The following is a 112233-nucleotide window of genomic DNA, read 5'->3' as shown; positions in this document are numbered from 1 at the left end:
GCTGCAAAGCCCCCGAAACCTCTCTTTCCCCCCATCCCGCGCCTCCCCGTGGGCTCCGCCGTGGGATGTGACAGGGCGGCCCCGGAGGGTGTCGCGGGTCGGAGCGTACCCGCGCTCCTAGCGACGCGGGGCCGGCGGCCTCCGTCGCCTCTTCCCGTCTCTCGGCGGCGCCTCGCTGTGCCGCAACGGCTCCCCCCTGTTCACTTGTTCTCGCTCTAGTGTTTTAGTCGCAGCCGGCACTGCTCGGGCTGCTCGTTCCGGATCGTCTATCTCCTGCCTTTCCTCTCGGCCTCTTCCTTCCCTGCCTCGCTGCCTCCTTTATTTTCCGCTTACTGTCGGCCATGGCCGGCAGCGGCTCCCGCCGCCCGGAGAGGGCGGGCGGGCTCTGTCCGGGCGCTCCTGCCGCTCCGCCTGCGGGAGGCAGCTCTCCGGGAGCCGCAGCGCAGCCGCCGGCTGTGCGTCTCTCGGCAGAAAACAAACGGAGCGCCGGCCTTTGTTAGAGCTGATTTTACAACACACGTAGTCAGGGCTCCGTCGTGCGTTCCTGTGGCAAAGCCCTCTGAAGACAAAGGCGACTTACAGTGCGAGTTTCCAGATTTGTCATTTAAAAGGACTTTTTGTTCGTAAAGGTGACTGTAACAACAGAAAAGCCTTGAGAATGCAGAATTATTTTCGCTAATGATGAACCAAGACCTTGCTGCGCACGCGACTAGGTAAAATAGACACTGAGAATACTTGACAAAAGCAGGTATTTTTAGTTTTGAGGCTTTACAAAGCTACATAAGAGATGCGTTGGCATTAAATCATTTAACAATTCAGCTGTTGACAGCAGAGTGGCAAAAGCAGCAAGCTCTGATCTACTGTCCTTTCAAGCACATTCAAAGGAGGCACAAGGAAGGGAGAGGTTTTGCTTTCCCTTTGAACTACCGCAAATATTCCTTTAAATCTCAGAAGCGGCATCTGAGCGGAGCGTGCTCAAAGCGCAATGATTTAATCGCTGAAATATTTGACCGTATCGCTTGCTGTGCATTTCCAACTTGAAGAAGGAGAGAAGTAGCGGGGAGGCTGGTGAATAATTCAAGGAGACACAGATCCTGCGTAAGCCAAAGTTCTGCCTGAGCCGGGAACGCGATTATAGAGCAGTTTCAGTTTGCGCTGCAGATGGCTCCTTAATCTGATTGCGTAACCTGGTATTAGAGAATAAGGGTAGGTCCCACTGCCGCAGCTGAATGAAGGATACAGTAACTGGAGCTACACTGAGCGTAAAGTCACAGCAGTTATCCACGGGGCACGTTTTAGTGATTAGCGAGGGGAATAGGAGGAGAGTTGGAAAAAAACCCTGAACTCTGCTTTGTTATCAGCCAAGCTGAAGACTTATGTATAATACCTAGGTTTAATTCCACGCTCTGCTGCTGAGCAATCTCAAGCATCAAAGGTTTAACTCACTTTTTGAGTTTGTGATTTCAAACTTTTGAAAAATGTAATAATGTTAAGATAAAAAAAGAACAAAAACCCCAATAACAATAATAGCAGACATTAAAATCCAGGAAAAGTGGGACAAGGGTGAGTTCCAGGAATTCTTCGGTGGAAATCTGGGTCATGAATAGCAATTTCTAGACTCTTGGACAATGTCTTTTGAGGTCCTTTTTTTTTTTTTTTTTTCTGATGGATTTGACCTTACTGTGAGCATAAAATATGTCTATCTGAGTCTGGCTGCTGTTGTTTGGTTTGATGGAAAGATCACTTGTGCATTTTAAATGTTTCTGATCCTCTTTGTACAGTTCAGGAGCAGTTAAAAGTCTGATTATGTTACCCAGCCGTGCTTGCCAAGATGCTAATTTATAAGCGTAATTTCAAGTAAAGTAGTATCATAGTTTCATGATTAGGTCACGATAAGAGAGTCGTGGGACTTAGAAAGATGGTTCTGTTTCTGCTGTAAGCTGCTCATTTTCACACCTGTGCCTCTTTGTGCCCATAAAAACATTGCTGTGGCTGCACACCAAACTCTATGGGGTTACAACTAAGCTATCATGAAGAAAAATCGTTTGGATTTAATCCTGATCTGCTTTACTGCTCAGTTGCAGGATGCCCCAGCACACAGGATAGTGCAGCAGAAGGGCAGGACCATGAGACCACCTCGTTTGGTATGATCGCCTACTTACAGTAACAAAGAAATAATGTCACTTTTAATCTTGCATCACATGTGGGATGAAAAATACAAAGAGCTGCAGCTACATGGGTTTATCAGACAGTATGAAGCTTACTACAAAATGGATTTGCAAGCTTTCATGAAGTTTGGGCTACATGAAATAAAAAGAAAAATCATTGTGTGTGTGTGTTGTCTAAAATTACAATTTTTTAACATAAACTGTAATACTGGGTACCATAAGTATTCAGATATAAATAAAGCATGTACAGGGACATATTTTAAATGAACATAAAAACATGCAGCATTGCAACCATATACTGATCAAACTTCAAAAATTAAATCAGTTCAAAGGAAACGGCAGCTCCAAACCAACTACTCCTGTACATGACATGTCACTAGTACTCACAGCAAAGCTGAGTAGCACAGAAGGCAGCAATAATCTGTATCCCTTGGGGGTGCCAAGAACACAGCATGGATGACTTGTAAGTGACATGCAGAGAGAGCAGGAGCTACAGCATCCCAAAAAGTCTGGATTCACAACTCCAAGGCTCTGAAGTCAGTGGGACTCAGTGGCCCCTCCTGGCACTGAGGCAGGCCAGGCACAGGTGGGAGCCAGCAGCTTGTTCTTCTCTGAGATGCCATATGTCCCAGCTCCTGTTAGCTTTTGATTGATGTGTTTTGTAATTTGAGAGAGAAGAATGATAATCAGATACATCACCTTGGATATATTGCAAGCACATTGCAAATACATTACTGGTAATCAATCCTGGAAGTTAAAAGTGGCTCTTGCAACTTTGTATGCATTTCCATGGCACAAAGTTCAGCTGAGGAGGATGATTCCCTTCCCCAGCAGGTACCATTCACTTGAAGTCTAACGGTACATTACTGCACTTGTGTTCAGCACCTGAAATTATCCTGTCAGCAAAAGGAATAATAAGGAAAACTATTGGTATACATTTTTCTCAACAAATATACATTTTATTTGATATGTATTATGATGACTTCAGTGAAAAAAGATTCCTTTAAAACACATTAAAAGTTCTGCAAATTCCATCACACACCCTGGTAATTTTAATAAAAAAGCAACCTACTTGATAAGCAAGCATTCCTGTGATAAAGAACAGTGACCAAATCTCTCCTTCCTTACCAGAAACAAGTGCTATCTTTTAAATTTTTCCTTTTCTTTTTTTTCTGATTTTTTTATAGTACCTTATTTCTTTTCCCACTCCAGCACCACCTAACCTACTACTGCCTGTTGCTCTGCTCCTAATTTATTGTCCAAATTTGTTAAAGCATAGACCCAAAGCATAGGAATATTGGAACTTGCCTACAGACTGTACTTTTTTACTTCTTTACGTTTTAGGCTAGGATAGTTAAAGTATAATTTCAGATAATTAATTGTATAACAAAACCTAATCTGTATTAGTACACATAGACGTTATTGTATATGGTTCAAGAAATACAGTAACAGAAAAAAGAATCATAACTTTAACCTGAATTATCTCCAGGTCTGAATCCAGCTGAAGCCAGTCTTTTTTTCATAGGCATTCAGCCTTGTACAAGAAACTCAAGATGTATGAAAGAGTATAAATAACAAAGGCTTTTATTTAAAGATTTAAAGCAGTAAAGAAGGTCCAAAATGACACATTTTGTTTTTAGAATAATTTAGGATTAAAACTGTTAAACCCATGTACTGTAAAAGCTTTAAAGTTTTGTAATTCACTCCCTGTAATGGTTTGTGCAAATTCTCTTTCATAATAAGCCATTAGTTACAGGAAGCATGGGAGGATCTTCTGGTAGAATGCATCGTTCTTATGTGCAAAAGTTATGTTATGTTCTTTGTTAAATGTACTTGACAAATTGTTCGTTAGTGGACTTAAACAATGAAGGATGTGTTAGGAGAGGAAGTTCAAATACAATGACCATACAGAAGCAGAGAAGCCAACCTCCAGCTTTGCCTTAGGTACCCCTCAGTTTCAATGCCCCTTCTCCTCCTCAGAAGCCTCCACTCAACCCAAGTGCACCTCTATCTGCTTGTTTCACAGTCACTCATCTCCTGTTCATCCAGGTTGCTTTGATTAATTTTGTTTCACATTGTATGAGATTGCAGTTTGAAAGAGACTCCATTAAATCATCACTCATGCTCTTCAGAAATATAAAGCAGCTATCTGAAACATATTGTGGAAAAGTATCACCCCCAGAGGTTTTGTGTAATGCAATAAAAGTTTAACTACTAGTAATAGACCAATTTAGTATATTGCTTAAGAATTATTTTTCAATCCTTTGAAATGAAATAAAAAATTTGCTCAGATTTTTTTACCTGTAAGATAAACTGTCATATATTTTCAGTAAATTTTGCTGGTCTATAATGCACTCTTGATACCACAAAAAGCACTGTACATAATGTACCCTGTGCTACTGTCTTGCATTTTGTGAGCTACTGTTTTCTTGTTATAGAAATTCAGATTTGACAATGGCTTTAATCTCTTGCTTTGTATAACAAATACTACACTATCTCCAGCTTTCAGGTTTTGCCAGAGGTTTTTTCAGGTTTTATCAAAGGATCCTAGAATCTACAGGGCTTTTCTACACCATCATGTCCTCTTCTGATAAATATTCATTTTACAGTAAGGAAAATAGGAAAGTTCTGCAGCCTTAAGAGCCTCTTTGAGTGCCCTTGTCTGCAGTACAGTTATAACCATCTCCAGGTCTGACTTAACTCTAGTTGAAGTTAACAGCTGGTTTTAAGTGCCTCTTGGGAGCAGGTGAACACTTCTTCCACCAAGCCATCAGTTAGATACTTGGATTTCCTCAGTAAAAACAACATAGTCTGATACTAACGCAGACACTTTCATAAAAATAAAATTAATAAAATTACCTGTGCATTTGGGGTTTAAATGCTTTCCTGACCTCCTGCAGAGCTCCTTCTGGATAAAAGATACAGATAGACTTATATTCCAACAAACTCAACCTCCCCTGTTACTGTAAAGTTCTTTAGCAGTATAGAGTAGGGTGTGCAATGGGCTGCTGTAAGGAAGCGATACATTGATATCACCAGCTGCTGGAAAATCCCATGGGAACCATGTCTAAAAATGAGACTGATGATTCAATCAACAATTTCAAAACTTCATGAGCATTTTCTTTCTAGTCTCAGACCACCTAGGTATCCTGTGTCCTTTCTATGACACATATCACAGCACTAGTTGCCAGAAGTAACAGAATAAATTATTCTCCCAACAATGTCTACATTAACAACGATGCATGACCAACACTTGAGACCCATTTAAGTTTAATGAGACCACTGAAATTAATTTAACTTTTCCACTATTTGGATGCAAGACAAAGACCAGTATGTTGATGAATATCACAGTGCTTATGAGGTACTTGGTTGTTACCAGGCAAACCTACTTATCTCTGCTGGCTCCTTCCTTTTGCAGCCCATGACACACAGCCTTGCCAGCTCCCACTATTCTCTTCCCCAGAAGACTTTAGAGCTGCAGTGACATAGCAAACACATCCTACTGTTAGGTTCAGACTCATTTCAAGTTTCTAGCCCACATGACCACAGGAGAAAACAGTTCCTTAGGTCGGACAAAGGTACAAACAAAGCATTGTGGTTTGTCAATATTTGTAAGTCACCATGGGTTGACAGGGACTTCATTCTGGCAGCAGCAAGCACCCACAGCTACTGTCAAACAAGACTATTTAGAAACTGGACTGTGACTACAACCTCTTTGGATCTCCTCACTGGATGTCACACCTCCAGGGCCAGATGCAGTCCAACCCTTTGTTTTTCTCCTTCTAAGCTGTAAGACATTCTCAAACTATGCTCCCCAATTCACAAAAGACAGAACAATTTCATTGTCAATTAAATTTCATTTCTTAAGAGTAAGTTGTGTGTGTATATGTTTCAGGCAAAGTACCAATGTTTACCAACACTGGAAGAGTTTGGAGGTGGGGAGAGAATAGAAAGCATTTTACCCATTTAAACCATATTCTTGCTGTAAATAAGGGCTATCAACATTTTAGAGCCCCTCTAAACCGTGTGGGAAACTATCCACACTATATATAGACAAATTGCTGCTTTCTTCTCACACCTGTAAAGAGGGATTAGCAATATAGCAAAACAAAGAAAAATTTTAAATATCTTGAGGGAAAAATGTTGCATGAGTATTACTTTGAATGTAAACAAGAAAGTGAGTGAAAGCCAGGTGAATTAGAAAAGCAAAAAAATGTTTTTAAAAAGTTAAAAGCTTGTAAACCCAATGCAAAAAAAAAAAAAGTTACTGTCAAATTAAGAATGTAAAAGTTCAGGTAACAATTATTGTGATCAGGAATTGCTATTGTTCCTAATACCATCTGTGTTAGTACCAGAAGAGATTTGTTGTATTTGTTTCTTAACATACGACTGCTGCAGTTTCAGCCTTTGCTCTGCAGCTGTCCCGGATAGTGTCTCATGCAGGCTGCCTTTGTTTTCGGTATTGGGTACACAGCACAAAGTCAAAACAAGCTCTGAGCTTTCAGACTAACCCAGCCTGGTGTAACTAATACAACTGCATTTGCCTATGAGCTGCTTAACTGGTTATGCAGGCTTTACAATGGCCTGCATAATAAAAACCCTAATGTTTAAAGGGTAAATGGATTTCATTTTTACAACATGCATGTTATTTACATGTTATACAACACCAAAAAAACTGGGGAACTTCTAACACACTGTCTTAAATGCAATTCTTTAAGATAGTGACAAATACCAGTTTTGTAAACTTTTAGGAAGCAGCAGTTATGTGTTTTTATCAAAGTAAAGTACAAGAAAATAACTGCTTATAACCGGAAGACTACAACAAAATGAGTTTTGTGTTGAACTTAGATAAGCAGTAGCTTAAATAGTTTTGATTTTTGCTTTTCATCCTAGAGGTCCCACCATATATCTAGTGAGAGATGCTCACAAAAAATAGACCTAAAACACTGTTGCTGGCTGTAGACTTTGTAACTTGCATTAAAAGGGTTTTCAAAGCAGTGACCTACTTAAATGTTTTTTGTGTCTTGAATTTTAATCTTTTTTTCTGCAACAAAGAAACCTGCTGATTAAAGCTAAATTTGCTTTCTTTCAACATCTTCCATTCCTATTAGTGAAGTTTGGTTTGATTAAAACTGAGAGCAGTTTTACCTCACATTCATTATTCATCCACTGATTTTTCAGGCCTGGAAAAAGAAATTGCCTATCAGTCTAGAGTGATAGCTTTCCAAAGCAGAATTTTACTGCCATTAGGCTACATTAAGGCATATTCCATATAGGAATTTGGTTAGTAGGAGATTCTCTGGAAAGTAACAGCAGAGCTTCCTTATCCCACTGACTGACAGCATCACTACATAAATACACTTATACAAGAACACAAGTTTGGTCAGAGTTAAGGTCACCCAACTGTAGTTTGCAATCTCCTCAGCTGAACAGTATCTGTTGTAATGGATCCACTGATGATTTAATTCAAATAAAAGGCCTTTGTTCCTTTCTTCCCTTGCTTTGTCCACACTGACACCCCTGTCCAGAAAAGCTCTAGAAGCAGCCCACAGAAGCCAAGAGATACAGTATGACAGAAAGCAGTATCACTCACATCACACATTTTTGTTGTCTCTGATATGCTTTTCTTTAAATCCATTTCTCAGCTCTATAACCCAGTCCCAACCATCTGATCTTTTCTCTACCTTCTATCCAGAATTCCTAGCCTCACTGCTCATCTCTCTCACTTGCAGTTTGCTGAAGATTAAGCTGAGTTAACAATAGCACCCCAAATTGTGGGGCAGATGAGAAACCCAGAAGGGCTCAAAGCCAGGGAGCTATAAAACCAAAGAGTCATTTCATGAGCAGAATTATTCATACTGAAGTAACTCCAAGTCCCAGAGTTTATGCTTCTTCCCCACAACTGTCATGCACATGTGGTTAATAAATTAACCACGCGTACCGACCAAAGTCAATACTGCATAGATCACTGCTTTAGAAGAGTAACAGTGACTGAATCTCTGGAGACACAAATTGTGTTTTCGTCTGAAAAGGAACAGTGTGGAACAATGAAAAACAGCGACAGCTTATTGTGGAAGCAGAGAAGTGCTTTTCCAGGCATGAGGGTGCTGGGAGGAAGGCAAAGCTTTGGGAATTACAAGTTCCTAACATCAGCACTCTTGTGTGGTGGGGCTTTCAGCATTGGCACTGCTGTGGGAAGCTTCCAGTATCATGTTCGAGCATGGAAAATTCTCAATACTGCCTTCCTTGTTGGAGGACAGACAGATGTTACTTTGGTTTCTCATGTGCCCTATGTTGTATGAGACAGCATGATGTAACACACAATGGGTCTAGCAAAGTGTACAAAAGCTTTCTTTTCCAGGTAAGAAAATTTAAAGATCCTAATTTCTTTCTTAAAACATTTGATTAAATCATTTGAAAGGCAGATCTCATTTTTTCCCTTAGCAATAATTACACTTTCTCAGCCCACCTGCTTGTCCACAATAATTTTCTTCATATTCTTAGAGCAGATATAAAAACAGATGCAACAGCAGAAGCCTTACTGCAATTACATCACAAAATTTCCAAAGAGTGTTCCAAAGTAATTTTTTTCCATGAACGTGGTACATTCATGTTAAAAGAGTGAAAATGTTAATAAAACTTACCTAAAACGTTTTCTCCCCCCCCCCTCCAATAACTGTCAGAGAGTGTCTAGATCAGTCTGGCACACAAGGAATGCTTTTACACCACAGGTACCAATGGTTGTACTATGATTCACTCACACCAGTATTGTAAAATTCTACCATCTTTTACAAAATTGCTTTATTAACAAGAACACACTTCACAAGTAGCTTTTGTACAGAGGTGGTTCACCACAAAGTAAATGAGTGACCCATCTGGCAGCTTAACTCGTGAAATAAAATAGTGCTTTCCATGTAAGATATGAGGTAAAGACATTTTTAAAGCCGCATGACAAAACAACTCTCTGCAAAGTGGACAGACAGACCTGCATAGAACTCAGAACATTAATTTGCTTCAGAGAAGCAGTGGAATACAGCAATAACCAGCCCAAACCAGAACATGAGACATTCCCCATGCAAATGTTTATTTTAGGAGGTAAGGAAGGCTAAGCTTTATTTGTATGCTAAACACAATCAAAAGTGATAGCCACATAAGTGAACTGATACAAGGTTTTGAATAACTGGCTTGTGAAGGCTCTGACATCTGCAGAGGGAATGCATAATCTGTGGGTTGCTCTGTTTACCTCCCAATTACCCTCTTGTAGCGGATTTTGGCTTTTAGGGCTGCAGTTTGGGCAAACATACAAAGCTTAAAATGAAACAGGGATAAAGGAGGCATTTACTACCACATTAGTGAACTGTTACACGAGAACTTGTACTTGTCAGAAGGAAAAGAAGAAAAGCTTGAAGAACTGCACCTGATAAATTCTTATACTGAGCAACTCTGAACTGGGGAGGCTGGAGATCAAGACATTGGCCACTGTCACACCTGCAGCTGCTCAATACTGTCACGCAGCTTAGGGATTTGTTTTTTCTTACCGTTGAGGAAGGTTAACATGATGAAAGTTCTACTGAAGGCACCGTATCTTCAGTAAACAAAGTAATAACCTGCTTCTCACTAGGGCTATAAACTACACCTGAAAAAACAAGTTTTAAAAACCACTTAGATTACTAAGAACATTTACCCAAAGTTGAAAATTGGATGAAAATAATCAGACAGAAGAAAACACGTGTCAGCAAAACCAGTGTATGTAGTCTGGGGTGACATCGCAGTATAAGTAACTGTATGGAAACTTCAGTTTTCTCCGCAAACCCAAAGGGCCAGATTTGCTGCTAGCGGTACACTTGAAAGCACTAATGCAAACCACGGGCGTGGCTTGCATTAAAGCCTCAGTTCGACCGAGACTGCGTTCCAGGCTTTCCACTGCTGCAGCTTGCACATTACAGGGAGCACCAACTCGGAGAGCCGACACCTTTCCTTCTCAGCGCCGCTGCCTCTGCCCCGGCCTGAGTGCGCAACGCACCGCTCTCAAGCAGCCCCAGGCTCTTCCAGGCCCCTCTAGCCGGGGAGACGGGAGCAGGAGCTCTCTCTGCCCAAGGATCGCTACAAACCACACACTCTCCTTCCGCGGGGGACCCCGGACTGGAGCCGGGGCCGGGCACCACCGCAGGTCCTACCCCGCGGCGGGCCGGGCCGGGCCGGGCCGGGCCGCTTGGGGGACCCCCAGAAACAGGGCTCGCCTGGGCGCCGAAACCCAACTTTCAGCCCAGTTTTACAGCCAGCTGCTGCTGCCGGCCAAACCCCCGCCCCGCGGAGGGAAGGACGGAGGCAGAGGGCGGCGCTGCTGCCCCGGCCGGCCCGAGCTGGGCAGGCGGAGCTGAGGAACAGTGCTAAGAGAGCCGCCGGCCCCGCTCCCTTTGTATTTTTAAACCACGCTGCGCCCCCAGCGCTCCGCCCAATCAGATCGGCCACAGTCCCCGCCGACCAATGGCAGAGGCCCCCGCGGTTTTTTAAACCGTCCCTCTCCCCCAATCGCCGCCCAGCGCGCTCCGCCCAGACCCGCCCCCCCGCTCTCCTCACCCCAACCGGTTCCAACGGGTATAAGCGCCAACGACCCCCTCGCGCTCGACCTAGCCCGGGAGTAGCTCGACCACTGACGTCACAGCAGCAGACAGCCAATCCTGTCCGGTCTCTGCGCCAGGGGGTGGAGTTTCGGGCAGTTTGAACGTGCGCGGCAGCCAATGGGCTGAGGCGGGGGGTGGGCTCTCGGGCGCCGCGGGTCGGGTTGCTGTGGCGGGCAGTGCCGCGGAAAACAAGAGGCGGTGAGTGCGCGGCCGGGCACCATTCGGCAGCAGCACCTGAGGGAACAGCGCCCGCGCCGCCCGCTCCGCCCAGCCAGGCAAGGCCCGCGGAGCTCAGCGTGCCGGGAAGGACGGAGGGAGCACGGGGGGGGAGCGGACACCAGCGGCGGTCCCGGGCGCAAAGACAGCGGGCGGCTCCCCCGGCGGGCGGGCGGGCGGCGCGCCCGGGGCTGAGGGGAGGATTCCTGGCGGGCGGGTGGGGCCGGGAGGGCGGCGGCGGCTCCGGCCCCGGCGGGGCGGGCTGGGGCAGGGGCGGCGGGGACGGGCGGGCTGCCCGCCGCAGCCGCCGCGGGGGGCGGGGAGAGACGTCCGACGGGGAAGGTGCCGCGGCCCCGACGGGGGGGCGCGGGCAGAGGGGCCGTGGCGGGGCGGGGCCGGACGCGCTGGGGCGGGAAGGCGCCGGCGGGCGAGAGGCGGGAACAGCCTGAGGCGCGGCCCCGCCTCACGGCCCCTCCCCACCCACCTCCTCCCGCAGGGAGCCGAGCCGACCTCGCCATGGGCAAAGGCGACCCCAATAAGCCGCGGGGCAAGATGTCCTCGTACGCCTACTTCGTGCAGACGTGCCGCGAGGAGCACAAGAAGAAGCACCCGGACTCGTCCGTCAACTTCGCAGAGTTCTCGCGGAAGTGCTCGGAGCGGTGGAAGGTGAGCGGCGCCCGGCCGGGCCGAGCCGTGCTGAGCCCTTGCCGGGCCAGCCCCCGCCCTTGCTGCGGGTTGCTGGGAAAAGATCCCTGGTAGCAGCTGCTGCTTAGGCGTTAGTGGGTCAGTAGCTGCTTTATCTCATCCAGCTTCTTCTTTCCCCTCCGTGTGTCCACAGACAATGTCAAGCAAGGAAAAAGGAAAGTTTGAAGAAATGGCTAAAGGAGACAAAGCTCGCTATGACAGGGAGATGAAAAACTATGTTCCTCCCAAAGGCGAGAAGAAGGGAAAGAAAAAGGACCCCAATGCTCCTAAAAGACCTCCGTGAGTGTTTCTATGACTCCCTCACCCCATTAGAGAAAAGTATTCTAATAGCTTGATACTTAACTTTAATCACTGTCTCTCATGTAGATCTGCGTTCTTCCTTTTCTGTTCTGAACACCGTCCGAAAATCAAAAACGACCATCCTGGCTTGTCTATTGGAGATACAGCAAAGAAATTGGGTGAAATGTGGTCTGAACAGTCGGCCAAAGATAAACAGCCATATGAACAGAAGGCTGCAAAACTAAAGGAGAAGTATGAAAAGGTACAGTAAAAGTAATACAACAAAGTTGACGTTGTGGAGCTCACTGTAAATATGTAACTTGGGTCTTGCACCCACACCATAAGGGGCTTATAATTCTTAATGCTTTCTGTCACCCTTTAGAAGACATGGAAAGGTGTGGCAAGGCAGGTATCTTTAATCCTTACAGTGAACCTAGATATGGGTTTTGCTTGTCTAGAGATTTTACCAGTAAGATGACTTACTACCAGAAATCAGGTCACCTGCTTGCTAAAATAAATGTAGTCAGACTCCAAAGCACTGTGGTCGTAAAATTCTTTAAACTGTCTGCACTGCATGTTCTTTTGCTCAAAGATTTAAGCATGAAAGTCCCAAGGTGAGAATTCTGCTTTTTTGCATGCACTGTATCTGACCTGTGCAGTACAGTAGTGTTGAAATACCAAGGCAGTACAGATTTGTTTTCAGTATTCTAGTGCTAGCAACTTAAAAGAATTTTTCTTGCAGGACATTGCAGCATATCGTGCCAAGAGCAAGAGTGATGCAGGAAAGAAGGGCCCAGGTAGGCCTGCAGGATCTAAGAAGAAAGTAGAACCAGAGGAGGAGGAGGAGGAGGAGGAAGAGGAGGAAGAAGAGGAAGAAGAAGATGAGGATGAGGAATAAATGAATGTCCTGCTGTAAAGATTTATGCTCGGAATCCAATATTTTGCTAAGAATGTGAACTCAAGTGCAGCTCATTGTTAGCTTCAGTATAAAAATCTGTACAGAATTGTGTATAGGTAATGTGGTTCTTTGTAGGGAGACTTCAATTTATAATGTAAGCAGTAGCCAAGGGCTGCTACAGTTCGGTTTGGAAAAACAAAAGTTGTTGAATGTTTCTGCTGTTTCTGCATATTTAATGGTTTTATTGAAATTCAGTGACTGATAGCCAGGTGTTTCTTTTTAGCTAAGTAAAACAAAGGTAGCTTAATAGCTGATCTTATATTTTGTAGTTTTTTGTTGCATTGTATTACTTTTTTAACAGTTTTGTAATAAAATGTTGTACATTATTTTTTTTGCGTTCATGATGTTTCTGAGAGGCTGGGCACCCCCAGAATGCTGGAATCCTCTGTGGGAACAGGCAGTGTTCTTGGGCTCTTGCTGTTACTGCAGAACTGGCAAGTCCCTTAGGCATTGACTCCTGGAGCTTTTGCTGCCACTTAAACTCCTTTAACTGACTTCCTCTCCCACTGATAAAAACTGATGCTTTTCTAACAGTAGCGTTTGCCTATGTTACCTTGTGGGTGAAAAAAAGTCTCTTAAGTAGTCAAGTTCTGGGTAATTACTCCTGGATGATCTTCCTTCCCCAGACTGCTGAAGCACAGGCCTTTGTTTTGGCATAGGAGCGGATAATGAGTGAATGTTTGGAGCTCTCAGAGCTCAGGGTCCCTGGCCTTGGCTATAAGACAGATGTGGTTAGAGGCATGTCTTCCCAGATGTTGCTACTCCTTCCCTCTCCCCCTGGCTCTAGTATTACTGGCTTCTCATAAAATACACTGCTTGCAGAACAGCATGAAAAATGTTGGAATGTCTACCCCCGGTAGATTCCTGCAGCAAGAGAAGGCACTTGTAAAAAACAAGTACTCCTGATACGTTCCTGTTCATGGTTGTAACAGTGTCACCAGTTACACTATTTCTTGGCTCTCACTTTTTATTTTACTTTAATATATATAAATGCTTAAATCTAGGTACCTAACAGTATTTTCAGCTGGGGAATTTGAGATCCTACAGCTAAACTAAATAGCTCAAGTTTAATTTGTTGAGCTGAATACCAGGAAATAACTTTTATTAGCCCTTGAAAAACCCAGCCCTGAAATGTGTAATGTCTAAAAAATTAAGTAATATAGAGAGCAGGCTTCCAAGATTTTGTTTAAAATGTGTCCCTATTGTCCATTAGCTTATGAAGTAAGTTTGTGTCCCATCATTGTACTATGTATAAGATAAAAAGTGTTTTCAGGACTTTACTATGGTAAATGTCACTGAATAGGTCAAAGATAACAGCACTTTCTGAAACAAGAGGCTGGAGAAAAACAGTATATTCTTGTAAGCATGGAAATTAAGTAACTGTAAAGACAATTCAAATATTTTTATACTGGAGTAGGTGTTAATCTTTGAGAGCCTTAGAACCCCAGAGTTTCTTTTTCCTCCCCACCCTGCCCCTGAGATATTTAAGTGGCATCAGAAGGAGAAGCTGCTGTTTTACATGTTGGACCTGCCAGAGATAACTTGGCACAGGTGAGATCAATGTCTCCATTTTTCAGGCTCAGATTTCCTGAAGCTGCAGGCATAAACCAGAAGTGAGAGGCAGGACAGCACCTTCAGTGTTCAAGAACATTTTTTGCTGTAGAACTCGCAGTCCTACAGCACCTGTATACTTAACTCAAGAATTCTATCTAGAGGCAATTCCGTGTTATAGTGTGTATTCAAGATCATGCTGATGTTGTTACCACCTCCTGTTCAGACTTCCCTGTAGAAATGCAACATCATGTCCTCCCACCTCTAACATTCTCTCCCTGGGCAGAACAGTGATGCTTCATGGAGTCTTTCCGATAAGATTATTTAAATTTTCTGCAGTGGAGGGGTAAAGTCAGAGTACATTGACTAATTTGATTTTTTGAAATGTTTGGTTTTTTTTTTTTAATTGAAATAAAGTATAATCTTTCAGGTGTCCTTACAAGTTGCACACCAAAAACTCTGCACCAAGCAGATCTATCAACTGAGAACAATGCTATGACAAAAGATAATTAACATTTTTTTAAAAACCACATATTTTGTCCTTTTCGCAAGAAGAATGTTCAATACAAAGGCAAATGGAAAAGAGTACATGAAAATTACTGCTTGCAAATTAAGCTTTAAAAGGTATGTGCCAGGTCAGGGAGTTCATGTAATGCCCATCTGTGAGCACTTGCTGGAAAGGACTAATAAGCAATCAAAGTGTAAGGGGAATGTTCAGTAAAGATAAGGCCATAGAAGAAAAGCTAAATTAGTTTTTCACATCACGGCTCAATACAGACAAACTTATGAAATACCTCACTTGAGGTGAACTGGAAGGTCTAAAACCAAAACTAAAAGGGATGCCCAAAATGGTTTGCAGGCACTGGGAAGAACTCTCACATTGCACTAGACATTCAGCATAAAGACATCCCACACAGTAAAGCAGACCAAAAGACCACCAAAAATAAGTCTGAGGTGGATAAAGGGGAAGAATGAGAAAATAACAGATGTAGGAAAGCAATTTTTAAAAAGTTCAAGTTATTTCTAAACCAGTAAGCCAAAAAAATCCCCGCACATCAACAGGCCAGATGCAGCAACATGTGGCAAAGGAAAAGAGCATCAGAGCAACATGAGAAAACAGACTAACAACTTTCAAACACATCTGTCGTGTCTGAACTCCAAACAGCAACCAAGCCCCACACAGCCACTCGCTCCCATCCCCAACAGTGGGATGGTAAAAAGTAAGTAAATTCATGCCTTGAGATAGAAGCAGCTTCAAAATTGAAATAAAATAATAATAAATGAATAAATTATACTAAAAAGGAAAATTACAAAAAGATTAAAAAATGCAAATGAAGTTATGCAAATGAAAAACAACCAAATAATGCCCAGCCAGTTTCCAAAGAGTGTCCTTCAGCCAGCTTTCCCCTTAGCTATATGCTGACTCTTATGGCATTGAATATCTGTTTGGTCAGTGATGGGGGTCACCTGTCCCAGCTGTGTCCCCTTCCAGCTCCTGTGCACCCCCAGCCTCCTCACTGTCAGGGCAGCATGAGAAGCTGAAAAGTCCTTGACTAAGTGTAAACACTGCTCAGTGAAAATGAAATCATTATCCTCCCCCTAAATACGTATCAGCACTGTACGAGCTACTAGGAAGAAAATTAAGTCATCCAAAGCCTGTGCATCCCCAGAACCAAGAGGGCTGCCAAACTGTCCCAGGGACAATGCATGCTCAAGATACAGTAGCGATGCCTAGAAGAAAACTTTTTAACCTTGTAGAGGGGTTTCATGCAGTTTTCATGACAAAATTTTTAAATGGAATATGCATGGTGAAGCATCTGTCTCAAATCCAAGTGTAAAAGACCTTGAAACAAAATGACAGGACAGATGGTATTCATCCAAGAGTTCTAAGGAAATTCAAGTGATGAAATGGCTGAACTTTGAACCGTACTTTATATTTTTTTCACTTAAAACTGTCTTAAGTGCTAGATGAATGGAAGGTCACAAATACGACACTAATTTTTAGAGAACATTCAGTGGAGATGCAGAGAGCTTCAGACCAGGAATGTCCACATGACAAGTTGGTAGGAGCCACAGTACAGCCGAGAGTTGCTGGACAAAAGGCTAAACAGAACTTGTGATTTCACAAGAAGAAATCATGTTCCATAGAGCTGTAAATATTCTTTGAAGAAATCTGCAAACCTTAAGGTAAAGGAGATCAGGTAGGTTTGATCTACTTGAGCTTTTCTGGTCTACCTCTCATAAAAGAAGTAAGTCACCATGGAAGATCTTGCATGAATAACAAGAGCTAACAGGGAAGATCTGCAAAGCCAGCCTGCAGCCTGAAGTGACAGAACAGTAAAACCAGCAGATGAAATGTGGTGTTAGTACAAATTGTATTACATGTTAATATGTGCTCCCCTATCACATGTGAAGGGGGAAAAGCAGGCCTAACATTCAAGTTTTGGGTAATATGGGGTAATATTACATTAGTCTGGAGGAGATGCTGGAGCTGTAACAGATAACTCTGTGAAGACATAATGAATGTGTGCTAGAAGAGCAAATACCATGTTAGGCATTATCAGGTAAAAGAGTTACAAACAAAACACAAATTCATTATTGCCTTATCATTTTCCTAGAAGGCTTCCTTTTTCTGAGGTCATTAAAGAACAAAGCCTGTTTACAAAGCTGGTCTTATTTTTCCAAAGCTAAACGTATGGTCTGGAAAATCGTAAATATGCATGTGTGTGTGTGTGTGTGTGTCTTGGTTAGAACAGCTACAGACCTGGGAACTGTATACATGCAGTATATATAGGCTTTAAAACTCCTAGAACACTAATTAAGTTGCAGATGATTGTGGAGAGAAAATCAGAAAAAGAATGAAATAGGAGTTTTACCTTTGATTGGCCAATGATGTACTGAACTTTTTCATAACAGTTTATCACAGGCATCTGGTCTATAGCATTGCTACTTAATCTAGTACATATTGTCAGAGATGGATTATTTGCTGCGCTAGTGATGGTGGCTGATCCCACTTTTCTTGCCTTAGCATAGATTTTTTCTGTTTGTTTTCTCATTTTGGCTTCTATTTCTTTACACATCCTGAAATATCTAAGTGTTTGGTCAGCAAGCTCTGCATTTCCAAAAACTGCTGGGCCTCTTGTATGAGCTGCATCACAACTCATCTGGCTTTTCCGTGATCCTGTTAGAATCCACTGTCAAGAATCCCATAACAGAGCCCAGATGCTGAGCTCACTGCTGCATTCTCCAATGCACACAGCCCTCCAGGGATGCATTAAGTCTCCTAACTGTGGAATAACATAAGATTCAGATCTACCTGACATAAAAGATGACTCATTACACAAATTCCTCAAATTACGTAATTATCACAGGCCAGCACCAATTAGTAAGTGAACCTGTACATTGCTCTGATTATCCTGACATCCTGAAACCATCTCCCTTGGCCTCAGTGTTGGAGAGGCTCATGGTGTTCCAGGACTGAATATGAAGTCAGCCACCAGAAAAATCCTTATAGGTAGCAGATCCAGTGATCCACCTGTAAGTAGTGTGACTATTATCAGAATTTCCTAGCCCAAACATCTAATGGTATAATAAATAATTTCTTCAGCACAGCTGGAGGGATGATGTTTGTATGGACAAGACCACAACATTCTGAAAGGCCCTTTGAAAAATGAGTGGTTATTGATGTTATTGTCAGTGCTGCTACCTTGAAACCAGCTGCTGGCTGGCTGAACTCTGCACTGACCCAGCATTGACTACCCCTTCAGGAATTAAGACCTTTAACAAGCCTTCATAATTCACCTGTATCTCACTGATTTGTCAGGAGGGGACAAATGAGCCAGCATGCCTCTTCAGAAACATTAAAACTCTTTGCATAAATCACATGGCACATGACTAAAGTCTGCCTAGATTGAAGCAGCAGTTGGAGGAATTCTATAGTATTGAACAGAAATGCCATCTCTAGTCAGAAAGTGCTTGGGTTATATAATGCCAGAAGCAGAGGCAGACAAGTATCCCTGCAGCATCCTTTCACTCTGCCCTGCTCTCTTTGACCACACTGATCCTTCCGACCTCTGAGTGAGATAGGCTGCTGTGCCACCTGGACTTTTGATCTGATCTTGCATGTGCTTAATGTTTTAATGTCACATTCAGTTCTAATCCCAATTCAAAATATTTTTCAGCTTGCCCATGATAATTCTGGAACATGGACACCATTTTTCTCATACTGACTTGGAAGATAATGGGATAATGTTACAGGAAAAAAACCCCAGGAGTGTTTCTTATCTCCAAATGGAAATGGCCCATTCAATATTACTTTATCTTCAAAAGCTTTAGTATCAATAGTAGCCAGACCCGACTCTGCTACAGGGTTACAGAATTGTTTTCCTCAACAACACCCCACACCATCTTACCTTCTCTCCCAGCTGGCAGGACAGAAGCTTTCCTTCCCATTGCCAGATTGATTAGCTGTATCTCTAGAGATTCCTTGGCATCTTCAGGACAGGCAGGACTTCAGTGCATTCCTCAGTGCAATCAAAAGAGCAGCATGACTAGCAGCCCTTCCAGAGCTCTCCTCTTGGTCAGCTTTTCCCAAATCTTCTCTGCTTCTTATGAACTCACAAGAATCTTCCACAAGGCTTCTACTTTCATCCAGTTCTACTTTTTTTCCATACAGTTTCTGCTGTCTCAGAAATAAAAAACCACAAAAGCTGCATTTGTAGCTGTGTGTTGGGCAATTGGGATGGCCTTGAGGGCTCTGGCAAGGTGCTGCAGCCATCCCACAGGCTCAGGCTGGCAAAGCTTGCATTCCCAGGCAGGGCTCGGGGTCTCCTGTGCAGAATGACACAGAGGGACAAAGTCCCTGGTTATATAGAGGGGTGTTGTCATCAGCTTGCAGTGGGGTGTTTTCACCACCAGCCCTCAGAAATGCCAGTACCAGTCCCCATGGCTCTGGCCCAGCTGTTTCCCACAAGTGCTGATGCTGTTTCCCATGGCAGCTCTAACTCAGGGAACATGCACCCCCCCACACAGACAATCCAGAAGACATTGTAGCCAAAGACCTACTCCTGTCTAACATCAGGGCTTCTAGAAAGATACTGCCCTACATTATTTTCCTGGGGAAATTGTCCCACATATTTCAAGGGGAAAGTCTGTATTTTGATTTCTATTTCCACCTTAGTGCCTCCACATGGTTCATAAAGCCCATTCCAAGCTGTGCTTCTTCATCCGAAGGCTGTAGTTTGACAGCCGTCTGGGCAAGCTGCCTTCTTAGTTGACACACACTGCCACCAGCAGCCCTTTCCAGGGAAGTAAAATATCATCTCTCCATTCATTTTCCCTTTGCCAGCGACGTTCAGCCAGAGGGCTGCTATTGCCATCACACTCATCTCAGGCATTTATTTGGTTTTTATTATGAGTTAGAGCTATGCTGCTATGCTCTGCTATGCTGATTCCCCCAACTTTCTGTTTCTTTTTTTTTTTTTTTTTTTTTTTTTTTTTTTTGGTGCAGGAGACATTACTTTTGCACAAGAAACATCACTTGAATGTTAGATCACTGGAGGCAGATCTGCTTTCACACCAAACGATTGCATTCACCAGAGCTGCTGGACACACCCAGCCCTCAGCCCTGCTTTAGCTGCACTTCACTTCAGAGAGGACATTGTTCCTGTCCCTAAAACAATCATGTTTCTTTGATTAGTACGAAAAAGTAAGGCTCTAACATGCAAACAAACCTTTTCATCTTGGTGTTTCAGCAGCTCTAACTCCTCCTTACAGACTTGGACGCTTGTCACCTTCACTGACCTGAAGGAACATGCATTTTACATCAGTCAGTTCAGACCCATCAGCCACCACAGACCACTTCTTTGCTGGGGAGTCTCCATCCAGACTGTTGATCAGAAAAGCCACAGAGCCACAGAGCAGTGCAATGAGGTAAAAATCCCAAGGGCTGTGCAGACACCTTAGTTTTAATATCACCAGGCCCCATGTTATGTGGTCATGGAGAACACTTCATTAGTTCCTCCATATAAAAAAACAGTTTAGATTTTTAAGATTTTAAAAAACAAAGGTAACTAACCATTACCTGGGTTCCTGAGATGTAAAATCCACATGAACACTTCTTCCTGCTTTTCTGGGCTCCACAGCAGCTCCTGCAGCCGAGGGTGTGACAAGGGGGACAGCTCACACCAGTGCACACACCTGAGGCAGCAGCGAGTGAGGCTCCCCGTGACAGGAGGGCCAAACTGCTTTCAGACTTCAGGGTCTCTTGCAGTTTATGCTTTAGGTTTTATTCAAAACCCAAGGGAGCCAAAATCACCTACATTTCTTTGGCCACCTTTCACTTTTTCTAACTAGATTCGTTCTATGTAGAGAGTCCTTTTATGTAGTGCCAGCCAAGCTACACAATTTACAGATCCAACACTGCAGGAGCTCAGGGGAGGATTGCAGGGTTGGACAGCCAGAGGACCAAATGCTGGCAACCACTTCTGATGTTCCTTGAAAGTACATATTACCCCCGAAAGATAACCACGGACACTTCCCAGGTGATTCTCATCAAAGTAAGCAGGGTGAGATTTCAGAACACAGCAAGACCTAGCATTCTCATGCCTTTCACAGCAATGAGAACAACCAGAAACAGAAACATTGCCAATTTGTTTTCCCCTGTTTCTTTACACCTATTACAGTTGATGGTTCTAAGCTCACCAGCAGGGAACAAACAATAAATGCTTTTACAGAAACAAAGCTTGTGTTCAAGAGTGTAGACAATTTCTTCTTCATGTTCTTAAGCTCTCCGTATTACTTTGCCACCATAGATCCTTGTACAATTTGATGGTTTTTAAAGTAAAAAGAAAATTATGCTTTATATGCAGCAAAAATCTGCCAAAGCACCTTTTGTGTTTTTACAGGCACTGGTATGTTTTTCTTTTTCTTGCAAGAAGGCTCACAGGTCAAGAGTTAAGCATAAAATTTTAACATCTCTGGCATGGTATAAAAGATCTCAAGTTTCTGGATGTAGTTTTAGAGCAGTAAGTTGATAAGTTTTGGCTTTAGGGACTGTAGTTTGGAGGCAAATGGTATGGAAGAAGCAGGCAGTAGTGAAGGAGACTGCCTGGCAGTAGGGAAAGAGAATGCACTGATTCTAGGAACCCATCAGTGGGGACAAAGTCTTTGGTATTCCTGTAGGTTCTGCTGGTGCCAGGATCTCTGGTAATAAAGAAAGATGTCTCCTCCTTCCTGGTCCCTGTATCCAAACATAAAAGGGTGTAGCCTACATGAATAGTCTGTGACATAACTCCAGGGTTTTGTCAAAAGAGCTTTTTGAAACCTGAATACTCAAAAGTGCACAGGCAGATATGGCTGGGAAGCAAAAATCCCATTTGTGAAAAAAGCCCTGTAGATTTCAGCACTGCTCTTAGAACTTGTGTCTTTCATGTCCTGATTTAATTACATCCCCTTTTGCTAAGGAACCTTCTCAGGAAAAAATAAAGTTTGATTCAAACATGTTTCTTGAAAACATAAATGAACTAAGATAAGACACAGTAAAAAGGACACAAACTAGACCTGGCCTTTGGTTCTACTCTCAAGTTAATTTTCTATGAACATATTAAATCTACCTGATTCTATCAGGCAGGTGATACAAAAATCTAAATATGTCCATGTGGCAGTTCTCAGTGGGAATTTAAGTTTTCATTTCACTGGGAAAAAACCTGAGTCCCCACAAAAGGTTCCTAGATAAAACTTAAAATAAACCACATTTAATAATTGTAAGTTTGTAACATTGACATTTCCTAGATTTTGAGATATGGGGGGGGTTCTATAAAGATAATAATCCATTTTTACTCTGTAAAAGTATAGTAAAACGAAAAATTCAAATATTTTATTTACTTCACCTAAAAAACAAGCAACCCGTGAGTAAGATATACATAGGTTTCCCAGATTTTTCCCTAATAAATTTTTTAAAGATTTATACAATTTCTACAGAAACATACAGTGTATCAAAATCTGCATAAATCAAATTTATAAAATATGTAGAAATGCATAGTGATATTATCATCAACTTACAAAGCAAGAATATGGGAATTATTTTTTTCCAAGCCGGCTATAGTAGGAAAAAGTCATTACAGCAACAGCTTCTTATGATCTCATGTTTTGTAAGGTTCAGTCTCACATACAGACTCATATTCACACACAGCATCAGCTTTCAATGAATTGCACATAATACCCATTTAAAATGCACACCAGCACAATCTATGTGCCACCATTCTTTCTCTTATGCATAGTTGTATGATTAAATTAATCTACCCAACACACAAATGGAGTCAGTTTTCACACACACAAGGAACAAGTACCAGCACAAAACCTTATTTTCCTTTTTTTTTCCAGTTTCTCCCTCCTTTATTTTCTATTTTTCATAGCTCTGAAAGGATAGATGAGAAGTTTAAAGAAACTAGGAAAGATCCCAAACTAATAGATCAGTGCTGACAGCCCTATAAAGATCCAAGTCTGTCACCAAATATGATACATAACCCTTGTTAACATCAATGGAAGCTGCATGCAATGCTATTCTAGACTTCAGGGAAGAATTTAGTCATACTTAATTGTGTGACGTGTTATAGGGACAACAGTTATGGAATCAGTACACTGATGTCAACATTTAAATTACAAAATCTGGACAAAGGAAGTGAGGATAAGTCATTTCCTCTCCACCTCTCTATTTGTTCAGAGTCAATATTTCTATTCCTAAGGGAGTTTGCATCAACTCCTTTCCAGAACATTTTTAGAAACAACTTCTTCACATTCTACTCTGTACACTGTAGCACCAAGCAGCTGGTTTTTCGTGTTTGTAATCCCTCTGGAGAAGTTGTGAATGACAGAAATAGCAAGAAGATTAGTACGAACAAGTGTGATTTCAGGATTTCCATTTCTCTTTTGGAATCGAAATCTGGCATCCAAACTGTCTGACAGATGTCCTTGTGATGAATTACGCAGATGTGTTAAGTAGCTGGATGCTTTTTTCCTAATTATAAGTTTTAGCCTACCTCTAAGTGATTTCCATTCAAAATAGCAGTACAAATGAAGTATTTGATTCTTTCCAAGTTTTACATAATTGTGCAGCTTGGGTTTTTTTGTTGTTGTTGTTTATTTCAATTATTTTTATGTAAGGCATGGTTTAAACAAGCAAGTCAGTGCTTATAAATTCTTAACAGGATTTGTGAGGGTGCTTACCTCCATGAAATTGTACCACATTAGCACTAAACTGGACAGTCTTCCTCCCACTGTACCAAGCACTCCGTCAAAGCAAAGCAGCCAAACTGGCAATAGAAATTTGTCTTCGTTAGCACAGTAATTACATAGGGTGGTACCTACCCCCGGTGACAGCTCAGAGCAACCCACTGTAAATTTCCAACAAATGCTTTCCTTGTGAAAGAGAGAAATGAAAGAGGCACTAAATATGTTCAAATTCATCTTCCAAAAAAGCAGCATGATTGTGAGAGAAGGCCACCCTGGCTAATAACCTGTGGCAGTGCTTAGTAAGATGTAAAATTAAATAAAAATATACAACAGGTTGATAATCACCAAGTTCTATGAAAATCTGATTACTACAACCTTTTCAAGTGTGTGTAAAAAAACTGCCTTCAGACCCCTGAGTGTAATCCCAAAGAAGACGACAACGCTTTTAACTATGTTCCTGTGAACCATAGCTAACAGCACATTAATTTACCAACATCTTGAAACAAAAAGATGTAAACATCTACAGAGTTTAAGGTAAAGCAGTTTTGTAAACATTAACTGCGGATGATAATGTTATTGTAATAATCACAGTTCCTCTATGTCCTTCATCCAAGCCAGGAGGCTCACAGCTGTACAAAGTTAATAACTGCAGCAGTTTTCAGGCTATTTTCAGTCCTGTACAAATGAATGCGTCAGTAGGTAGGTTTTGTCTGTCTACACACTAAGGATGTTGTTCATTTCCCATTTTTGTGTTGCTTTACTGGAGTCACACTCTGAAATGAAAACTTGATGGAGGACTTCGGAGCGATCCAAGCACTTCCCTGATGGAATGTGAGTAAATCTGTGTAGATTCTGAAAGACAAAACCACCAGGAAAATGTGTTGGGTTTTTCATTGGGTTTTTTTTTCATTTGTTTGGGTTTTTTTAACATTTCCTTACATCTGCAATACAGTGATTTACAAAACCAGGTTTCAGCATCCCAAAACAGATCACTTCTACACTCATTTTACTATTTGTTAAACATAGCACTTTGCAGCCTTCATATTAAATCTTTTGTTCCTGTAGGTCCTCCTGAGATGCCTCCTGTTTCTCTCAGGCAACAAACTGCTAACAAAATGAGCAAAACTCTATCTAAAATGCTTTTAGCCTTTTCATCCATCCTGTAACCAAACTAGAAGATTAACTCTTGAGGACAGCTCTGTGAGGACTTCACTGGGCAGCTCCTCCTCCAGTCAGCCCTCACAGAAAACAAATTACACCATTGACACCACAGGGGTAAAAAAAGTACTCACTTGGCTCCCTGTTTGGCTGGCAGAAGAAGGAGTGAAGAGTATGAGAGTTAAGTCTGGCTTCCTGAGCAGCAGGAGGCTGCCCAAGGAAGTGCAAGCCTATTGCACCAGGCTGACTCTCGCACATCTGCCTCCTTCCACACCCACCATGCTCCCATGCTCCTGTCTCCTGCCTTTGCTCTGTGGCTCCTCTCCTGCTTGCTGACCCCCTGTGCCAGAGGCAGCCCTGACTCACTGACTGCTGCATCCAGTGGGGAGGGGAAGGGAGCAGCAGCAAGCCCATGGCACTGCGGGGGCCCTGCAGCCCTGCCCCGCGCACACACATCCCCCTGGCATGGGGACCCTCTCCATCACCCCACACACATGTGCACAGCCAAATGTTGCTTCAGATCAATACTTGGCTCCTGCTGTGTGGCCAGATACGGGGGTCCTCTAGTTGGAGAGAAAAATGGATGCCTAAATGAAAGCAACAGGCAGACCACCACCAGCCCTGTTCTCAATCCCTGCTACTGCTCAGTGCTCAAGCAGCACGTTACACTCACCAAACTGGCACACTGCTTGTTTCAGAGACAGACAACAGATCAACCAGATAAAATCTCCTTGCAGCCTTAATTTACAGAAGGCCACAACATTTTTCAGCAGTACGTGTCTCATTCCTTACACCTTCACCATTAGAAGAAACAGTTACCCTCTGTACTGCACAGCAGTGTGCCCATTTCCTAGTATTTGGTTACACACCTTTGGTGGTCCTTTCACTCTCAACCTCCCTTTTTTTTCCTTCTAGAAGGCAGTCAGTGTTTTGTTCTACAGCCCAGACTGTGCTTACTGTGCTTCCTTATAACTAGTGGTAATAAGCAAACAATTACACAACCAGTGCTAGTGCAGAGGAAATGGATCTTGCAAAAATGAAATTCTTAGAGAGAAGCCAAGTAACATGCTGGGACAAACTAGAATGGCTGGAGAGTTAAAAACTGCTACATATTATTCTCCTGAAATATTAAAGCTGAAGTTCGCCCTTACCTGCCACTGCTTATTAATTTTTACATTTCAGGTTTAAAGAAATTTGTCTGTCTCTCCAGCACAAGGAAGCTGAGCTGGATGGAAATGGCATTATGGTACCTGGTATTTCCTAGCTCTATGCAAACACCAGAAAATGTGGAGTAGCTTAAAGGATAACAAGAGATTTCACTGCACTCAACTGTGCATCTTTCAGACAAACAATAAAGAATCCAGACAAACAATAAAGAATCCAGATAACCAGCTAATGAATTAATAAATATGCAATATGCTAGCTATATAAGCTGAAGAAAAATTGACATGGAATAGTTTCTTAGATGTAGGACCAAGTTATATGCGGCTATATGCAAGGATAACGTCACCCCTGGACTATTCAGTCTCACTTTTTTAAGAGACAAACAGAAATAGAAACGTAGGCATTTTTAAAGCAACACTAACAAAACTTACATGAATAGAGGACTTACAGATGAAATGACTAAATAGACCGTAGCAGCCTTCACATGTATATCAGCCAACATTCCAAGTCCTTATTAAAAATTTATAGATTTTGCAATAGCACTATAACAGCACCACACCCAGGATTTAAGAACAGAGCATGTTATTGTTACTAGAGAATGGCTAACAAACAGGAAGTGAAATACTGAAGAAGACAAAGACAACACGAAAAGGCAGAGTAATCTTACATTTACTTCTATGTAGGCTTAACAATATCTTGTCTTTAAACAGAGAAACACTTCATTTAGACTGCTCAAAATGAGACCTAATATTGACCCAAGCTTCTAAATGCTCTCTAGCATTTAATCCATCTTCTCACAGCATATATGAGATAAAGAGACTTTCTTGAAAGAGAGCATACAAGCAGAGAGGGTGATGGCACTAAAAGCTTTTATAAAGCCTGTCACTAGTAGTGGACATGCTCTTTGCTTCCTCTGAGACACGGGCTAACTCCTAATATCTCTGTGGCAACAAATGTAGCCTCGTAGAGTTTTCCTTAAAGATTTTGCTACAGAAGACAGCAACTAGATGTACTAAATAAAAGGATCTTCCACTAGAGGAAGTTTCTCTAGCCTGCATGTATTTCTGAGAATGTGCCATTAAAAATTTACTCAATTCAGTTAACCTTGCCACAGATCTTTAATTTCAGATATGCATAAAACAAGTTTTAAAGCTGAAAAAAACCCAGTACAAAATCAAACCTAAAAATGTATTTTCTTCCATATATCTGTAGCATACCTTGAAGAATTGCCACTCCTTGAATTCATTCTGATTACAGTGTGTAATCATAATTTTGGATCCATCTGGTCCTTTAGTTAAGCACTGATCGTACTGCATGAGTTGATTGGCCTCGTTGATTCGGAAAAGCTAATGGAGAAGAAAAAGCCATTTTCACAACAGTTGACTCAATGAGCATTCTATAAACACTGCAAACACAATGAAATTGCAACACTCAAAACATTTTCTGGTTTTATTACACCTGTCTTTCAGGAGGGTTCTTTATTTTGCATAACATGCTTTTACTATCACAATACTAAATTTCATGGTTAACTTTCCTGTAGGACTTAGAAGGCCAAGAAACTTAACCAGAAAGACAAAAATGGTAAAGGGATTCATATTAAGGAGACTTCTAAAAGTGTTTGATTACAGACCTTTGTACGATTTGATGGCCAAACAACCCATTATCTTTATAAAAGTCTGGTAGCAAGTCCTTGATCCTGGACAGTAATTTCATGTGAAGACACTAAAACTTTGGCATTTTACCCATGGAGGAAATCAATCTAATTCATCCAGATACAAAAAGATTATCCTGGCTACTTTTTACAGAAAAATTGCTACGGGTTTTTTTGAGTAGCATATACAGAAAAAGTAGTTTAGGGAACCTTTTCATTAAACATCAGAATAAAAGAGACATTTCCAGGGGCTACTAAGAGCTAATCCATATAGGATTTTTAAAAACATCATCCTAAATGCAATTTTATGATTGCCACGAAAAAACTGCCTGGTTTAAGTTTACATGGGCTTAAATAAGGACTTTAAGTTCTGAAAAATTTTCTGACCAGAAAAGAAGATATAAAGACAGAACAGCATGTCTGTGTGGTAGTTTGGGCAGGTTTGTGAAGATACAGGTCAAACACAATAAAAAATAAAAGCTTTGATTGCAACCCTCTAATAGTAATTATGTTCTGTGAATTAATTTGTAAATAAAGCAGAGATAAATTTCTGCTCATTTTCTCCTCCACTGTGGTGGAAGATGAGTTACTGCACAAAAGTGTTTTAGCTTAGACCAAAACAACTTCCTTACATACTTGAGCTGCAGTAAAGGCTTTTTCCTGAAGGCATAATTATTAAGTAAAGGTAAGTGGTGAAACAGGAGCAATGCTAAGAGCTGAAGCAGTGATACTGTTGCTTCTTCATGTACCTGTTTCCCTGAAAGAATGGATTACCAATTTGCCTTCAATTTCATACCATTTATGTCTGCAATGGTATTTCCAGACTGCTGTATTTTAGCAATGTCAGTATGCTTACAGAAAACTCTAATTCCCACCTTTGCAGCTGGCACCTAGGTGACTTGATGTACAGGCTTAACAGAAAACCTGCCTGTTATCAATCCACAGCAAGCAATTCTCCTTCAGACTTGCCTCCAAGCTCCTTACCTGATTCCCTCCCATCCTGTGGCATGGCCCAAGCTCAACAAAGCCACCATTGGTGTGCCCCATGCTGTCGATGCAGTAAGAAGTTTCAAAGCCTCTAATCTGGAAAAGAGGTTTTGCACTCTAAGTTAGTCTCAAGGGAAAAATAAGCACTAAGGAGTTCAGAAAATTCTCACTTATCTCTCAAACCAGAAACAGGTATCTGACAGAGAGATTAGACAAACCTGTGTATAAAATTCGAGTACTGATGTTAACTGTTCTGGGAGATGGAGCTTCAACCTGCCCATGCTAATTTGCAGGCTCTTCCATGAGTCACAGTATGCTGATAAAGCCAGAGTAGCAAAGCTCAATTCCAAATTATTAACACCAAAATATAGGACTTCCAAGTATTTTAATTTATTCACTCTCCTATCAGAGCATGTTCCATCTCCCAGGTCTTCATAAATAAGCTCAGGAGCTCAGATAAGTGCCTCTCATCTTGTGGATGAAGAGAAACAGGATGCAGAGAAGTTATGCACGGCAGCAATTACCCACAGCCAGACACAGCCCACTGACCCAGCTGCTCAGATGGGCCTTCTGCAGCAGCAATTACACAGAAAAAAAAAAAAAAAAAAGAAATAAAATTGATGAGGGACAGGCACAGGCACAGGGATAAAGAACAGAAGTCCTGTCATAAAGCACATCTCAACTGCTGATTATCTCACTCCCTTCTCAGAAGGGCCAACAAGCAGCCTTACAAAGACTTTATGACACAAATAACATTTTTTCCAGACCTATTTTCTTTGCTAGAGCCTCTTTCCTCTTTGTAATGGTATAAAAAGTCTGAAGGACTAAGCTTAGACTCTTCCAGGGAGTGCTAGGGAAGATGAACCCTTACTTTCATACCCTAGAGTGTGGAAATGCAATCAGTGTGGTGTTACAAATGGGGGGAGGGGGAACAGGACTGCTCAGATGTAGGATAACTAGCAGCCTGCAAAGAAGAGTTGAAGAAACCTTCAGAGACGTCTCTGCACTTAGAATTTTCCTGTTGCTTCACCAGACCCACTTGCTTTTATCAGGGATGATTTCCTGCAAGGTCGCCAGTATTATTTTATACTTTTCAGATGCTTTCACCTTGGTGAACAGCAATATTTAGTGTACCTTCCAAACCCTTTATGTACATACCTGAGGAGGTCTAGGGTTCATACAGTAGCTGATGCTTTTGTGCTAGCTTTTAGGTAAGGAATCAGAGTGGCATTGTTCATCTAGTCCATCAGACAGAAGATTATTTGCACCCCCTTTCACCACGCACGTGCTCTGTATCACTAATTCTAGCATTAAGAAATTAGAGATGACACTTGCTTGCTGATAGGACACAGCAGAGATCTGTATTTTCTAATGTGCTTTTGAAGTTGCAAAACCATGTACCATATTCATCACATCTTGGGAAAGAAGGTTGCTAAATTTGGTGGGACACAGGAGTTCTCCTCAGCTAGGAAGAAGATTTCCTTAATTTCCCTCAACAGTCTGTAAAAGTGAAATAAATAGGAGAGACAGGGCAAAGATGCAAACAATTGCAGAGGGGGAAAAAAATCTGAAAGTAGGCAGGAGACCTGCAGTATGTGCTTGCCAAGGTGTGGGCTAAATGCCAGAACGAGACAGGCAGAGCTCAGTGAGTGAGGAGTCCTGCATTCACCTGTGATATCCCGGCTTCCTCTGCCAGCCACTTGGAAGTGCTGCATTTGCAACCACATTCTTAATTTAGTGAAGTCATAATTGTATACACTGATGCTGGAAATGATGGTGACAGAATCATATCAAATTATTACATGCAGGCAAGGGACTAGCTGAGGCTGTAAATGTATGAGTACATCCCAGTCTAGCAAACACAGGCAGAATGAACTCCACCTGGATTTCATGATCTCTTCTCTAGGCCTTCACACAAAAGATATTTTCACCTATTAATCTTCACCAACACTCCTATATGCAGGATTCAAATGTTTTCCTTTTGAGAAAACTTAAATTCTGATTATGGAAAAAAGTGCTTTGGAGAGGGCTAGACATAAATTATCCTTCAAGGACCTGTGGAACTGATTAAAAAATCACACTTGCAAAAGTAGATATCATTTTTTTCCTGGGTCACATCTTTATAGCTCTCTGGTTAGTATCATATAGCTTAGTACAGAAGTAATCAAATAGCCTGTTCACATGTCAAGTCACAATTGCTTCCTTTTGAATTCAGTTTTTTAAAAAAAGCTCCTAAAACACATAGGTGTTATGTGCTGTACCTACCTCTCCCCAGTCCACATTTTTGGGTGGTAAGGGGTAATATGAAGTTATATCATATGCTATTTCTTCCATAAACCACTTAAAACTTTTGCAGTTGTGATCTTCACGGAATTTCTTCAGCTCAGATATATCTCCATAGGGCAGCGCCTTTGTCTCCGGCCGGCTGGCATAGAAGTAATCTTTGTACTCATCCCACCACACTTCTACAACTCTGACATAGTTCTGTGGAGAGTAAAGACACTGCTGTGACCTCAAAGCACACACAAACAGGCCAGAAGCAACTCCTTGTTAATAACAGAAATTTAAGAATTTATCCTCTTAGAAAGTGACAGCATAGTACTATTATATAGCACTAACAATCTGTCACTATCAGCAGAATATACAAGACATATGAATATTATTTTCAAGTGATAGTTTAGGACCAAAGCCAGCAAATTAAACTGGGCTGCTTAATGAGAGGGCAAAGTCTTTTTGTAAGATTAGAGATGGTTTATTTGAAAATAAAGACTTTTCAGTTATGGGTGCAATAAAATGTTGCATTCATTTGCTTCTGTCAGACCTGCAATTCATGGTTTCTATTCACCTCCCACAATTTTTAATGAAGAGAATGATATGCATTGGTCCTCTAACAGGGAAAATAATTCAGTCTTAAATGGGTCAGCTACTTGGAGAAGGAGGAAGATTGGATACCTCACTCGGCAACAAGCCTCTCCCTCACATCTTTCTTATCCTCTTAGATGACTCCTATCTCTATATAACCTGCACACATTCTAGATGCCTCACTTTGTCCAATTCTTCTAGTGTTAGTTTCCTGTGTTAAAAGTCTTAAAAGATTTGACTGAAGGCACAAATTATTGTGACTTTAATCCACATCTGGCATAAATCGAACAAAGCTATAAAAAAGTGACATTTACTGTGAGGACAGGAGAGTGCCTGAAGGGGGGAAAAAGCATTCTGCCTTGTACAGAGAAGAAACTTAATATTTAAAAGCACTCAGCAGTGCTTTTTATATTCAGTAAGCAGGCCAGCAGACTCATGTAAGGTGTTAAGATATACAATAAATATTTTTGATCAGCTTTTGAGAAGACTGAATGATTTTTATCACTTCAGACAAGGCAAACCAGCATCTTGCCTGCACTGAGCAATGGACCTATCATTTGCTATCTTGTTGCCCATTACTCTGTCTCTAATCCCAGATATGTCCCCCTGGGCTCCCTTGTACTGGTCCTAGTCCTTGTTTCATCAAAATGTTAATCAGGTCACACTACTAATATGGGACTTTTTTTGGGGATGTGGGGGTGTGTATGCCAGGTTAGTTTTTTACCATTCAGCTAGGCTGGGACACTGCCTTTGGAACTAACTGTTAGGTTGGCTCAAGCCATACTCTTTAAGCCTACAGGTACTCCTTGTCTAGGAAGATTGCTCAGGGACTGGAATTTACAAAGAGCTGGGTCTTTGGAAGAGGGATTCACCGATGCCCAGAACAGAGCCCAAGAGAAAGCCTCAACTGGGCAATAGAAAAACTTAACAGGAAGGCTGTCTCTCTTCCTGCTGGTAGATGAAAACTGATATTACCAGTTTTTTGTGATTCAAATTCTCTCTTCAGATATAGAGTTGGCTCATTTGCTTTCTGGAATTGATGTCTAATTTTAATCTCAGGGCTTGAATAACACTTCTACAACCTGCAGTGTACCTGAGGAGCTGCAAAGCCTCATGATGTAGAGCAGAGCATACCATCTTCCCAGGTGTCATTTGCTGCTTGTTAACTAACAAATGCAGACACAAAAGTCTGAGAAATGCTAGATTCCAGAACTCACTAACTTGGCCTAGGATCATCTTTATCAAGAAAAAAGGGGATTTCAAGCCCATGATCTTCATCTCCAGGAGTGTGTAGAGTTGTTCATACATACTTGGGCAACTGCAGCAAAGGCTGGAGGTGTGATAAGTAATAGGAAGTGTTTTTGTACCTCAAAGATAGTGGGGCAAGGCTTTAGAGCAAGAAAATGGGTTCTAGGATTCTCTACTCTTAAAAACAGTGGGATTAACACAAAGATTTCTCTCATCCCAGCTGAAGATACAAAATCGCTTTGGATGAAGTGCTCTCTAAACTGTTCCTGGTAATTTAAACAGATTTATCTAAAACTGTTCTTATCTGAAATCAAAAACCAGCTTCAAGGGTGCTTCAAAACTGTACCTTTAATGTAGGAGAAGAGCCAACGTACACAGGGGGTGGATTTCCTTGCCAGCCCTGCAGACGATAGATGTGTCCAACACGAGAACAGGGAACAAACAGCAGCTTTCCCCCACACTGCCAGATCTACAGGATAAAACAAAGGTATTATTAATATATATGCACAGGAATTTAAGACAGACAAATAGATAATAAATAATGGAAGAAATGTCAGCTTACATTTCTTACTATACTATCATATATTTACATATTTTTTTGCTCCAGATGTAAGCATAAACAAAACAGGTCTTTGAAATAAGAGGTATACCAAGTACACTTTCAACTCAGCCAGGAAATTACTCAACAAAAGCAATTTTTAAAAAAGCTTTTTAAAAAGTTGGGCATCTTATTCCATCACTATTTCAGAACAACAGTAATGAACAAGTGCCCCAAATCAGGAACTGGGTAATTTTTATTATGACAGAATTATTGATATTTTGATTTTATTGAAGTAATTCACATGCTATCATTAAGATGGGTTTTGGCTAGATGCCCATTCACATTTAAGTTTTTCTTAATAAAGATTAGTAGGAGATAAGGATGTGTTAGGTAACCCATTGCTCCAAGCAGAAACAGATATTTATTTGACTATAGTAGCTGAAAATAAAAAATAGGTAAAACATATTAACATTCTGAAATTCCCTCACTCCCACATATCTTTGGATAATCCCTTAATGGGGAAAAGAAAATATACTTAAATCAGAATTTAGTTGCTTATAGTTCGGAGAAGTTTAATTGTAGCAACAAATCCTAATTCAAGCAAACCTCGTGAATGTTTCAAATTAGTCTGAATTCCAGATTAAGAATATGATTTACCAGTATCAGGAAAGATGGGCAGAGTATCTCACTTTCTTCATTGCATCATGATATTAATTTTCTTAAGTTTCATCAAAAAACCTCCTCAGGTATGCAAGGATATTAATTTTATTTGCTATCTAGGAGTGAGCATGCAAGGCTGATAAATGTTCAGTGCTTCTGAAGATTGGTTGTGATCTACATGAAACCACTTTGGAGGTGTCTACATAATGAGCATTTCAGTCACAGAACTACTGTAAGTCCTTTCAGTCATGATTTGATCTAAGCAAGATGGAGAATTACATGGATAAAGACCCCGTGCGCATAACACCCTCAATAAATACCCTTTGCATATGGATTTACAGCTGAGCAAGTGCACTCAGGGCTTTCCTCCAACTCATGAAGAGCTTTCCACAGTTATTAAGAGTAAAGAACTCAGAGCAAGAGTAACTAGGGGAGCTCTGAATGTACTTTTTGCAAAATTCAGCTATGATTTCACAGATTGCTGCTGAGGATATAAGACATCTTCACTTTGGTCTGTTAACTGGGCCTGATTCCTGCTGTCTGCACTTGTGTCCTTACAAATACTGAAGCTACAAGAAGCTAATGACGATCATCCTGCAAACTGAAGAGCATGCATATGCCTAGGAGTGAAAGTAAAATCCTTCCCAGTGATTATGGATTATGCAGTTAGTATTTCAATTATTAACACTTCTCTTGTGAAGAAGGTGTTGAAATGCTGAAAAGCATATGAAATAACTTTTCACTCACAAAAATGGCAGGGAGGAAGCAGATTACTTTTTGTTCCACAGTTATATACTTTCCAAGTGCACATGCATAAGCTGAGGACTATGAGGACTACTTGTTCTCTATCATTGCTTTCATTAGAAACAACATTTTCCTATACTCATGATGAGAACATTCAGTTTCCTCACATCAAATGTGCCAATTTCATATTGGATATTTGGGCAGTTAGGGGCGCAATCCCAAACTGCTTACAAAATCTAGATTACGCATCATTTGGGTTTCAGCACGAAGCCAACTGTCTGAACACTTCTGTCCCAAAGTCCACGAGGAAACATTGAGGAGACACACCTCTGTCACATCTCCTCACGCCAAAACCTGGGCTTCAAGAGGAAGAGGTAGCTCTGTCTAAACTCCAAGCAGAAGTATTTACAGAAAAATAAAAAAATCTATTTAATTGAATTAGTTTTCAAATATTGGTGTTACCTTGTAAGAAATTTCAAAATTTTCACCACCCCAGATTTGAAGCCCTGGATCATAGAGACCCAGCTCAAAGAAGAAATCACGTTCAATGGCAAACAATCCACCGGCCATTGCAGGGGACCTGCGAAGAGGAAGACAGTGTAACTCCTTCTGCCAAAGGGATACAACAGCACTCAGAGAAAGCTTTAGGGAGGAAAGCAATTCAGCTAACAGGTAGTAAAGATCAGGTAAATGGCAATACACTGAAAAATCATAAAGCTTTGTCATCAGCACGCAGCAATTTTCTGAAGTGGCATCTATATAATTTTTAGTGAGGTCACAGTTTTTTATTATGTTGTGGGTTTTCTTCTACAAGTAATTTGTTTAATTAATGAATTTGATGATAGAAAATCTTGGTCTGAATTTTCCATTCAGCCAGACATCATCCTTCTATTAAAATAAAAAACAAGATGAGAATCAGTGTGATGAGATGTTTCTCTCAAAATTTTTTCTAGTTTTTGAGATAATGTGAAACTGCAAACAGGTTTATGTTCTGAAGAGCTGCCACATTGAAACACATTGTCTATTAAGCAAGTAACAGAGTTTTTCCAGCTTTCTGATCTTCCAGCTCTTTTTGTCCTGTTAAGAGACACTTTATGTTATACTCAGTGAAATTCTGAAGAGGGCCTAGATAAAGTAGTAGAAGGTTTCTGTTTTGGTTTAGTCTTTTTGCTGTTACCTTTTTCCTTTCCATGACTTTGTAAATCCCTTCCCATACGCCATGATTCAGTTATCAAATTTTAATGTGTCAAAAAGATGCTGTGGTCTGGATTACAGCTTGAGCTGGTTTTGGCTGAGGTGGAGTTAATTCTCTTCCCAGTGGCTGGCATGGGCTGTGTTTTGGGTTTGTGCTGAACACAGGGCTGATAATGGGGAGATGTTTTTGTCATTGCTGAGCAGGGGTTGCACAGAGCCAAGGCCTTTTCTGCTTTTCAGTCTGCCACGCTGGGGAGGAGACTGGGGGTGCTTGGGAGGGGACACAGCCAGGACAAGTGACCCAAACAGAGCACAGGGATATTCCAGACCATGTGGCATCATGCTCAGTATATGAAAATTGGAGGAAGAAAGGGAATGTTTGGAGTGATGGTGTTTGTCTTCCCAAGTCACCGTTGCACGTGATGGGGCCCTGCTCTCTGGGAGAACACCTCCCTCTCCATGGGAAGCAGTGAATTAATTCCTTGTTTTGCTTTGCTTGGGTGTGTGTGCTGACTCTCAGCATAATTAATTATCAGTTTAGTTGCTGTCCAGGTTAGGTGATCACATGCCAAAGTACTGCTACATGTCCCTTTCTACTTGCTGCCTGCAGTATTTTCCTCCAACACTGCTTTTGCATCCTGAAGCAGCCAGAAGACACAGCAGGGGAAAGCACTTTGCATAGCACAGCACCGCAGCTTTTTCTGCACTTTTGGTTTTCCTCAGCACCGTAAAGACTTGGCAAGTGTAGAAGCCTCAGATACTGCAGTTTCAGGCTTGGCCTCCAAGATGCTGCCAAGTGTGTTAAAGAACACAGTAAAAGCCACATAAGCTCAGCAGTTTACTTCACAGGATACAAAGAGGTAAGCGCTGTTACTGAAAGAAGGATTCAGTCCTGGGGCAATTCTCACGTTACAAAAACGTTGCCTCGGTGCTTTAAGCTGTTGAGGATCTTTTTGTTTTCTTTTTAAGCCAAGCAATCCTGGCTATGGTTTCAGCAAGACTATTACTTGGTGTTACTTGCCTTGGTATTGCTGCAAGAAAATGCACACAGCCTAGAGACAAACAGATGCAGGGCATGTCTCTTTTTAAAGGAAACATTGTAAATCTGAAGGTATTATTAAAAATAAAGTCATCTTTTAAAACATTCTGAGAACATGTGTTCTGTGTTTCTGGGAACAGTTTAAACGATTTTAAGACCTGTTTGGATGGTAAACACAGAACACTACAGCAATGTTTGAAATAGTTTATCCCCCGCTACGTGAATATTAAAGTTCCAATGTGGACAGCCTCATCAGAAAATGGCATTATTTAAACTATACAAAACAGATCAAAGCTTCATAACTTCCTTGCATGTGTTGCCATTTTAGCAAAGCACAATCATGGGTGGGGAATAGGGAAGTACCAACATCAGTTCTTACTATGTTTAAATCATATATAGAAGCAAGAGAAGACATTAGATTCTGAAGATGTGAAGATTGCTTTCAAATGTAGTAACACGATTAGTTAAGTGTGAAGGGGAAAGTAATAAAAAACCAGCAGAACCACAGCCTCCCAGTATTGAAAAGCCATCCAGAAACCATAGCTTCTAAGCTAGGGTTTCTAGGCAGTTTTTGTTTTCTGGGAAGGAAACATACCCCACTACAAAGCATAATAAAAAGGCAGAAATTCCATTAAAATTATCAGAGTTTTCCCACAATAAAAGGCGCTGTTTTTATCTTTCTTCCTTCTTTTTTTTTTATTGTTATGTGTATTATATTAAAATTCTTAGGAAATATCTAGCCAAGATCCTCAAACAGTATGCTTCTTTGTCAGATGTGATCCATTGTGAAGCAAGTGGCAGATATATGACAAAAGAGACTTTTTTTTGATACACATGCATAATCCTCCAGCTGTATGCATGCATTAGGCCATGGCAGCAGGCTGCAGATTTTATGCATCACCATCTATCAGAAATACTTCCAGCATGCTCATTATTTCAAACCAAATGGTTAAACAAGCACTGTTGTTTCCAACAGTACTTGGAAAAAAAAAAATCAGAGCTAATTAAAGTTTTCCCTGGCCACATAGGGAAATATACAATTATACAATATTTTATTTTGCCAAACAGAACCCAGAAATTCTGATGTGCACCCTATCAACCACACAAGAGCAGGAACGGAGAGGCAACACGAGGTAGCAAAAGATATTTTGAGCAAATAGTCAGTTGTGGCAAAACAAAGCAGCTAGTGTGGTTAGAAACGTGAAGGTGCTCAGGCTAGAAGTACATGCAAGTTCTAGTGGATCAATATCGACTTCAGAAAGAAAAAAGGAACGGGTAAGTGATTTAGTGATTACCGATACGGTTCAGTTTTTGTCTTTCTGCTTTCCTTCTCTCTCTTGGTCAAGGGAACCCTCTTCCATAGCATACTCCAATCCCACGCTCCTCTAGCAAACCCATCTTCGTCACCACCCCCTTGCGGCACAATCTTAAAAGAGTTGCCATCTATGACATCTATAAGCGGCACCGTGCATGTGGTTCTGCGGGCGGCCGGGCGGGCGGGCGCGGGTACGGCAGGGCAGGCACGCGTGAGCCCGCCCAGGTCCGTGGGGAGAGAGGGGGGAGGGAAAAACGACAGGGTTTAGACAATCATTCCGTAAGATTCACAGTACATAAACAGCTCTCTTTACCGATAGGGCTCAGTTTTATGCTTTCGTTTGGACTTTTCCTTGTGGCTTAACGGAATGCGTTTCCATAGCAAACTCCAGTCCCAGGCCCCTCTGGCAAAACCATCTTCATCCCCACCTTGTTGTGGCTCAATGGAATAATCATTCCCATCTATGTAATCTATTAGAGGTACAGTACATGTAGTTCTGAAACATTTGTAGAAGGGAAAGAAAGAGCAAAATACAATTTCAGAAGAGTAATCTGTCTAATCTGAAATTTACACCATTAATTAAGTTTATAGAGCACTGTATATAAAGTCACTTGTAAACACAACTATTAAAAAAATGAAGCCCTGTTAGAAGAAAAAATAGATGGTCTTTACATTGTTTTAAGATGTTCTGAAAACAGAAAAGTTAGGTCTGAGATGCTAATATATCAACTGGTTTATCAGTACATTTTCCTTGACACGGACTTCTTGATACCAGTCTTCTAATAAAGCACTGCTGGAGGCAACAGAGGAGCCCCCATGGAGCCAGGGTTCTCACAGCACTGTCATTTCCTGTAATTTCTATTCATATCAGATCTCAGCTGTCAACAAGTATGATAAACACTTAGCTTTTACTAGTGTTAACACAGATTTTCATTACACTGTCCCATTCAAATGCCCTGAAAACCCACCAAGTTCTAAGAATAAAAAACCATTACTGGTGCTCTCCTAGAAGCAGTTTTCAGTAGAATTCTTCCTGTTTGATTTGTAATACTCTCCTCATTGTGATCTATCACACACAATATTCACCAAGGAAAAGACATTATGTGGTTTCTGTCCCCACATATTTCAAATGAGTTTCCCAGTGACCCAGGCTGGAGCATTTCCACTTTTTTAAATGAAGCTCCAAGAGACAGAAAAGGCAGGGGGGGAAGAGATATGTTAAGACCATGCTGTTCTTTGAGGCAGAAGCAGCAGCAGGGTATGCCTGGGTCCCAGGGCATGGAAGGAGGCTGCCAAGCACTGTCTGCTGACACTGTGTGTCTCAGCACCTCTGGTCATCATCCTGCAGCCTTCCCCTCTGTGGGCAGTGCTGGAGGATGCCTCTAAAAGCCCCTCTTCTCACCAGTCTTTCTTGTGTAAAACAGTAATACACACTCAATGGGAGCACACAAGCATTTTCATCTTCTCTCTAGTATCCTGTCTTGGTTGAGTTACAGCCTTTAAAACACACAAACCCAAATTCTCCAAGAGAACTCTGGTAGCACGGCAGGTTAACAAATAGTTTTTAGGATTAGGGAGCTATTTTATGGGATTAAAAAGAGTTTAATCCTGTACATGGTTTCCTAAACACACATACCACTGACCACACAAGCCAAGAGTGCAGTAGCACACAGCAACAGCAGCGTTTCAACAGCTGGGAGGAGTGACAGCCCTGGGGATGTCTCTCCTCTGCCACCCCTCACAGTGCAGGCTCTCCCCCCTCAGACTCCCAGCAAGTGCCTGGGGCTGTGGCACAGACAGCTCCAGCCTGGCCTCACTCTGCTACAGACAATGCTCCAAAGCACTTCACAGGAAACAAATAAGACCATACATCAAGACCAAAGATGAGAAAGTTAAAAACTCTTGAGATCACAGGGGCTTTAAATTCCCATTAAATCAAAACATTTATTGCTACTTTTTCTCTACCAAAAGCCACAGTTTTTTTGTTATTTTGTTCAATCATGCCCCTTATTCAGCTAGAACATTTCAATATCAGTGCCTCAGATCATTGTAAAAGACAAGAGTTACATACAATCTACACTAGACAAAATATTCAGTATGCCTATTAAAATAAACTGCCTGGAGATTAATTTCCCTGACTATATTCCTTCCTCATTATATATCTTTTATGCTTGGAGATAATATAATCATCATATGGAAAATATTGTAATTTGATATAGATATAAAACATATCGACTGTAGTTTGAAAAGTGAGGATTATTACTGTGACTTTTACTTTCTAAAAGGCCAGACACTGGAAGTAACAGGAGAACATTACCTGTCCTTAGATATAGGAGCTATAAGTGGTGCATACCAATTAATTCCCACCTCACAATGGGCATCTAGGTAAATCAAAACCTTAGAAAGAAAAAAAAAAAAGGAACTTATATTTCTGTATACAACATCGTTATTTAATTAAGCTTACTTACATTGAGATACATTCATATTATAAACAAGAAAATGAAGATTAAATGAGTAAAATTAATCTCTTCTTAAAACAATATCAATAATTTCCACATGTCTGTTGAAGCCACCACAACCTTTCCCCCAAAAAAAGAAAAAGAAGACAGACTTGTGAGTGAATTGGCTCCTACCTGTCCAAGTTTAGCCTTCTGGGCTCCAATGCTTCTAGCTTGGATCAAACCTTCTCTCCTCTCATTTCGAAATACCTTTACAAGGCCATTCCACTGCTTTATGTAGTCATCCAGCCTCTCTTGTAAGTGGGCTATCAGATAACAAAGAAAAAAAATTTGGGGAGGTTTAATAATAAAGAGTTTTATTCTCTTAATATAAGCCAAAAATATCTACAGACATTCAGACACCTACAAGAACCTTTCATTCAACTACTCACAAACACCAAAACTGAGGAGATCAAGAGCACTGAGCTCATGGCACAGGTTTGTGTCTGGCACATCTGAAGAAATGGCAGCTGAAGTGGTTGGCCACGCTGCAGGGAGCTGGCTGGACAACTCACAGCCACTTCTACATATCACAGAGTGGCTTTCAGCTTTTCATCTGTATTCCAAGCAGCCAGAGAGGTGTCTACACTTCAGCACACCGTCTTTCCTCATCAGATGATGTCACATGTACAGCTGAAGGCACCACTTTTCAGTTAAACACTTCCCTTCCCTTTACTTTCACCCTCATAACATTTTCTGTCAGTCTATTAATCATCTGGAAACCTGAGGCAGAATCTCACCATGTTCAAGTTATTGCTCTCCTTCATCTAGACCTGTTCCCTCTTGTGCAGGTCTTACGATGATCTTCTCTTGAAATTAATGAGAATAATTGGAGGGCCAGAAGTGCATCATACTGAGGAGACAACAAACCTTCAGCCAAAGGGACTTCCATCAGTAAAAGGATGAGTAACCACACAAGAATCGAGATGAGCTGTGCTTAAATGGTTTCAGAATTGTATTCGCAGATTTGTATTTGTCTGGGCCAAACTTCTCTGGAAACCACATTCCTGCTACACAGTTTGAGAAAAGGATCCTACTGTTGCTTGGCATTTTTGCCCAGATGATTCTGCTGAGAAAACTCATGAAGGCAGAAAGGCTGGTAATCAGGCGCCTGCTGTTTGTGGCTATGCTGATTTAGCTACTGGTGTTGTTAAAAATCTATTTTTGTACTCAAAGGCTCAAAAGAATTGCCGACAGCTTCAGTTTCTCTCAGTCAGGAACCAAAATAAGTCACTCAATCTACGGCTGAGGCATCCATGCACTGCTCTGCACCAGCTCTGAGGGGCTGATGGCCACTATTCCTGTGCCTGATGCCTGGAACAGAGGCTAGGCAAGACTCAGAGAATAAAGTGGGTATTTATTGAAGGCCTTCAATACACACACCTTGGGCAGCCCAAGCCTCCAAGAGAGGCTACACCCAAGGTGGATGATGGTCAGGAGTTTTTCAGACAGATATAAGTTTGGTCCATTTACAGATCAGGGGTTAATCCCCCAATTAGAGCTTCAGGTGATGAAGTCATATTCCCCCAGTTTGCTCCTCCCCAATTCACTTCTGTTTATACTTTTTGGGGCCTGAGGCTGAAAGGTGCCCTTGAATCTCAGGCACAGAGGGATTGTTTTGCCCGACCAAAATGTGAAGACAATTAACTAACACTTCATATGGAGTTTAGAGTTATGCACTAAAGCAGTACAGGATTTGAAAAAGATAAAGGCTAAAATCCTAAGGCATAGTGCTGATCTAACAGGATTGGGGGGACATGCAGAGGAGGATGTCCTTTTCAGCAGCAACATGCCATCAGGCTACTTCAGCACAAACACCTCCTGCAACCTGAGTGAAAATGATGAAGTCTGGAGACTTCCACAACTTATGTTTCAGTATGTTTTGCATTCTTGTCAGCAATATTGAAAAAATAGTTTGAAAAAAAGCTACATGTAGTTGAAAAGGAAATGGTGTTTCTTGGAAATGAAGTTTCCAGTATTGAAAATTTGGCAGTTCTACCAAAGAACAATCTTTTGAAATCACTATCTTTTGCTACTCTTATTATCCTTCCTCTCCACCCTTACAAAAGAAAAAGTTTTCTCAACCAAGTTTTATATATTCCCCTTTCCCACACACATTTAAAATTTCTTTTGTAAATCCTTGCGCATTAGGAAAACGTCAAGGTTACACAGATGTCAAACTAGAGAAAGAACAATTTTATCACATATGCTGTATAAAAGAACATGCCATGTAATAAATAGAGAATATATTATTTGATAGCTGTGATATAAATTTTTATAGGATAAAATCAACAGAGTTTTGAGGTCATACTGAAGTGGTACTAAGAGAATCTTTATACCACACCATGATTTATGCTGCAAATTCCAAGTATGTGTTACAGAAGGACTGTCAGGAATGTTTTAAAGATTTAAAACCTGAAGTTATTTCCAGCTCTCCTGCCTATGAAGCCAAATGTTTTACTTATCAAATGTTCAACTATGTAAGGCTCACAGGGAGCTGTAAAAACCTGTCATATTGATTGTGTAAAGCTTTTCTGCAGTACAAGTCTCAGGACTTTGCAGTCCATTATCTGAAACCATGCCAGGGTTAGCAGCAAGTGCTGTTTCCCACAGGAAATCTGAAATTTTCCTCCTTCCCATACTACAAAGCCTGCATGACACTAGTATAGAAAATCCTGATACTTCTGCAGTCAAAAATATTGTTTGGCCAGCATTACATTTTGTTCACCTAGAATGTGTATTTATGACATCTGTCAACAGCCTTACAGCAATCTGGTTTTTGTTCAAAAATGTATATTTTACCTTTCAAAATATTATAATCACCAATCTGGCTTTCCCCTGTTTGAGTTCCTCTCTCATGTCTAAGTGCATGATTAAAGCATGAATCAGTGTCTTTTACAAACACAAGGATCTTAGGCACTGCAGATTACAAAGGGGGAGGAGGAGGAGGAGGAAAGCAGGTTTTTTCCTCCTCAGCTCATGGCTAGCAGTCTGAGAACTAGAGAAATGGTATCAGAAGTGCTCCCTAGAGCAGCTGCCTCCTGCCTGTGAGTACCCTGGGCTGTAATACTGCTAAGGTGGGCTCTCAGCTCCAACACTGGCACTGATTACTGCTTCAGTTTCCCCATGGCAAGCACCACTACACAGGTTAATAAAAATACTGCTGCCTGCCCATGCTCATTACTTCCCCTTTGGTTATCTCAGGGGATGCTGCATCAGTTGGAAACACAGGGAACAAGAAAGAAACACAAAAGCTAGACAAAGCCTTTAAATGCTACTAGGAACACTGATATTTTTTACCTCACAGCCTCCCTTTACAAGTGCACAGGCTACAAAAGCAGTTCCAGCTGAGGTAATGGCCTCTATGCTCCAGAAAACAAGCAAGCTGGGGCCCAAATACACAACAAGTGCTGGAGACCTATACACACAATGTAATTGTAGGAAGCTTTAGAAAATACAGTTTTATGACTTCTCATTGCCCTTCCAGAACAGCTGTTTCCTTCACACAGAAGAAGAAACTGCTTCTATTGACAATAGAAGAAAAACTGGGAAATAGAAAAAAACCCCCTCATGTGTAACAGCCTGGCCTCATTGACACTGTGGTAGAAATCGCTGCAACATTTCTTGGACTCTAATATGAATTAATACAGAGGTCTCCATAGAAAATGGAGATAGAATCATTCAATTAGCTTGGCAATCTTCTTGTTACTCTTCTCTTTGTGCTCTGACAAAGAAAAAAGCACCAGAGTAGAAATCAGCACATATCTCTGCACAGTTCTTCCCAGTCAAACCCTGCTGTTTGCAGGAGAGATTAAGGAAAGAGCGTCATTCAGCAAAAGTACCGCTCCCTACCGACTTTATATCAAGAATTATGACTAAAAGGCCATTTTCCAAGAAGCACTGCAACTGTTCCTGCCTGTCAGACACAACACATGTAAGCTTCTATGCAGCTGTAACTCCCTTCTGATGAGACAGGATTTCTCGTAAGGAAGGACAGGCAGAGGTTTTTAGGAGCCAGCCTTTAGAAGCGTTTGCAACTGCTGTGCCCCATTTTAATTTGATGCCACTCGAGAGGGTGGCAGCTAAGAAATAAGGACAGCCACTCTGAGCATGAGCAAACATCCCCCCAGCCCAGCATATGTCACTCAGCAGCAGGCTCCAAGAGCACAGGGTGGTCTGCTGGGTGCAAAGGCAGACATGAAGTGTGCAGCCTGAAAGCAGGTGGGGAAGAAGAAAATCCTGTATCTGTGCTGTCAGCATGACTTTTCTTCTGGCTGGAAAAGCAAAAAGCTACCAGCAGCTCTGCTGTGATTAAGAGGGTTTGTATTTTACAGCTCTCCTAACAACTGGAGAACTCTTCAGGTAGCTTGGCACGCTTTACAGCCCATACTAGCTCATTCTTCTCTCTAAGGAGAAAGAAGTAGAGCAAGATTCTGCTCACTTGGCCATTTTTCATCTGGAACATAAACTGAACTAATGAAATTAAGTTAATTATATTTACCAAGTAATAGCCTAAAGCAATTTGAAGAATTATTATGGTGAACCAGTGCAATTGCAGTGAGGTGTTCAGAGTAATTCCAGTCCATGCTTGCCTTACCAGCCACCCATACCTGAGAAAACTGCACCTTGAGCTTTCTTAATAGAATTTTCTGATTTAAGAAAGTTATCTGGGAAACTGAAGTGTGAGAAATATAGAGTCAAGGGTCTGCTGGATCTTAGGTGCAGGCTAGCTGTGTCTGCTAACCGTTCATTTATGAGCAGAAAGCAAAAAAGTTCTGTACTAAGAAAAAAAAATCTTTAAAAATACTGCTTTTGTTTAACAAATGTCATATATTGGAAAAATAGTACAAGTTCTATGCCAGACAAATTCAATCCATGAACTACATATACATAGCACAGAGTCAGCTACAAGTCATGTGAAACCCAAATACTGAGACCTATCATTAGTAAAAAAATCTGGTAAGTATTCTAGCCACAATCAGTGTCACATTTACTTTATACAGCTAAGTCAGTCCTTGAACAGCTCTGAAGGAAAGCTATGATCTAGCTGAAAAGCTAAAACACAGCATATGTCTGCTGACTGAATTATTAAAATTACATCCCTTAGGAGAGAAGATATTTTTGGTTTATAGCATGTGTGTATATCTAAGCCAAATTCTCAACAGCTGTTAAAGGATACAGAAGACTATAACTTAGCATTCAGTATCTTTATTAGACTAAGCCAAATGTAGTCAGGTTTATAATACAGGTAACTTGCCCTCTCCTGTGAAAACAAACAAAATGATACCTACCTATCTACAGGAATTATGCAAAAAATAACACACAATAACTATTTTTAATAGTGGTTTATACTCAAAAAAGGCTACCTCAGCTATGTGATGAGATAATTTTTAAAATTTGTAGTGAATACACCCATAGGAAACAGCTGTGGAACTGGAAGAAGCCCAGATCATTTAATAAAAAGGAGAGTTTCAGAATGGTCATCTGTTTGTTATGCCACTACACAATTCATGTGAAAACAAAGATGAGGGTATCCTGTGCCACTGACCAAACTTGCCTTTGCTCACAGCCATCACCAACACTGTCTGGAAGAGACTGTCATCCCACACAGTCAAAATCATATTTTTATTTATGTGCCTCCTCTTTTTCTCTGTCAATATCTCTTCAAGAACCACGCTGCAACAAAATCTTAGCTGCTCAGAGAGAGCAGCTTTGATGCACTATTTTGAAATTTGTTTGAAGTTGAAAAACAGTCTGTTTTCCCCTTCTCAATCAGCTTATATCTCTAGGAGACCACTTTCAGCTCCTCTCTGTATGCAGCCTTGTATGGCATTAATGCTGACAATTCCATCATGAAAGATAAAACCCAAAACAATGCATGCTTACATTTATAAGACAAGTGCAAGTACATGCATCCTGACAATAAACCAAGATCAGAATGTAAATTACAAAGGAAAAAGAAAATCTCTGGACTTACGTTGGCAGAAGAGTAAGGCAGAAATGAAAACATATTCAAATTCTTAAAAGCTTCCTCCCCTCACTAAGAAACAATAAGCAGCATAATGTGATGTTTAATTAAAAAGGGATGTTAGAGATTAAAAAGATATTGAAAATTAATCTGAATAATTTGATAGCCTAGGTAGGTTTTTATCATAGTTAAAAAAAGAGACATCTGCATTCCTTTATGCAGTAGAGAAACCTGTAACTCCTAACAGGCTTAACCCCTTTGATACTCTTCAAACTACTTGTTTTCACAAGAGCTAAGAGATACTAGCTATCCCAGCTTTCTTCTGCATAGTCCCCAAAACTGTGGTAGAGACCTCAAAGCACTGTGAAGAAGCAATCTTTTCTCCCATTCGTCAACTCAAACCATGGCAGGTAATAAATCAAAAGAAAACTATTTCAGGAAAGTAAAAAAAAAAATCTTTTTCTATAAGGGCTGTGTTAATATTCTGAATGTACCTTTGTTGCTAAAATCATCAATCAGAACAATTTCTGCCAAGTATTTTCTTGGTGTTCTCTTGATGACACTGTGGACTGTCCTCATGAGCGTGGACCACCCTTCATTGTGGAAGACGATGACAACGCTGGAGGTGAGCAGGTTGTCATCATAATGCCAGTATTTGCATCTGCAAAAAGAGTTGATTTTATTAGTTTTCACACTGTCTTTTACAGAACTGCTTAACAGCATCCCTGTGCAAATGAAATCTTCGCTGACATCTATCCTCAAGAGTTAAGAGAGACAGGATATAAAAGGTAATAGAGCTTAAGTGCATCACAGATACAAATACAAATAATAATAAAAAAAGAAAAGTAGACTGTCAAGCACAGGCTTCAGCCTTGGTCCATTTTCAGTGGGCTCCTTCCTTGGAAGATATGACACATAGGGATAAAAAAATACAAGAAAAGAGAGAGATTAAAAAACCCAAACAAAAATAGTGCTGATGACTCAGGTGTTTTTTCCTGAGGGGTCAGAGATGATTTAGAAACAAGCAATTTGAGTACTTCCAATACCTTCCACAGTTTCCAATACTTCTAAATCACATTTATCAACAATGGATTTAATTTGCAATTTTAATGTCCATTTCCCCAACTGCAGCCCTAAGTGAGCCTATTCACTCCCTACAACCAGACCAAGTATTTCCTTAACTGGAAGTTTCCCTACCTGATCACTAGCCCCTTTTCCAACTATAGTAATATATCCTAATATATTACTATATTATATCCTAATAATATAGTCCTATCACTGAACATAGAGACATAGCACTTTTGATTTCAATGGAAAAAAATCCTTCCTTTTTTCATCTTTCAGCAAATAAAGTCTCAACTAGAGAGATTCTGACTTTTCCAGGATAGCTATCAGGTATTAAGAAATTATAAGTGAAAAATAAAAATTTCTAAACATACAGATGCACAAACCCAACTAGTTATAGTTCTCTTTATACAATAAACAGCTTAAATGCACAGAAACATTGCTGCTTTTGAAAAGAATTACCTTAATCATCAGAGATCACTGGAGTTTCTGAAACTACATTCAGTTACACATGGAAAGAACTCACATAACAGATCCATGGGTATCTAAAGAGTTTCTCTAGTGAAGGATGCATTTCACTTCTCAAGGCATCAATATGCATTTCTCACCTCGCAGAAAATATAAAACATTGCTAGAAACATGCTATTAATTTTGTTTCTGTGGAAGAAGAAAATTACAGAATCAATCAAAACAGACTATAACAAAATTTTATCTAGCAAGGCATTTTGTTTCTTAGGTGTGCTGTAAACAACCTCTGAAACAGCACAATCTCTAAAAGTACAAACTGCTGACTCAAATCCCTCAGCTCAGTTTTTATGCCTGAAGTAGCTGCAGCTAATCACAGTTACCAATAAAGAAGTGCTAGACTGGCTGTTTAAAAGGTTCAGGCCATGGATGCCTTCCTTCCAGAGATCCCTCTCAAAGATTCCAGCTGATTACAGGTTGCAGTACTAACACTTGTAGCACAAGCATTTAAGCTGTCAGCAACTTCCTTAGCATCTGCAGAGATAAAATGGATACCCTCCCTAGGTGTGTTAAGTAAGCTGTGTAAAAGGAAGATTGAATATGTTTAATAACAGATTTATTACAGAACGGTGTTGCTCCACACACATATTCTCAGTATTAATTTTGGTGACGTGGTTATGTTAAAAGGTGGGAAACAGGGTGCTATACTTTCCAAAAAAAACCAGCATAGCAGCTGAATGCCATTCAAGAGCTCCATGGAAAAGGCAGCAGAATTGCACTTTTGTCTCAAAGGAGAAGGCAGGAGCTGAGGCAGCTTGCACTGTGCTCCTGACCTGCACCTGCTGAGGTTTAGCTGGGAAACTTTGTTGCTTATTTCTGAATAAAGAGAGGGACAACTACAATGTTTCACCCTGACTTCAAGGACAAAAACAAAGAAAACCTTGAAAAAGAACATAAATCTTTCAATGGCTTATTTCTTCCACTTCCACAGAAGTTTAATACAGTTTTGAAACATAAACCTAGAGGTCTAGGGTTTTTGCTACATAGCCAACTTAAATCTCAAATCAGGTGTTGCTAAATGTGCCATTTGCAAGCAGTGAAGCACTACATTTATATCTCTTGCAACATCATGCTTCCAGCTTTTTCCAGACACTTTATTTCACTTATTAGACAGCCCACAGACCGACTCACCAAGCCCATAAACTCTGACAGACTGCAGTAATTCCTGTGCACAACCTTGTTCCTCATCTGGAATTGAGAATTAGAGGTTGGAAATAAAGTAGTTGTTTTAGATATGTGCAATTAATAAATGTTTTAATCTCTGAGGCTGTTTTTTTCAAGAGATGTGAATGTTGCTGAGGTGTTTGAGTGACAAAAGCCAATAGCCTAATTTCCTTCATCTCTTCAGGGAAGGAAGCAGGCAAAGCTTTCCTCGGTGGAGCCTTTCCTCAGTGGAGCAGCACTGACATCCAGTGGTTGGCAAACCACATACCAACAAACGATAAATGCACCTTCCTTCTGTTTGAAGCTGGATTTTACAGTACTGGTTCCCCTGCAGATTTTAGGCACCAAAAAAGGAAATAAATATGCCTGAATTTCCAGGAACACTCTTTATTTTTAAAAGAGAGAGTAAAGTAGATATGAAAGTTCAGGCAAAAGCTCCAAGCTATTGAAAACTGGCACAAGGAGATTCAAAGTACAGAAGGGTCTGTGACAAAGAGGATTTAAATGTTTCAACCTCTAGCTTCATCCCCTGGGTGCCTCATCCCCTGCCCACATACTAGCACAGTGCCCTTTCAGGTATAGCCTGCAGGCCAGCTGTGGCAATACACTGTGAACCAAATTAGTAAACAAAATCACTTTAAAAAGGTGAATTCTTATTGATGGAGCTGAGAGGATGGCACATTGCAGCAGATATGCAGGAATGACAAGGCAGCATCCTTAAGCCAGGCTAGCCTCTAGACACTTCACATCACCTTTCCTGAGCCCTGTAAAGAGTTACTGCATGGGGAAAGAGGAACAAGCATGCACAGATGTACAAAGGGCTTCCCTGGGCAGTGCTGCAGGGAAGAGCTGCTCTGTTTGTGTGCCCTTTCCTTGGGGAACTCATGGGTGAAAGGAAACAACACCTTCAGATCAGTCCACGAATAAAAAGTTTCCATTCCGCAATCAGCGCTGGCACTGCTGGGGAAAAACAGGACTGACTCACCACTGAAGCAGGAGAGAGAGCCCTTCAGAAGGCACAGCTGTGATCTAATTGAGACACGGTGAGTAATGTTTTTTCTGTCTATTAGCCAGCATACTTAGGATGTGAATTAGTTCTACTCCCTCTCCAGCCCTGGAGGGAACAGCTCTGCTGGAGCCTGTGCCACACCAAGGTCCCTTATCCCTCAGTCACAAACTGCACCAGCCAGGGCAGAGAGGAGTGCCTTCACAGGAGACCCTCTGCACAAGAAGCTGAGCATCTGGGCTGCAGTGCTCCTTGGCTTGAGGAAATTTCTGCTCTTACAGCTTTGTACTCTACTCACTGGCTTGCTCTTAGGATGTCCTGGGGCTCCACAGTAGTGATTGTGGGTACGTGGTCCAAGGCTGGGATGGCCATACAGGCTCCCTGTTAGCACTGAAGATGCAGATATAGACTCAAATTTCCTCAGGCTTAAAAAAAGCCAGAGGTGGAGTCTGCTTTACCTGGAAGAGTAATCTAACCACTAACAAAAATGCAACAGCTGAAAAAGGAGAGCATCTTGACAGCAATTGAAGGGTGAGCCCCATCAGATAGATACTTAGAGGGCAATTTAAGATTTTGAGCCAACAGAAGTGTTTCTCCTGCCATGCTGAACCCCTGTCTGTGCCAGCATATCAGCACCTAAACTTCAGAAGTAAGAGTATCATGACTGTGTATCATGAGTCTCCATCCTGATACTATTTTCCTCGTGTCAGCTCTGTAACTTGCACCTGCAGGTACCAAGGACTCATCAGTACCTCTGGACTTTAAAGCACTGTACTTGTGTGCTAAGAGCAAAATGTACCAGCACAGATTCTTCCAAGAGGGCAGGCAGGCAGCTGCCATCACACTCCTGTATTCACTCCAGTAGCCAAGAAGCTCCTGAGAAGCTAATCAGCTGTTGCAAGATGAAGGACTTGATCAGTACAAGCTGAAGGTCTCCATTTGTAATTTATCCTGAAATCATAACCAACATTAAAAAATGGAATTTCTCCTCTCCACTAATATAGAACTGTTCATAATTTAAAATTGTATTTTAAATTTTATTTCAGGTTTACAGAGGTACGAAATTCACAGTTGTATTATCACCTACTATAAGTGCTTTATAGAACGTGCATTTTTCTCAACTCTTCAAAAGAGTCCGGCACAAGCAAATCCCAAAAATAAGTTAGGAGATCTGCTTTCATTTTCAGTTTCCTTTTCTAGTAAGTCCCGTTCTTATCTTACAAGGAGACAGGCATCCAGCTGACAGCATGATATTTACATGCTTTTAATACTGAATTCAGGGCTCCTTGCTATTTTAAATCCCCAACTTATTATGACTACTGCAGTGAACTGAACCTAACCCCTAGGAAGATGGATGGGATTTTTTTTTCACAAAACACCTTCAACTGTTTGCTCATCTGTATGATTGACATCACCAAGGTCATAGCTGAGACTGGCTGCTTAACACCTGCAAGTCAGAGGGATCATTGCCTAAGTCTAGAGCAGACAGGATAGACAGAAACAGATCACAGAATTTCTTTGTTAGGATACAACTAAGTAAATCTAATGCTAATACTGGATTTGTTACCTATGAAGCCTTGTGGGGCATTTTTGTGCATCAGCAACATCAAAATGAGATTATATCAGTGGACTTACAAAACAGGGCTTCTGGAAAAGAAGCAAACAAACAATGCAAGAAGGACAGATTGATCAGCTGAATAATTTTTTTCCCTTCAGCAGACAGCAGCAAAACCTCTATTACACACTACCAACAGCTTAAACCTATGCTGAAATAGAATTTTCTATTTTTAAAACAGCTACGAGCTTTGCCCATTTCCATTCCTGAAGTAACATGTGAGGCTATGTGACTACATTTTACTATTAGTGCCCTTGGAATCAAAAGCTGTATCAGCTGTACCTCTGAAAGCATCAAGATCCAAATCCAGGGCAAGGTTTGCACAGAAACCCAACATCAGGGATAGCAAGAGAATGAAAGGAATCACCTTTGCAATTCTTCTAATCATAAGAATCTTGCCCATACTATCACTTATCCAGCATTGAAAAACTGAAGCAATAAACAGCACAGGGCAGGAAAGCTGGGGTATCTAGGTGGCTAAAATAAAATCTTTTCCTTAGGGAAGGGGAAATACCCATAGAAAGAGATGGAGCAAAAGCCTTCTGCTTGCCTGTTTTGGTTTAAAATGAAGAAGACCTCACAGCTCTCGAGGCCTTCTGCACTCTGGTGACACACTGTGGGTATTGCAGGGAGGCTGTGTTTAATTCTGGGATTATCAAAGTTTTACATGCTTTCCCCAATGTAATAAACAGCTAGGATGGAACTTGAGGCAGTGAGCTCAGTCTCACAGAAATACTGTATTTCCACCATGCCTTGCTCATCAGATATTGACCCCTGAAGTTCCTACCCATGCTCATCTGGACTGCATTACAACTTGTACCATGCATATTTATTTGAATGCTCTAGCACAGTACAGTCTGGTTAACAGGAACAAGACAGAGCATAAGGAGTGCATTTCATTTTTTAGTTTCACATTCAGGTTACAACTCATTTGACAAAATGATTCCTCCATGTGCCCCAGAATTTCTGTGCTACAGGTTGGCACCTGCAGGGTTACACAAACAGCTGCAGGAAATCGCTCCCCTCTCCTCTGCCCTTCCACTGAAGTCAAGGTTTAACTCAGAATTTAAATATACTCCAGGTGCTGTGCTATATATATGTTTTTGTTGAGTAAGAGGTCATGCTCAGAGCTTGGTCATCTTATTTCAGATGCACACACAGAGAGGTAAGTAAATCCAACTACAGATAACACACCTGGGGCCTCTGTCAACCTCTTTGTACTCTTCGGGTGAATTATTTCTCCCTCAAAACTTAACATTTCAAATGCTAGCAGCCAACACTAAAGAGACAAAGGATCCATTTTCTCTGTAGTTTTCATTACTGGGACCTGAAATGTTAACAGAAAATGCTGGGTTCTGCTTTAAGGTGAATACCTGGAATTTAAACCTTTCCTGACCACATGAGATGCTCTCACAATACATGCCTAATTACAATTTAAACACCATTTTTTTTCTCCCTTCAGGAGTCTTGCCAGCAGTAAGGCAGCTGATAACCTGCAGTGGAAAGCTAGCCTTCCTGATTTAGTGTGACCACTATAATTCACCTGATTCTCGACTCCAGCTCTCACCGAGGTGCACAAAAATTTATGTGCACATTATAGAACTGGTTTTCTTTGTTACAGAACAGTTCCAGTGTATTATGTGGCATTGGAATAAAAGATTTTCCCAGGGTACCATGTGAAATTAAACCAAGTCCCTAATGCTTCGTTTCCAATGATATAGATACCAAAAGTAATTACTGAAATCCTTTTTCTTGTAACAGTATCAAATATGTAATTTGTAAAGTGCTATAATTAAGGAACTAATCACATTCTTGAAGAAAGCAGGCTCCACTCCAGAGCCTTTGTATTCAATCTTCCTAGCTACAACAAGGTTGACTGGACAAGTAACTACTTACCGTAAGAGAACATATTAAATTCATGTTATTTGCCCAGAGTAGTAAGACTGTCCATTTCTAATGAGGAGCTAAGACTCATCTGCCTTATTTCATACTGAGTAACTAGTTACAGATAAAGATTTTGGGGTTTTTTTTACTCCAATCTAGTACTAACAATTTTCTACACAATTCAATATTTTGGACTATATAAAGGGTCCAAGTTGGCACTATCAAATTATGTTAGAAAAAATACCTTTACTAACAGCTCTGCCTTACTATCACACAGCTCTGCATGTATGCATTCTTACTGAAGTTAGAAGTCTATTTTTGGCAAGAATTCCCTCCTTTTCTTATGCTAAAAATAATTGAAAAATAAAACAAACACCCTTCAAAACTACATGTGCCATTTTAAAAAACAAGCCAATTCTCATTCCCTTTTGCTTTATAAAATGAGCTGCAAAAATAGTTGTCCAAAAATACCTTTCTGTATGCACACAACATTGTACTCAAGCAATGGAGAGTTATCTATTCAGGTTTTTCAACAAAAGCTCATTGCCAGTTGTTCTGTTTGAAGTCAAAGGTGACCTGTGGCAACAGATCCAATTATTCAAGTACAAATTTGTATGGCCCAGGGACTATGCCCTGTAACAGCAACAATGTCCTTATAAAGGAAAACTCAAACTGGATAATTCACAGAAGGAAAAAACACTTAAAAATATTTATTCTGCCACAATCATACTGACAGATGTGTGTGGGTGATGCAGCTGAAATTCTAGCTCATGCTGATGAGTAGACAGCAGCTATTTATTGTCATATTGAAAAAAAATATCCAGAACGAGATTAATTTGTCTCATGCCATAAACATTAATGATGTTTCCTCTCCCAGTCAAACTATTCCAGATAAAATTCCTTCAACACTTGTCAAGGGAAGCTGTCAAAAAAAAAAAAAATCTAGCTCAAATAAAGTCATAAGATTAAAACCTTCTGGGTCAGTAAGAATAATTTGTAATCAAGCCTTCCATGGGTTGGATAACAACAGCATATCAAGCCTGAGCAAAGCATGTTGAGCTCTAATCCTTTCTTTCAGCTAGCACAGTTAATTACCCTGCCATGAAATCTGATCAGCGCTACAAACATCCCTGGCTTAAGGGCTCTACAGTAGTGCAAGTTTGTTAAGAGGAGAAACAGGGAGTTTCACAGTGCATCACTCAAAATACACCGTAAGAAAATGCCTCTTGACTTCAAAAGTGCAGTAAGTATGTCTCCAACCCAGCAAAATACAGGAATGGAAATGGCAGGTGTGGACTGGAGTGTTCTACTGTGAAAGTGGACTTCAAAAAGGAAAACCTACATTGAGTCATAGTGCTTTTGAGCTAGAAGTATAAAAAGAGGATACTGCAACTAATGCATCCTAGATAAGTATTTTTTAGAAATACTGAATACAGATTCCTTGGAACATCTTGCACTGCTTTGGTCTTGTGTAACCAGGTGTAGCTCCTGTGAGCCATACACTAAACAGCCTCTTCTCAGAGCTCCACATCTGTGATCATCAGTGGTTTTGTCCATCACGCAGCTTTCTCTCCCCTTTTGATTCTTCCATGCATTATTTACATGTCTCCTTATATCTGCCATAAGAAAGTTACGATTTTGGGTGCTACAACTTTGTCAAGAAGGGCCCAGGAGTGGCATCTTTGAGGATAACCTCCCCAAAACACAGGAGCCATCCATTCCCACATGCAGGAAGTCCAACAGGCGTGGCAGAAAACCCTCCTGGCTGCACCAAGAACTCCAAAAGGTAGACTAGGGAAGGTAGAGGCATGGACTGGCTACCTAGAAGGAATACAGAAATATTGCCTGAGCCCATGGAGAGAGCATTAAAGGCAAAGCTTTGTACAGCTGAAATCCATAAGACGGAAAGGGCAATGAGAAGAGCTTGTAGGCTAAAGAAAGACTAAAGAAAACATGAGTTCAACTGTAAAAGAGATAAAATTTTGTGTCAAAGGACACATAAAAGACCGAGACAGTCAATATCTGATTTCCTTGACTGTTTACTTGCAAGGTTTGCTGCCACACCTCCCAAGTCCCTGAGCCTAGGGGCAGCCTGCAGAAGAGGAAGAATACCCACCACAGATGTGAGTCAGGGACCACTTGCCTGGACATATCACAGCAAATGGGATAAACACAGCACAAATCCATGGGACTGGATGGATGGCACCAGAGGGTATGGAAGAAGTTTGTGATGTCATTGTGAGATGATGCTTTACCATATTTACAAGGTCCTGGTGCTCACAAGTGGTTCCTTCGGACTGACCAAAACAAATTCTTGCCCACCTTCAAGAAGCAGGATCCAGGAAAGGATGACCTTGACTTCATTAGCACCGGGTGAAATTTTTGGAACTGATTAACTTTAGTTAACTTTAGTCCACGAAGGACTGCTTTCTGCTAGAATAAATCTGAGCCAGTTTACTAGGGTCTAGATGTGCCAGGGATTGTTTAGCATAAGGACAAGGGGAAGCCATCAATAGCACCACACAGAAGTATTGAATGTCCAGGAAAGACTCAGCACCTGTGTGTGGAAGAATGTGACGTGTATGGAAGAATCAGAGCACCTGACAGGACAGAAGACACAGGCAGGAGACACCTCCTCTTGAAAAGAGGAACTGTGAAGAAGGGAAAGACACCATGATTAAAAACCAGATGCTGTTAGCAGTAAGACATACATTCTTTAAATACACAGGATGGCGTCCAAACAAGAGAAACAGAAATGAGTCTTAATTCAAGCTAAGTGCATGTAAATAAAGAGGTAGAGTAAAAAAAAACCAAAAAAACCACCAAACCCCCCAAAACCCAAGTTGGAGAAATAGCTTACTGGTATGAAAGCTGCTATTGAACTATTTTTTTCAAACACCAGAAGTAGGATGCCTGCCAGAAAGTCTGTGGGCTGATACATGACCAAAATGAAAAGAGACCACTTCAGAAGCAGGAAATCTAAATTAAGTATTTCCATTGAACTCTCAGCAGTGCCCAACGCCAGATACACTGAGAAGAGAATAAAACAAAGGGCAAGTACACAGTGATACTTCTTATTAAATAGTCCTATCTTCAGATAACCTGCACGATAGCTTCTACTGGAATTTTCTGCCATGAATAGCTTAACTGCCTTTTTTTAAAATAAACCCAGTATTTCCTAAACAATGCAACATGAATTAACAAACTCTTGTACTGCACTGCTGACTTTAGTCGTAAACAGAGGAACACACAACACCAATTTTTATCAAATGGTTCTAAAGAATTGCAGACCACTAAGTCTGACTTCCGTGCTGAATAGAAGCTAGTAATAAATAACAAAATTAGTAAACCGTAGACACAGCTTTTGTGGAAAAAAAGCCAGGCCACATAAAAATATTACCATCTTTCGAAGGAATCAAAAATTTTGTGGACATGAGTGAGGCTATTAATACAGTAACTGAATTTCCAAAGCATTTGATGAGGTTGTTTTCTTTACAGGTACAGTTCTTCATCAAACTACGGCAGATCTCTTAGGCTAGTAACGGCTGAAGTCTATTAATTCCAAATTGTAAGCAAGTTTGTGACTTTAGCAGCATAACTGTGCTGGGAGCTAAGCAGCCCACCTCTTCTTCCAGGTCACTGCTGAACAATAGAAAAGGTCTTGGTAAGTTGCAATGAAAGTGACTATCAACAGCTGCAGAATAATTCAATAATGCTATCAAGGAAATGAGCCAGCAGGAGAGCTCAGTGCAAGTGGGAATGATTGCATATGGAGGGTTAGACCACTCAGTGCACAGACTCAGTGACAGATCCTAAACTCTGCATTACCACTGGGGAAAAAAAAGTTTAAAAAATCTTGGACTCAGACGTGGATAGGTCTGTCAGAATTTTAGCTCAGAGTTAACAAAAAAGGAAATGAAATAGCAGGAATAATAATGATGGAACATGAAACATTTATCTAGGAACTTCATGGAGCTATCTCTGATAGTCCCATATCACAGGGCAGCAGAGTCACAGAGGCACATAACAGTATCTGTATCTGGGAGAAGAGGTTAAAACAAGCACCACATTCTGCAGTCACTGACTCAGGATGTCATTAATTTCAAGACTATAAATGCATTCAAAAGACAAGTCTGTGCACAGAAAGAGGTCTCTGAAGCATGACAACCCTGTTGCAATTTTTGGCTCCAGTGCCCCAGTGCACTGGTTGCCAGGAATGACGCTTATCCATTCTTGTATGTTTTCTCACCAGCATATGTTTTTGGCCAGAGCTAAAGTTGTCAAGAGAAACAATCACCAGTCAGACCCAGTACAGATGAATTTTTAAAAGTAAATTTTATTTTAAAATACTCTGATCAAGTGGAGCACTATACTGGTTAAACAACTTGATTCTTGTTATTCCTAGCAGCAATGCTCCACAGTTATCTATTGGGGGTTTTTTTTGAGAGGACACACCTTGTTACCTGACAGTATTCACCCTCAAACCTAGGTCCCTTTTCATTTCCTTAGCACAGTGTATTTATCTTGGATCCAAAATAATCCAGAAAATTTATCACTCTAGTTTTACTTCAGCTCTACCTCTGTGCAGACTCCTGAACACAAAAAGCAGGGAGCAATTAAATTAATATCCTTCTTCCCAAAAGCTAACAATTATTTCATTGCAGGTCTGCCACCTATCAGGATGATTAAAATAGATCCAAAAAAGGTAAAAATCACCAAGTTTAAAGAAAAAAAGTTTCTTCCAGTTACTGTACAGAAGTTTAGACAGGGCCTGCTAAGCCTGCTCTACTTCTTTGCTGCTAGAAATAATGTGGAAAACAGGTACTTCTCTACTAATCTAGTTTATGTTCACCCTGGCCCCCTTGCAGAGTACTGAAAGACTGCAGAGAGATGAGCCATCTTCTAAATTTTGTACATTGACTTTTACATATCCCCATACATTCTTGATTTTTTTACCAAACTTATGACATGCTGTATGTCAACACAAGTGCTGGGCATCAACACTGAAATATATTAAAATCCATAAGCCAAGAGTATGTGTTACTGGCAAAATGGAAATAGTCTGATGTACCTGACAAAAAACTTGAACACACCATCCAGTGTCATTCCTCCCTACGGGATACAGCAAGAATTAAGGCTTTTTACAGCAGCTGAGACTGCCCAGAATCTCCAGCAAAGTTCCTACGGAATCAATAAAGGCAGCTGGCAAATCATCCTGGCAACATGTCAGACTACAAAGTCAAATTCAAGCATAGCAGAATTGAATCTCCCTTTACTGGCATTTCTTTCCTCTTCTCCCTCCAGCAGGGACAAGCCCTGAGGCTATATGGCTTTTAAGCAGAGAGAGACAGTTCTTGCAGCACTATTTCACTCTTGCTAGCACAGCCTGGGAAAGCATTTGGCATACTTCACTGAACAAACCTGACTGCACTGGGTAACGCTTCAAAATTCTGATGCTTGAAGAAAGAGGGAGCTGAAGGGAGCTCTACCAATCTATGAACCAATAATTCAGTCTTTACCAGAAAGATCTTCCTCAATTAGCAATGCCAACTTACTATTAACAGCAACAACAAAAAAAATACTATATTGTTCTTTGGAAGGATTCAAATGAATGTTGAGTGGCCTTACCAGCCACAAATGTCTTTTTAAATAGATCAGTGGGAGGAAAATAAATGGTGCATCCAATAGGTAATCTGCCACCTTTTGCTGCATTTCTCTCAGGTATTGGGGAGAGCAGGAAAGTGAGCATGTGGGAGCCTGAAAGCACAAAGCAGTATCAGCCAATCTCACACTGCTTCCCCCCTCTTCTGTTCCCAGGAGACACGTAGAAGCTATAAACCTTCAACCTACTTAGGCAATTGCAAGCATCCCAAGTATTCAATACATAAAGTAAGGAATATAATGTTGTCTGAAAAATACCTTTTGTTCACGTTGTGTTTTATGCTGTTTTGTTTGCTTGCTTAAAACATTAAATACTAAAACCTAACTGATTCAAGCTGGTGGCTTTCACCTCACAAAGGCTTATCTGCAACTGTGCTTGAAGGAAACAGTTTTTAAAATTCATCTTTTCATGGCTGTCCCCCTCTTCCTCAAAGTATTTAATAATTTTTGGGGATATCTATTTATTAATGTCCTTCAGAACAGAAGACAAATTTTGAGATCACATCAAAAATACTTCAGGAACCTAAAGGTGTGGAACTATTTGAGAGATACCACAGGTTGTCTGATGTCCTTCACCTAAAAATGAAAGGGAAGGAGTACTGCCAGAACTCTGCTGCCAGAACTCACCTGGGCAGAGGCAGCCCAGTCCCACCTGCATGTGTCATGTTGCCACCTCTGACTTGCTGTCCTTACAGAGGGAAGAAATGTTTCAGCAGAGGCAGCAGTGTCCAAGGAAAAACCTCCCAAAAAGAAAATGCTGACTTACACAGGTTACCCAGAACATTCCTTCCCTTTCAGAAAAATCTCTTTAGTATGAAGGACCAACTTGTGAGCACAGCAAAGAAAGAAAAGCAAAGTGAGCCCCCAGGACAGCTGGCACTTCCTTGCCACCAACAGCAGACAGGCATGGTCCTCTCCTCTGACTGCCAGGAAGTGGAAACCTTTAGTCAGTCACCTGAGGAATACAGCACAAAGTAAAGTGAAATTCTGTGCTCATGCGCTTCATTTGCTTTCAGGGAGAGCACACCACATAGCAAACTCAAGCAGCTGCACATGCATGGGTATGACTCAGACCCACAGCTGGCCAGTTCTCTCCTACCTTGCAAAATGAAAAGAAAACCCACCATAAAGGCCAGAGCAGAGCCCCAGTAACCAGTCAATGAACCACCAACAGATTATTTACCACAGCTGGAAACATAGAGCCCAGGGATCGGTACCCAGTCCAGGGATCAGCAATCCCCATTGCTGGGGATGAGGGGGAAGTGAAAACTGCAAAGTACTTAACATCATATCTAACTTCATACACTGCCCACGAAACCCCAACCAAAAAACAGACTAAAAAATACCCTGCAATTAAATCAGTTTGCTCAGAAACCCATCCCTAACTGATATTTAACAAGGAAAATTATACTAAATGCAGATTAACTTGAGAGCAAAATTGCCTTCAACATATATCAAAAGTCAGAATATACTATGTAAACCTGTTAGTAACTCTTAAGCAAATGTTAGTAACTTTCCAGATTTTGCCCACAACAAATTAGACACCTTTTCAGCAAGTACATAAATGTTTTTTCTAAGACTGCTTTCCTCTTTAGGGCAAATGCTGTGAGAAACTGTTGGAAGACTATTCCAACCATCACTACTGCAGATCCATACTTCTGTTACTGCAGGTAAATAAGCAGTGTTTTAAAGAGAACAGTATTTCTTTCTGTTCTCTATTTATGCTCCATTTTAAAGGCATTGGGGTAAATCAAAACTGAATAAAAAAACTAGCAGAGGGATATCTAATAAAGATAATCCTTCCTTCTTGAAGACAAATCTTAAGAAGTTAAGGACTAAGAAAAGCTATGACAGAGAAGACTATGGCTAGACACAGAACACGGAAATACAAGCATGTGGCACTGAAACAGATTACTTCAGAGATAAATCACTCCAGCTTAAGTATTCATGGAAGGAATCATTGCAACAGCATTGAGAAGAATATGTGGAAACGTGGTATAGTACAACAGTCATGCCTTCAGCACAAGAAGCCTTGAGTGGCCTAATAAATAATATTTTAGGCATCAATTCAGCTATATGGAAAGCAAATGACCGAATCCCACCAACACAGAACCGAGAGAACACAAAAGGTTTGCTTACTCTTCCTGACGCAAGTCATTGACGCTCCGATCTAGCGAGATCATATCGCTCGCCACCATGTTAAACCCAAACTCCTTAATGCTGGCTTGCACGGATTCCTTGTAATCTGCTCCTAAGACATATGGCTTCGCCTCCTCTCCAGGGCCACCAACGACTCCATGAGGCTCAGGCTCTTTGGGTTCAAAGTTACCAAGGACTCCAGGTCGTAACACAGGGTCTGGGTATACAAATGTCTGAGGTTTGAATGTGAGATACTGCCTCTGGAGGATGTTTTGCTGCTTGTTATCAACACCATGCTGATTTAGTTCATTTTTGGCCTTATTTTTCCTTCGAATGGATTCCAAGTCCACTTCCACACCTTCAACATGAGGCCAAGGTACCACAGGTTTGAATTTCTCATTTCCTAGTCCATGATCTCCTTTGTTTGGCAGGGGTCTGTTGGCTTCTTTGTCATCCTATATACACACAGAGAAACAGCAGACCATATCAATTGATGATCCATTGTTTATTTACATTCAGCAGTGTAATGTACTAAGAGTTGGTACTAAATGCATGTTGAGCAAGTATGGAGAAGTCTATGGTTGGAGGGGCTCAATGAACATGCTTTACTGAAGTTACTGACTGCTGGAGAACATCACCAGCTGTTGTTCCCACTTACCTTGGTGAGCTCGTTCTGGAAATGACCGAATGCCCAAAGAATTCCCAAAGACCAAATACCCATGCAGGACACATTCACCTGAATGCAGTCTGAGCTGTAGTTCAAACTGATGTGCAAGGGGCACTGACAGAGCATTTTATGAAGGAGAAGGTGACATGGAGGCAAACAGTGCCACAGTCCACAGCATGGCATCCTTGGTCCCACTGTGGGACAGGGGGTGCTTCTGAGGCTGCTCTGGCTCAGACCTCAGCAGAGTCTCAGTGCTTACTAGAAACCTCAGAAGAAAGCAGCTGGCTAGAAACCAGCCTCAGCTGGGAAAGAGTCCTGTAACCACGAGTAACCTGGCACACTCATCTGTGGCAGCCACAAGCCACATACCACCCCTGCCCTCCACACACACTCCTGTCCCCCCAGCTTGCTCCCACCAAGCTCCTCCCTCTGCTGCAACAGCTTTTTTACAGCTGGGAGGTGACATGATGGCACTGGGGACAGCAGGCAAAAAAGAGATCAGCTGCATGGACACAGGCAGACCTGCCTGGGGAGGCAGTGCTGGCGCTGAAGAGAATTGTCACGGCCACTGACATCTCCTGCATCCTTGTTTAAAACAATTTTACCACACTCCTCTCTCTCTCCACACCAAGAGATTTGAAGTTCTCACTGAGAAGCAGGGCTGGCATTTTGAAAACTGCTCAGCATTTTCAGTGATCAGTGAGGCTGGTGGGGTTAGAACAAGGGTGGGTGATTTTGGAAGACACTAGACAGAAAGGCTTTGAAGTGTCTGAGTGTGAAGTCTCCAGAACACATCAGCACCACCCATGAAAGCACTCCAAAACACACAATCACAACTTTTTCCAATACTACTATCCAAGAGTATGACAGGGAAATGTTGCTGAAGGTTCAGATATCCTGCTAAAATTGTTTATTTTTAAGCAGGACAACAAATGTTAGATCATTCAGAAATCTCCAGAAAACAACACGCATTTTAGCAATGTCACAGAATCAAACAAAATTTTGAGATCAGAAGGATGTCACCCATTCAAACCTGCTGAAGGTGGGTTCACAGTGAGGTGGGGTTCCTCAGACACCCCTACACCCCTTTATCCAGTTTCTCAGGACAGCCTGTTCCAGTTGCTTGACCCAGTGAAAGCTTTTTCCCTCATACCTCAGTAGAAGTTTCTCATATTGCATCGTGTCCTCTCAGTCTGCACTCCTCAGAAGATTTTATTTCCATTTGCTCTGCAACTTCACTTTTTTAGAGTGAAAAGATGCAATTAGATTCCCCATTAGACTTTTTTCCCAGCCAAAACCAGCCTCCCTAGCAGGTCTTTGCTAGGTTCTCTGCATCTGTGAACATCTCTCCTGTGTTGGGGTAGTGTGGGAGGAAAAAGCACACAGAGCTCCAAACAGCTAAGCTCTTTCTAGGGCATCCACCCATTATGCACTCTGCTTTTACTGCAACAAGGGTACAATGCTAACTCATATCCATGTTCAATTAAACCACGTAATACTTCCTACTACATTACACTATTTTCCTTACATCATTCCACGTAAAAAACCTCCAGAAATTAAGAAAAATACAGCATATAATATTTCTAGGTTAACATGGTAACAGCGAGAGTCAGACTGGCTCCAATTCAAAATAAAGAGTTTATTCAAGAAACATTCTGAGTTCTCTGTTTGTTATAGTTTAAACAGGGAGGACATACAACATGCAGAGGTGTTACATTATTCTGTTCTTCCATCATAATTTTTTCAGGAACTCAAAAGTCAGTGTTAGAAAAGGGAAGTTTAAGGGCATGTGAAAAGGCATATTTTGCAAGAAAGTCAAAGGCTGTCATGGATCTAAATAAAGCCCTGAGAGGACTTTTGAAGAGAGCATCATCTCACACTTACCCCAAAAATCAAAAGGAAGGCTTTGCCACTAGACTGTCAGAACACTGCTGAGCTCTCAGCTCACATCTAATTCCTGCTCTGAGTGCGGAGGCAGCTATAAAAGCCAACAAAAAAGTCAGCATCATCAGGAAGGATGCTTAAAGACAGCATAATTTTGATTACATAAAATTTGATGCATTCATATATTCAGTAATATTTAGTTCTGGTCTCCACATCTCAAAAGAAGTCAGAGAAAGTGCAGAGTAGGGTAACCAAAAATCAAGGAGAAGGTAGAAAGGTATCTTGAGATGAAAGACCAGAAAGGCCACTCATCTTTCATTTCCAAGACCCTGCAGTTTGGAGATACAATGGCTGAGAGGTATACAACTGAAGTTTAAAACATCATGGAAGTCATGGATAAACCCAATGGAAACTTGCTGTTTACTGTGATGGATGACAGGTCCATAGGGGGACTGCAAAAGGACCTTCTGAAAATTTGAATTAAACAGCTGTAGATGCTGGAAGAGTCCAAAGGGAAGGCAGCATAGAAAGTAGCCAGGTTTACACACTGCCATGCTCAGTCACCACCCTGGATCATCAGTCTCAATCAGACAGGAATTTCTTATTCCCCTGGTTTGTGTGGAACTGAATAACCTCTCATTCCACTTCCATTACCTATAAAACAGTTATGAGCTTCCACTTTGCCAATTCTTCGACTGAAGCATAACCCTTCTGAAAGAAATTTGTTTGTTTTGTTGCTGTCAGAACTGACTTATCCTTTATTACATTTAGCCTCATTATAACTGCTAGGCACAATTTGCATTATAATGCATTTATCTATTGTTCCCTTCTTTCCCTAAATATATTCCATACTTGCTGGCATGGAAAAATATTTCACAAAACAAGGAAATTAAATACACAGGCACACTCATTGATCCCATTCCTCCAATATCCATGCTCAGAGGACAAATCAGATAGAAAGCATTTGTGGTGGGTTAACCCCTGCAAGCAGCTCAGCACGACACAGCTGCTCTCTCCTTCCTCCCTAACCCTGGACACAAATCTAAAACACAGCAATCATAGGGGATGCTATGAAGAAAACTAACTTAATCTCAGGACTTTATGGACATTAAAAATACAGAAGAGGAACTAGCAGTGTTTAGGTGCATGGTCATTTCTCCACAGATAAATGAGACAAGGATTTTCCAAACATCGTCTGGAAAAAAAGCAAAGTCAAATCACAATCAAAGAACTATACCAGTCACCATATGAACCACAATGCCTTAGTTAGGAACTTATACGGCTTCCTCTCTCTTTTAAGAATTATGGCCCACACCCCCTTTTAAAGGAAAAAAATTAAAAATATATTAGAAGTCTAAAAGAATTTTAATCAGTGTTCCTCACTGATTACAAGTTTGGTAAAAGTAGTCATACAATAACAGCCAAACTGGAAGGCATGTGTATAAAAAAAAGACAAAGCACATCAACCTTCCTAAAGTGGCAAAATAAACTGGTCTGAAAATTATTTTAAAAGTTTTGAAGGTGATAGTAACAGCAAAGTGAATGGAGGACTCAGAAGAAGTGAGCACAACATGCATTTGAATACTACACTTCTGGGTTGTCCAAAAATGAGGAGAGAAGCCAAACCTACGAACTCTCTCACATCTGAAGACAAATAACAAAACCAACAAAACCTCATTACATCTTTATAAAAAGGCCACATAACACAGAAAAAAGCTTTTTCCACAGACCATTATTTTTTCCCATAGGGTTGGACCTAGGATTTCCTGCCAGCTTTCTAGATCCAATTTGGTGCATGCTTCCTTATTTTTTGAATGCTTTTTTCACTCCTTAGGGAAATATGTATGAGTAACTGCAATGGGTGTTCCTGAAACAGTGATGTGATATAAAATCACCTCCTGACATGTAAATATAAAAAAGGGGGTTATTCATTGTCATGTTATTTCACAAATTGAGTGCCTTATTGCAGAAGACAGGAATGCAGTTGAAGGTATAGAAAACATAACTGTTTCCCTTTGAAAACACGCCTATAAATTATACAAAGTAAAAGGAAAGACCTTGAGAGGTCTTAATAAGGCTGCAAGATCAGTCATCTGGTGGAGGGCTGGAGCTGTAGCTGGCAATAAAACTGCCAATGTGAAAGTTGCGTAATCTGCTTTTCTTCAGTAACTAGTTCAAGACTGGCAACTCCCTAAAACTCTCTATTAAATAATGTCTGAAAAAAAAATTGATTTTAGAAAAGTGGATTTTCCTCAGAATTTTCTTTTGAGAACTTCAGAATAAACAAAATAAGCAATGATTCCCTCAACACAGCAGTCTGACTCTCAAAGGGTTCCACCCCATAAGACTTCACACCTCCCACCCCTGCCACGGTAGCCTCCATTCGAGCAAGCAGAAATTATACCTACTACAGGCAGTCCTGCAGACCTAAAGCACACACAAATGGAAAAACACCCAGCTTCTCAAACAAGGATAAAGATCAACGGCACTTCTGCAGTCACTTTAAAAAAGAAAAATAAAGCCTTTTCAATCACTACAACTTTTTTCACAAAAAAAGTCTGTTTCAAGCTCCACATGCAGCGTTGCTTCTAAATCATATTTTGCTAAATCTTCCATCAAACAATTTTGTCACAAGATGACCCTGCTGACTCAAATTGAGGCTGAAGTTGGACTGTGAGAGCTCCTACGTCAGATATGAGCAATGACATTCAAGCCATCTGGCTTGAAAGGGCCATTTGCTGTCACAGTGCCTGGGCAAAACAGCCTCTATCCTGCTATGACTCCTCTCAGTATATTTCAGAGGCACTTCAAAAGTGATGGAGTGCTACTTACATGCTCAGTAGCTCCTACAGTGACTTTTAAAACTTGTGGAAAATTAGTACAGATCATTTATGAGAACTCCAGAAACACAGAGATAAATACAATTTGACGCTAAGTTTGAGAAAACTTTTAAAGTTTAAAAATGCATGTTTGTAAAACTAACAGATTGCTTAATCCCTCCATTGCATGCTTTGCGCAACCCAAGTGAGAAACCATGCTGCTGATGGTGTTTGTCAACAGCAGTTTCAGGAAAAGAGAATTCTGTTAAGTTGTATTTTTATGTTCACAGTCACCCTCAATTTGGACATATACTGACAATACAAAAGTCCACTGCACAGTAAGTGCTACCTCTCCATAGTAGATTTCTGCCCTCTTAAATATCCTAGGGGAAACAGAACAAACTTAAACAAGACCAATTCATATCTACCATCCTGGAATAAATTTTGGTACACAGAACTACCGCGACTATACAGCTGTGTACCACAAACACATTGCAGTGATGGCATCTCTGAAGAGCAAGCAATCTAATCCTACAAGACAACAACCACATCTGTTATTTTTTGGAGTCTTTAGCATGAACTTCATCAGAAGCCACTTATGAATCACAAAGTCCAAACAGATAAAAAGAACTTTGATGACATAAACAAGCAAGCATTACACTACACGTATATTTACGTATGTACAGATAAATATATATATAAATAGTGTTTTTATATACATATATATATATATATATATATATAAAATAGTGTTTAAAATTTAGTGTTCTACTCACTAAAAAATACATAACACTGAAGTGTAAATGAGGTGCAAGGGCCTCAATCAGCTTTGAAGAAATGAGTATTGAGCAGTACTTTTATACCGATGTGTTTTGTACTCCCACCTATATCTGAGGAATGGCAAATAAAACATTGTGGGTAGGATTTTATTTCTTCTTTTTTTGAAATTTAATTAAAAGAAAAGCAGGGCAACTTCCTCCTTCACCTCTTTCCTAGATTTCACAGCATCTATCAAGCTGATTGACATGTGATACACTACTCATTGCCCTGCACCATCCTTTATCCAACTTGTATTTTTCTTTTAGATCCCAAGTAACTCTTTGAGAGGAAACCGTTTTGCCAGGAATAGATACCTGTAATAGAACTGCTAGTCACCAGCACTGAGAGAAATCCCTTTCCCACTCACTCCTTATGTCCTGTGAGATAAGGCAGAACAGGACAATCACTAGTAAATATAACTTCTGCAGTACAGAAGTTACTGAGTTTTCAGTAGATATCAGCAGACCACAGCTCACTCACTCAGCCCACTGAGAGAATAGTAAAGTAGCAGTACTTTTGAGCCCCCAAATTACCTGTGCTAGCCAAGGCAAAACAATTTAGTGGGGAGTAAGATCAACAAGTTTATTCTATTTTATAGCTGACATTTCTGAGATAGGAGAGCATTGCTTGTGGAAAAGTGGCATGTCCAAAAATAAGAAGGGCACATAGCAAAGAAGAGGAACTGCTTGTAGAGATGTGAATTTGTTAACAGCTCAATGTTCTGCTGTAATGAAGGAGTTTGACAGAATTTAGCATTCAAGTTCCAACTGCATTAATCTACATGAGCCTCTGCATCACGGATTCCTATTAATGGATGAAAACAACCTCTTGTTATCTAGTAATGAGTCTAAAAACTAATAATATTCACTAACATTTAAGGCCATCTCTGCTGGTGTTTGAACCTGTGAGTTCAAGAAAGACACTGAGGAAGATAAGGCTTAGTTCACCAACTTTATTTCATTTTTCGAATGGTTGCTCCAAGAGTTCCCTGGGCAAAAAGACCCACTAGCTCTTCCTGTCCTCTTGGATGTCATCTACTTTGTCACAGCAGAAGCATTCATCTAGGACAGTGACTTCAGGCTAGTGCTGCATACTGCCATGGTCTGCAGCCAGCATTTCACAAGGTCATTCACAAGGCACAGGAACTGGTATTAAGCTATGGAAGCCCTCAGATAAAAAATCCTATGGAAGAAGGAAGAATACTTATTTTCAGTTGAAATAACCTGATTCCCTGGTTATTCACCTAACAGAAGGAACATAATCAATCCTGAGTTTCACCTGTTTACTTGCAGAATATCTTGCTTAAAGACATGCCCAAATTTGGATGTCAGTATGATACCCATCTAAGCATCCCTTTTAAATGAAATTGTTCTGTTGTGACATTATCTTTCACTTGCAAGGGGAACTAACAATATTTCTGTCATCCTCTTTGGCCTCCTGTGTATGTATCATTTAAAACTCATGCAAAGGAATGCAATCCTGTCACAACTGGTCTTTCAATTTGCAATGCTTTACCCCCTGTCCCTGCTCCTCACTCCATCTTCCAATGACAATGCTCTCTCAGAACTTACTGCTGGATATGTCTCTCTTGGAGTCTGGATCTTCTACAAACGCAATTGTCACATTCATGTCTGACCAAGTTCCTTTACTTTGGGAAGTCCAGATACCTCCACTGAAAGCAGAGGCTACCCAGAGAGCTGGCCAGAGTGCTTGTGCTAGATTCAGTCTCATGGAAGTGCTGCCATTGGTTGCCCAAAACTTGCAAACTTCACTCTCTCACCTTCAGGGAGATTTAAGAGTACAAGAAATGACAGCTAGAACATGGCCTGTACCTTACCTATGTTACATGATGCCTTCTGAGGAGAGGTGCAGTACTCCTTGAATTCCTGTGCGACAAGCAGTTTCACAATTAGACTCTGCCTGACTGAAGGCAAGTAAAAATAAAGCCACTGAGTGCCTCAGAACAGATTACTGTATAAAATAGCAGTCCTAATGCCCTCATCTTCACTAGCACTCAGTGCCTGGGGAATATTGAACCAGCTCTTAAACCTACCAATCTCCTTCCTGATTGCTTGAGATGCAGCTCTCACTCAGCTTTTACACATCCTGCCATTCCTGGTCCTGTCACACTACCCCTGGTCCCATCTGTAGTTCAGCAGTCACAGTGTGTTAAAGAAGCCCTGACAGAGATCCATTTCACTCAAAGCCCCCACTTACACCCCAGCACTTTGCAGGGCAATCACAGACTTATAGAATGGTTTGGGTTGAAAGAGGACCTTGAAGACCGCCTAGTTCCAGCCCCCCTGCCTCAGGCAGGGGCACTTTCCACTAGACCAGGTTGCCTGGAACTACATCCAACCTAGCCTTGAATACCTCCAGGGGTGGGGTGTCCACAACTTCCCTGGACAACTTATTCCAGTGACTCACAGGAAAACTTTTTTCCTAATATCTGCTCTAAACCTACTCTCTTGGTACCTCTCAGTGCACCTCTCCGTGTGGCTATGGAGAGTACCATGCAATCTGGATAGTAATTAATGAGATCTAAAATAGAAAGTCTGAGATAAACACCTGAATAAACTGATATCAAAGAAATCTGTCCTTGATTTTGTAACCTAAGGCTAGTTTTGAAGCAAGCAAAACAGTCTCTTATCATTAAGATTACAATCACTTCCAAGTAAATGAAATATTCTTAAACTAAATTGCAAATGAAGCCTGCTGCATTACCTAAGGGGATGTATTTCAGTCTCTCCCATGCTCTAGAAATGAAAACATGTTGGCACTAGTAACCTGTGCAATAAAAAGAACACAAAGCTGTATCTGCAGCTGCTTGCTGTAGAATAACAGAAAAGTTTTTAGAGGACCCTTGATAAGAGAGAAGTATGATCCAAAGCCTCTTAAATCCTCTCCTTACAGACAACACACTAAAGATGACAGAAAAACTTTAAACTCAGAAGAGCAAGAATTTATTACAAGTTTATTACAACAAGACCAACATTTTCAGTAGAAGAAAGCTGAAGCAATCATAGAAACACAAAAAGGCTTAGGTTGGAAGGAACCTTAAAGATTTCTCAGTTCCACCCCCCCTGCCACAGGCACCTCCTAGTAGACCAGATTGCTCAAAGCCCCATCCAACTGGCCTTGATCAAGTAGGACAGAACATAAAGAAGCATAAAACCAAGTATCTCCCTACACACTGCATCTTTTCAGGTGTGTCTTTGCTCCTTGCTAATTAAATGGCTTGTTTGTTGCATCCAAGTGCAATTTGTCTTGTCCCCAAGGAACCAGAGACCACAAGAGACCTGCCTGCACTGATCCTGGCTCTCTTCCTGACACAAACTGAGCAAAGACAAATACTGTACATCACACAAGGTAAGTCGGCTTAGGTTAAGCACTTAAGACTGATACAATAAACCCCCAGCTGACCCAGTGACTGCAGAACAGTCTGCTTTTCAAAACCCATAGCCTTCCTTCTTTCTCTGCCCAACAGATAAATACATTCCCACATACTGCAGCCTACATTGTCATTAGTATGTATTTAGCATGGTAGTTCAACTACGAACTTCTGCAGAGTATCACCCACAGCAATTCATTCTCAAACAGAGACTGCAGTGACTCAGAGCTCCAAGCCAAGAAAAAAGCACCTGTTAGTGATATTTACCCTCAAATGCACCATATGGGTTACTACACCATCGATGAGACACCACACAATTAAAAAAAAAGCCAAACTAATTTGTATGCCAGTTGACTAATTTCATGCTAAATCCAGCCATTTGACATTTGATTGTATTTTAGTTGTTCAGAATGCTGCTATGATAACAGCCAAGCCCCTTAAAGAGGCCAAAGAGGAGGAGAGCACCAAGCCCTGGGGTACAGTTCTACTGCAGCAGCAGGGAGAAAATCTGTTCCAGGTAAGCAAAGCACATCAGACTCTGACCCATGTTTCCAAGATAAAGTCTAGTTTCTTCTTTAGTCTAGTTTCTTCTTTAGTCTTGAGAGCAGAGACACTAAGGACCCAATCAATTCCAGTTTTCCTTCTTTTCCTGATGCCACTCTCCACATCAAGTCTCAGGAGATGTCACGTTGCATCTACACACAGAAAGGGCCACACCTATTGCCTAGAAAGTTAAAGCTTTTTTCACTTAAAAAACATAATGAAAATAATTATTTTTCAACTCCTCACCTGGAGGGTGCCTTGCTGCACGAGAGGATCAGCAAGGTGACTTGCTCCTGAAGCTGATGTGCCAGCAGCTGTAGGTATCACAGCAGTAAAGCAGCAGAACGAGGCATTTCTAAACAACAAGTGCATGAAACTGGCTTCTAGGGACACAGCCAACTCCAGAACAATGTTTAAGCAGATGAAGGCTATGGGAAATCTCCAAATACTCAGAATTCTGGTGGCTCTAATCAATATAATAATTGCTCATTTCTGTAAACATTTACTGCTATGTACTTAGTTCAAATGCCACCTTCTGTTCTCCTTTTCATTTCTCTCAAATTTCCAGTTATGTTTACAATGCTCTGAGGACGATGCCATTACTTACCCTATTTGAGAAGGGCAGAAGGTGAAGGCAAGAAATTTTTCCAACTCTTTCTTCCAGGCCAAAGATAAATAACAGGAAATCTCTTCTGAAAACTGGACTGCAGAAATGATGGCACAAAATGCAGGATGTTTTTATCCTCTCTCCCTCCTCCAAGTGATTAGGAGTGCCACATTTGCCCAGGGCCATGTGGCTTGGAGCAATACAATCAGATTTTGAAAACAATGTTTAGTCAGAAGCATGCTTAAGCTATAGCAAATTGCTTCACAATACTTTGAATAACTAACACCTTTTCAGCCTATGATGCAAGAGAAAAAAGGGAAACGTCATAATTAGACAACTGTCCACAACTTTTCTTTTTTTAGAGGGATTTTATGAATACTTAACTGGAAAATTTGTAAGTGTTAAGAACAAAATGGACAATTGCATCATCTCTATGCTGAGCTGACTGTAAGATGCAAAAGGGCCTCCAGATTTCAGGTCTTCATGACTCCTGGAATATTTCTTACTCTCTTTGTTAAAAAAATGAAGATGGTAAGAATGAAATTTTTTCACTGTCTTTGCATTGCAATGAGAGGGTAGCAAAAGAGGACATTTTTTTAGTAATGTTGATATGCAACTTTATTGATTAATAAATATTAAGAGGAAGAATAGCCTGAATACCTGAAAATACTGTGGTATTGATGTCTTAGCCATGCAGTACATGCTGATCCATGTAGTCTCTTTCCACAGTATTATTCTACTGATGCCACATGCATACACTGTCAAGTGCTTGGGAAACAATTCCTGCAGTTTTTGCAACCAAATGGAAGAAAGATAAAGCAGACATGAGAAGGGAATAGTTTGCAGCAATATTGCCACAATCCAGACCACCAACACCTCTCTCACGTGGATGTTTTCTCTGGTGATTTCTCATTCACACACAGTGCTTTGTTACAATTGCTAAGAACTTTACTCCACAGCCCTTAATAGCTCAGCAATAACAAACATCTCCTTCCCAAAAACCTCCTTCATCTTTTTTTCCTGGGAAGTTGTGCCCTCCAAGGTGAAAAGGCTTAAAACACAACATGACTCAAGAGCTTCAATACAAGATTTGTTCTCATCACTACATTTCAACACCAAATGAAGCTTGTGACCTTTCTAGTTGAGTCATTGTTCCTTCCACGTTCTGTTTCACTCTAGGAATATCCTTCACTTTATGCATATGTTTCAATGAGATCTTAAAAACAGAACTCATGTTTATTCATACAGACATTAGGAATTTTTAAGAATTTCTAAGATGTCCTCTGTCCAGCTTCATTTTCTTCCAAAAAGCAAAAGTTATTTTTCTTTTCCTGTGCAGCAGTATCACACAGTGGACTAGGAAGTAGCAAGGCTTTTAATTTTATCAAGACCAAGCCCATTTTATGAATGTTCTCTATAAATTGAAGAAAGAAATAGATAAAACTGTTTCTTTTGGACTGAAATGATGAAAATTTAAGTAATTCAGTTTTAAGCTGCAGAGATAAGCAGGTAAAAACAAGCTGTGCTGGTTTTGGCTGGGGTAGAGTTAATTCTCTTCCCAGTGGCTGGCATGGGCTGTGTTTTGGGTTTGTTCTGAACACAGGGCTGATAATGGGGAGATGTTTTTGTTATTGCTGAGCAGGGGTTGCACAGAGCCAAGGCCTTTTCTGCTTTTCATCCTGCCATGTTGGGGAGGAGACTGGAGATGCATGGGAGGATGGGAGGAGACAGAGCCAGGACGGTGACCCAAACTGATCACAGGGATATTCCAGACCATGTGGCATCGTGCTCAGTATGTAAAGTAGGGGGAAGAAGAAGGAAAGGGAGGAAAATTTGGAGTGATGGTGTTTATCTTCCCAAGTTACTGTGATGGGGCCCTGCTCTCATGGAGATGGCTGAACCATGGGAAGCAGTGAATTCATTCCTTTTTGCTTGTGGGTTTGGCTTTTGCTTTCTGCATTGAACTGTCTTCATCTCAGCCTGTGAGTTTTCTCACTTTTACTGATCCAATTCTCTCCCTGATCCCACTGATGGGGTAGCAGCTGCCTGGGGCTTGGCTGCTGACTGAACTTAAACCACAACACAAGCATTCACTTTGAATTAAAAGAGTTACAATATCTAATCCATAACTTTACTGTAGATAAAATCCAACTTCTCTTATTTTTCGGAAAAAGCCTCAGAAAGAAACAAGAACTATCATCAACTGTCACGTTCCAAGTGGCTGAGGCCAGCCTTTCTGGCTCTGCAGGCATCACCAATGAACACTGCACTGGTTCAAGCCTGCAGAGGAACTTCATTCTTGTTTCTCAGTCATGTGGGACAGATAGATATTTAAAAATCATGCATTTCTTTTATATAACTCAGCAAGTAAATGACATTTACAATATAATAAATCCATCACTAATGGACATGCTTGATCAAGGGATGCACTTTTCTGTGCTATATCTTGTCTGCCTCAATTTTTAAAGAGAGATATGTCAATCTCTTTTCATACTTCTTGCTATTAAGGAGCAAACCGCATGATTAGATTTTCCTTTATCTTGAAATATTGTAACCATTCTCAAACTTTACCACAGTCTACTTTTGTCTTTTTTTAAATTGCTTTTTAGAATTGGATCAACCCTACCATTTTGAAAGCTTCTTCAATGAAACAGCCAGCTAAAGCCAAAAACTGCATTGTATGCAAATTATACACAGTCTAAAACCCGCTTCTGCAAGTTTCATCTGAACTCCCAAAAGATTTCCAAAATTCAGAGTATTTATGTAATTACCTTGTGTACTGCTTGACTAGACAAGAGAAGGGAAATAACTTGTGATCAGTTGTGTTCTCTGTGATTTGATCTCATCTTTCCTTGGCCCTTCATTCCTTCACAGGTCTTTCCTACACAGAAGAATGTGTGTGATGTTTGCCAATAAATTAGTTATAGTCTACTGAACCACTGAGGTAAGGTAAGTTTAAATACTTTAAAAAACCCAAAAATCAACACAGCACATGCATTTGAAGCATAAAAAGGAAAAAAAAACAAAAACAAACCACCAAACCTGCAGCAACACTAAACTAATAAAAAACCAATATATTGAACAGATAAATCAATCTTTGTAAACAGACTGCTCTTTCTGTGACACATACAGCTAGTGATATTGTTTGTTTTGCTGTGAGGTAAACATGCTGAATATAAAAATCTATCTTCTAGCTTTGCTTTAGAAGCCACATAATGTGTTAGCACAGCTGGGGCATCTGTATCTTTTAGACAGCCAGCAAGAATGCTATAATATAATCCACAAACTTCTTAAATGGGCTCCACTAAACCAGCCTGTGCTTCCAGCTTTGCACATTTCTCTGCACTTGCCATGCAGTATCTTTTATTTGGAGCATGGAAGACACTGTGGGCACCTTGAGACCACGGGGCCAATCAGAAAGGTGACCATGCTGCACCTGAACTTCAAGTAATGGACTGCCCTGATATTTACTTTGTCAGGGCAAATGATCCATGGCGGTGCCACAATATAAAGTTGAAGCTGTATGAGATTAATGATCAAAACGTTACTCCAAGCCAACAGTGGGAACTGACATCCCACTGCCTTCTCCATGGCACCAAGGATTAACTTCTAGCCCTGAACATCTTCTGAGGGACCTCCTTACATCTGGCAGATCCAGAAGAGACTTTTAACATGACCTTTGTGCTTCCAGCTCAGGTACACTATGGCTGGCATTTCTGACCACACACCTGCGGAAGATGCAAGTGAACAGCATTCTCCCATCTGCACTGACTCCTTAGCAATGGGACTGTAGCATTGCACTGTTCACCCATTAATGGGTGTACAACACACACAAAGAAAGATGCATGAGGCTCCTCCTTGCTCAGAAAAAATGGAAGTCAGCTTTCTCAGCACGGTGCCTCTGTCTGCAGGATACTCTCACCATCCAACCAGCATAGCAACAGGCATTTCTATGCAGCAACACAATCTTTTCAACAAATGTTCACTTCTTGTTAGCACTTTTGTTATGAAATCTGAAGTTCTGGCAATTCAGACTCTCCATGTAAATACTGAGAATGGAACATTGGCTAAAAATTGATCTCAAAATGACAGCGAGCCTTTCCTCAGGGTATAATCACCCCAGTAATGCTGTTTCCATCTGGAGCGACTTCCACAAGCCCTAGGCATGTGCATTACTTGTGGTTTTCAAATAGAGCTGCTAATAACTGCATTTATGAAAACTGTGCCCTTCACTTACTGCATCTTCCATAGAAGAGACATTACAAAGTCTGCTCATGATCTATCCAGTTCATTAAAAGGGTGTTTAAATTGGAACACAGTTCACTGAATCAAGACCTTTATGTGCTAGCCTTGCACTTCAACTTCTAACAAAGACAATTTTGTTAAAGCCTGTCAGAAAACTCAATTCAAAGGCTTTCTGCAGTCCCTGGGAAAGAGAGTCTGTTGTCTCCAACACAGCAAAATCTGGCCTGTAGCTGGAAAATGAAGAGTCAGAAAGGCAGTTCATGCTTTAGTCTGACTGGGGAGTGAGACAGTGCCTCCCAGGAGGAGAAACTGCAAAAGAAGAAAATTGTCAGTATTTCAATCTCCGATATAGAAGAGAAGCTACATACATCAGTCATCAAATACCACAGAAGGATGAAGTGGCAAATGTACCAGGACAGGACACTAAACAGTACAGAATTGTTTACTGTACATCAAAACAGAATCAGTAAAAGAAACCAAAATCCACAAGGATGATACTCCAATCAAAGTACACACACACATACACACAAAAATCCACTGTGTTTTGCTACAGTTCAATAAACTGCAAAATTCTGATATAGAAAATGATAAAGGAAAAGCAATATAAAAGAGCTTCTTCTGTAAGAGACCCTACATTCCCATGGTTGTCAACCATGCCAGTAGTACTGCTGTCAATAATCAGTCACCTTTTGGGATGACGTGCTTTCTTTTGAGAAGCTCTTACAAACAAATGCCAACAGCACAACATAAGAGGTATGTGCTCTGTTTAAGACTGTCATATGCAAATTATCCAAATCAACATTTTCGCAATATATTACTTTATCATCAGATACAGACTTGGACAAATATTCTAAGTTAAGATAGAAAAAACCAGATTGATTCACTCTTACACTAAATAGTTCCAGTAAATGATATGAATAAAGCAAAACAAACAAACAATGCAAAAATTCCACCACAACCTGGACATTTTTGTTTTTCAATTCACTTCAATTAAAAAAAATAACAGCTTAAAAATAAGGCACTAGGCACTTTTCCATTTTTAATAATTTTAACAGAACATGAACAGCTTAAGTCTATGCATTAGCTGTTGCTTCAGACATAGTGTTTTACCTGGCATATTTTCCTTTTGTTTAGTATTGCACTTTTCCAGTTCTGCAATTCCTGACAGTATGGCAACTGCAGATTTGTAAGGGATGTCAGATTTATATAAGATGTGGCAAAGGAAAAAAAACCATCACTTGACCATTCTTCCTACAGAGTGAAGAGGCTCAAAGCTAACTCTGCCATTCGATTTAAAAAGCAAAATTTGGAAGGCTTCTCTGAATGTCAACACTGATACATTACTGGGATGTTTATCTTCCCATCACTGCAGACATACAGCAAAACCTGAAGGAGATATTTTCTATCTCTGCTGCAATGAGAACTGTGGAACAGCAGAAACATGAATTACAAGATTCATGTAGTTCTTGCAGACAATTTATGAAAACGGTATTTTTTAGCTGCTGCAGATGAGCTGCCTTTAAATTTTTGGTTTTGCTAATTTGTTTTGGATTTAAACCTCTGTCTGATAGGTGCTGGATATTTCAAGCTGATGCTACGGAGTGGGATGGCTACATTTTTGCAGTTTACTTCCACAGCATACATTTCTGTTCTGTCTGCGTGCCAACATGAGCACCTTTACACCCTTTGCACGCTGAGCTGGATCAAGGACTCCCCACAGACAGCTGCATGAGCACGCCAAAAGGATTTGGCTTCCGTAACAAGGGCAAACAGCAGTGCTGAGCTAGCTCAAAACAGTATTGGGGCAGGGGGGAAGCTGCTGGAAGCGAGGGGTAGCTGAAAAGCAGAGTGCCTGGGAGGAGCAAAACAGAGAGAACACTGCTGCCTGTCCAGCTGTCCACAACCATTACCTGTGCGCAGGCACACAGGGGGCTCTGGGGCTGCCTGTCCTCAGAGCCCTCTCAGCACCCCTGAGGGACACCAGGGACAAGTACATGCAGAGAGGCAGGACAGAAGCTGCCTGACTTGGGAGGGTTGGTTCTTCTGCACCTTTAAAACGAGACTACACAACTCAACTACAACTACACTGAGTCCAGAGGAGGGCCAGAGGGATGGAGCATCTCTCCTATGAAGGCAGGCTGAGACACTTGGGGTTGCTCGGCCTGGAAAAGAGAAGGCCTTGGGATGGCCTTAGAGCAGCCTTCCAGTACCCAAAGGCACCTACAGGAGACAGGGAGAGGACAGGCTCTTGTCCTTCTGACAAGGACAAGGGAATGGCTTCAAACTGAGGGAGGGTCAGTTTAAATTAGATATGGGGAATTAATTCTTTACTACAAGGGTGGTGAGGCACTGGAAAAGGTTGCCCAGAGAAGCTGTGGATGCCCCATCCCTGGAAGAGCTGAAGGCCAGGCTGGATGGGGCTTTGAGCAAACTGGTCCTGTGGAAGGAGTCCCTTCCCATGGCAGATGATTTTTAAAGTCACTTCCAATCCAAACCATTCTACGGCCCTTGTGAACAAAACAAACACCAACTAACATCTTCCCCACCAAGTTATTATCTTTAAACATTTCTTCTCTTTTGGAGGAGACCCACTTGCTGTGCTGAGAAAGCAGAGCCACAAAAGGCAGCACACTCATGTCCCTAATGCATTTAGGGTCAGATACTCATGGTGTATTAAGAGCATCAGAAAAAAACCCAGCAGAACTGCCCAACTGGGTGGTTTATTGAGCTACCACACCCAGATACTGTATCAGAAACAATCCAACTGGAAATAATCCAAGTAGGAGAAGCCCACAACAGTAAAACAGATTGAGTGGTCTGGGTGAGGGTTGTTGTTCCCCTCCCCAGGAGCCCATGAGTGCTCTCCCAGGGATTCCTCTGGTATTAATAGTAAAGCAGGAACACTGCTCTACAAAACAAAGTATGTTTCTGTTAAATATTCTTAGCGATATGAATCTCCCTTTCTTCTTTCAAGCCAAATCTACACACATAGGATTGTTTTATCTCTTAGTACAGAATTAAGGAGAAAGCTGCATGTTCTTAAATTCATGGAAGAGAGGGAAGACGTGCATAATCAGCAGTTGCCCTCCACTAGGAGAGGGCACCTTGCTTTTCAGGAAAGCTCTGAGTCTCAATAGAGTTTTTATTAAAATATATACATAGAACCAATGGCTTTTCACAGCATGATCATCTGAACACATATTTCTATGTGTCCAAAATTACCCTTTCCTTAGAAAGGGCACCCAAATGTTAGGCAGAACTCCCTTCCATGTACTTTCTCACTCTTGTGTCCAATCTTTGATGCCACTGCAGCTAGACAAGAAAGGGTATTAGGGAATGTGTCAGCCTAGTGCTGGTATGTCTTCAGTCTGCAGGCAAAATAAGTTAAGGAACCAAAACTTTAAAATAAACACATTATGGTAAAGGAACATCATGGAGGTTAACACGCACTGGGATAAAATCAGCACCAGTTATAAAACATTTGAGTTGCCAAAACTGGTCTTTTTCATGTAGTTTAAAGTTTCTTTGAATCCTATACACTGTACAGTATAAAAGCATTTAAGGAACATTAAGAAGTGACAGAATTAATAAATACATGTAGGGCAGAAAATGGACTTCCTACAGGAAAGCTGTTGGGGTTTGATGTTAGGCTATGAATAGATCTACTAAATATACACTGCTGAAAAGTTTCCACATGTAAAGCCAAAGTGACTTACAGAATATCAGAAATCTTATCTTCCTCATCAGCAATACTCAGCTTTAAAATAAATGCCCTTGCATTTTAGGAAATAAATAAAAAATATGATGCTCTGCAATAAAGAAATCTCAGCTTGGAGAATAAAACAAGGAAAAAAACCAAACAATTATTTCTGACATGCAAAAGCATTCTCAGCAATGAACATGTTAAGGCATCAGAGTCAAGATTATTTTTTTAAGATAATAAAATATATTTTTAAAGCATATTTTTAAAGCTAAAAATTGTAATGAATTCTGCTTGCAACATTATGCCTTTGGTAACATTAAGTAGTACATTATGGTTGCTAGATGAATTATAGATGAAAGTTCTGTTTGTTTCTTAGAAATTAACAGCTGTGAAGCCATTCTTAAAAAATTATGATTGCTGGGATTAGATTGCAAACAGTATTTTGACAAGTTCTCAGTACAGAATAAATTCTTGCAAATATCATATAAGAAAAAAACATGTTCAAAAACCTGTTCAATCTGCCCCTCCTTTACAGCAATGCTAACTGGCCAAGTCTATCAGTAAAAACTTTGGTGCTTAATGTTTAAGGCTGTGAAGTCTTCTTTAATCACAGACATGAATTGTAGAGTTTAAAATGAAAACTTATTGTTCACATAAAACCTTTAGCATGTGACAAACCTGTTGGAAAATATATTGCCCAGACTATTATAAAGTCAAGAGGAGAAATCTGACCATTTATCTTGCTTCTTTACTTCCACATATCCATGTCACTTAATACCTTACTGCAATGCAGGAAAATTCTTAAGCTGTTGAACAGGGGGTTGTGAGAATAAGCTGAATTAACTCCCCAAATTCCCACACAGAATGAATGAATGATGAAAAAAAACAGAATGAACAGGAAGAAAAGAAACAGAGTAAAATGAGGTACTCATCCTTCAGATGAGGATGAGATTGGAATAAGAACATGAAATAATCAAGATATAAGCAAGACCAATGCACCTCACTACACTAACCCGGACTTGTGCTGGCTGCAGTCAATCAGTGATCACCATCAAGGCTCCTTGTAAGGACCCAACCAGACCTTTGTCACCTGATGCAAACATGCAGGATTATTTGATAAAGTTTCTTTTAAAGAAGAAAACCACATCCTTGTTTCCAGTAAATATGAATGTTAAGAACTGAGCATCAGTGTCTCACACACACCTCACTGTGAGTCGAGCAGCCTCTCTGTTCTTGGCTTAAGAGCAAAATCATAACTGGGTACCTCTGATTACCTGCAGTCCCTGTGTGCATCTCACCACACACATACACACCAGTCAGCTTTGATTTAGAAATTATGCACCCCTGGGAAATATTACCAAAACAAATGCCTCCCAAAGAGGCACAAGGCATCTCTCAACCACAAGATCTAGGCATATGAGAATCAGAGAAAAGGGGACATAGGACAGATGAAGTGTGCTCAAGGACAACAGATTTCAAAGAATTCTAATTATTTTTAAAGTAGGCCAACCCCCAGGACATATCCATTTTATCCAGAAAAATTAATCCAGCCAGCTCCCTGCCATCCTCTTTTCCCAAGGCCCCTCAGGCATACACAAAGATTAAAAGCTACATGAACTATCCTGGCAGTCTGCTCCCTTTTATCACAACAGCTTGACAACTCCCCTGTCATCACCAGTCTTGGTAGAAGATAATAATGGGAGCAAAACTTGTTAACTCCCTGAGAGGTGACTGATGTGCCTATTCATGCAAAAGGTAAGCCTGCTCTCCAAGACAGAAACTCTGCATCTTGCAGAGATTCCTCCCCCACTGTTTCTCTACACAAAATAATGGTGATGACTTTGACACTTTGCACACCTACTCGCTGCTCTGTCAATGAGCACTCGAGGGTCTCATCATCCACTGCCAAAGCTGGGCCAGAGTAACCCTTCGCCCCAAGTTTGGCATCAAAGTCTTGTCCCAGACTTGATTCCAGTGTCATGGACAGCTGCTCTCGCTGAGGATGGTTTTCAGATGATTTGATGGATGACACTATGCCTGGAACTGCTCAAAGAGCTTCACAGCCTCACTGGCAGGTTAACATTTATTGGCCTTTCTTAGCCCAAACTTTCCTGTAGTGGTTACATAAATAAAAAAATAAGCAAGTCTTTAAGTAAACAGAATGTGGGACAGAAGACTCACCAAGATCACACATATGCATCCAAGGAACTAATTCAAAGTCTTACTTCAGACACCCAGGGCTGAAATCCCTCCACAGAGAGAACTCGAGAATATCACTTTACTAACTTGGGTAAACTAATGCTGCAGGAGTACCTTACTTGCACTGACTGAAATATCAGAATTTGGAGCTGAAGCTCTCCAAAAAGCCATCCAAAAGGCAGCAGGAGATTCTTACACTCACCAACAAGAGCTGAGGCACAGGAAACCCATGCAGCATCGTTCTGCATTTGAGGCTCTTGGCTAAGAACTCTGCCAAGATTAGAAGTGAGCGATACATTTCCTATGGCTAGAATTTCATATTCCATCAAAAGAAGCAAACAACAAAACCCCACCTACTGCACTTTTCTATCTCTGCTGTTTACTGAGACACTGCTCTCATGCTGTCACTACTGCAGGTCCTGGCTCTGTACAGGCAGAACATACTGCACAGAGGGGAAGGAAATAAGGGTGGAAACCATGGAAGGGGTGAGGAAAAACCAATATATTTCATAGCTGTGGTTTAAAGCTTCTCATAGACTTTGAAATGTTAGAATAACACTGTGGGAGATGGAATAGCAGAGCCAGAACAGGGGAAGCAGTCCAATAAAAGCAATATATTACAAGCCTTGAAGAGCTGACTTCAAGGCCTCGTTTAACTGAGAGTGTAGCAAAACTTGTTTCAAGACTAAAGCGTGCAAAGAACAATTAATTTCCTCTGAAGACCCCATTATCTTAATGCTTTCTTTCTTGATCCTCTTTCCTCAACTGGAAAAAAAGGAACTTTTTTTAAGATGTAGCTTCATTGCTTTTTTGAGGTTTTGCTTCAAAATGTTATTACAGATGAGACATTTTCTACAGCAAATTTAAAATGGTAACTAATTCTCTGCCATAGCTAGAATTCTTAATAAACAACTCAAAAGAAAGACAATGCTTCAAAATCTCAAAACCATAAAGGCAGGAATAAAATGGGATGCTATGCTTTGGCCCTTTGTTCATTTATTAATGCTCAAAAAGAAAATGTTTTACTGCAGGTTAAAACCAAAGCAAATTTTAACCCCCAAACTGTGGCAAAAATGCTTGAATATGAAAAAGACTGTACTTGATTTCATTAAAAACATTGTATTTTTTTCCTAAAACACAGTATTTAAAATAATACCTTTCTGCCTTATTAAAAAGATCAACTCAAGTCAGAACAGTTCTTGCTGAGCCATTTTCATTGCCAATTTCTTAAAAGACAATAAAAATAAGTACGAAACTTTGTGGGCTGAGCACCATCTGCTCATGCTGTAGTTCCATTAACAATTATATTTTGAGACTGTCACCTGTAAAGCAAGTTTTCCACACGTAAACTGGTATATTGTTTTTACCTTTTACCTTCCTTCAATCCCTGCTGCTGCTCAGAGGTTCCCACATCAGTGCTGACTGCTGCTATTTGCAACTGAACATTCACCAAGGAAGTCAAAGGAAAATACATTGTAGCCTAGGAAAGCCAGAGCAATACTAAAAAAATTTACTGCATTCAGGGATTAGAACGAGGGATTCAAGAAAACACCATAAGAGAAACTTAAAATAAGTACAGGCCACCACAGAGCAGCAAACAATTAGTTTACTATAATAGAAAGAAAAAATAAAAGAGCAATTTGTTCCTTTGCAAAGAGGCATGCTTATGCAGGGAGAAACAGGCTTAATTCCTGATTAATACAATTCTTTTTAAAGCATCATCTCCTAATTACAAAAGTGGTCGTTTTTGTTTCAATAATAATGTCTGCACGCAGCCTGGTAAGAAAATTATTTCATTTTCATATGGGAAATCCATGGATTTTCAGAAAATAGGAATTTTGTGCTATAAAACACACGTGGAAGGAAAGCAGCAACCTATTTCAAAAACAGCTCACACAGTTTTGGGTTTTTTCAAATTTCAGAACTGCGAATTCAAATGATATTCCAATGAATGAGCAAACATTTTAAAATTATTTGATCCCAAGCAAGGGGAACACAAGGATGCTTGTTTGAAAAACAAAGGCAGAACACAAGTATCAGCTTTCTCCTCCATATCTTTGCACAGCTATTAACAACAAAATACTTTTTCCACAAAAGCACATATCTTCCCCACAAACTCCTTCACAGAGGAGGAGGCTATAATTAAACTGATAAATCCTAATCTGCCATAAAGCACAATCTTAAACCATTTAAGTTCATAGAAACCCACTGAGTTTATTTTTTTCTTCTACAACCCTTATTAAGTGAAAAGCCAGAAAAGCTCCAAATCCAAGCCTAAACAGCAGCACAGGTTGTGAGGACATGCATGCTGCTGGCTGCTAACTACTCCCCTTTGTTTGGGACATCTTTCTTCCTCAACACACCACCTGAGCATTGTAGCAATGGTGGAGGGGAACCTCACTCATCAAAACTGGGTCTAACCTAGTGCACTGTGAGGCAGAGGTGCACTGCTAAAGACAGATTCAAGCAAGATAAATTCCCTTTGATTCACAAAAACATGAAAGAAAACTGATGGAGGAGGTGGCCTTTTGACCAGCATGAGCTCTGCTGGAGCTGAAGCTGACCTGAACTGGGGGGGACAATAAAATGATTTCTTTAAAATATATTGTCAAAAGGCAATGCAGAAATGACATCAGCCTGTTACAGGAGGAGCATGGTGACTGCACAGCCAGGGACACTGACAAAGTGAAGATGTTTAATACTTTCTTTGCCTCTGTCTTCAACACTGATGATGGACTACCCTGGCTATGAAAACATTAAACTGCCAGTGGACCCTGAAGATCTGAGGAATCTGCTGCTCCACCTGGATCCATATAAATTTATGGGGCCTGATGGGATTTATCCAAGAATGTCATCACAAAGCCTCTCGGGGTGATTTTTGAAAGGTCCTGGGAATCTGTAGATACCCCAGTTGACTAGAAGTTGCTTAACAATGTTCCAATTTTCAGAAAGGGCAATAAGGAGGACCCTAGAAACACAGGCCACAGGCCCGTCAATCTCATTTGAGTGGCTGGCAAAGTTGCGGAGATTATTCTGGGAGGTATTGAAGAATGCCTGAAAGACAACACAGTCATTGGTCACTGCAAGCACAACTGCATGAGGGGAGCAAAACCCTGCTTACCAAATCTGATTTCCTTTTATGACAAGGTAATCCAAGTAGCTGATCAAGGGAAGCCAGTCAATGTAATCTTTTAGGATTTTACTAAAGCTTTTGATACCATCTCTCAGCATCCATCTGGACAAAACATCCATCACACAGCTGGAAAAGCACCAGTGGTGACAGGACCCGAGGGAATGGCCTGATGCTGTGCAGGGGAGGTTTAGGGTGGATATAGGAAAGTGGTCTTCACCCAGAGGGTGGCTGGGCACTGGAACAGGCTCCCCAGAGGAGTGGTCACAGCACCAGCCTGACAGTTCAAGAAGAGTATGGACAATGCTCTCAGGCACATGGTGTGACTTTCAGGGATAGTGCTGTGCAAGGCTGGGAGTTGGACCTGATCATCCTTGGGTGTCCCTTCCAACTCAGAATACTCTGTGAAGAATCACAGAGTATGCTGCTAATTCTAATGTTGCTAATTTTAAACTAATCGTCCAGAGCAGACATTTGTTTTCCATACTTACAGAGTAAATCAAGTAATTAAATATAACTGTTGCCAGACTTAAAGGTCCTCTCAGATTATATGGCCTAGTTACTGTAAAAAGCATCCTCCCAGCCCCCCCCCAAGGTAGAAGTCAAACCTATTAATGTAACAGCTTATCCTGCCCTATTTCCACTTGGCAGTCTCCCGTAATGCTGATTTAATATCTGACAAAAATAGGACAAAGACGCTGTCATTTTTGATTAGAGAACGTCAGCTCAATACAAGCAATTTTAACTCTGCAGAGCTTGGGTTAGGGAAGGTGACTGCTGCTTGGCTATGTGGAGAAAAATCTACATATCTGCTTCTGGAAAATGCTGTCCTCCTGATGACCCAATGAATCTTTTGCAATAATGAAATTTACTAGCATCAGAATTTTTACTACTTCAGCTTAGCCATTCATATTCACTACCTTTAAAACTGAGAGTTGACTACTACCTAGAATTTCATTTAAAAGAGGAATTTGTTACATGTTATTTTCAATGCTCCACTATGTGGCCCCTAAGCAGCACAAATTACCACTTCTGTTTTGGTTTTTTTCTCTCAAAAGCACAAATTACAGACTACCCAATCGATGGTGTTGATCCCAATTTCTGTGGTGTTACTCACAGTTTATTCATTAGATACTGCAACAGATTAGTAGTTTTACCTGTGTGATCCCCAAAACAGATACAACTGCTATGTTTTTGTTGCATTATCTTACCTAAGTGTGCAGAGTCACCTTTCATCCTATGCTGAGGATGCTGCCAAACGTTCCCTGGATACCCTAGATCATTCTTCTCCTGCAATGGGATTCTTGAAAAGCAAATGCCAGTCTTAGCTTAAAGCTTTGATTTTTCAGCTCTTCAGTTCTTTTACGTTATTCACAAATGGCAACACTTGGGGCTGAAACAGGACAAAAGGAATCTTGTCACATACAGAAAAATGGTGCAAAACTGCCCTTGGAAGAGGAGTGGACAAATACATAATTAACAGTCTTGAGATAATGAGTTCTTCACCTAACTTAATACAATGGTTTTTGAATGACAAGAGAGTTCAAGAAATTTTAAATATAATTTATATATGTATACTAAATTGTAGGTATCATATAGGCTTTCTTTTTTCCCCATTTCTTCACATTATTTGTTCTGTGGTCATTGATTCTGCAACATAACTGGAAGCACTTGTCAAATTATTTCCCTTTGAATATGACAGAGATTAGGGTTTTTATACTCTCCCAAGGGTGATAGATTTTTACAAACTTTTTCAAAGCAAATTTAGATAAAAGCACATATTAAAAAAATTATAATTTATTATCTCAAAATATTTTGCCTATTAATGTTGCTAGCAACACAAAAGATTGCTGTCAGAAGTGATGGTTACTTTCTACAACAGCAATACTTTGGCTATAGCAAGCTCATTACCTCACTGTGCACAGTCTTCAGACCAAACTTGTTGAGCATGAGAAGTTTGCCAAGGTGTTAATTTCTGGTGAATGTCACACAAGAAGTGGTGACTTATTACAGCTCTGATTCTAGAAGGCAGTGTGGCTATATCTAGCCCTGCACCTGAATAGAGCTTTTCAAACCCAGCTGATGAATGATTGTGTGCAGTTCAGCTTTCAGATAATGCCAGAGTAGCAGAACTGATGCAGTGTCCTTTGTGTTGGTGTCACTCAATTACAGAAAGGCAAACTGGTTTAAAAAGTGACCTATGTATAGATAACTAAACATAACAATTGGAGAGAGATTATTTTGTCATTTAATCACTTATGTACCACCATGCACCACATTTTTACCAAGTTCAGAAAACTCAAATCCTTTCACTACTGAACACTACTGCCCCTTTTACATCTGATTTTTTATCTTATTGCAATTCCTGCCTTTCCTCCAGTAATGATATCAACTGCAAATTGCTGTGTCTCAGTTTCTGTTCTAAGCACACTTACTCCTTAAGGAAAAGTGAACAATTTCCTCTGGGATTTCCACACAAAGAATCTAATTTAAACCACAATAACAATTGAAGTTCAGTCTGCAACTTGTCATTAAGATCTCAGTGACAATCAAGCCAAGGTATACAGGATATTAGCAGTTCTTAAAGTGGGGAAGAAGGGGTGTCACCAAAAAGCTCAGAAAATGTCCATTCAGCTTTTATTTCTTCTTATTTTTCTAAAGCTTTTGCCTCCACATCATAAATTCTCCACCTTCTATTGGCCATGTGGGATTTGTAATGTTTAAACTTGGCAGTTGGTGAAGGCCCACAGCCCCAGCTGCAAGATCATCATCTGGTTTCCTGAACCAGAGGGATGTGTTGGAATTGCCACCTGACTAGGGCACTCAGCAAAGCCTGCTGTCCCTATCCAAGGGCAAGCACACTTCCCTCACTCTGGCATGGCTGCCATGACATCTGGCAGCAAGGACAGTTAGCTGTCCTGGCAGGGAAATGGGAGTATAAATGTCTAAGGGTGGCAGACTGACCTGACAAGCTCCTGTTAAGCACATCTGGTACCCGAGACATGCACACTTTCAGGATTGGAAGGGGGAAGGGGACAGTTGTTGTCCAACTGCTCATGCACACTTTGAAAAACCCCTTGCAACGTGGTCCAGAAAGTCTGAGAACTGATAAACAAGTAAGACCTAAACAAAATCCCAGTAAAATCATGTCACTTACAGACACAAAATTAAATGCCTTCAATATATGGCAAGTCCATTGGTGGCTCAAGTGTCGTGGTTATGGAAAATGCTGAATTTACTGTAATGCTTCAAATCTGAAGCACCAGGTTCCCAGATATAAGGCCAAACAGCCTGTGCCAAATTTTCAGGAAGCTCTCCTCATTACACCTGTGAACAGGACAGACTATGGAATTTATTTTGTGGGTTTAGCAGTCTCATCACTACATTTCTGCCTTGTGCAAGGTCAGGCACACATTTCCAGCGAATCTTTTTCCACCTTACTAATCTCCCTCTGGACCCTAGGAACACACTGGACACTCTTCCTTACTGCCCTTCATATAGACAAATGAATAGGGTCATTTGTAATTGGTCAGATTTGGAGAGACAGAGTTGACCTACAGTACATTTACTCCTTTAAATAAGCTTTCAACTTCTCAGCAACAAATCTTTCTTTACTGTTTCAGCCCATTGGTTCTGCCTGCTGTACTACCTACTCCTTGACAACAGCAGCTTTAAGGCTGTACCTCGGAGGCTGATCATTAGCAACACATCTCGCTGGAGAACAACAAATACTGTAGCTGGGATCCCTACAGCAATCTTGTTACCATGAATGGCCTCAGTGGTGTGATTGGAACTTGGTGTGTCTCCTGAGGTGTCCTGCACAGGGCCAGGAGCTGGAATTGATGATCCCGAAGGGTCCCCTCCAACTTAGCAAATTCTGTGATTCTATGATTCTCAATGATTTCCTGCTGGCTCCAGAACTGTAATCCCTTTATCCAGAAGACCAGAAGGTATCAGAAAGCATCCAAATCAATGATTCCACCTCATTTTTTCCTCACAGCCTTGCAATCCCTACTATCAGATAGCAGGTATCCTTACTTACACAAAAGCAGATGTTCACTTAAGACTCTGAGAACAGACCTTGATATATTTTCATTGTTTTGATTTGATTTAGATTGGAAACTGAAAGTTCTTAAGGATCAGAGTTAGTCTTTAGCAATTTCTGATAATGCAAATGAATACTTAAACTCTCACTCCAAATCCCACAAGCACTTTTTCCTCAAATGGATTCCTGGAGGAAGTTTCAAGTGAGGTTACCCAGAGGACAGTTCTGCCCTCCCAGCTTTTGCATATACATCAGTGACAGTCTTACTGGAAAAGAAAGGCGCTATCTCCAACCATGTGTAATACTGTTAGTACCACTTGGTTGTCATTTCCTTCCTACTTCTCCACTTTCATTTTTGTTTTGAAAACTCTCTGTACATTAATCATTTTTACTTTCTGAAAGACCTCTGAAATCTTTTAAATCAGTAAAAAAACCCCACAATATTTGAAAGGATATTTTTTTAAAGGTTCATATTTATAATATGGAAAGATTTTCTGTATTGCCTATTGTCTGCTGCTGTGGGCAGGAAAACATTGAAGGTTATAAACATAAAAAAGAACAACACAGCAAATCTTTTAATCTTTGCATCTTTAATGCTTTGGTGTCGCTAAAAAGTGCCCAGGGTTACACTGCAGAGAGGAAAACAATACTGCCTGAAGTTAGCTAAAAAAGCTAAATTCTATTTTAAGCTGGTACTGTCTGACAAGGAATTTCATATTTGTTGGTTAGAGCTTTTAGTGCAAGAAAAGGGAGGAGGGTGTTGTACGGGAAGAAGGTTTATCTGTCATCTTTAGCTTAACAAACTTTTGGGCAACTGACAGCAGAGCAAACACACACATTTCCACGACTGAACAAAGAGCATAGCACTGCATTTCTGAGAAGCAGCTTAGATTAAACTCCTATTCCCTTATGCTGAAGCTGTACCAAGGCACACGCTGTTCTCAGGTGCTGCAGGGAGCACACTCCAAGATACAAGCTCAGCTCAGCTGCTCCTAACACGATGCAGGGTATGCAGGTCCTAACATATTCCTGGGCTCTGACAGCTACCCACTAATATGCCAGAGCACTACAAGTGGGAAACAGTGCTTACTGTTTAATTCATAACCCTTACTTGAGCAGCTTCAGAGGTGGAAAGCACTCCAACCCCAAACATGAATTCAGTAATAACAATAATGTTCCACAGAAAATGATGAAGCAGCATGTGTTATTCTCATATACGTCACAAAGGCAAGTAAACAGCTGATCTAGTTAATTAATCAGATATTGTTTAGATTTCATCTTTGACAGTGTTTACTTAATATAATTGTATTTGTTCTCAACAAAGACTGAATTATTTCCTGAGATGGCTGTCATGGATATTTTCTCCTCAGGTCAAGACCAGGTAATCAAGACAGAATGCTGCTTTATCAAGGGGCAAGAGCGTAAAAACTCTTGCAATTCCTTTACTGGTACACAAACCAGCTAAAAAAGACTTCTGAATTAGACCTCACATGTGAATGGAAGTGGATACAAGGGTTCAGCACAAAAGTCTCCCAGCAAAAGCCTTTAGGCTAATGAGAAAGGACAGCATGATGCATTACAGCACCTGAGTAAGTTGACACAGGACACACACACCAGGGCTCCAATACTTCAGTGGTCACCCCAGAATAAGCATCTGAAGATGGTCACTGCACTACACAGCAATGCAAACACATTTTTTTCCCCCTGAGATGGCCCCTTTGAATGTCTGTTCACAGTCCTTTCCTGAGCAGGAAAGGTAATTGACCCGTTTTCATGCAAAATGTCTACTGCCTGATATTTTCTTCAGAGGTATACAAATAAATTCCTGAAGATTTTTCCACACACAGAAAATCCCACGTTGTGTTTAGAAGAACAGATTACAGAAACTTCACCACTTAATAAACTGCTTATCTTCAAAAAAAACCTGCTATGGCCTATTATCTCAGCAGTAACTACCAAGATACAGCAAACTGGAGCAGCTTCAGAAGACATAGTGCCTGCTGAAGGAGTCCAAAGTCATTTCCAGTTTTCAAAAACAAGAGTTATGTCAACTCACTTGCTTTACACAATTATCCAAAGCAGCCCATTGAGAGGTCCAAGATCATTAGCGAACATATAATAAAAGATCCCTTTTTAAGATAATCACCGGAAAATTTTATGACTTTACCATGATTGTTTTAATCTTGGCTAATCTTACTTCAAGCAGATCTCCTTAAGTCCAGTTATGTTCCTGAGCTCTAAAACATCTGGTGAAAACGGAAGAATTACTTTGACTCCTTTTAAGACCCTGGTGTCAAAGGGTCAGATTATTTTCACCTAATACAAGGCCATGGCAAGACTCATACTGCAGATTTGTTCGTCTGACCTCGTGAAGCATTTCTGGAAGTTAGTTGAAGCGCTGCCCGCCTCGCATATCACCTGTGCTCCCACCATTTCGGAATGGAGACCTGCACCAGCAGCTGGGTAAATCCAGCGCCCTTTGGCTTTCCGTGCGCTGCTCTTAAATGACCTGATCTGCTGCTTCTCCTTGGCCAAACCTGTCCTTTGGTTAGTAAAGTGTCGGGAAGCCGATCCGCGGCAGCTAGGTGAGTTGGCGAGGGAACACCTGCACCTTTGTTGAAGCTTCGGGGGACCCTTGCGGAACTCTTACGCAGGGGACACCGGCGCGGTTATTTAGCGATGGAAAACCCCCAAAGGGAAGACGATCCCACGCTTTTCGGGTGCCCAGGGCCCCGGCGGCGGGGAGATCCCGGGGACGGAAGGTCCCCGGCGGGACGCTGCCCGCACCACCGCGCCGGTGGCGGACACCGGCGGCGCGCTGCCGGCGGGCGGGGGGGCTGCGGCGGCTCCGAGCCGGGCGGGGCGGCGCGGACCGGACCTCAGCCGGGCTCGGTCGCCCGGGCCCCCTCGGAACACGGCGCCCCCGGGCCCCGCCGCGGGCAGCCCCAGGGCGCGCCGCCGCCCGGGCAGGGACGCCGGCTCCGGGGGCCGGATGGGGCCGGCCCCGCCGCTCCGCACTCCCCTCTCGGGCCTGCAAGGCTCCGCAGGCCGCAGCCCGGGCAGCCGCCCCCCGCCCGCCCGCAGCCGCCGCCGGTCACATCCCGGGCGGCGGCCCCGCCACCCGCTCCGTCGCGCCCGCCCCAGCGCCCGGCGCGGCCGCGCACTCACCCGCGTCCGTCCCGGGAGATCCGGCTCCTCGGCGCGGGGCGACAGCGAGGACCAGAGCAGCAGCAGCCCCAAGAAGCTGCCCGCCAGCAGCACGGCGCGCAGCAGGAAGCCCAGCTTCAGCCGCATCCTCCCGCCCGCCCTCTCTCTCCCGCCGCCGAGCACGCAGCGCCCGGCCCCGCGCACCGGCCGCCTTCCGCCCCCCGCGGCACCGCACGGCACGGCCCCGCCGCCGCCGCTCCCCCGCCTCCCCCGGCCGCCGCTGCTCTCCGGCAGCCGCCCGCCTGTGGAGGCTGTCCTCTCGCCGCCGCCGCACGTACAAACTTTTTTTTTTTTTTTTTTCTTCCTCCCCCCTTTTTTTCTCCCACCCCCGCGCCGCCCCGGTAGGCTGCGGGCTGCGCGCTTGCCTCCCCGCCGGGCGCAGCGGCCGGGGTGATGCGGAGCAGGAAGTGGCCGCCGCGGGAGTCGCGCGGTTCCACGTGGCCGCCCCGCACCGGGGCGGGAGAGCCTCGCCCCGGGCCGCCGCTCGCTCCTGCCCCCGCCCCGGCTCAGCGCCGGGCGTGCGCTCCCGTGCACCTGCGCCCGCCCGGACCGCGGCTGCGGCCAGCCGCGCCTGCAGCCCTCCGGGAAAGGAGGGAGCAGTGGGACACCTCGAGTGGGGTTTCGGTTTTCCAGATTGGGTAAGCAGCGCTGCTTGGGCACCGATTTGTAAAAATTGAGGTGCAAACGTTTAACTTCAGGGGTTGTCATATAGGCGTAGGGTAGCGCAGGCCCTTTAATTGTTGTGTGCAGCCTGGGCAGAGTAGAACTGGAAAGTCAACAGATTTTTCTTGGGTATAGCAGATTAAGTACAAGATTACAGAGATACTATCAGCCCCACAGCTTGTGTGTTATTTTGTTACTAATTTTCTGCACTAAAAGTTAGGCATCCTATTTCCTCCTTTGAAGGAATGCCACACGTGCATGCACACACACACAGAAACCTGATAATGTGAGCTCTCCCAAAACCAGAGTGATGCAAAAACAGTACTTCCAATGTAATACTACTTTTGGTTTTTTTCTGTGTATTCAGTACTATCCCCTTGCTCTGTTTTTCCATTCTATTTCCTATGTGCACTGGGAAGGTATCAGATCCATGGATCTTGAACTTTCAATGATAAGGACTGCAGAAACAAAACAGGATATTACACCTTGAACAGGATAACTTTGGAGGAAAAAACTGCCCACACCTAAGTGACCTTTGTAGTTGGACACACCTAGCCAAAGAAGTATTTGTTTATTCATATAGCTTGTGCTATCACACTGCATGATGTCTTTTTTTTTTTTTTTCTTTCTCATTCTATAAGATCAAGGTATGAGAAATTGACAAATGATGCAGTGTTTAAGGCATGAGCAACATCTCTAATCCTCGTAAGTGTTTGCACAGCCCTGTGACTTCCACAGGAGCACAGAGCTGTTTTCCTCAAAGCCCCCTCCCTGTGTGCAGCTGCAGCAACCACACAAACATCCCAACGTAAAGATTTAAGTGACTGTTTTCAGGTAGGTAGCAACATCTGCACAGGGCTGGGAGGGACTGTTAGGGTTTTTTGGATGGGAAACACACAGAGTTGATGTGCCTAGCTCTGAGCAGATCCCCTAGCTTGCTGAGCCCAGAGGGAAAAGGCAAGTTGGGGCTGTAAACTGGGAAGGTCGGTAGGCTGTCAGAGAAGTATAGAAGCATCTCTCCAACTCTTCCTGCAGTCTTTAGTGGACACCTTATTGTAGCAAACAGTGCTCTTTCCCCATGTTGTTTCATTCTTCATTTTTGGCATCCCTTTTGAATGTCCTGTGCTGTTGCTCTCAGCACACTCAAGGAAAGCAGGAAGAAAAATAAAGTTAGTTATAGCACTGCACAGAAGGTACAGCCATGGGATGTGATACTGCTCTGCTGCTGCTCCTCAGAACTGAGAGTGGTGGGGACAGAGCCCTCTGCATGCAAGTTGATATGATGACAACTCACATTTGTAAGGCTGCCTGCTGAAACCAGATTTGGGTTTGGAGGTTTTTTTTCAGATGGAGGTGTATGTTCTGCACAAAGCCAGAGGCAAAGGTGAACCACACATTCGTGATTTCACAGAGAGCTACACCCTTGGAGGATGATCAAGAGATTTATCATTTTGGTTTTAGACAGCCGAAGTCTCGCTGTCAGTGAACTCCCCCATTAGCTATCTGACGACAATTGAAAATTCGGCTTCACGAATTTTAAACCCCCCAGCGTTTGCTTTATCCCGAAAGAGAAGTAGCTGATGCCCACTGGGAGGCAGTACGGGCCAATGGACAGGGTGTTCATGCCAGCCAGCCCCTCTCTCTGCCGCAGCCACCAATGATAGCAGATTGGAGAAGGCGTCATGTTTCCGTTTGACCATTGTACCTGCCCTGATTCCTCAACAGCGAGCATCATCTACCTTTTTTCTTCTCACGCACAGGCCAGCAGTCTGACTCCAAGAGTATTAGATTAATACTGACCTTGGAAGTGTTTTATTTCAGTTGTATCCTTGTTAAGGATGTGCTGAAGTTTCAAATTCTGCACTTACAGCTCCTCCTATGTAGTAAAGTGCCTAAGAAAACCTATAGAACATATTTTCACTGTTGTTGAATTTGTATCAGCTAAGATAGAAAATTCAAATTAAATTTGGCTTTGGATTGCCTCCAGTACTATTCAAAACCACTTTTCAAAGTCTTTTACAACCTGGAGAGAAAAAGATGGAGGGTTAAACACTGGCTTTAGTCCCACTCAGTTACAAAATGTAAGTAAATATAAATTTATATATATAACTATAAGTATATATTAAAGTAAAAGAAGTACATAATATATAAATATGAACCATTATGCTTTCACTATACAGGCAGTATTAAAACAAACCACTAATCTGTTATTAGGGAATTAATCAATCTCTGTTAGACTGATATTTAGTCATTCAAATGTTTCAAACGGGCTGGCAACTGTCACAATGTTTGTATCTGTATGTGGACACCTACTGCTTGTCACATAGAAATCATATGTTCACTTCTCATGTATGACTCCAAATAAATATGCAATGGCATTTAAGTCATTATAAAGCCTTGCTGCTCTTGAACCAGAGACCTAGGATGACCTGGAGGTGAGGTATCCGATTACCAATCCCCTAAGCCATGCAGTTGCCTTATTGCTGGGGATTTGGGGGATGGTGTCTGCAGCAGGGTCACTAACCAATGTCAAAACCTCATGCAGTTGCTCGCATAGGAGAAGTATCTGGATGTGGATCTACCCCATAACTCTGTCCTGAATATCTGGCCACAAAAAACTACTCTGCTTGTTCAGAACACACTGTCTGAAAGCAAATTCCTACAGACTTTTGTGCCTCTCAAGGTGAAAATCATGTGTTACAAAGTTCCATAATACAACAAGCTGCTGTAAAGGCTTCATTCTACATAAAGTCTCACATTTTGCTCATTTGAGTTTTCTTCTATCAACACATAGACAATTTTTGTAAAATCTGCAGTTCAGAGGCCAAATTTCTTTCTGCTTAGTGCAGAGAGCACAAAACACAACTGGGTTTTTTTTTGTCATGTAAATAGGTTTGAAATTAAATATTTGAAATTAGCAGTGGTATGCTGGTTTTGGCTGGGGTAGAGTTTAATCTTCAGAGTGGCTGGTATGGGGCTACATTTTGGTTTTGTGCTGGAAAGGATAACACCAGGATGTTTTGGTTATTGCTGCGCAGGCCTTGCCCAGGATCAAGGCCTTATGTGCTCCTCACCCCATCCCACCAGACAGGAGGCTGGAGGTACACAAGGAATTGGGAGAGGACACAGCTGGGACAGCTGTCCCCCACTGATCAAAGAGATATTCCAGACCATATGGCACCATGCTCAGTATATAAAGTGGGGGAAGAAGGAGGAAGGGATGGGGACATTTGGAGTGATGTTGTTTGTCTTCCCAAGTCACCATTAGGCATGATGAAGCCCAGATTTCTTGGAGATGGCTGAACATTCACCTGCCTATGGGAAGGGGTGAATAAGTTTCTTCTTTTGCTTTGCTTGTGTGCATAGCTTTTCCTTTACTTATTTAAATGTCTCTATTTCAACCCAAAAGTTTTCCAACTTTTACCCTTCCAGTTCTCACCCACGTCCTGGTGGGGGTGAGTGTGTGAGAGGTGGTGTGGTGCTTAGCTGCCAGCTGAGGTTAAACTATGACAAATGGATTCTAGACCTCAAACAGTTACACTTTCCTTAGATGTTTCCAGATATAACTACCAGCACTTCATTAAGTGAAGTATTTCCCTACACGATGTACTCTAGCCTTCATGTAACAGCAACCTCGGTCATGCTTTGATTAAAGAAAGTGTTGGAAAATGCCAGCTGGCAGAAAGCAACTTGCCTTCCTAAACAGAATACTCTCAACAAAAGCAACACCTTTGCTCCAGTGAAACCTTCCAGCTCACTGTAATCTCTTTTCCCATCCTGACCTTGCCTTTAGATGGCCATCTCTGAACAAAGCCTTTGCTGTTTCCTGCACTGTTATTTTGGCTCTAAGGCCAGCTGGCCATTGACCCTTACAGAAAGCTTGTGCAGTGTCTTAGCCCTACAGCAGATTTATTAGTACTGCCTGTCGGAGTCCTGGGGTGTCCTGGTGGAATCCAAGACACATCTTCCCTAGTTTTCATCTGAGAAGGTAGGAGCTCAATGTGTGGCTGAAGATGCCTGGCCAGATCTCCCTTACTTTATTTTAAGCTCATTCTCCCTTCTGATACCACCCCCAGCACTGGAGGATTTGAAGAAAAATTCTGGATTAATGAAGTGGTCACTGCAAGGAATAATCCAAAGGGCACAGTTTGGCATATATTATGATGAATATAAAATTATGCCCTAACTATTTACCATGTGTGTATATTTAACCTCAGAGTTGACAAAAAGGAACTGAAGTACAGATTTTAAATTCTTCCTAATTTCTGATATTGTTTTAAAAATACTTTAATCAAACAAGTACCTCTAGGGAGTATTTAATATATGCTATTGCAACATAGATTATGATTGCCTAATGTTCACTGTTTTGTCTTCATGATCTCCAGTCTTTAGTACCATTCTTCCTGTAATTCTCAGTTATCCTTCTTTTTTCAAGCCAGCAGTTTAGCCATGCATGTCCTACCAAAAATTATCCTTCAGTATTTTAGCATTTGAATAGATGCTTTTGGCAGAGTGCTGTTCGCCTCCTTTGCTTTTCCTGTCACTTTTATGAAGAATGTGTTATGAAGTTCCTGTCATTACATTTAGCCCCCATACTCCTGTCATGCCTACTTAGTCTGTTTAATTCCTGCAGTATCACCTCTAGCTCCTCTTCTCTTTTCCCACACAGCAACAGTAAGCAAGCTCATTATTTTGTACTGGTCTGGATTCTACCAATGTCCTGAAGATTGGAATGTAAAATAATTTTTTTTCCAGCTGCCCTTTCTGATAATGAGTACCAGTCAATGCTCATGAACTATGTTGTATTATCAATACTGCTTTTGTCTAGAAAAAATTAACTTCTTTTGCACCTACAAGTCCTCAAAATATCCACACTGATGAGTGTTGACAATCCTTGACAGATTTAGATCTCATTAAAATAGTGGATGGGATGGTCTGTTACGTGGGCGTTTCATTTAAGTAGGAGAAGAAATGGAATGATTCTGAGCATGGTTTGGCCATTTAAAAAGCAATATATATATTTTAAATTACTTTTCAGAGAAACTCACCTGTATTTTGAGCCAGACAAAAGTATAAGTAGTCCTATACTCAGACCAGTCTCAGGTCTGGAAAATCTCCTCTTCCAAGGTGCCATATTTCTGAGCATTTCAAACAGAAATTAAACTTGCATCATTTCCTGAATCTAGGGCAGTGAAAATTGAAATAGGTTGCTGCAATTTCTGTTATGCTGAAAAAATGAATGTTGTAAACACCCACAATTTCAGATGCTGAGTTATTTTTCTAAAAGACTTTTAGTGGAGTTAATTTGATGAAATTGTCAGTCTGAACAAGAACCACAGTGACTTTGAGAGAAAAAATGGAAAATTTTACAACTGTAGATTAATTTGATTTTTGCATTTCTTAGGAATTTTGTTATTTAGTGATAAACTGTTGACAGTTTAATAAATAACTGGCAACTTGAGTCTTATCAATTCAGTATCATTTATCAGCTATAAACCTTCAATAAGTTTGACACAACTCTTTTCAGGATATATTCTGCCATGTTGTTCAAAATGAAACAAAACCTAACTGTTGAAGATATGAAGCATTTGTAAAGCATTAGAGAAGTTAAATAAAGCTAACATGTCAAATTTGCACAAGATAAAGCCTTATGAAGTTGCACAGGCAAATAAAAAAAGACACTCAAAATTGGTTACATGGAAAAGTGTGGATGTACAACAGTTACTGAATTCTAAAACCAGGATATGTTTTTTGTTCCTTAGCTTAGTCAGTGCTCCAGAAAGAGTGGCCTGCCTCATTTTACATAAATGCATAAAAGGTCCATGAATAATTACTGGAAAAGACCAGTCCAGTAGATAGATTTATACGTTGAATAACATTGCAGAGTTCTGCCAGACTCTGATTTTCAAACTGGAGTCCTGGGGAATGGTTGGGAAAGTGCTGTCTGCCCCAGAGAATGATACCAAGACTACTGCCATTAGCCATAAGAAGTTTGTGGAATATATCACAAATTGTTAACTGGAAGTTAAGGATCTCAGTAGCAGTGAATCACAAAAGCATTGCTTTTGAAATTCAACAAATTCTTCTTTTGAAGCTTAAGAAAGCTCCAAGCTTTCTTAATTCTTTGCAGATTTTATAAACTGTGAGTTTGATGTTATTGGTGGCTGGAAACAAACACCACAACGCTGAGCAGCCTCTTTTCTTAGTAAGCTGCCATTTGGAGAGAAATTCTCAAACAGTAGATTATTTCTATTATGTATTGTCTGACACCAAGTTGTATTGATTAGTAATTCAATGAAACGATTTTGTTATAAAAGGCATGTTTTGTGGGAATTGCAGGCAATAGCAGCTGTTGTATCATAACATTGCACACATTCAAGTCTTCTACTAAATAGAATCATAATGAAATAGATTTCATAAGGGCATTAGTACAGCATGTAGTGCAGAATTCTGGGGAAGTTTCCCCTTTTCTCATGTTCAGAGCTCCAAACAGATGTCCCTACTTGGTATGAATTAAATGATTTCTAACTTTTATAGCTTTAGCTCAGGTATCAATGTAGATAATTCTTTCAATTTTTTTAGTATGCTTTCCATCTTTTTCCCAAACTGAGATCTCAACAAAAACAAACAAACAAAACCAAAAAAACCCAAAAACTAACAAAAAATCCAACAAAAATTCCCCCCCACCAAAAAACATAAGCAATCCCAAACAAACCCAACTCTCCAAAAACCCCAACCCAACCAACTTTAGAGAAAAAAAATATTAGACATGTCAAAAAGACATTGAAATGAAAGTGAAGAATTGTAATAAAGTCATCATCTTGGCAAACCAAACTCCACTGCTTTTCAGTCACCCATGACAAGGAAGAGTGACAATGGCAGGATCTCATCCATCTTCAAATACTGCAGGCTCTCTCAGCTCACTGCCACTCACCCCCCTTTTTCTAATATATCACAGTGTGCTGGTTTTGGCTGGGGTGGAGTTAATTCTCTTCCCAGTGGCTGGCATGGGCTGTGTTTTGGGTTTGTGCTGAACACAGGGCTGATAATGGGGAGATGTTTTTCTTATTGCTGAGCAGGCGTTGCACAGAGCACAAGGCTTTTTCTGCTTTTCAGTCTGCCACGCTGGGGAGGAGACACAGCCAGGACAGGTGACGCAAACTGACCTCCAGACCATCTAGCATCATACTCAGTATATAAAGTGGGGGAAAAGGGAGAAAGGGAGGTGATGGTGTTTGTCTTCCCAAGTCACCATTAGATGTGATGGAGCCCTGCTCTCCTGGAGGTGGCTGAGCACCTGCCTGCCCATGAGAAGCAGTGAATTAATTCCTTGTTTTGCTTTGCTTGTGTGGTTGGCTTTTGCTTTCCCCCTTTAACTGTTTTTATCTTTTTTATTATTTTGTCCATGAGTTCTCTGGCTTTTACCTTTCTGATTCTCTCCCTGATCTTGCTGGTGGGGGAGTGAGCAGCTGTGTGGGGCTTGGATGCTGGCTGGGGTGAATTCAAGACAAAATGCAATGATTTAAAAACTACTTGGCTGAGTAGTCAAATTAAAAACTTTTCTAAATTCCCAAGTTTGTACAATTAGCAAGAAGCAGATCTCTAGACTCTACTTCTATTTTTACTCTGGCTTAACTAAATCTTTGTTCTGAGTAGTTTGATCAAATCAGGGACATCCCTTAGGTTTAGATGTTAGTTTACTCTGTAAGTGGGAAAAGGTTGATTTACAATTTTGTCCTTAAAAAAAATTTTACTTGTTTCAACTTGAAAAGCATATTTATAGAGCAGAAGACTAATCCAATTAACATTATTTCAAATTAAACTGAAGAATCACTGATTTATTCCTATTCACTGATCCTCTGAGTAATGAAAGCTGCTCCTGTAAACCTTAGGCTGAAGTGAAGTTTATTTCGTTCCTGATTTACTATCAACAACTCTGACATCTGTATATATCCCAAAATGAACACAGCATCTGTGTAATTACTTGTTTTTTCTTTTTCCCTCCAAATAGTGCTTTAGGACAAAGAAGAAAAGATAGGAAAACTTCATATTCAATAAAGTATGGTGATTTACAGCAGGACTTTTGTAGACTGTTGGCTAACTGCTTGAAAAACCTGGATGACTTCTTACTAACCTCCAAGATACAGAAGTGAACATGTCTTCAGAACATTTTAGATTTAAATAAGCGGACTTATAATATGAGTGAAAATGAGTGTAACAATTTGCCTCTCTTTCAGGTTTATATCCAAACAGCCTCTCCAACTTGGCTTGCTAAGTCTTTGGTGTCAGGGCTGATTAGAAGAAAGCAGGAGATAGAGGCACTGTTCCTCCCAACATTTAGGTCAGCTCTGATACTCTCTCCTGTGTATCTAGGCCATGTCTAATTAATCCCAGAATATTCCATCACTGCTGGATTACCTCTGTCAGCTTCTCCCTCAGAAACCTGGCAGCAAAGATTTTACCTTAGGTGAAGATTTTCCCTTTTCTAAAGGCAAATGGGAGTGGTTTTTTTCATTGTATAACTACATAATGTTTATGCAACAATTTACAGAGCCCTTAGGATGTGAAGTAGTAGAGGCGAATAGCTTCACTTGAAATTACTGGAATGTTGCCAGATTTAAACAGAGCCAAGATTTCACCCCCAGTTGTTTTAAGGATGAAATTTACCAGCCTTCTCATCTCCAAGTCCGAATCTGCTACTCAAAAGAATCATAAACTTTTTCCTTCCTCCAAGCCAAATGTGAATACAAAGTGCTTAATCAAATTAAGATCAGAAAAGACAAAAGATCTAAAAACACAATAAAAATTCCACCTAAAAGCCTCCTGGACATCAGCAAAAGTTAAGGAACTAAATTGTATTTTTGAACTATAAGCTGCAGCCTGCAGTCTGCCATGGTCATTACCAGAATTACATAAACAGTTTGCAAAGACACATAACAGCTCTGGGAGGTGTTTAAATCAAGACAAGCCAACACTGTGGAGCAGTGGATATGCAACTGGAAAAATAACCCAGAGCACTTACTGAACTAGGGACACACTGCACCCATGTTTTGTGTATCACCATAGTGAAGCACAGAATCACAGCACTAAAAACAGACTGTTAATTAGCAATGCAAAATTTATATGCAATTATGCAAGGTGCTGGCTGTCTCAAGCAGTGCCACATTTGTATAATGAGGGTGAAATGTGTCGTGACTTTTGGAATCAATGCTCTGTAAACATGCATTCATCTATGCAAAGAGCCAGTGGATTTTTTCTTATACCTGATGGTAAAGTACTACGTGACAAGACGACTTACTACTTGCAGAACAAGAAATACCTGCTATTGGAGATGTATTAATATGAACTTTAAAACACAGGCAAAGAACAGCATAGGCATTTCTGCAGTGGGTGGGGTATGTTTTTAAACTCCACTCTCCACTGCTCAAATTATGTCCTTGCAATCTCCTTCAGTTAAAAATCAAAAGGATTTTCACTGCATTTTGTACAGGATTGTTGTCAAGACCTTCATTTAAATGCTTCTACTGATACCTTCAGGATTATGTAATACTAAAAATGTAAATAAGATGCAGATTTGTCACATACTCATTTTTCTTTCCTATGTAAGTTGATTACTAAAGCAGGAAATGCTATTCATAAATGCTCATTACTAACACACTAAAAAATTCATATAGCAAAACTTCTTTATTTCTTTAACGTCACTAGAAAAATAGTCAAATTAGTATCAGTCATGAGTTTTGCATGAGTTAAGATTTACCTGCCCTCCACATGTGCAGTAGTGGGTCATTGACATACTTAGCACCTGTGTTTGTAAAGTCATCTTATGTCTTATCTCACATTAGAAGGAGGAAGGCAGATTTTCTAGACACAGGTTGAGTGCACCTGCAGCAAAAGTACAACAGGTGTATTGCAACCCATAGCCAGTGCAGTGGAATGGCCAAATCCTGCTGTCTTGCATTTAACATCCTAGCCTGAACACACAGATAGGTAAAAAAATATTGTGACATTTTGACAGGTAAAAAATGCACACTGGCTAGTGATATGATATTAAAACCACTCCAGCTTAGTGTAAGCTCTCACAATTCACGTTTCTCTTCCACCAAGGTCCCCTATTACGACACTGGACTTCACCAGAGGAGAAGGACTCATAGCTTTTTTTGTCATGGCCCAAATTTCTGACTGGATCTAAGAGTCCTTTAAGCATATGTGACTCTGCCCTGAATTTTGGTCATGCAGCTCAATACAGAGCAGAAGGATGAACTAGATTTCTGCTGGTGTTTTTAACTGTGATAAGCTTCCTGATGCTATGCATTAAGTAAGATACCAAAATAAGCTTGACGGTGTGGGACAGTTTGTCCTTTTGCTTTGGAGATTTACCCCTTCTTGTGCTTCATCACCCAGTTCAAACCCTGTATACACTGTGCTTTAGTGGTGGTAGCAAGATGAAGACACAAAAATGCTCTCTAATCTTCTAATTTCCCATCAGGTACAATGCCCACTAGGCTACTAAATTTTCACCATCTTTTTTGTGACCAGCATCTCAAACTCATCAGCCTTAAGTAGCAGAGCAAAAGTTACAGTTGTTAGAGTTATCTCTAGTCTTCAGGATTGCATCTTGATGAGAGAGAAAGGTGTGCTATTTGTGTGGATTCTACAGGGTCTAAACTTGGAACGCTACTGCCCTGTATGAAGCAGAAAAATACGAAGTTGTTATTCAAAAAGTGTATCAGTCATGTTGATTTAAAAATGCCCTACATTCAAGAATGTGGATTTTAGACTCAGCTAGGCATAATTTTCCTTGTGACACCTACAGAAGTTAATTAAACTTTGCAATTGAGACAGAGATGCACTATTAGCTTAGACAAGAATGATAAATAACTTGCACTTTCTGAGAGAATGAGTACATATAGTACATGTAAAATGCATGCTATTATTTTAAAGAGAGCTTTTAAGTTTTTATGAGTGCCTGCATGACTTGCATTGTTGTTGAAAAATTAAAACAGTTCATTGTATGCCTTGAATGCTAGAAATTGCTTCATATCATAATAGCATCCTCTCTGACCATTCAAAGCACCTAGTTCTTCCTTTTACTCCTCAAAAAAAAAAAAAAAAAAAAAAAAAGAAAGATTGGTTTATATATTATGAATTTCTCATTAGGCTCCTGATAGCAGGATTAGAGTTTCCTGGTCAATTATCTGGGTACAGTTAAATGATTCTCTCCATTCAACTATCCACAATAATTGCCAGTAGGAAGACAAGTGTTTCGCCATGCACCACGATGCATGGAAAGGACCAGCAATAGCATCAGCATTTACACCTGTTACACAGACTAAGATAAAGCCAGATCTTTCTAAAGCTGCTGTCACAGCCTTCTCCCTGCTATATGCAGGTGTAGGAGGAGCTTCTCACAGTGACCAAACAAGTCTCCAGCACTTTGGGTGATAACAATCCATTGCTGATGAAACCTGAGACCTGGTATAAAATGCAAACAACAGGCAGAATCACTCAGCAAATGGATGTCACGGTTCAAGAACTTTTGACAGTCAAAGCCCTCAACAAATACCTGCACCCTGCCTAAGTTTGTGACTTTGATGTCCCTCAGCTCTGCGTAACAGCACATGCCTTCATTACAACAATCCTTGTATTGCGCACCAAAACCTGAGCTCTAAAGAAGCGGCAGAAATCAAGTTAACAAATCTTCACGTAGTTGTCTGAACACACCCAACTTTCCACCAAGTCTAAGCTCAGGGGTTCTGGGGATGAGCATCCTGATAAGCTTTGAACCAAGCTTAAAAAAAAAAAAAAAAAAAAGGATCCAGGTTCTCTTTTCTTCTGACATAATAAAGGCCTGGTGTCCATTGTTGGTTACCTCAGATGTCAAGCACTGTCCTGTCCAACTTCTAAAATAAAGAACATCATTATGTAAATTGATCTGTCCAGAAATCCTCAGCAGATATGTCTGGTTTTCTTCACTCTCCTGTGATGTTGTGTTTCAAATTCAATACATTATTTTATGTATCCTGCTGACAATGTTTATTTTTAAGAGCATGAAACTCTCAGTGCTCATCTATTCTTCCTTAATGCTGACAGTGCTCTGAACATGGCACTGGCTCTCTGAAGCAAGGCAAATGAAATAGGAGTCATCTTAGAAACGGTTCTGCTTAACATCAGGACAGAGATTACCTTGCCTTGTGGTTTTGAAATTTCAGTATGCAAAAGGATCCTAGGAGCTCTGCAGGCTTAGCAAGGAGTACAAAGTTTGGGTACTGTTATGCTGACCTGGTTCAGCTCTTTCTTTATCTTTCTCTGTTGTCTTTTTGCTTGGCACACTGTCTGTTGCGCATCCTCATCCTGTGTTTGCTCAATTGCCTAGCACAGGCCAGTCCAGGCTGTTATTAGAGCACCTACAGGATGGGGCATGTATTTGCATGTCTTTTAATCCTGGAAGAAATTGAGACCTCAGGCAGGCACACACGTGCACACGCAACCTACTTATCCAGGATTTCAATATGTTTTCTATAGATACAGAACCCCCGCAGGAATTTCAAAAGGTGTATCTGCACTAATTAGAACCTGTATCATTTGTGTGCCAGAGCTTTACTCATCACCTCAAATTGCCCTCATCCACCCCAATTTTAGCATTCATATCATCCTGCTTTGTTGTGAAGACATTTGAAAATGAGTTTCAAGCTCACAATCCATCTCTAAAGCAGTAATGAATCCTGTGACAATTTTTTTTTCAATAAACCAGCTTGCAGAGCAAGTCACAGCTTTTATTACTGTTAAATTTCTTAATTCTGTAAGACTCCTGAGGCTGAAATACCTGCAACTGTTCAGGACCATTGACTAGGTATTTAATCTCTGAGAGTATAAGAACATTTTGTGCATCAAATTGTGCATACTGCTTTTTTGGGTAGTATTTTAATAAGCTTTAATCACTATTTTTGCCTAATCATTCTTAAGGTCCACAGGCTAGATGCTGAGTATGTATAGATCATGCAGCTCAAAATACATCAAAGAAAGTATATTCATTTGTCCCAGGATTTGCTTCTTACTTCTAGTTTTACCATGCTTTTCTTTAACTAATCTTGTGAATGCCTTAACCACATCCACTTCCTACTGTATTCCTCTCAATCCTTTTGAATTACCTCCTTCTTTACATTTAACACCCCCTGCCCCAATAATTTCCTTGTAAATCCTTTTAAATCCTAATTTTTCTTCTCCTTCTTTCCTTTTTTTATTTTATTTTAAATTAGCTAATTGTTAGAAGCATTTGTAACTCTGAAATCATACTTCTGAATGCATTGTGGGATGTTGACTCTAAGGGCTAAAGTTTCTAAGCAGCTTTCAGAATAATGAGATTTGTGGGCATGACTCTCTTGCACTGCTATAAAGATTTACTCTTTAGAGTTTAAAGATTTTTAAAAAATCAGTTTCTTTGTGCTGCTGACTTGTAAACACTGTGCTTGGAGCATGGATCCTTTACAGCACAGTTAGCCTTTTCTCTTTCAAGTTACTTATTGTGCTTGAGGAGCTTGTGAACATCTACCCTTAACTTTAAAACCTGAGGGTGTGTCATTCTTAGCAGCAGCTGATACACACGGCAGTTTTTGTCCAATTTGCCTCCACTCTGCACTTAGCATTTGTGTGCATAAAATATTTGCACTACACATTTCTTTAACAGGTAACTCATTCTCATTCTTTGCCTGACCACATATCCACTGATAAGTGGCAGCAACTTGTAGATATCTTATGGAAAATCTCAGTCCAATCAAAAATGGTAGACTCATGGGACACATTTGTCAGGTTAGCAATGCCCAAAATGTTAATCTAAAATGCTTGGGGTTTGCATACATTGGGTTCCTGACATCTCATAGTCCATTATACTCTCTATTATTATTTCCCATCAAACTGCACGACAGGTAAGCCTACCTCTCACATGTAACTATTGCCTGCAGTCTGCCTGACCTGGTGATTTGGGCTGGGTTTGCTGGGTCTAACCTCGGATACGTCTGTTTGCCTTCGCAGTGATGCTGTAGCACAGCTATGTCAGCGTGCCAAACAGGGTGAGGTGGCTTCACTGATTGCACCGGCTGGTGCTTGAGTATTTGCATTGCTGCACCACACCCGCTGCTGTGTGTGCTCTCCCTGAGTGCTGAGGGACATTTGTCAACCTGAAATCCAACTTCCTGATGCAGTCCAGGATACAGCCACGTATTAATGTTTTTTTTTCCTTTCCTTCACCTCCCCTGACACAATGAAACCACATCTCATCCTGCTGCTTTCTTCTGAGCTAGTCAAAGCATGTGTTGAAGCCCCTTGCACACCAAAAATGCGTATTGTGCTGCTACTGCTTCCTCAATATATCACCAGATTTTGAATGCCATAGTTTTGCCCCATCAGCAGCTTTTTGGTTAGCTGATGCCATTCATCATGAGCTATGGGAAACATAATTACAAAGAACTGGAGAATAAGAATGCTATGCAAGCCTCCTGGAAGGGAGGGAAGAGGGGAAAAAAAAAAAAAAGCTATCTAGTACACATATAGTTTTTCACACATGGCCTCATCTCCCTTCCACACTCCTCAGGAATTATGTGATAGTCATCTTACCATGACCCTGGTATCATAAAGTTATACATATGCCTAAGTAATTTGATAACCAAGGTATTAAGGCTTGTGCTGTGTCTGTCATGCTGCCCAAAGCTGCCTAAGTATATTGACTTTTCCATAATTAAAACAGCAATACCCATTCATTGGAATTAACTGTTTGCTGAAGAAAAACATAACCAGAACTGTTAGGTGCAGACTTTTACAGACCCTGGAAAATGTTAAGGTTACAAGAATAACATGCATAGACATGACAATCTGAAAGATAGGTAGAAATATGAAGAATTAAAAAAGAAGTTAAGAACTGTTGAGTATTTCCACACATTAAAGTGTTTAGAAGGCTTCATTCTTATCTCTTCCTTGAACCAACTATGCTTTAATACTTCTTTTTTAAACCCTTTACATCTTAGTAATACAACTGTCACACCAAGCATTTGTAGGTATCTTAAAGTGTTCATTTTGAAGAAAAAAAGTTTTCCTGCATTCAGAATCACCTCCTTGCTTAGCATGCACTGGGAGTAGAGAAGGTTGCAGTACTGATGACGTGTCTGAATCCTCAATACATGTCCCATCCAGCACCTTTTAGCTTATCCCCTTTAAATACGGAGAGTTTGGGGAGGGATGTGGTGGTGGCATCTTTTCCTTTTGCTTCATTTTGCTGCCCAGTGATGTGACTTGGCATGGCAGCCTTAGGGGAGGCAAAGGAAAGGTGATTGGAGTCAGGCTTTTGTTCCTTGGCCAGCACAATGTTTCGGGTCAGTGAGCCAGGCTGCCTTTGCTGCTGTGCATTCACCTTCTTCCCTGTATTAACCCCAGCAGCTTTAATACATCTTTTCTTGGGGACAAAAAATGCTTTTCTTTGCAATGCAGTTATTGTCAGATCTAGCTTTTACAGGTTTAAGGAAGCATTACACAAATGCTTTAAGCAGGCAAGGGTGAACTCCTGCAATAATATACAGCCTTAAACATGAAAGGGTTCTTAAAGAACTGCAACTTTTTTTAAAAAGCTTTCCACTCAGAAGGTGATCCTGCCTGGATCTGGTAAATTGATCCAATGGTTCCTACAGCTCCAGGATGTCACAAAGGGTGGGACCAAGCTGTGTCTGAGAACCCCAGATCTGGTACTCTAACAAGCAATCCCAAAAGCAGCGTGCTGTGTTTTATATCTACTCTGCCAAGTGCTGGACTGGGACAGTGCAGAAAAGAAGCTAAAGATATTTTCTGCTTTTTGTGCCAGCTCTTGCAACTCTGGGGCTTTTTTTTTCACAAGGCCTTAGTCCTTACAGCCTTGTAAATAAATTCTAGTTGTGACAACTGAAGAGAACCACAATCTTCCCATCCTTGCTCCCCAAGCCCTGTCACCCTCCAGTTCCCTCCTAAAACCATGCAGAGTGCTTAAATAGCCCTAAAGGCAATTAAAACACATTAAAAATATGCTTCATGAAATAAACCGGAAGTTTTGTATGCTCACCATTGGCAAACTATTTTGTCTTTTCAGCTTCAGACTTGTGCCTCTTTCTCTTTCTTTGAGGATAAAGGGTTTCCCAGGGTTTCTAAAGAACTCTGGTGACCTTTTCTGGACTCAGCTGGCTTTTTCAGCAGGCAGCACTTCTGTTGCCATGGCAGTGGGAGCCAGAGCCCCATCTCTAGTCCGGGGGATTTCTTCTGAGGCATCATTGCCACAAGTAATAGAGCAATTAGGTGAGGATATACAGATGCTGCCTGTGTTCTCTGATATGGTGTATTTTGCTACAGATAGAGCTGTGGCATTTATGAAGCAAATTACTTCTTTGTGAATTTTGTCATGCAAAAGGTCCACCTAGGGACCTCTTCTACACCTAACTTCACTGTGGCCTGAGAATATGTGCCTTAAAACTGTGAGTGGTGGTGCACCCTGTAAGGGGAGTTACAGCAGCTCCATCTTTTTGGGGAGAAGCCAAGTGCCAATAGGTATTCTCCTTGCAAACGGTATTTCATTAAGACCTAGCAGACTTCTTGCCCACCTCCACATTAGTAGCTGCTGTTCAGTCAGAGTCACAAACCACCCTGCACTGCAGAGCCACAGAACTTTCACTGGGGTTTTGCAGATGGGAACATCTCCATGCAAGTAAGCTCATATTTGACCCTTGCACACAGCTGTCACCATTACAATCAGTAAAACTTAGAGAGAGACCTGCAATCCAGTTCTGTGACCAGAGGCACTCTAATGACAGCAGTACAAAATTCCCTTTGTGCCAGTTCACTCAGCTCACAGGGCACACAGGGACCAAGGGTCTGCCCCAGGGCTATGCACTGACTGCATTCTTCCTAACCCTTCTTTGCTCCCTGCTCATATCTCCCCTCACTTCTCCATAATCTTTGGAAAAATAGGTGCTCTGTGGAGGTATTTTTTGATCTTTTTTTCCCCTCTGGTCAACTGATGAGATCATATGTTTGGGTTTTTTGGTCTTGAGTTTCTTTGGTGTTGTTATGTTGGGTTTTTTCAATAAAACCAGAGAAAAGAGGGACCAAGATCCATTCTCAGTGAAAATGTTCTTCTTTGGTGAATGTTAGCAAATGGAGTAAGATCACTAAACTAACAAAGAGGTTAGGTTTTGTACATTGCTTAAAAGTAGAACACTTATGAACTTATGTTGGTTCTCCCCAGAAAAGCAAATTAAGACTATGAACCAGTTAAAAAAAAAAATCTAAACAATATCCACAAGAAGAGAATTGCACCTTACATGCCACATGCTATAAAAACTCAGATCTAAATCACTACTGCTTTTCACAGAACACAAATCCAAAGATCCTTTTACTTACAGAAAATGACTTAGCACACAAATAAAAACCTTCATTAAAGAAAAGATGTAATCTTTAAATGCATACACAAATTGCTGTTAAATAGTCTGTAAACTGCTGCTCTTCTGGGCAGAGTAAATATTTTGTGATATACTGCTGTCTCTAAATCTGAAATACAAACTGTTTTCTTTATTACTGATATAATAATGCATTTTTAAAAGATGAGCTGTAATATTTGTGTATGTAACCGCTGTGCTCAGACACCAAGTAAAGAATATTCCAGCAGGCAAATAATAGAAAAATATTTAGTTCCCCATCTTCAAACATATGCTTTAGAAGGGAAATAGTTTTGTTTGATGGAAGCTCTCAGGGGAACTGGAAACACAGACCTTATTCATGACTAGACTTTCCTTAATTTCATCACATATGCATTGACAAGACTGTTCTGAGAATCACCACAGCTCCAGTCTTCAGGTGTAAGCTAGCTGAAGATTATCTCAGTAATGGGTCAGGAGAAGATCTAATGCAAGAGAAAGGTTTGTTCCCATGGAACAGAAGTTCAGCAATATTCCCTATACTAAAAGTAGCTGGCACATAGGACATGATATTTATTGTTGTTGCTTTTCATTTACTGGAAATTAGGATGTGGCAACTCCTAAACCAACATTTCTTAATAGAAAAGCTGTGCCTCCCCACCTTCCCCTCCCAAAAGCTGCAATCTCAGAGAGCGTTAAATTGACAGGTCTTGCTCTCGGGTCTACAACTGCCAATGACCTCATGAGTTCCCTTCTGATACTGCCACTTGACTTGCCAACATCAAGAAGTTTAATCACTGACCTGATTTTTGGTTGGTGTGGTCTCATGTCAGTTGTGTGTGCCAGTCCTTGAGGAGTCGGGGTCAAACCTTCTAAAAGAGCCGCAAGTGCAGGTTTCTTGTCACGAACATGGAGAAGGCTCAGCTGGTCACTAAGGAGGAGGTACAAACAAGACCCCAAGTGAAACAGCTGAAAAAACCCCAACCCGAGCATGTACTTGTAAAGGCTTTATATAAATCCCTGACATGGTCTGTTGCTATGTGGGACTGATGAGGAGCTGGCAGTTCC

General features: G+C 41.1%; 2 protein-coding genes and 2 long non-coding RNA genes across 12 annotated transcripts; 2 read left to right on the top strand and 2 right to left on the bottom strand.

Annotated features, from left to right (window-relative positions):
• The first annotated feature begins 10848 nt into the window (after positions 1–10848).
• HMGB2 (high mobility group box 2) lies at positions 10849–13276 on the top strand. Of its 2 annotated transcripts, none has more exons than XM_059844542.1 (5): positions 10849–10990; positions 11505–11674; positions 11847–11992; positions 12080–12254; positions 12735–13276. In XM_059844542.1, the coding sequence occupies exons 2-5, from the start codon at positions 11525–11527 to the stop codon at positions 12888–12890; spliced, it is 627 nt and encodes a 208-aa protein (XP_059700525.1). In that variant the 5' UTR covers positions 10849–10990; positions 11505–11524; the 3' UTR covers positions 12891–13276. The 2 variants fall into 2 exon arrangements, with proteins under 2 accessions (XP_059700525.1, XP_059700524.1); XM_059844541.1 differs by having other exon boundaries at positions 10917–11067.
• A 9074-nt stretch (positions 13277–22350) lies between these two features.
• Positions 22351–93199, bottom strand: GALNT7 (polypeptide N-acetylgalactosaminyltransferase 7). 6 transcript variants are annotated; one of them, XM_059844537.1, is made up of 12 exons: positions 93041–93199; positions 61821–62275; positions 47256–47422; positions 40929–41059; positions 40613–40692; positions 38609–38791; positions 35210–35327; positions 33149–33271; positions 30958–31176; positions 28690–28788; positions 27272–27400; positions 22351–24584 (listed from the first exon to the last, which is right to left on the bottom strand). In XM_059844537.1, the coding sequence occupies exons 1-12, from the start codon at positions 93164–93166 to the stop codon at positions 24447–24449; spliced, it is 1968 nt and encodes a 655-aa protein (XP_059700520.1). In that variant the 5' UTR covers positions 93167–93199; the 3' UTR covers positions 22351–24446. The 6 variants fall into 6 exon arrangements, with proteins under 6 accessions (XP_059700520.1, XP_059700519.1, XP_059700521.1 ...); XM_059844536.1 differs by lacking the exon at positions 38609–38791 and adding an exon at positions 38276–38458; XM_059844538.1 differs by lacking the exons at positions 38609–38791; positions 93041–93199 and adding exons at positions 38276–38458; positions 92291–92320.
• Positions 66175–72542, bottom strand: LOC132326426 (uncharacterized). The gene is made up of 2 exons (XR_009486234.1): positions 69847–72542; positions 66175–69191 (listed from the first exon to the last, which is right to left on the bottom strand). It is a non-coding gene; the product is annotated as an uncharacterized LOC132326426 (long non-coding RNA).
• A 55-nt stretch (positions 93200–93254) lies between the features above and the next one.
• Positions 93255–105673, top strand: LOC132326425 (uncharacterized). 3 transcript variants are annotated; one of them, XR_009486233.1, is made up of 4 exons: positions 93255–93717; positions 94384–94576; positions 96781–97069; positions 101754–105673. It is a non-coding gene; the product is annotated as an uncharacterized LOC132326425 (long non-coding RNA). The 3 variants fall into 3 exon arrangements; XR_009486231.1 differs by having other exon boundaries at positions 95078–97069; XR_009486232.1 differs by lacking the exon at positions 94384–94576.
• Positions 105674–112233: the final 6560 nt, after the last annotated feature.

Source organism: Haemorhous mexicanus, chromosome 4 (genome assembly GCF_027477595.1).
Source record: "Haemorhous mexicanus isolate bHaeMex1 chromosome 4, bHaeMex1.pri, whole genome shotgun sequence".
NCBI classification, from domain to species: domain Eukaryota; kingdom Metazoa; phylum Chordata; class Aves; order Passeriformes; family Fringillidae; genus Haemorhous; species Haemorhous mexicanus.
The sequence above is the reverse complement of the archived record's forward strand: the minus strand, read 5'-3'. Positions and strand labels throughout refer to the sequence as shown.

Coding starts and splice junctions, on each gene's coding strand:
- GALNT7 (XM_059844535.1), bottom strand. CDS start 72,736: ATGGCCCTGGGCAAATGTGGCACTCCTAATCACTTGGAGGAGGGAGAG. Junction 28,789..30,957: donor AAAATGTGGACTGGGGAGAG/GTAGGTACAGCA, acceptor CCTCTTTTCCAG/ATTAGAGGCTTTGAAACTTC. Junction 27,401..28,689: donor ACAGGATGGGAGGGAATCAG/GTAAGGAGCTTG, acceptor CTTCTCCATTAG/CTTTTCCGAATCAACGAGGC.
- HMGB2 (XM_059844542.1), top strand. CDS start 11,525: ATGGGCAAAGGCGACCCCAATAAGCCGCGGGGCAAGATGTCCTCGTAC. Junction 11,675..11,846: donor AGTGCTCGGAGCGGTGGAAG/GTGAGCGGCGCC, acceptor GTGTGTCCACAG/ACAATGTCAAGCAAGGAAAA. Junction 12,255..12,734: donor TAAAGGAGAAGTATGAAAAG/GTACAGTAAAAG, acceptor TTTTTCTTGCAG/GACATTGCAGCATATCGTGC.